Below are 121,896 nucleotides of genomic sequence, written 5' to 3' on the forward strand. Positions count from 1 at the left end.
TAGTCCTTTTTCTTGCATGACGTTTGCTAGTACCTGCCTCTGTAGGTTGCCTGCTTCATCTACTAGGTTTTACTTCTTTCTTTTAGGTCTTTTCTTGAGGGTGGAGAAGTGGAGACTAATTATAGAAATATTCATCTATTAAATACTTAGTCTCATGATTATATTTGTCAAATCAACTATTTCCAAAACAGGCTACAGCTTATGAAATATGTAAATGGCCATTATTATGTATCGTGCCCACTCCTGACCTGAAGCCAGACACTGATTCCTGGAATGATAAACCAGACCTCCTGCTGACCAAAGACTTGGGGGAACAGACCGGGGCCTCTGTTAGCAACCTCGATGGCTTTGAGATTCTGGGAGAAACCTTCCCAGGACTGCCTCCAGAGGATCCTCTTGAAGTGCCCTCAAAATGAGTTCCAGTCCAATTGACAGCAGAAGAGCCCCCAGAGGGAGAGGTCGGACCACTCCCCAGCCCTTGAGAGTGCAGGCATCTAAAGGTCCAACCTTGGACCATGGGTCAACAATGAAATGCATCTCTGAAGGGCCGAAGTTGGTGTACAACTATGGAGTAAAGGACTCCTTATGATTCAAGCTCCTGCTTAAAAGGAAGGACTCTCAGAGCAAGCTTAAGCACATAACAGCTGGTTGGTTATGATAACTCACTTTTGCTGTAATTTATGTTGAAATCTATCACTTTTATGTAAGACCTACAGGATTCTGAGGCTAGCATCCATTCTTAATTTGTATGAATTGTCATATTTTATGTGCATAATAAGTAGAAAGCATATTTTGGATGGGACTTTAATCATATTTTTGTGAAGGCAGACTTGCGTGTTTAAAAGACTTCCATCAATCCAGCTTGCATCTTCAAAATAATGTATTTATTGGAATGGAGTTCTGGATGCAGCAAAAACCAAGACCTAACTAATGGGCTAACTAACTAAGAGCTAATTCACTATATATATTTTCAGATGATAATAATAATAATAATAATAAAATTTAATGTATGTGTCGCCTATCTGGCCGATGGCCAATCTAGGCAACGTACATGTAAACAGTTAAAACACAATGGGATAAAATACATTAATACAATATATAAACAATACAGCAGCAACAACAATACTAGTGCAGGGTAAGAGGCATTTCAGTCATAGAAGTTAACCCTCCCCAGAAATCCCAAAGGCCTGTTGAAAGAGCCAGGTCTTTAAGGCTTTACGAAATACATTTAGGGAAGAGGCGTGCTGTAGATCTTGTGGGAGGGAGTTCCAGAGGGTGGGGGCCACCACTGAGAATGCCCTCTCTCTAGTTCCCGCCAATCTAGCTGTTTTTGTCGGCGGGATTGAGAGAAGGCCCTGTGTGGCTGATCTTGTCGGGCAGCATTATTGGTGGCATTGAAGGCGCCCCTTTAGATAAACTGGGCCGAGACCGTATAGGGATTTAAAGGTTAATACCAACACCTTGAATTGGGCCCGGAAGACAACTGGAAGCCAGTGTAGATCGAACAACACTGGTGTGATGTGATCCCGGCGGCGACTATTCGTAAGTAGTCAAGCCGCCGCGTTTTGTATAAGTTGTAGTTTCCGGACCGTTTTCAAGGGTAACCCCACGTAGAGCGCATTACAGTAATCCAATCGAGAGGTGACCAGGGCGTGTACTACCAGTGGGAGCTGATGAACAGGAAGGTAGGGTTGCAGCCTTCGTATGAGGTGTAGTTGATACCAGGTTGCCCGGCTCACTGCCGAAATCTGAGCCTCCATGGACAGCCTGGAATCAAGCACAACCCCAAGGCTGCGGACCTGGTCCTTCAGGGGTAGACTCACCCCACTGAACTTCAGGTCAACATCTCCCAACCTTCTCTTGTCCCCCACGAGTAGCACCTCGGTCTTATTGGGGTTCAACTTCAGCTTGTTCCTTCCCATCCATCCACTCACGGATTCCAGGCACTTGGACAAGGTCTCCACAGCCAACTCTGGTGAAGATTTAAACAAGAGATAGAGCTGAGTGTCATCCGCATATTGGTGACACTGCAGCCCAAATCTCCTAATGATTGTCCCCAGCGGCTTCATATAAATGTTAAAAATAGCATGGGAGAGAGGATAGAGCCCTGTGGCACACCACAATTGAGAGGCCAAGGGTCTGAAACCTCCTCCCCCAATGCTACCTGTTGGTACCTATCGGAGAGAAAGGAACGCAACCACTGTAATACAGTGCCTCCAATTCCCAATCCCTCCAGGCGATGTAAAAGGATACTGTGGTCGACAGTATCAAAAGCCTCTGAGAGATCAAGGAGGACAAGAAAGGTGAATCCTCCCCTATCTAATGCCCTCCTCATATCATCTACCAGAGCGACCAAGGCTGTTTCAGTTCCGTGACCAGTCCTGAAACCCGATTGGTATGGATCCAAGTAATCCGTTTCATCCAAGTGTGTCGACAACTGGTTGGCCACCACTCGCTCAATGACCTTGCCCAAGAATGGTAGGTTCGAAATTGGGCGAAAGTTATTGAAAACTTGGGGATCCAAGGAGGGCTTCTTCAAGATGGGCTTTACAATTGCCTCCTTGAAGGCTGATGGCATCACACCCTCTTTCAAGGATGCGTTTACCACCGCTTTAATCCCCTTGCCCAATTTCTCTCTGCAGCTCATAAGGAGCAACGATGGGCAAGGATCAGTTAGGCAAGTGGTAGGCTTCACAGTCGAAAGCACCTTGTCCACATCCTCAGAAGGGAGAAGCTGAAACCGATCCCAACTTACCGGCATGCAACTGGCCAACTTTGGTTCACTTACTGTATCCACGGCGCACGGGATCGAGCTCCGTAAGTGTTCGATTTTATCGGCGAAGTGCTTTGCCAATATGTCACAGGATAATAATTAATAATGATTGTTTTTAAAAACTATAATGTAGCAAATTCTTTTTGTTTGCAATATCCACTATGAATGCATTTATTTATTTAAATTATTTCTTAACCAGCCTTCATCAGAAGGTCCCGTAGTGCTATTTAAAAGTGTGAAAGCACTTTTGAAAATGTTGATACGTAAGAGTCAAATAATGATCATGTAGGATGACAATAATGATCATTAGGCATTAGTGACCTGGCTTCCAAATCGGTAATTAATAAAATAATCAGTGTGACTAGATTAAGGATTGTGCTGTGGCTGCAACAACATCTTTAATGTCCTGTTTATTCTGCCCCACTGTGAATGGCTGAATTGCCCATTATTTGCCAAGTGAAAACATAGCAACTTTACTTGCTCTCGCAAAGGGGCTGTGCTGTGTATACCAAACATGTCATGTATTGCCTATAATATTGCCAAGTTAGGATAACCAGGCACACAACACCTAGTACAGATGACTTATCTATTATAAAAGCATGGCAAAGAAGTTACACCTGCTGATCCAGCCCGATTTCCAAAAATGCGGGGTAGAGATCACATGTCCTGCTTGTAAGTTATTAGGTTCTGTTATACATGGTATTTATTTTATTTTATTTAAACTCCAACACTTCCAAAGGCAACAATATGCTACATTTTATATATATAGCATATAAATGTATTGTTGCCTATTCTAGGGCTTTGGGGGTGAGACAAGCAATATAATTTTTTAAGGATGCTAGTTTAATTAACAGATTTATCCTTTATCTCAGACTTCCCTCACCTGCTACCCTACTTATCTAGTCACATGATCTCCATTGGTCTTTTGCCTCCCAATCAGAATGCTGGGAATGCCTACATACAGGATTAGATTGTTATTGTGCTAGCTCAGCTGTAGTGCTTTGTTCAATTATACAGCCACAAAAGTGGCTGTATACTATAGCCAGCATGGCTTTTTTGCATTCCGCAATGTTAAATTGAAAATACTCCCTATGCCATTCTGATGCTTCTCATAAGCTCATTTTAAAACAAAACCTTACAAAACTTATAGTCCTGAACTGCAACAAACCCTTGCAGTTTAAGAAGTTACCTGTAGCCAACAAATATTTCTACAGAATATATCTGTTGACTATAGGTACGTTCTTGAACTACAAGGTTTTTTGACTATTAGTGAATTTATGCTCAGTCTATGTAGCAACTACCACAGCCATTGGGTGGAGGGAGGGGGTAATTTCTTTCAAATTCTTCAAAACTGCCTGCCTTTTCATTCTAATTTAAAACTTGTTTCACTTCATTATTACTTCTGTAAATTTTTGGGATAATCCCTTAAAGAATTGTTTGCCAAGGTCTTCATGGTTGTATCTACTTGTGTAGCCCCCATGTTATTTGCTTGCTTGTTATATTCTCTGTTGTTTCATGGCATGTATTTTATGGGTACCTCAGTGAATGTGAGCAGAAGCATGTTTTAGCTCTTGATGCTAAATGTAGTTGTTGTAGTGGGAGACCCCCAGAGCTCATGTGTGAGTGAGTGAGTGAGTGAGTGAGAGAGAGAGAGAGAGAGAGAGAGAGAGAGAGAGAGAGAGAGAGAGAGAGAGAGAGAGAGAGAGAGTTTAGTTCATCTGCATGGAGAAAAACAACAGAAATTCCATCCCCACTAAAAAATATGAGGATGCACAACTGATCTCTGCATGAATCTCAGGATGAATATGTGCCACCGTGCTATGTGGACCCTGTCTTCTTGCAAGAGTATACTGAATATGCTATATTCCCAAGCAAGAGCAGGTATTGGGTACTGCGAAAGGGCGAATGGTGCAAATGAGAAAAGAAAAGGCTGCAGAATGTGCCTTGTTGGTACAAGATATGAAACAGAAGAACTAGATCCATAAAGCCTATATCATGCTAGAACTTGTTAATGCAAACACTGAATTGTCCACATTGAAAACCATTTTTTGTTTACTTTATGTCTTACCTGCTATATGACATTCAAAAAGCTTTCAAGGTGTCTGCCCATCCAATGTAAAGTACAGAATACATGCAAACTGTTTATGGATTTCCTCTTGGAGAGGAAAGGTACATACCATTTTTACGAGGTCAGGACCTTTTGTTTCTTGTTCTCAAAAAGCCAATTGGCCTGGCAGATGAATCTGAATGCAAACCTTGTTGATGAGACAGTGTCCTCCACTACACTTGAGGGCAGCAAATTAGCTTGGGGGATATAGGGCAAGTCACACACAGTTCTACCCTCCAACACCCTGCTGCCACTCCCCAACAACTGCTGTCTGAGGGGACTACTTTATTTATATATTTATTTAACTTATTATTTGATTTATATCCCGCCCTTCTTCCCAGCAGGAGCCCAGACATTACACTGTCTAATGATAGGGCTGCCCTGATCATTGACTGTGAGGCTAGGTTGAGCAATGGATGTGCTTCTTGAAACATTCCTTTGAGAGGTAGTTTAGCAGAGACCCTGCTAAAGAGCCTCTCAAGGGAATGCCAAGGGGTAGCTAACATGGTGCCATCCAGATGTTGTGGACTTCAAGTCCCATCAGCCCCAGACAGCATGGCCAATGGACAGGGATGATAGGAGTTCAACTCCACAACATCTGGAGGGCCCCATATTGGCTATTCCTGCTGTATGAAAAAAGGAAACTAAAGAGAGGTTTCTCAAAGTGCTTCTTCCCCAAAAGTTTATTAGTTGTTAATACCCAACACATTTCAGAAAGGTTGTTCATTCTTCAAGGGCAATCAAAAACACATACAAAATCCTAACAATTATACATTAAAAAGAACTTGAAGCATAAAACTGCTTTAAAACATCTTAATGCACAAACTCACTTGAAAACAGCCAAGTGAACCCTACTCCTCTATCTCAAATTCACATCTGTGAAACTCAAAACTTTTGCTAGTACAAATCAAAACCACTGACATGAAAAATACCAAGTCTTAATGAGCCCACTTCTATCGGGAACTACAAATATACTTGATGTAGTCTCCAGTTCCCATCATGGCCAATGGCCAGGGATGATAGGAGGTGGAATCATCAACATCTGGAGGGCACCCCATTGGCTACTCCTGCTGTAGCCAGTGCATACCCATGAAGCCTTCTTGTCTTTACAAGTAAGCAAAAATGTACTTTGATTACAATTAGGCAGAGTGATAAGGGGACAGACAAAATTTATCTGGGAGGGCGTATGGTCCCGCAGTTTATTTCATTGAATGAGGAAACACAGACACTTGTTTCTTAGCAGAAGGCAAATATGCAGGTTCTTATAGAGCACACAAGAGATTCTAGAACTGATTTGCATCACAGCAAAACAGCTCACTAAGTTCTGAACCCATGCAAGATTTTTTTAAATTGGTCCACAAGAATTTTTTTTAAAAGAGAAAAAAATTGGGATCTTCCTTGCTCGAGTATTTCAATTTGCGTATTCAAATATAAATGAATTTACTAAGCTGATCTCTGAAAGAAGTTTTTATAACCATATAAAAGCGCCTAAATGAATTCCATCTTTCCTGTCCTGCACTGGAAACCAAAGATTGGCAGGTTTCATACCTAGCAAATTAGGTGTCTACAGCACTGATGCTAATACTGACTCACACTTGTAGTTCTTTTCCCTGCACATAATAAAACATGTCTGTATATGTTAGGAGGACAGGGCAGCCGTTCCAAGATAATGTTTTGTATGCCAAAGATTTAACCATCTGCCACTTAAGCCATTAGGAGTTTTGTCTCTGATTTATTATTGAGAAAAACCTGGACCCCGACTGTGAATGTGTGAGCAAACATTATCTTAAGCCAGGAAGTTCTTGATAGGATTTGTTTTGTTCCTTTGCATAACTTGTTGATTCATTCCTTTTCATGTATATCCCAGTCTAGTCCTCCAAGTCAAGGCAGATTGCAGCACTGGTTATATTCGATCAGTGCAATTGCGTATGTTTTCTGCCATACATGCATTTCAGAATATGAAAGTACAAATATATAAATAAGAGCACCCCATGCTCCTCTGGCCATTAAATGGCTCCCCGGTGAAAGTGGCTTATTACATGCACTTTGGCAGACCTTCACTGAAGTGAATTTCAGAGTTATGAAGAAACCCATTGAGTGCCTCTGTATTTGCCATAGTTTAATGCCCACTTATTTGGAACAAAACACATGTTTTGGTTGTGAAGATATTCTTGAAAGCGCAGGAGCTGTGCTACTTAAATCCAGTGGCTGGAGACAGGGCCTCAAAGCCCAGCACAGCTCCCTGTCCTTCCCCATGAGTAATAGAAACAAAACAAATTCTGCAAAACAAGGGGGATTGTGAAAATTTGTTCAATTTGCATCATTTATGCAGGTCACAGAATTTGTCTTTTCCTATAATTTTGTAAAAGGTTTTGTTTTTGAGTCTGTTGATTCAAAACCATACTGAATATGTTGATCTAAAACCATGAATAGGCATGAACACTTTATACATTTCATGTTCAACATTAAAAACCAGAAAGCAGTAGACACAGCACAGAAAACATCTGGTTTCTTGGGCAACTTTTATACTTGTACTTGGAAGGATTTGCTCTTTCTACAGCTATTACCTGAACAATACCAACAATAGATGAGGACAGCCAGAAAGGGAGCTATTTATTTCCTTGGAAGGATGCAAAGAGAATATTTCCTGTTTTTGAACACTTCTGAAAAATGGAGAATGTTGATTACTATGACAGCCGTAAAGAATATGCAGATGTTGCTGGAGATGTGTCATTTGCACCACAATCCACTATATACTTGGTGTTTTGAAGCCAGTTATTTACCATTAAGCAGGCTTGCCTGAGATCAAGAACATTCTGTCCTGAACCTAACATATTAACTAACATGTATGCATGTATGTATATGTATATTAATCAAATTTATTATATAGAAAACAGAAAATACATATATAGACATATAGAACGTGGTGGCCATAGTATACAAGCTACAAAGCAGAATTACTGTTAATTAACAGTACCATTTTAGTCATATATTATCAAACTCATTCGCTGGTTGCCTATCCTTATGTAGCCCAAAGAGTACCATTATTTCAACACACAAAGGTAGGCTGGGGCAAAAGCCAACTCTTGCAGTAGAAAACCACCACCACCCCCAAAAAATAGGCAATTGGAAACATAGGAAGCAGCCTTACACCAAATCACATTATTGGCTCATCTAGTTCAGTATTGTCTACATAGACTGGGAGTTGCTCTCCACCGTTTCAGACTGGTAACATTCCCAGCCCAACCTGGAGACGTTGAGGATTGAACCTGGATGTTCTGCATGCCAAGCAGATACTCTGCCACTGAGTTATGGCTCTTTGTTGGCTGAGCATTCTCAGCAGACATGGAATGCTGACTGATAGTTGGAGGAGGGGGTTAAACCAGGAGAAGGAGGAATGGAATGGAGTATCCTGGGGAAAGGATATGGCTAACCCTGAACAACAGCATTCTGTGGCAAGTCCCACTTCTTTATTCATTTTCAAGCAAATCCTACAAAGTGGCTTACATAAAAACATTAAAACAGTGGCCATCAATAAACAACAGGTTGAAACTTATTGAAAGCCAGATCTCTTTCCCCTTAAAACAAGATTGTACTTGAGCCCTGTTGTGACTTGGAGGGATGTAAGGATGTTAGTCACCTTGAATTTCTATGAAAAGACAAGTTATATCCAAAAATGTCCATAGAAATATTTCAGGGGGGTGGGCAAGGTCTATAAAGTGTTACTATATGTCATTGGCAACCCTCTCCACTCACTATTACATTTAGAATTCCAGGGGGGCAAGCACCCCCCTTGCCCCCCTGCAGATACCCTTGGTTATATCTAACAATGAAGTGAATGACATAGTCAAAGTATATTAATTACTGGCTTTAAAGCTATTGCCACATTTTAAATTGGAGCCAAACTAATTCTGAATTTTTCATCATTGCACCAAATGGGATTTGAATAGAAAAATTAATTTGAATAATGGTCAAATTGTCATCTATTTTGTCATTTTTTATTTTATGAAAAATAAGAAGTGGACAAATGGTGACACAATACTTACTTGACCAGCAGAAAAAGAAAAGAAAAACAACACTTTCCATTTAATGAGACCTTGGTTTCAAATGTTATACTCATCGTACGTGTACAGGAATCACCATACACGGTACTATACTCTGAGGAAATGACCAAGCTTCCTGTTCTGCCACATCTGAAACACTGAGCTACTAAATGGAGAAAGGGACAGAATAATTTATTTACCACACTGTTGTTTCAAATACCTCATATGATTATCAAAGGAAATATACGGGCATGGTTCTAAGGGCATTATTCAGTTTGTGATGTCCATTGTTAGCTTTTTCCATGGCTTCCCAGAGTTCCGCCATGGAAACTATTATGACAGTCAGGAACATAGGAAGGATTAGTAAACTGGAGGCTCCCTCTTGGTATATGGAGAGGACCTTTCCCTTGCCACTAAGTAACTGAAGCCACACCCACAGGGGAAAAATTGGTTACTTTAGGCAGAGGTAGATAGGGCAGAAGCAGGGTCAGGATATGCAAGTCAAATAGACCTAATAAGTTGGGACTGATGTATTTATTAAACCCAAAGAAGTCAGTTCCAGAAGGCTGAGTTGACCTTGGCCAAAGTGTCAGGTGAGTCTCTCATCCTGCCTCAAAGCAAAACCTGCTCCCCACATGAATTGCGAGTGTGGTCCAGAAACCACTGTGATGTCAAGGAGGACTCTAGGATATTTTCTCAGTTTGCACAGGGAACTCTTCACATTGGAGCCAAGGCTCCTACGCTGCTTCTGATAGGATGCAGCAGAGGCCAGTATGGTGGGGCAGAGCCATAGAGGCACCCTCCCAACACAGGCATCACTACATCTGGACTGGACTGGAGCCAGGCAGGGTAATGGTGAGGTCAGGGCAGCTGCTGCTAGCAAGGTGGAATCTCTTCAATTTGGCCGCCCAGGGTAGCTGTTTTGCCTACTAGTGTTGCATAAAAAGGGCCCTGCTGAATCAGAACAAAGGCCCATCTAGTCCAGCACTCTGATCCCAGAGTGGCCACCCAGATGCCTACAGGAAGCTGAAATGCATTATTTGTTTGCTTGCTTTCAACAATTTATATACCACTTAATTACAATTGTCTCTATGCAGTGTACATCAAGCTCAACAAATACATTAAAGATAAGATCAGTTATCTTTAACAATAACATCAGAAATGACTCAAAATGCTTGAATACAAAGTCTTCAGTAGACACCAGAAGTTCAACAGGGAGGGGGCCTGTCTAATCTCAGCTGGAAGGGAGTTCCACAAAATTGGGCCCACAATACTGAACATATGGCTACTGATGGATTTGAGCTGTGCATCCAAGCCACGGGGAACCATTAACAGTGACTCCCCCAAAGACTTAAGTGGTCAGTCAGCGATATAAAGAATCAGGTGGTTCCTAAGGTATCCTGGACCCAAGTCCGTAAGGGCCTTGTAGATAATAAAAGAACCTTGAACTTGGTCCGGTAGCATATAGGCAACCAGTGGAAGCTTTTAAGTACCAGAGTTATGTGATGGTGATAGTCTGTCCCATCAACAATCTAGCCACAGCATTTTGCACCAAAGTTCCCAGACTAGGCACAAGGGTAGTCCCACATACAGTACATTGCAATAATCGAGTTTGGGGGTTACCAATGCAGGAATCACAATGGCCAGACTATTCCCATCCAAGAACAGCCGTAGTTGGCATACCAGCCATAGTCCTTTTGCTCATGTTCCCCATTAACAGGTTTTCAGAGAATACTGACTCTAATACAGAGGTGATATATACCAAGCCATCTTCACTGGTAGCCATTGCTGAGCCAGCTCTGTAGTCACACATCTGGGATCAAAAAATGTGGCTTCTAGATTCATGACACAATGTACAGGTGATCCTAGGCACTATTCATTCTTAAAAAGAAGCTCTTGGTCTCTTCCTCATCAACTAAACACATACAATTCAGACTTTAGATTCATTTGGTGAGAACGTAAAGAAATAAAGACATTTTGGATGAAGGTGCTTAAAGTAACAAAGCATAGGGTAGGCATTGTTATTAGATCCCAGCATTTTGTTATGAGGAAGATCAAATGGCGTGATCATGATGAAATTTATTAAAAATTTTGGTTTCTCTCAGTTTCTCATTTTTTCAGTCTTAAGTTTAGTCCTTCCCATTTTAGCATCACTTTTTTTCAAGTTCGTATCTTTGTACAAAATTTTGTACAAAAAATTGTAAAAATGTTTCAGTATATTACATATGCACAGGACATCTAGAATGCTAAGCTAAGAACATTCATAACCTTCCATTGGCATGCAGATCAAGCAAACTCTACATGCAACTTATAAGCAGCTATAATTGCCAACAGCAGTGATGGGGCAGGCCCAGTCCATGTAGTAAACAGGTATGGCCATTGGTCTATTAGGGTGAATGGGGTACTGCCCCACCAACCTCAGTCTGTCTTCAGCCAGCCCCCACCTGCCTGCCTTCTTAATTACAACCAGCCCAGCGGAGTGACATTGCCTGCCAGCTTCCTCCTCCTCTTTAGTGTTGCCCTTGTGCAACTGAGCGAGGGGAAGGATGGGGACAAAACTGCGATCCATTGGTTCTGCCTGTCATGGGCTCTAGATCCACCTACTGTTGGGCTCCCTTTCTCCCACCCCAATGGGCACCAGCTGCCATTGGGTACAGCCAAACCTCTGGCAGTGGGCACCATCATGAACCAGTGATCTCAGTAGCTATTATGGATTGCTAGACACCTTTGAATAGGCATTGCACTGGCACTTTGCAGACAAATCCACCCTGCTTCCTGCTCATCACACAGCAGTAGGGGACATGACAGTAGGTCAGGGGTGAGGAGAGGGGAGCAAACGCTAGGGGCCTCTAGCATATTGGTCGAGCCATCTGATGCAGATGAAGAAGGAATTGTGACCTGCTCTTAGTTAGGGTATCATATCCAGTGGATCAGGATAATGGAGTAATGTGTGAAGAACTTTGGCTTTTTTGTTACAATGAAAGAAGTCTCAGGACTGCGTAACAACAGTGGCAAAAAAAAATACACATTACCTTGAACCAAATTTATGTGGAAGGCCTGGAAAATCTATTTTAGCAAATGACATTACCCAAAGAATGCTCAGTTGCATCCCCATATTGGTTGTATTACCTGCGTGTATCTCTAGTAAACTGAAACTGGTAAAGAGTGAACAGGGAAGCTTTTTTTCTATGGAGAACCATTGTGCCATGAGAAAATTCAAGCAGTGATGGAGCTGATGATTGGTGGCGTCAGAGCACAAAGTGATCAGAACCTCCCCTTCTTTCTCTCTCACAAGGGTATGGCCCAGCCACTAGATACAGGCTCTTGTCACTGACCTCATGCTGCATCTTTGAAACAAAGCAGAACAAAAGGAAGCACTTCCGTCATCATCCACCATCCTGGAGCCAATAAGAAGTGGCAGAGGCAGGCTGGGTTTTTTCTGCCTCTACACTTGCCAGATAGTTGGAGTCCCAAGGGAAAGGCTGGGTGGAGCGGAACACATACACTCTCACCCTACCCAGTCACTGCCAAGGGTAAGAGCAGATGAGTCAGGGCAACAGTGTGTACAGGACCCTACAAAGTGGCTGAAATTCAGCCATGGGCTGGATCCAGCCTCCAGGCCAGGGTTTCCCAATCCAGTGGTGAATGATCATCTAAGGTCTGCCACAGGACAAGAAAGGCTTAACCACCTTATGCTCCCAGCAGAAAGGAAGCCTGCTAGACACATCTCTTTTGACAATTTGAATAGTTTCACAAAAATTAAAGCAAGGAAGGAGTCATTGAAGTTGGCTACCTGTTTATCATATGATTGTTTAATTATTGTATTTTTTACCATTTTGTTTGAGTTGTTAGAATGTTTGATAATTTCTGTAAATAATTTTAACCATAAATAATAACCATTAAAAAAGCTTCAGTAACTTAAGTCATGAGTACTCTGTCTCAAAACAATTACGATTTGTAATTGCCTGATGTTGTACAATACTACTTTTTCAGTATTTCAGTAAAGTAGGTTAGATAAATTCATTATCAAACATGAATGCCAATTCACTAGATAGACAAATTGCTTGCTTACCTGGTGAATTAGCATTCATAGTTATTAATATATTTATATTAATTAAATACTACCTACTAAACTATATATTTATGTCAATGTTCCATGTACTTAAATCACTATGTTACCCAGTGGCAGCTGTCAGTGAGGCAGTGGAATCCACTGCAGGTTTTAGTCTGAATATTCAAGGAGATGACCAAAAGATGCTTAGATGCCCAAAAAAATTAGGTTGAGCACCTTGAAGCTCCTTGAAAGTTCAAACTAAAACCCACAGTGGATTCCACTGCCTCATGGACATGGAGCCATCAGCCAACACTGGTGTTACTTATTGGCAGCATTGGGAGTAAGGTGGCAGGCTATGTTTTGCCCCAGACCCCAGGTTATCTCTCTGCAACCCTGCATTAGAGATCAGGAGCCCTCCTAACAAAAGGACACACAACTGCACAGTCATGTATTACCAGAGTTTCTATGTATTTGACCTGGGAAACCAGGGTTCAAATCCCCACATAGCCATGAAGCTCACTGGGTGACTTTGGGCCAGTCACTGCCTCTCAGCCTCATGAAAACCCTATTCACAGGGTCACCATAAGTTGGAATCTATTTGAAGGCAGTACATTTACATTTTTATTGAACTAATGAATAAAACAGACTCTCTCCCCAGTTCTCACTTTAAAAAAATGTTTTTTATTGATGATTTTGCCCAGCTATTATGTGAACAATCAGATGAATTCAGTGCATCGTTGTGTGCAGTCATGCTGTGGTGGTGGGTATCAGATGCTTTAGCAAAGCGTTGTTGTAGGCGCCTGTGCTGGGCTGAAGTTATATGAGAGGGAAGAGTGGGCTCTTACAAGTTGGCAAGTAGCCAGCGGATCAGTCCACACTGAGGCCTTTTCCCCATCGCTTCCTCCATCTGACTTCTTTCAAGGTACCTCATTACCTTCTGAAGAATATCTCCCACACTGTAGCCCTTCTTGGTAGCCTTCTGAGCCAGCCGAGGAAGCTCAGCCAGGTCTCCTTCTCTGTCATTTAAGAAGGTCAGGTTGGGCACATTGAAATGAGAAGCCACCATCCACTGGAGGACAGCCTGGAGCTCTTTGTTCAGTGAATCACTTTCCCCATTCTGGTTGGTCACTATCACCCCATTTGTACCCAATTGTCTCATATTAGTTCTTATTATTGACGCTCTCCTCGGCCCTCCTAAATGTTGGGATGAACCACTGTATTGTTTATGTGATGTGTCACCACTAGCTAAATTGGAGCCATTGGCCTCAGTCTCTAGGAGACACAACTTAGTCATAGACTTCACCAATTGGTTGATATCCAGCATCGACATAGGATCCATGTTGCCATACGTCTCCCAGGGACTGGCAGTTGGTTTTGCAAAGGCCTTTATCCTCTGGGTCCTGCTTTCAGGAGGAGGAGCTTGCCTGTGGCCCCTGTTTGTGCTGCTGGGATTGTCGTCTGCATTGGAAACAGCTTCACGCATGACCTTCTGGATGGTTGATGAGAGGATACTTGAGAAATCTTCCTTTCTTGGTTCTTGGTGTTGAGATTCCTGCCGTCCCCCTCGTCTCGAAGGGCTAAGGTTAGGGAACTTGGCACCAATGCTTCCCAAAGCCTTCTCAAAATTAGGATCATGACAATTGTAGCCAAATGAAGTGCTACTTGGCTTACAAGCTCCAGATTGCTTGTTTTTGTCCAGTAGCTGCTTCTGTATCTTCGTTAATGCGCTATCAATAATGTGTTTTGCACACTCGTCCATTGAAATCAGCTTCTCTAGACATTTACTTCCAGAGGCATGATGTTCTGTCTGTCGGGTTCCTTTTTCCTTCCCATGGCTATGGCTATACATTTTGCTGTTCCGACTGCTGAGCAGTTATGATGACTCTGCCAGACTTGAGATGTTGTCTCCTCTCTTAGCTTCCTGGGCTTTTCTGCTGGCACCTAGTGTATACTCATGTGTGGACATACTGTTTCCATGGTGGCAATGACATCACAAAGCACCAGTGTATCATCCAGCAGCATGTGATTTGCTAGCAATGCCCTTACATGATATTGCTATGCAGTGTTTCCCCAATAATCTGTAATCACTGTATATTCTGGGTGGAGCTTGGGAGCCAAATGTCAACCTCCCAGCCTTCTCTATCAAGACTCTCCCCACCCATACCTCCTCTCCCCAGACCACACCATCCACTGACACTGCTTTGTACCTTACCTGAGGGTACCATATCTGGGTGGAATGTATCCTTAAACTCTGATAATACTACTTGCTTGCCTGGATGAAGGATGGGGTGGGTGGGTGGATGTAGAAACTGGCCTACTGTACAAAGGTAACATTCACATCAATTGCTCCGCCCACTTCTGTCTCTGGCCCACCCAACCGGCATGTGGCCCCTGGAAAGCAACCCAGAAGGAAATGCGGTCTTTGGGCTGAAAAAGGTTCCTCACTCTTGTTGTATATCTATATTCAAGAATGTGAATATGTACCCCTTTGATAACTGGGGAAATTTGGAGATGTGGATGATCTGTCATAGCAGAAGCTACTACTTCCAAAATCTGGTGATGAACATAAGCCGCCTGCTGTGATTCATGGATCTGTCCCCCATCCCATCCCTAGGAAATGGAATCGTAGACAATGTAATCAGTTATATGGAAGCTCAGATAAGGTTCTCTTTGGAATTATGTATTAGCAACATAATTGTCATGTCTGTAATTATTCTTAAAGTAAGTAGCTAGGCTGGTTGGGGGGAGGGTCTTCTCTGAATTCCACCCCTGGGTCCAGACATCTTGCTAAACACTTTGTCTCTCTGGATAGCTTCAAATATTCTAATCAAACAAGGAATAAGGATATGTCTCTTTCTCCTATCACACACATGCCCTTTTACGCAAACACAAACACATCAAAGACTTTTTCTCAGCTGTGACAGATCCTGAGCTGGGGTATTCTAACTGTCATAATGTATCAGCTATTAATACTTTATTTTGCAGGGGCCCCTCCAAATGATTGTGGCAAATCTCCCATTTACAGCCTCTACAAATATCTTTTATGGGAAATCTTAAAGGGGGCTAACAGGATTAGTGCACTTTTCAGTCCAAAGACCTCTTTGAGAATGTTGCCAATTTCACTAGGGTCCTACACTATAACATAGTGGTTAATCAGTGCTACAAAGCACTGACAACTGTTATCAAAGGCCATTGCACTGAACAAACTTGTTCTTAGCAAACATGCCCTTGGCAATATAACATGAGATTAAAGACATATTTACATTTTATTACTATAGGGGCTAATAATAATTTTTAAAGACACAACAATATTTTTCTCAAGACTTCACTGTTTCTGCAGTCCAGAGTATGGAAGGACTTCTGGATTAGCACTTCTTTCCTAGCAACATGCTGTCCAGTGTACTTTCCAAGACACAAATATCTGTACCAAAGGTATTACTGATGGTCCAGCATGAAGCAACACTGCTTCTTTCACTTAAGCAGAGCCTTGTGCCAGATATGCGTCAGGAGATTGAGAAAGGTTTGATGTTTCAAAAGGCATAAAGAATTACAAAGGCCAACTCACTCATATGGAATACACTTAAAACAATGGGAAATTATTGTTGTTATTTTAAAGCATCTTCAGCTAAAAAGGGCTCACAGAAATATGTACAGATGAGTAAAAAATACCATCTCTACTCTCAATCTAAAAAACATGACACAATCTAAAAAACATGACACAAAAGGGAAAAGGGGTAGGCAGGGGGGAGGGAAAGAAAGCAAATTCAGGTACCTGTTCTTAAAATTATAAAGAAGTGTCAGCATCATACGCATTCGAAGAACCAGAAGCTTTAAATTCACACAAAGGAAAACAAAATAATCAAAATATTTCCGAACAAAACAAAACAAAATGAAGCTGTCAGGAATGCTTTGATTTGGATTCCTGCATTGAGCAGGGGGTTGGACTTGATGGCCTTATAGGCCCCTTCCAACTCTACTATTCTATAAGCTTTGACGTTGAGTCCCTAGTGAGATGAGATCAGTGCATATGACAGGATTTTCTGCATACTATTTTGATCCCTGTTGGTTTTGAACTCTGCCCACCCTGGTCTCCAGGCACCCACCAACTCAACCCATATAAATGCATTGGAATGTTAGAGGCTGCACAGGAGCTTTCCAGGCTCTCAATTCTATGGATGGATTGAATAAGCTTTGTTCCATTCACCCACCCACAAAGCAGATGGAATATGGTGTGAAAGAGTTCCATGCCAATTTCACTCCTGCAGTAGCATAGTCAGCTGGTCTAACTTGCATGGGCCATGATCCCCTACACACCCTCATTCCATCTGCACTGAGAAGTCAGTGGGGAACCACCAATACTGTCATGTTTGTGAGAAATAGTTTAGCTGAAAGAACACATTTGATTCTGGGAAGATTTCCTTTGTAGGTGCGCCTTCAGGATTGGACTACTTGTCTAGATTTTTTTGAGTTTCTGATTAGCTGAAGCACAAAACCCAGTTGTGACCTAACTGTTGCTGAAACCATCCTCTGATGGGTAGATTTGTCAAAATTTGCTATTGCTAGCAGAACATAAAACTAACAAAACTGTGGTTGAATAAGCAGGAATGTTTACAGGGTGTTCTGGCTTGCTTCAGAGGATTCTTATATTTAGAACATTCAAACCAGTTCTGACTTCTCAAAGCCTCACAAGAAAATGTGTTACCTATTCTACATCCCAGGCCTAGTAAACCCAATAAGGTACCATACTAATGCTCCATTTAAAAAACTCTGTACCTTCTTAATGGGACTTTCATATGTCTTGATATGTGTCTAAATTAGGTGTTCCCAAACTCCACCAAGACGTGTTTTCAAGTGATCCATGGGAGCGGGGCAGGGTTGGGAACCAATGGCCTAAATCACTAGCTTATTCTCCAGCTAAATAATGAGCTGTCCTGAAATGGTTTAAGGATGTCTGAATATTCTTGTGATGTTAAACAAGGGGGCTGTTTGATGTGTCTTTGCAGTCACTCTTGGGGAAAATGAAGAGCAAATGTTGCCCAAGGGCAACCAGTTGCTTGAGGAAAACATAGATACTTGTACTGTGTTTTGCAGTTACATGGGGGCAGCAAGAATGGATCATATTACACCAATCCTTAGAACTGTGCACTGGCTGCCTATTAGCCACCACACCCAATTCAAAGTATTGGTGTACAAGATCCTATATGACCTGGGACCCAAGTACTTAAAGAGCACCTCCCCTGATAACCCCTGTTCTGTGCTCTGTGGGGCAGTGGCATAGGGATGGGTCTTTGTATGGAACTCCCTCCTCATGGAATTTCAATTGAGCCTACATTGCTGATGTTTCAGCATTGCTTAAAGATATATTTATTGTGCCAGGCATTTGGTGGCTAGCTGTAGAACTCAAAAGGGAGAGCTTTCACGGCTGCATTTTTAAAAGTCAGTATTGATTTGCTGTAATTTTAATGATTGCTTTATATTTATATGATGTTATGACACTTGGATGGTTTTAGGACTGTTAGCCAGTAGGAGGAAAAGCAGGATATAAGTACAATTAATAAATATAATTAATAATACATAAAGTATTGAATATTAACCACATTCTGCAAAGGTAATGCAGTGTGCCTTCCCTTCTCAGTGATTTCTTACTCTTCTCATCTACAAGAACAATTCAGCATTCCAGGTAATCTAACCTAGATGTGACATGAATTTGCATAATATTAAGTCATAAGCTTTGTGATGCCCAGGTGACCAGAGCCAGTAGCCAGGCAACCTGAGCAGAAACCTAGGGTATCCCTCCATGGCAAAGGGACCCATTAACATCAATTTGTGCTTTATGACATGTCAGAGCTGAGCTATGGACCATCAAGAATTAAACCTTTGTAGGTGGGGACCCAAGTCAGGACTTTAAGAGACTTATTATGTCAGTGTTGAAAGGCACTGCTGGCATTCTTGTACATTCCAGCAAGGGATGATCTGAATGATGTGCAAACATTTACAAATTAATAGTGAATTCATTGCATTACACTGGCTCCCTCCATCAGTTTTTAAAACCTGTAAATTCTCAACTCATATAAATCACTGTAGCTCAAATGAAGTTAACAAGTCTGCTCAGTTTTACTCCAGCACAGGCTGGGTCCATAAAATGTAGAATGAGAACAAACAAGGTTGCAGTGTGTTGGATATGCTTTTTCTGGACTTGAGTAAGCCTGAAATAATTTGGCCAAGACGTGTAGGGATTCCAAAGGCCAATCAAATTATTGTTATGACAAGCAGTCTTTGATAAGAACTTGACAGAGATAGATTTTCATTCTGTTGCCCTTAGATGCTCAACAAATAAATGCACATACAGCTTGCACCTGCATTACAGGATCCAAAAGACAATGGGTCTGCAGGAAGCAGTAGCTTAATTCTGCCTTCTCACCATTGTTTGGGGTTTCTTTTTTCTGCACAGGAAGCAAATTATTCATATTACTGATTGAGACAAGTGAACTTTCAGAGCTGTCAAAGGAGAGAGGCAATGAGAAGCATTTTTGTAAAGGCCCGGAAATATGGGAGGGGCTGTAATCAAACTGACTGCACAGCTTGGCCAAGAAACTTCAAAGACTGGGGAACAGTTCAAGACTCACAGCTAGAGATGAACCTATGTGCTAGGAACACAGAGAAGTGAGGGTTTGGGAGAAAGCTAAAATGAACATCTTTGGAACATCTATCTGGAAGTTTACAAACAGCAGCACCTGGGTAATTTAAAAAGTTTTAAAAGTCACAAGCCCAATCACTGGGACAAAGTTTGTTAATCCCTGCAGATAGATTGCATACATAAATAAAAGTGGAGGGGGGGACAGAACTAAGTTTGCCAATATTTTTACTTCCAAAGCTCTTGTGCCTTTAACATGGGTGGGCAACCCACACCCACAGGCTGTATGTAGACCTCGGCTACTCATCCTGGGGCCTGCAAAGTCCCAGTAAGCCCCACCCATCTTTCTCCACTGCCCAGCTGATTAGCATCAGCTAGGTGGCAGGGAATAGATCCCTTTTCCAAGCTGCTAACAGTAGCATAAGGACAGCAGTCTTGTGTAAATTTGGAGCACTGGGGTTGGAGGAGGGAGGCTTAACCACTCCCCTGCAGTGCTTCCATTCCAGTGAAGATTGCTGTCCCCACACTGCTAATCAGTTTAACAGCTACATATGCTCAAATTCATGAATCGTCATTGCTAGTGTATAGATGATACAGTGACGAAAGAGCATCAGGAACTTAATTTCTACGTGTACATCAGTCATCTGTAGAGATGAGGGAGAAATCTGATTCAATTTGCATTTCAAGACGAACCTACCTAATTCAGAGTTTCCAAGACAACAGACGAACCAAAACACAGCCAGCTTCGAAATCCAACATTCTCTTAAATTTGCAATGCAGTTCTCCAGACACCTAACGTGTGCAAAAATGCATATATTGGGATAATAAAAGTGTGCACAAAAATGCATACAAAAAGGCATTATATTAAGGAACATGGTTCTGCAAAAATGGGTATATTTGGAAAACTGGCATGAAAGCATGTGTAGATGAGGGAAAATTTGCATAAGGACTTTAAAAAACACACACACATGCAACTCATATGAAAATGTGGAGAACTGAAGACTGGAAACATGAGAAATGGAGAGAAACCCATATTGACAGAGTCACCCATCCCTAGTTGTCCATCATGCGGTTATTAAAGCTACAGCAGTTGTACCTACCATGGGATTGGTGTGCTCAGGTTGAACCAAGCAGGTGAGGAAGGGTAGTTGGGTAGCTGATTGCACAAATGAAATCTGAAATGGACCTCTGAGAAATATGCTGTATCTTTCTCCAGCCAAACACTGGATGAATTGATGTTTGCACCGGGCCAAAGCCTGAGGAACCCATTCCTAACATGATGGAACGTTTGAAGACCATATCATTTTTGTGTTCTGAAACAAAGGAGTAAGAGTACAGCCTTGTTCTGTGGTACCCAATATTAATTCTGATCTCTAACCTCTCCCCCAAACAAAAATAATGTATACATAATTACATGTGCAAAAATGTGATGGAACATATCAAGCACATTTGTAAAACATTTAAATTGGAAGTTATCTGGGAGTCAGATAATGCCCATGGCAGATAAAGGCATGCATTCTGAAATCACTTGGGTGATTACCTGAGTGGGTTTTTCACTCACACAGAACACACAGCCATCATATGAGGCAGTTTCCCAATTCATATGCTAGTGGTAGAAAGCACATATTTAGTTTGCCTCCATGCATTCATACAACACGTGGAAAGGGAAGGGGCAGGCACACCTATACCAAAGACCCACCCCAAAGTCTCCATCAGATCTTCACATGTTGAGTGGGAAGGGGAATCTTTGTACATTTAGCTGCATTATCAGGGCTTCAGACAAACATGCAAAGATTGCCCATTCAGACCTTTCAGCTCAGTGCACAAAGGTTTGATGGTGGAGCCAGTATGTACTGGGAGCTAACACACCCTGCTCCCTCCTCTATACATTATGAGACCGCATGGAAGCAAATGACTCAATAGGGTTACTGACATTTAAACTTGTGTTTGCCAGCATGGAAATGACACAACCTTCAAATAAGAATGGAAGCAGGTGGGGATTAGGTCCAGGTTGGTTCATACAAGGAAAGGTGGTCCTTGAGATATTGAGGTCCTGAGCTGCATAAGGCTTTATATGTCAAAACCAGCACTTTGAACTGAGCCTGGAAACTTAATTGGTGGCCAGTGCAGCCATGCCAGAATTGGCATTATAAGTGTGGACTGACCTACCCTGGGCAGGAACTGTCTTCAAAGGCAGCCCCACATATAATACACTGCAGTAGTCACATGAGCGCCTGCTCGTGAATAAGGGCTCTGCATGATTGGGACACCTGAATAACAGCAGCCTATTTCATCTGCTTAGCTGAACATACCTTTTTTTCACAATTCCCTCCTCACAATCTATCCAGCAAGCTGATGATCATGGAGAATGACCTTTCCATTAGCTTCAGAAGTTAACCAGAAGTTAACCCCTGATATACCCAGTTGATCACTGCACTCTGCAAGTGAAGGCCTCCTCTAGATACAACTCATCAGGATGTCCACTCCACTCAATATAGGAAGGAGACCTTTAGTGTTGTGACACCTCCTCTTTGAATTCCCTCCCTTTAAATATTAGACAGGTGCCATCTCCGTTATCTTTCCAACATGGACTGAGATTGATGGGGCAGGGCCATTTGCCCTAATGGCTCCACTAGTGAGTGTCGTACTGCCTCCAATACCAGGGGTACCCAGGTATAGCCACCATGACTAATAGTTTCAGCTAATGCTGTCTTTCCCCCCTTACCTTCTTATTAACAATAACCAACATGTTGAAGAAACATGGCACTTTTGCACAGAAACCCCAGCTACTATCTGCACTTTGGGAGAAGTTTGTATTGCACCGTTCTTCAAAAGAGGGTTGCCTCAAGCAGTGTTTTGTCATGAAGGCTTACATAAATGGTCATCAAGGCTTACATAAACGGTACTGGAAAGACATGCTATGTCTTGTTTCTGCCATCTGTGGATATACTAATCCAAATACATAAAGCCACCCCACATGTACTCACTGTACTCCATCTTCAGAAAGGGCACTGTACCATGCAGACCATTGCAACATGTCCAAAGGAGAATTTGTACATGGAGGTTTTGTTGTAGTGGTGAGACTCTTCTCTGCCTAAATTCCTACCTTTCATATTTTTCTCTGCTTTCATGAGGAATGTTCTTGTTTTCTCCTGCAACTAGATATACATTCTTGGGTAATATAGATAACCTATTTCTTACATCCTGCAGAAAAATTCTCTAGACTTAAAGCCTGATAGGGCTCTTGCCCTATCCGGCAAGATTTCAAGGTTCAAATGGTCACATCTCTTTCAATGCTTGGATGCCAGAGTCCAGATGTGCAAGACACTTCATAAGAAAGTCATAAGAACTGTCTTGCTGGACCTTTTTTGCCATTTTTACTACTCATTGTTACAAGTGGGCCACCATGAAATTGATGAATGAAGAGGGGAAATTGGCCTCAAGAGTCCACCAGGGTGCATCCACTTCCCTTATTATCTTTTAAACTACAAGAGGACACATTCCCTGCATTTAAACTTAAATCTCTGGTGGTTGAGGAAGGAACTAAGTTCAAGGTGTCCATGTGCAGTTTAATAGATCTAGGGAGAAACTGAACTCACATGCTGACAGTAGAGAAGGCTCACTAGTGGAGGATGAGCCATCCAGTGTTTGAGGCAGGGAGACTTTTTTGTTTCATCACAGTAAGTGCCCCCCAAAGTGCAGAGGCTTCCCAGCCCCCATAGGATGGTGGATGTTCACTTAGGCTGTAAACACACTAGTTGCCAGATCAAAGTGTTTCCATTAGCCACACCTGGAGGGGGAACAGGTTAATCTGCCCATCAGTTGCAAAATCTCTTTGAAGCTGAATTTTAAAAAAAAGCACTCAAGCTGCTTCTAGCAAGATTTATTTATTTATTTATTTATTATTTCCTCCCAGCAGGAGCCCAGGGTGCCATTTACAGTAAAAAGGGGCAGGGTCTGACTAGCGTCGTATGCTCCTGTTTTCAGAAGAGAGAGGTGGAGATGCACTGGAACCGGCAGAACAGTGAGTGAGTTTCTACCCTTATATGACAGAAAGTGAAAGTGTCTGCTCAAACATACCAGTAGCGGCTAGATCTGCTATGCAGATTACATAGCCCATCCTGGACCCTGCAATGATCCCATCAACTGTGTGTGTTGTTAAAAAAGGACTCTGGGAAAAGCTGGTGCAGGCTCCAAACATGGGATGAAGTGAAACAAAGACATGGTTACATTATTAATTTACTGGCTTCAAACTATTAAGCTTCCATGGCTTCCCATGAAACAACCCTACAGAAAGTCCTGTAAAAGAGCCAACAAAGGACTCATCCATACGTCCATTTAATCAACACTGTAAGCCCCTTGTGTCTCCATTAATTCACCATCGTCCATAAGACATTGCCTGCCATCACAGATTTTCTCATATTATATCCGGATTTTTCCTACCCATCACAAAACCACATAATTTTGCTATTCCAATTAGCAACTGCTTCAGCATAAGGTTCCTCTGACATCTTGTGCTGGGTTTGGCAAGAGGGGTAGTCCATGAGTAGTACTCCCATCCACTGACCATGCCTCCTTCTTGCTCCTTACCTGCTTTTCGTATTTCCTGCACTGATTTCTGCCACTTCCTACTTGCTGCTGCAGGCTATGCAATTAAACTGATTTTTCTCCCAAACACACCATACAGCTATTTTTTTTTAAAGCATAAAACATCTACATACTGCCATCATCCCCTTTCATGTGCAGCCAATAAAATCTATTTTTCTAATTTTAAGGAAGCTTAACACTTTAAAAAGTGCACACAAGAAAGACTGCATTGCTATTTTTTTGTGCTGGAATGATGACATTTTAAAGCCCATCCTTGATACCCCTGTTGTTGCTTTGTTATGGAGTGGTGGCATACAAATGTCCACTCCGATCATATTTTATAACACAAACTTTTCCATTTGGAAAATGCCTATGCTGTCTTGATTCCCAATTCGTGTACCCTTTTCTTGGGGGGGGCACCAATTAAGCAGTCCTTTAGATTTATTTGTAAAATGAGTATTTATGAACCTTCACATTGCTAGTTTTACACTGAAATGATTACTTTCAAAAAAATCAGCCTTGAGACACTGGGGGGGGACCTTTCTATGGACATCACCGTTTTGCACCCATTGCCTTGATTTCTATAGTATTTTAGGGAGCCAGCTAGGCATCTCTGGTTTTCAGCACCTTCTTTTACAGCCCACAGGGAGGTCAGTTACAAGTTTAAATGAAGGAATCAGAGGAAAACTGCATGCTCCATTGCAAACAATTATAACAGTTACAGGAGATCAAAGGAGAAATGCAATGGTTCTGTCAGCAGGCAGGTTTACTTCAGCATTACATTCAAATTTTGTGTGCTTCTGAAGGGCAAAGCAGCAGAACCTGCCCTTTGGAGGAGTATATGTGGCAACGAAATATCTAAGCCCACATGTGCATGTATTAAGCAATTTGAAACTGTACATTTACGCACTTCCTGGGGGGTGAGAATGAAGAGCACGTGATAGAAAATAGACAAATGGGGAACAGACAGGCGGAGCTACATGAAAAAAGTGAATTACTTTAAAATTTCCCACATCCATAGGCACTGACGGGAAACAAAATAAATCCAAGCGCAAACTGCTCACATTTGGACACCAAATTGACAAATCAAACAGCAAAAATGTGGATTTTGTGAGTATGGATGGATGAGCCCAAAGAATTCTCAGCATTGTCAAAAATAAAAGTACAATTCCCAAGATCCTGTTGTCGAAGGCACAATGGTTAAAACTGAGTCCTGGTTTAAATGCATAGCGTCAAAGTAATCACAGACCCTATGCTAGAGGGCCAAGATCCACCAGCCAAACCCAGGTGCAGATGGCATGTACATAGAATTAAAAGAATTCTGCCTCCTGGAATTTGTTTCGAGTGCCAGAACGGAACAAAATTCACAGTCCTTCCATGCAGAAATCCACTCCAGATTACTCCAAGCATTCTTCATTTTAAAGAGTTTTTTGGGAGGGGACAGACATTTTGTTGCTGCTATTTTTAAGAGAAGGACAAAAATCCTGAGAAGCCTAGGAAGCTGCCCTATACTGAGCAAGAAAACTGATCTAGAATTGTCTACAAAGACTGACAGCACCTCTCCAGGGATTCAGACAGGGGACCCTCCTTCCCAGCCCTACCTGGAGATGCTGGGGACTGAATCTTGGACTTTCTCCATGCAAAGCAGTTGCGCTATCACTGAGCTACTCTCCTTCCTTGCCAGTCTTTTGTCCCCCTCTGCCATCTGCCATCTTCTCCTTCCCTTTGCACATTCATACAGAACTATCAACATGCTTTTATTGCACCTTGTAACAAAATCAGAATTATTTATATGTTTAAAACCGGTTTGAATTTGTCTTCCGGTAACCAAGTGTTAACAGAATGTTAGTAGTGCAGACGAGATGGGAGTGACAGCTGGGAAGGGGTGTGGGAGTGAGAATTCCAAGGGGAGTTTTGAAGAGAAAAGCTGTTGGGGTTTGGCAGTTAGAGACAGATTAGACTAGAGATCAAGAAGAGAACAACTAGTTAGAAGGGTTGGGGTTCTGGGGAGGATTTCATTGGGTTTAGTGGGGTAGGATAGGTAGGTATGATAGGGACAATAACAACTGATTCATTTATTATCACATTCAGTATCTTGTATATAATAAAGCTTATTTGTTTGATTCAAAATCCCATGTATCAAGTTTGGTCATCAGTGCTACCATGCTAAGGTCTTGTTCTGTACCTATACCTATACAGTAGGGCCCTGGTTTTCAGTGGCCCGCTTTGCGGCGTTCCACTAATATGGCAGCTTTCAATTAGAGTAAGGCCCCACTCATATGGCGCTTGTTCCGCTTTTACTGTGTTTTTCAGGCGTTGGGCGCCATTCTATTGAATGAGTTCCGCTTTTCAGCGAGTTTCGCTTTTAGGCAGGGGTCTGGAATGTAACCCGCCGTATGAGTGGGGCCCTACTGTACCAATTGGACAGACAGATAACACCAGTGGTCACCTTTTGGGGGGAAAGCGGTGGGGCTGAAGCGTGGGGTTCAGGGGGCATATCTGACTCAGGCTGAGGCAGCATTCCTGGGGATGTGCTGATCCAGGCATTTGGGAATCAGGAGGTAGTAATCCCAGAGACACAGGAACATAATCACATTGTGAGCTATCACTGCTTTCTGGAGTTGGTGGAATATTTATGTTTTAATTTGGAGAGAGTCCTATATGTTTTAGCTTCTTATTGCGTCCAATTGTATTGTACATCAACGTCTGCATTGGCTTCATTTTTAGACCCAGTTCAAAGTGCTGGTTTTGACCTTTCAAGTCCTTCCTGGCTAGAAACTAGGGTGCCTGAACGACTGCTTTTTTCCACATGTATTTAACATGACCATGAGATCTTCTTTGGAGGCTCTTTTACAGGTGCCTCTGCCAGGTGAAGTACAGAGGGAGGCTGCTGAAGAACTGGTGGCACAATGATTGTGGAATGCCCTCCCCAGGGAGGTTCACTTTAGCACCTAATTTCTTATCTTTGGCAGGCAATTTTTTAAATTATTTTTCCAGACCATTTAATCTAATTTTGCTTGAAATTGTTCTTACTTTCTGCTATTTAGTCTTTGATACTATTTTACATATTTATTCACTAATAGGCAAAAAAAAACCTTGCAGTTTAAGAACTTACCTATAGCCCACAGATATTTCTATCAAACCTAAAAAAGCAAGAAAATTGGGCAGCTATAGTGAATGCACCAGGAGAGCAGGAGACCTGACCTCCTCTTTGAGCTATTGGACTGCCCTACAAATCTGTAAAAATGCAAACACAATTTGGGTTGGTCTTTCACAGTCCCATCCACTTCCTGTGTAGCTTGGAACAATTTGGTAACATGTGCCTCTGAGCATATGGGGAGTGGTAACAACACCTGCACTCAGGACTGCATCTCCAAAGATGGAGAATAACATTTTTGTATGTGTGTTGGTGTTCTTACTTTGCTGCTTTCCTGTGTTACTACAGTTTCTATAGAGCATCTAATCTAGACATTTATATTTCTCTCATTATTCATCCTAGAAATCTGTGTCAAATTTATTTTTATTAATTTCAAAGCCTTTTGATTGGTCAATGTCATACGATGGTTTAGTCAGCCTTTTGTGTTTCAGACTGGATATTCTCTTTCTATCTTGGATGCATTAACAGTTGAATCTAAAACTACAGTTTGATGTAAAATCAGACCGATTACAATATGTTGCTACTTAAGCAATGAATCTAGTTGTTGGAAAAAAAACAAACTTGGCCTGCCCAAGATGCATGTGTTCAGCCTGCTATGCTTAAACCACTCCATTTAAGGAAGGGTGGCCATGGTCAATTAAAAACGTACAGCACACCTAGAATTTTGCTAGAATATATTTCACCTCCCACTGTTTTATCTTGTGCAAACTGAGACACTCCTCATGTCCACTGAAGACTATTCTGCAGAATAGTCAGTGCCATTATTCCACAATTGTTTTTGGAGGGGTTTTTTAGTGTAAATTATGCAAAGTGTTGCGGTACTTCACATATTCACAGAAACAGAAGCAAAAGAAAATGATTTACTATAGGAAACTTCACTAAAATTGCAAAGTAAATCAAGCATATTTAAAGTTACTATCTGAACTATATTAATTGTCTTAATATTGTTGCTTCCTCCCTGCTAAAACAAAATCAACACAGCACATGTCTTGTTTCTGTCATTTTTACAAGTCTGTAGGGCAGTACAGAGAGCCAGTGTGGTGTAGTGGTTAAGGTGTTGGAATACAACCTGGGAGACCAGGGTTCAAATCCCCACATAGCCATGAAGCTCACTGGGTGAGCTTGGGCCAGTCACTGCCTCTCAGCCTCATGAAAACCCTGTTAATAGGGTCGCCATAAGTCGGAATCAACTTGAAGGCAGTACATTTACATTTACATTTAGGGCAGTACAATAACTCAGACAGAAGGTCAGGTCTCCTGCTCCCCTGGTACATTCACTATAGCTGTCCAATTTCCCTGCTTTTTAAAGTTTGATAGAAATATCTGTTGGCTGTAGGTATGTTCTTAAACTACAAGGGTTTGTTGCCTATTAGTGAATTACTATGCTTTTTAATCCAGGAGGTAAGAAATGGGATCCTGTGCAAGTTTGCTGAGAATAGATTGATCATTTGCATGCTTATTGAGTTCAATGGGATTTACTCCCCTGCAATCATGTTTAGGATAGGTGAAAATAATCTGAGGGAGGGGCAGGGAGGGTGGAGCAGGGGGAAGGGGAAGAGAAGGGGAGAAAGGGTAGGGATAGCGAGGAAGGGGGAGGGAAGGGGAGGAGATTGGGTGATTGGGCACTGGACAGAGGGAAAGTCCTTTTCCTTTTCAAAAGAAAAACACTGTGAACAGTATCATTGTTTTTCAGGGTTTCCCCCACCTTTTTATTCCACAGCAGGCACATGTAGTCTTCCACACACATTTAAGCCAAAGCTGTCACTGGCCACGGCCACACCAATCCTTTATTCCACTTTAAACAGTCATGGCATCCCCCAATGTGATTTAAATGTATTCTGTGCATGCAGCCATTGTAGGCTGCCTTGAGACATTTGTTATAGCCTACAAAGATGTGTGTGTGAGTGAGAGAGAGAGTATTGCCAACAATTCTTAAAACAGGCCAATCAGTGCCACCAGTGTAAAAGAAGCTCATCATTTAATGTAGTACTTCTTTTTACCTAATCCATTATTTTTCTAGATTCAGACATGAAACCCTTGTGACAGTAGCTTTGCTTTCAGCACATAAGGCTCCAAACTTGCTATAGTTCATCAGTTGTTTTTCATTTTAATTGGAACAAGTGTTGTCCATGTGTCTGCATTGCATAAGCTAGTGACACACAGATGTCTGCAAGACTTTTTTAAAAAGTACATCTGGAATCACAGAAGTTGTACTGAACTCCAAATTAGATGCGACATGACATGCAACTCAGTACAAGCTACCTAACTAAAAGCAACCTTGGGAGATTCTGAATTTCAAGAGAGAAATGGCAGTGGGGAGGAGGAATAACCGATTCCCCCCCCCGGCTGTTTTTTCCACTTAAAAAAAACCCCATCCATCCCCCAAGCTGCTTTTTCTCCTGTAGGAGTAAGTATATGGATACTTGCATATGTATGTTTTTCCTCACATGGAGGATGGGAGCAGCTCAGGGCAGCTTTGAGTGTGGGGAAAGTAGCTGGAGGAGAAAGACCTATGCAGTGCTTCCTCTACTAGTCTTCACCCACATCTGCACCACACATTTAAAGCACTCTTATACCACTTCAACAGTTATGACTTCCCCCAAAGAATCCTGGGAACTTAGTTTGTTAAGGGTGTCAAGACTTGCTAGGAGAACCCTATTTCCCTCACAAAGCTACAATTCTCAGAGTTCCCCGGGAAGAGAGATTGATTGTTAAACCAGTCTGGGAATTGTAGAGGAATAGGGGTCTTCTAACAACTCTCAGCACCCTTAACAAACTACAGTTCCCAGGTTTATTTGGGGGAAAGCCATGACTGTTGAAGTGGCATAAGAGTGCTTTAAATGCATGGCGTGGGTGTGGCCTTCTATTCAAGTCTGCAGCCTCCTGAAGTTGCTTTTGCTATGGGACTAACAATGCAATCTTATATACATCTACTCAAAAATAAATCTCAATGAGTTCAATGTGGCTTACTCCTAAGTAAGTGCACATAGAATTGTGACCTGCATGTCATAACTAGTTTAGCCCATCACCCTCAGACAGATATTACAATCTTATTCAGGGCGACATGTGAGATACTGGAGCACTGTATGCATATGCAGGCAATTTCACACATGTACTTTGCAGCAGACTTCTGTACATATGGTGGTGGATATCTGTGTATCCTGTTTCTATATATATCTTGCTGGATTGTGGTCTAATATTAGAAGAGTTCATAAAGGGGAATCTCTTGCTGCCTTCTTGGAGAAAGCACATGGCTTGGATTTGCAAGCACGAAATTAGGATATAAGGATCTCCCTCAACCTTAATTTTAATTTGTAAATTGCCTAGATACTTGTTGCGTAGATAACTCATAAAACCAATAAAGAATAAATATTTGAATCAATGATTCATCAAGCCCAGTAAATAGAATATCTGTTAAATTTCTTTATTAGCTATGTGACTGTATGTCCTACTTTACAGAAGACAGTCCTCTATTTCAGCCTTTCACAACTTTTGGGTCCCCAGATGTACAGTTTCCATAATTCCTGCCCACTGACTATGTTGGCTGGAGCTGATGCGAGCTGTAGTCCAGCAGCATCTGGGGACTCAATGGTTGTGAAAGGCAATTTGAAAGGCTGTGCTGTCCAAGTCTGTTTTAAAGATAATAACCTCTAAGGGAGAGTGGGGTCTTGAATTTGCACATCAACAGTAAGCACCTGGACAGCACACATGTCACCAGGTCATAGGCCTCCCAGGTATGGTGACATGTATTGTATTTCTATTTAAATTATAATACTCCTTTCTAAGTTTGCAAAAGTCCAATGAGAAACATTGTTTAGTACAGAAAACAAAACAAAACAGAAACATACACTCCTCGTCTGCAAAATGAGAGCATTCTAGAAATCTGATTTTGTTCCAGGAATGTACTTTGAAAACAGACAACCTAAAAATTCCTGAGCCCTACCCATTGGCTTACTGCCTTAGTTCTCCATCTGCTCAAAAGGACCTGAAGACCCTTTGCTGACATTTAACATCAAATCTTCCAAATCCTAATTTAATGAGATAACTCAGTTGATATCGGAAATGTAGCCGGAGAGGAGGCCACACAGAGAATGGATGAACACCAAGAACTGTAAAACAAATGGCTTATAATGGTTTATATATAGGCGTGTTTCCTATATTTGCAACTGTATTCCCTGCAACTGACTACCAGCCTCTGAGTTTACTTCATGTTTTGAGATGCACATCTCCCTTCACACTTTGCATGTGCCCTGGAGGGAACAGTTGTGTAAGAGCAGTAAATCTGCCTACTACAATAAAGTGTGGATTAGCCCTTAGGTAGTTTTTGTGCCTGACACAGAATATCAGAATTAAACACCTTTCATCCATTTTTAATGGCATGCTGAGTCAGAGGCAAAAGACAGGAAAATGGTGCTCCCTCTGGAAATTTTGTCCAGAGTGACTACTTTTGTGTCGCTTCATAATTAGTAAGGCCTGGCCTGTAACCAGATCAATAGCTTACATGTCTCTCTCTAATATGTAAAATCCACCCACCAAGACTGGCTGCCCTGAACGCTGGGAATGTTTAGAGGCAAGTCTAGATTTTGAAATCACTTATCTCAGGAGCGGCACTTTGTTTCGTGATACCTGACTCGTCTCGCTTTACCACACCCAATTAATTCCCTGTGGAGGTAAATACTTTCCACTCTCTTTCACCATTTTGTTAGTCATTTTTACCCTTTTTTAGGCCTATTGTATCTCCTGTGGTGTTGTTCCCCCTCCACCCTCATCCAATATAGAAAAAGTAAAATTAAAAAGTCTGGATTAACAGCCATGGCATTTTGATTTTCACATTGCTTTGCTGATTCTTTTGCAGACTCCAGCAGGGAAGCTGAGGAAATTAAAGAGTACAGTAATTTCACTAATCAGTCATGTCCCTGGCATTCAGCCACACACACCACCACACATCAACACCCCCCCAATATGCACATGTTCAGCACATGTAAGGGACTCTACATGTATTCTGAAGTAGGGTTGCCAGGTCAGAAGCATCCCAAACCCTGAGATTTCAGGGGTGGGCCCAAGTGATGTCACAGGGGCGGGCTCGAGTGATGTCATTAAGCATTGACCACAGTTGCTTGGAGCATACAGTTCAAACAAAAACATTTCTCTGAGTGGAAATTAAAATAGAAATCTTAGCTAAAAGATGGAGCCGGGTAGGGAACATTTAATCTAGCGTACTTGCTTCTGGCAAGAAAGGTTTAAGTGCCCTCAGGCTAGGCCAATCACCAGAAGGCCACTGAAGGAAGAAAGGAGCATAGTGTTGTGGAGATCTTAGATGGGAGCACTCAGGAATAAAGATGGATGCCCCTGAAGGGCTGCAATTCGAAACACACTTACTAAGGGACTAAGCCTTATAGAACTCAACAGGACTTACATCTAAGTCAGTGGTTCTCAAACTTTTTTGGTTCACGGCACACTGTAAAACATATAAACATTTTCTGGCGCACTTCATGTACAAAATTAAAAATATATTAATATATTTTAAACTATGAATAAAAATAACTTAATCTATAGAAAACTATTACTTACCCTATACAAATGGGTTTCTTCTCATTTTTAAAATATGCTTTCATAATATTTGAGGCACACCTAGCCACCTCTTAATGTGCCTGGGTGCACTGTTTGAGAATCACTGGTCTAAGTAGATATAGTTTGAATTGTGCTGTTGGTAAAGCTTAACTAGGGATCCTCAGCAAAGATATCCATATCTAAGCAGGGCTGGCAATCCCCTGCCTGGAATGCCCTGCTCCTACCTTTTCACATGGCTGCTCCAAACTTCTTTACAGATTTGACCCTTCACTTCAGAAAGAGATTTGAGAAATGAGTGCGAGTAAGAAGATTCTTTACCCTTTTCTGTCTACCCTGTGGGCTTCTATAAACTCACTTTGACAGCCAACCCAATTCCAGTGAGTAATAACTGACAAAGAGAAAACACACATGGTTTGGTCTACCTTCACAGGCAGCAGCATGGAAACAACAATTGCAGCCACAGTTCCCAATATGTGAATTCTTTTTTATCACTATTGGGCAAGAAACAAACCATCATGCAACCAACAAAGTGCATCATCAGTGAATTTAAGGGGGCTGAGCTAAGCGCATGGAACCACTGTTGTTGCTTCTATGGATGTAAGGAAGAGAGGTTAAAGGTAAATGAAATGTGAATAGAAAAAGAAAAACAAGACAGTGATGATTTCCTAAATGCAACACCATACCAACCACAACAAGATTCCTATGAGTAAGGCAGAAAACTCAGCATCCCACAACTGCTCAGGGTTCCTAACTAAAAAACAAAACTAAAAAAATCCTGGCAGCCAATCAGCCAAGGTCACAGAAATCCCCATGCAGCACAACCTGACCCGGGGGCTGCAGTTAGTACAAAATGCTGTGGCATGATTGCTGACATGAGTAAGATCCTATCAGCACATAATACCTCTGCTCTGAAATCTGCATTGGTTGCTGGTTTGCTATCAGGCCAAAGTCCAGAAGTGCTTTCCATGTTACGGGGGCCACATAGTACTTGTTCTGCTCTTGTAAGAAATCAGTCCTTTAGTATGGCAGCACTTATGCTTTGGAACTCCCTGCCTATTGACATTTGGCAGATGCCTTCATTGTACTCTTTTCAGCACCTACTAAAAACTTTTTTTGTTTAGACAAGCCTACCCATGCATGTAGAAGCTATTGTGTTTTTATCTGTTTTTAATTCATTGTTGCTTTTATATTTGGGATGTTTTTAAATGTTCTTTTGTAAGAAATCAGTCCTGTAAAGTGGCAGCATTTTGGATACTCTGTTCATAGGGTTTTCTTGGTAAGAGGTATTCAGAGGTGATTTACCATTGCTTTCCTCTGACTTTGGACACATACCATATTTTGGACACATAATGAGAAGACATGATTCACTAGAAAAGACAATACAGAAAAACAGAAGGGAGTAGAAAAAGAGGAAGACCAAACAAGAGATGGATTGATTCCATAAAGGAAGCCACAGACCTGAACTTACAAGATCTAAGCAGGGTGGTTCATGACAGATGCTATTGGAGGTCACTGATTCATAGGGTCACCATAAGTCAAAATTGACTTGAAGGCACATAACAACAACAAAGTGGCAGCACCTACGCTTTGGAACTCCTTGCCTATTGACATTAGGCAGACGCCTCTTTTCAGCACCTGCTAAAATCATTTTTGTTTAGGCAAGCCTATCCATGCGTGTAGAAGCTATTGTGTTTTTAAATCTGTTTTTAACTCATTCTTGGTTTTATTAATTTGAATGTTTGTCTTTAACTATTTTTGCCAATAATTTTATTGTTTTAATCCTTTCTGTAAACTGCTTTGAGTTTTTTTACAATAAAGCAGTATATAACTGTTGTAAATAAAATACATAAATAAATTTTGGAGTCACAGCTTTTAAAAATGTTTTTAAAGATGTTTTGCTTTAATATATTTTAAAGTCTGTTTTTATGATTTTTAAAGTGTTTTTAGTGCTTTTGTTTGCCACCCTGGGCTCCTACTGAGAGGAAGAGCAGGAAATAAATAAATAAAAATAAACTTCATTCACCCAAACCAAAATTCAGAATCATGCCACTTTAAGCTGTTTTGCAACTGTTTATACTTGTTTTATGGTTATTGGTTTTTAAAGGGATTTATTTCTTCTTGTGAGCTGCCTTGTTTTCCAATCACCAACCCTACCTCACACGGTTGTTGGAAAGACTCCATACACACACACACACTTGTAAATATACACCCCATATAATAGTTTATTGTCAAACCAGTTGGTCATTGCAAAACATTTTTTTAAAAATCAGTATTAGTTTCCTACATAATAAAAAATGTGATACCTAGGTAAACCCTGCCTAATTGCTTTAAAAATAGGATTGGAGAGGAAGGGAAAGATTTACAACACAAACACAATTCTTTGTTATGTTTACTCAAAAGTCCCATTAATTTACAGCACAATCCTAACCATGTCTACTCAAAAGTCAGTCCTAATGAATTCGATGGGGTTTACTCCAGGTACATGGGATTAGCATTGCTTTACTCCCAAGTATTGGATTAAATACTTTCATATTGCCAAGGTTTTCAAAGCACCAGGGTCTGACTCTTGCACGCAAGAGAAAAAAACTTTAAGCCATATTCTTACGTACTCACACAAACTGAAAATCTCAAAACCACCATTTTCTGACCTTGCAATTAAGTCTAGCCACTGCCTGGGTCAACAAATCACAACCCTGGCTTCACTTATTGGCTACAATCCTGAAAGGGCGGGGTTAGAGCCAGAGCTTGGAAAAGTTATTTTTTTAAAACTATAACTCCCATCAGCCCAATCCAGTGGCCATGCTGGCTGGGGCTGATGGGAGTTGTAGTTTTAAAAAAGTAACTTTTCCAAGCTCTGCTAGGAGCTGCTATAACAGATCCGTTAAACAGATTTAACAGTCAGGCTGATGTTTTGGTGCATATCTTGGGAATAGGGTTGACAGGTCAGAAGCATCCCAAAACTTGAGATTTCAGGGGTAGGCCCTAGTGATGCCACAGGGGTGGGCCCAAATTATGTCATTAAGCATGATACATAAAGCATCAATCACAGTTGCTCAGAGCATACAATTAAAAAAAAATACCTGATTGGAAATTAAGATAGAAATCGTAGCTAAAAGATGGAGCCTGGGTAGGGAACATTTAATCTAACCTACTTGCTTTTGGCAAGAAGGGTTTAAGTGCCTTCAGGCCAGGCCAGTCACCAGAAGGCCATTGTAGGTAGAAAGGAGCCTAGTGTTGTGGAGATATCAGATGGAAGCATTTGGGAGTAAAGATGGATGCCCCTGAAGGCTGCAATTCTAAACACACTTACTGAGGGACTAAGCCCCATAGAACTCAATAGGACTTACTTCTGAGTAGGTATAGTTTGGATTGTGCTGCTGGTAAAGCTTGACTAGGGATCAAAAACATCCATATCCAAGCAGGGTTGGCAACCCCCTGCCTGGAATGCCCTGCCCTTATGTTTTAACATAGCTGCTCCAAACTTCTTTACAGATTTGACCCTTCACTTCAGAATCGGGCTTCAGGACTGGACATGGAACTGAAACAGCCTTGGTCGCCCTGGTGGATGATATGAGGAGGGCGTTGGATAGGGGAGAATATACCTTCCTCGTCCTCCTGGATCTCTCAGCGGCTTTCGATACCGTCGACCACAGTATCCTTTTAGATCGCCTGGAAGGTTTAGGAATAGGGGGTACTGTTTTACCGTGGCTCCGTTCCTATCTCTCAGACAGATGCCAACGGGTGGCAGAGGGGGATGAGGTCTCAGACCCTTGGCCTCTCAATTGTGGAGTGCCACAGGGTTCTATCCTCTCCCCCATGCTATTCAACATCTATGTAAAGCCGCTGGGGGCCATCATCAGGAGATTTGGGCTGCGGTGCCACCAATATGCGGATGACACTCAGCTCTATCTCTCGTTTAAGTTCTCACCAGAGTTGGCTGTGGATACCATGTCCAAGTGCCTGGAATCCGTAAGTGGATGGATGGGAAGGAATAGGCTGAAACTAAATCCCAACAAGACCGAGGTGTTGCTCGTGGGAGATAGGAGCAGATTGGGGGATATAGACCTGGTGTTCAATGGGGTAAGATTACGCTTAAAAGACCAGGTCCACAGCCTCGGGGTCATTCTTGACTCCCAGCTGTCCATGGAGGCTCAGGTCTTGGCAGTGAGCCGGGCAGCTTGGTATCAATTACATCTGATAAGGAGGCTGCAACCCTACCTTCCTGCCCATTTGCTCCCACGGGTGATACATGCCCTGGTCTTCTCCTGCTTAGACTACTGTAATGCGCTCTACGTGGGGTTACCCTTGAAAACGGTCCGGAAATTACAACTGATACAGAATGCGGCGGCATGTTTGATTAAGAACAGCCGGCGCCGTGATCATATCACTCCGATGTTAATAGATCTACACTGGCTACCAGTTGTTTACCGGGCCCAATTCAAGGTGTTGTTGTTGACCTTTAAAGCCCTACACGGTTTCGGCCCAGTTTATCTGAAGGAGCACCTCCAACATCACCAATTATGCCGCCTAACGAGATCAGCCACACAAGACCTTCTCTCGGTCCCACCAGTTAAGATAGCGAGGCTGGTGAGGACCAGAGAGAGGGCATTTTCGATTGTGGCCCCCACCCTCTGGAACTCCCTTCCTTTTGACCTTCGCCATGCCCCTTCCTTGATAGGTTTCCGCCGGGCCTTAAAGACCTGGCTGTTCAGGCAGGCCTACGGGACCTCTGGGGTGGGTTAGCTTTTAATATTGGTATTATTAATTATTGTTTGGTCCTCATTGGCTTTTATTGTATTTTACTGTAAAATTGTATGTCGCCTAGAGTGGCGGTTAATTCGGCCAGATAGGCGACTCACAAATAAAATTTTATTATTATTATTTTATTATAAAGAGGTTTGAGAAATGAGTAAGAGTAAGAAGATTCCCTACTCTTTTCTACAGACTTATGAACAGAGTTTTGTTTAATGCATCTACACATACACAAACAAAATCAGTGTTCTTGGAAGTAACTCAGTTGTGAGTGACTCACAAAGAAATCTGTGTTAAACTGCAGCTGTATGGATAGATTTTTATTCAACAAGATACACATTCTAGGAACCTGGTTGCAAATAGACTTACACCTATATAAAACTGCCTTGAATTATACAGATATGAATATATTTGTATTTAATTGCATACACAAACATGCCCCCATAATCAGGGTGTTTCCAACTTTCTGGCCTGCATGGGAGAATTGCGGACATTTTGGGATACACTTTGAGAGGTTGTTTTTTTAAAAAAAGGAAAGAGAAAGACACACCCAGCTCAAAACTCAAGCATGCTCTTGAGTACGACTTAGTTACAGATATAAAATAATAAGTTTGTCATACTCAGAGTAGACCCATTGAAATTAATGGGTATCACTTACTCATAGGTGTACCCTATGACTTAGCTAGATGCATCATCATCATAAATTCTGCTGTCAATTCCAACAATTCCTTCTGCTGCTCCTCCTTTCTCTCTCTGCATCGCTTTAAACAATGTTATACTCCTCTCCCAATCTTTTTTTTTAAAGTTGTGCAAATAATTTAAGGGAAATTTGGTAACAGGCCTGAGTGCATTTCTTTATTTTCCTTTTTCTGGGAAAAGTGCTCTGCTCACTGAACCCCGTCTGGGGTGCTGACGCATTTTGAAGTCATCATTGATACCTCCTATTTTACCAGGTTCAAGCCCAACTTTTGACAAGTGTAGGTGAGGGGCAAGTTGTCTGGATGTTGTTCCTGAACATTTATTTCAAACACTATGATTGGGAAAAGTCAAAGTGATCCAAACTGCAAATCCTTTGCTGGGAAGTAAATCTGACTGAACTGGATAGGCTTTCCTTCTGAGTCAATGTGTACAGATTGAGTTAAACTATCTTTCCTTGTCCCAATTCTAGTCCCCTCTCTTTCTTTTTGTCTCTCTCTCCCTCTTTCTTTTTATTCCCTTCCTCCCTTCCGACTTTACTCGGAAGCCAGTCCCTAGCACCTTTTATTAAGGCTTACTCCTAAGTAGATGTGCACTGCTAGCCTTTCCTTCATCTTTCCTCTCTGCAACATACCTTTTTGTCCAGCTTCATCAGCCTGCAATCTTAACCTCACCTACCTAGGAGTAAGCCCCACTGAATCTAATGGGCTTACTTCTGAGCAGACCTGGTTTGGATTTGCTGCTGTCAGTTATTCTCTTGCCAAGCCAGTCTTAAATCATTCTGCCTTTTGCACGGAAAGTCCTTCACCTTGGCCATCTCTTTCCATCTCCCCCCCCCTTTCTTTCTGATGCCAAACCCAGCCTCCTACACACCCAAAACAGAGCAAGGTTAGAGACAGTTTTCTGAAGATCCTTCCACCTAATACAGCATTCTGACAATAAGGTATATTAGTGAAGAAGCTGGTGGGGAGAGATTTAGGCTCTCTGCAAGCAAGAATTTGATATGCTTAGGTATTAGTTTAGGTTTTTTGAAAGTCGGTTTTTAAACAAACAAAAAACACCCTACCATCTGATTGCTTTCATCCAGTCTTGTGCTAGCTACGTTGAAAAGGTTTGAGAGAGAAAAGGGGCAAGTGTACACAAATGCACATGTCTTAAAATTATCAATTTATAAATATAAAAGGAAGAAACAGGATTTTTCCAGGATAGCCACTTTACTACAGATTTACTACTCTCTGTGTGTGAGTCTATATACACACACACCCTCTCATCATCCTACCTACTTCCTCCTGTGCCAGAACATGTGCAACACAAGATAAAAATATTTTTGCAATTACCGCCCCCCCACAAGACTTTTTGTAATTACCCACACACACACAAAACTTACCCAACTACATTAGAGTATAGTATGAACCTCCCCTGCCTCTGGTTTAAGCTTCTCTCACACACATACAAATGCACACTTTCCGAATTTTAGTGAAGCTGACAAGGCATTGCAGATTTTACCTGTGAGTTGCGAGCACTTTGCTGTTTTTAAAAATCTTTCTCTTCTCTCTCTGTGGAAAAGGGAGAAGGTTTATTAGCAGGTGAATATTCTGGTGTTTTCAGGAATGACATTTCAAAACAGGGATAATGAATTTCATTATGAGGATTATCCAAGAGATTGAGTTTTTCCTCTGGTGAATCTCTACAGAAATGGACTGAGTAAAACCAATAATAGAAACTACAGTACCGCAAGTGATGTCTGCAACATGGGGTTGCCAGGTTCAGGGCCTGAGACTGATCCTGTATCTTTAGGAGAAAGTCAGCCATGTGCAGGTGTTCTTGCAACGCCGTAATGGGAAAAACCACAAGGTGGAATTCTCCCTTCCCCCTGCACAACTTTTAAAGATACGGAAGACCTCTTGGAGGCTGGGCCTGGCAACCCTACTGCAACACAATGTTGCAGTGTGGAGATGCCAGCAAGCCAATCATGCTGCCTTCTGAGATACTACATTCAATTCCCTCTCCCCTACTCCCTGGTTTTCTATTCTCCTACTACCACCACAAGTGAACCAGCATGCTGTAGCCACTAAGAATGCAGTCTTTATTGGGCTAATTTGGGTCCCACCACCCCACCCTGCACTTCTCCTGAGGTATTTCTCCTCTCCTAAAATTTGTTGTTGGACTCCATCAGCCCCAGGCAGCATGGCCAATGGTCAGGAGTGATGGGAGTTGTAGTCTAGCAATATTTGGAGGACACCATGTTGGCCACCCCTTTTCTAAACTATGCGTACTGCCCTTGTTTCAGAAGGAAGTTTGCAGTATTTTTAAAGACTGGGGAAAAACTACCCTAACAGATGGCTAGGTGCTGAACTGGCTTATAACCAATGTTCTCTTGGAGAGATCCTAATAAAAACAAATGTAATCCTAAACCATTCCACCAGCTGAGCACTATGTGGAATCCTTTTTATGTTCAGGGAAGATAGCTGCTTTTTGTATATAAAATACAACAACAGTCTGCAGCTTGCAGATTAAACAGGAACATCCTCTGCTTATGGATCAAAGGATAAATGAACTTTACCATTTTTCAATGTGGTTGTGCATTGTTGTTCCATTTGACTGGCTCTGACTTGCCCATTTTTCACTAGTAAGGAATTCAAAAATATAACCTACAGGTCAAGTAAGGTTGTTAATTTCAACATTTTATCTTTTGACTCAACTGACTTGTAAATTTACAAATTTGGGATCAAATGCCAGAATATTTCTACTGGTTTTAATAGGTCTTCACCCAAGCAAGCCAGTGGCATGAAGCAAAACCCACAAACTATTTACAAAGTAAATTGTATTGGGATGCAAATCCAGCAGTCTGTCTTTAGGTGTGGTTATTCCTGGTCCTCTAGAGAGGAGATATTTAAGATAATAGTTGAGATCACAAGTTGTTATAATTGTGGAAAAGCCACAAATGGACACCTTCCACTGATACATTCAATATGTTTTTCCGTGCAGTCCTGAACACATGCTTAAGATCATACAAAAAACAAACTCCTTTTTAGCATCTGAACAGGCCTTCTATGTTGACATGCTCAGAATCAGTCTATTATGTCATTTTCTAGGGTTGAGGACAACTATTATTACTGCTAAATGTGTTACCAATGTACATTAGGGGAAATCTGATTGGGCCAGGTTCCCCATACTTCAGTGTGTGTGGCCACATCAGACCTCACAGCCCCCCTCCCAGTAACAGGAGCACATTATTTTTTTCAAAAAAATAGTAGACAACCATACCCCTGAAGCATCTGCTCATTTGAACAGAATAGGAGTAGAATTCACTCCTTTACATCCCAGAATGCTTCTGCCTGCCACAGAGAATGTACAGTGACAGCAAAGCCTAGAAAATATTTGTGCCATTGATTTTTATACTTGTTAACGACTTAGAAGCCTGTTTTGGCATTAATTATATATAAATTAATAAATAAAAAGGAGATACAACCATACTGAATATTTTTCTCTGGAGATAATGGGGAATATTGGGCTTATCCACACCCGAGCATTACTTTGTACTAAAGATGCTGTTTTTACCTCTGTTTTCTGTTTGTACCATTTGCAGTGAATGCGCAATGCTAGCTGCATTACAGTCTTTTCAGTTCACACCATCAGTCCTTCCTCTATGAAGGATCAATTACACAGTTTCCTAATGACCACACCTTCTAATTTTACATTTCTGCTCCCTCTGATTGCTAGGGAACCAAGCATGCTCAGTTTATTTTACCAGCTGCAGTAGATTCCTTTTAAAAAACTGGGGGGGGGACTCTAAAAATGGTGGACAAAAAGGGGAGTGGAGAAAAAACACACCTCCCTCCGTTTATACCCCATGGGTCGAGGACCCAAAATTAGTGTAAACACTCTAGATCAGGAGTTCTGAAACTCTGTCCCATACTGTACTTCATCCGAATTGCCAGTGGTCTTTGTGGGCAAATGAATTGATTTTATTCTTGTTTTAGCAATTGTAATATGCAGTGTTAGATGATCTATGATTTTCAAATTTATTTGTATTGCTGCTATTATTTCTGCTTTGAGTTCTTATATACTGATATTTTTTCAACTTTCAACTACACAAAAGCTGCTTAAATGCCCAAGCAAGCTGAGATTGAAGGGCTAGTCTCCTAACGCATTGTCAGATAATCACCTGCCTTTAAATATGTTAAATCAGGTACCCAGCTTAGCACTTACAAAGAAACTAGCTGGCCAAGCTTATTTTGAGAAAGTACAAACCTTTGGTTGAGCAGTATTACACCTTTGCACACAAGTTAGGGGGGAAAGATAAAAAATAACCACCTTCGCACTCTTTTTAGGTGGCTGCAAATAGGGGAGAAATAGGTGATGCCAGCTATGTAGCAGCACACACAGTAAGCCACTGTGCTACCAACATGACATTAGTACTAACCCAATCCTCTGATATATTTTTTATTTTGAGTTGATACAACTGAAAGTACAAATCTTTGAACAGCATTATACCTTTGCACACAAGTTAAGGGGAAAAGAAAAAAAGGTACCATTCATCTGCCAGTGGGGCTGCTTGTTGCAGACTGTCAGTAGTCTGCCTCCTGTGGCTGTTTGCCAGTAGAATGGAGGAGAGCAGCCAGAAGTTGCTTGACAACCTACATGAAACAAAATGAAAGAAGGGGGGATATAGTGGATGTGGAAAGGGGTGTATGAAAAAGTAATGACCCACCTAAAAACATTGAAGCAAAGTGTCTGCTAGTGGAGCAGAGTAGAGACGTATTTTTCTCCACTTTTCATATTATTAGCAGATTGGGATAGTACATATTTACAGGGGGGAAACCGTGTGATAGCTTCTGTTTGCCGGTAATGTCATGTGAACAATGAGAATTAAGAGGAGATGTGAGTAGCAGCAAACACACAGTAAACTACTGTGTAGATATAAGCCCATTGTTATGGAATCCTGTTCATGAGGTGGAAATGAGAGGTAGGGCTCAGTGGAATCTGCATACTGATAACACTGCAGCCCAAACCCCAGTTGGTTTCCCCCAGTGGTTTCATGTAGATATTGAAAAGCATAGAAGCAGAATAGAACCATGGTGCACACCAAAGGCCAAGGGGTGGAACAGAAGTCCCTCAGGACCAAAGACTGAGATTGGAGCACCATAAAATGCTGTCCTCAGACCTCATTTAGCTAGGTGACCCAAAAGGACTCCATGGTCAATGGTATCCAAAAGCTGCTGAGAGGTCTAGGAGAAGCAACAGGGATGCATTCCCCTCCATCCGTTGCCCTGCATTAAATCATCCACCAGGATGACCAAGGCTGTTTCCATCCCATTCCATAACCAGGCAAAATGGATCCAAGTAATATCTATTATTGAAAACTGCCTGAACTGATTGAACCCAGCTACCATCAGTGGCGACATGGGGGCGGGGGCAGGGGCAAGCTGGGCACAGAATGGGCAAAGCGCATTGAGGGTGGGACAACAACCTTTGCCTTACATGTGACATTTATGGAAAGAACGGTAGATTTCTCATTAACTGAGTTCCTACTTACATTACAGCTGACACCCCTAAAAAAAATTTCTCGGAAGATAAAATTAACTTTGATGGAGGTAACGTCAAAGTAAGCATGCCTAGGATTTCAGCCTGATTTTCATTCCCCGGTTATGGTGATTCATTCCCAATTTGTAAGCGAAAAAGAAACGTTATTTTTCTTCAAGTTACCATGGGGGTCCAGCACTGGGGGGAGGGGTGCTTCCCCCCCCCCTTTAGCGCTGTGTATGGCTACCTCTCCATTGGGAAACGAAGCCCTGAGAAAGGGCGCTTGGTAGCTGTCAAAACCTAAGAGCCTGGCTTCGCTGCTTCCTCAGAAGAGAGTGAGACGTTTGAGCATGCGCGGGAGCCAGGCGGGCACATCGGCGACTTTCCAGTCTCTGCCGCTGGTGCTGGTTTGCCCAGCCCAGCCCAGCCCAGCCTAGCCTTGCTGGTGGTTTACAGCAGCCGCCGCGGCGACAACGACAGCGGCGGCGGCGGAACTTGCCGTGGGCTTCTTCGGGGCGTGGTCTCGGACTTGCCTTCCCCACCCAGCAGCCCCCACGCGCAGCGTGATCCACCGGTACCAAAGGGGGGCCATCAGGAGCTGGGGAGGGGGAAGCTCCCGGGCCGCAGCCCAAGCCCAGGAAGAGCTACGGGACCCAGGCTGCCCAAGCGACTATGGGGCTGGAGAAGGAGAAAGCGGACACCAAGATCTTCATGGATGAAGACGGCTTCAACCGAAGTAGCAGCCCCGTCTTCTCCGACGCGGAGAACAGCTTGGAGAAAACCCCTGACAGGGATCCACACGGGATTAATACCCATCTGCAGGTGAGGGCGGCCTGACTCGGATCCCTTCCCGGGCGGCCTCATCCACACATTACTACTGCCCCACCTGTTCCTGCAGCTGCTTTGCATTGCAGTGAGCGGGCTTTCTCCCTGGATCATTTACGGTTGATTCCATTTAAGGCGATTTCAGCGCGTTTTCCCCAACCCTGTTCCATCCTAAGAGTTACAAATCACTGTTCTTTTGGATTCTTTGATACTCTCTTTTCTTTCATGCTTGGTATTGGGAAGGGAGCGCATCTTGTTACGGTCACGCTCAGGTTTGTAGGCACTTCTGCCGATCAACTTAAAACGGATCGGAATTGCTTTGCAGGCTCTCCTGTGTGTGTGTTTAATAGAGCTGTAGATCCGTTTTACACCGAGGGGACATCTGAGTAGAAAGTTTGTGCCCGTTTGATTCAGCAGGATTCTTTCAAATCAGTAACAAAAGCAGTGTTTTGTTGGTTGGTTGCCCCCTCCCCTTGCATAATTGTCCTCTTATATTTCAAAACAGAGGTTTATGTTGCTAATGCTTGTTGTGTCTCATTCCAGCTGGGATTTGAGGATGTGATAGCAGAGCCTGCATCTACTCACTCTTTTGATAGAGTTTGGATCTGCAGCCATGCACTCTTTGAGATCAGCAAATACCTTATCTATAAGCTCCTGACGCTTTTCCTTGCGATCCCCCTTGCCCTGGTTGCAGGAATTCTCTTTGCTGTGCTCAGCTGCCTGCACATCTGGTAAGACATTGACTTCTGTCTACTGAAACCTGAATGTTATCCATACACCCTATAGAAATAATTCAGTGGACTCTGGGTTGGGAATTATGATGAGCAATCTTTTACACTTGGATGAGTCCTGCGGTCACTAGCTCTTCAGCTGATAATTTTAGGTTGACCGAGTATTAATTATCATATTTTTGCTAGCATTCTTGCAGCCCACTCCTATTTGTGTTTATTTGTCAGTAAGGCCTTCTGAATTCAGTGGGACTTACTGAAAGTAAGGGTGTAAACAACTGCAGTCCTGCTGTGCGAAGTGCTTTAAAGTCATTCTTTGCCGCACAACTGCAGTTGAGTTTACTCAGAAGTAAGGCCAGGTCCACACATCCATGCACATTGTTTGATTTTTCCACTTGATGACTGGCAGCTGAATGTGCAGACTTGCTCCGTTAAAAAGCATTGCTGTTGAGAGCATGTGATCTGTTCTATCCTTGAGGACCATTCACACATACAAATTGTTTCAGCGGCAGTCATCAAGTGATGAGCATGCATGTGTGAACTAGTCCTGTGTCCTGGTGAATTCCGTGAGCCTCTGCTTTCTACTATGCGTACCTAATGTTTGCCTCACAATAGCCATATAAAGAAAGTCACTATTCTTCCCATTTTACAGCTGGGAATCTGAGGCAAAAGAGATAACTTGCCTGGAGCCATCAGGTAAGGTTGATTCTGACATGGCCCTACCAGTCAGAGTGCTACAGTGTTTGTTGTGCATGTGAGGCCCAGTCCTGAAAATAGACACAAGTCTGAGGGGGTTTCTCTAGCAATATGCATGCTAAGACCATGCTGTCAAGCAGTAGCCGTTGGGGCTGCTTGTTAGTGACAGCAATGTGTTATTGAAAATGACTGTAAATTACTCACCCAAACATGTACCTGCGTGTATGGGGGCTGTGTACCATGTATACAAAAAAGTGCACTTTTGCATGGTGTGCATTTGCGTGAATCTTTCCTAAAAGCATGCCAAAATGTCACCCTCATCAATACCTGAAGGGCCCAACAAAACAGGAGATGAAACAAGTAGTACTTCCTAAGAAGTGTTTCTCATCCTGGGTCAAGGGTTAGGAATCTTTTACAGCCCAAGGGTCACATTCCCTTCTGGACAGCCTTCTGAAGGCCACATGCCAGTGCTAGGTGGGGCCAGAGGCAAAAGGAGGTGGAGTAATGGCTATCAGTTTGACCTTTCTCCAACAGCTTCTACACACCCCCACACATCCCTCCTATATCCTTCATCCAGACAAGCAGGTGCAGTATCGGAGTTGTAGCCAAGTAAAGACACTCAAGGTGCAAAGCATGGCCAGTGAGGGGTGTGGCCTGGAGAGAGTTCAGAGGGCCACCTAGAGGGACCTGGAGGACCACATTTGGCTTCCAGGCCAGAGGCTCCCCATTTCTGCCCTAGGTATTTGTTGTTCTAGATTTTTGAGTGGCTATCTCTGGTTTTGTGCCATGATTGCTGTGCTACTCATCTTGCCAGACCATTTTAGCGATCAGCATAAATTGTAGTATGTCAGGCAAGCTGATTTACCATGCCTGATACTGGCAAAAGCACCACAATCGCTAAAGAAAGCTGACAGCATCCTGTGTTTATGGCTGAGGTCTGTCCCATGGTGCCCTAGTTCTTCATTTAATTGTTTGTTCTTAGATTGTTTCTGCCTTTTTTTTTTGGTCTTTTTTGTATGTCTGTAAAACCAGATTATACTGAATCAAAGTGTTGGTCCATCTAGCTCAATATTATCTACCCTGATAGGCTGTACCTCTCCAGGGTTTCAGGCAGGCATCTTTCCCATCTTGTTCTACTTGACTCTCTAACTGAAGTAAAATGTGGAAGCTGCGGCCCACTGGCAGCACTCACCATAATTTCACACAGCCCACAATAAGGGGGGGAGGGCAGATGGCAGAGATAGAGCTATACAATTCTGCATTCCTGCTGGCCTTGCATACTTTTGACCTTGGCTCCACACACCGTGGGTTGCATTCCCTGATTGGCTTTTCCCATGGGTCACCAGCCTTTCATAGGAAAATGTGTTCCCTGCCCTGCTTTAAACAGAGATGTCAGAAATGAAACTTGGGGCCTTCTGCATGCAGAGTTTGTGCTCTACTAGTGAGCTGCAGCCCCTCCTGCATATTGCGTTTCTACTTGTAAGCTCTTTGAAATTGATAATCGTATTGTATGTCTTCTGTCCCACTATCAAGAAAGGAATCAGTATATAATATTTAAACCTTGGTGTTTCATAAATGCATGTAGAAACGCTTGTTTACAGTAATCTGCATTTGACTGAGAGAATCCTGAGGCACAGGTTGTTCACGCATTGCAAGAGGAGATGGTTCAGGTCAGAGTTAACAACTATCAAAAACAAAAGCATGGGGCAAAATAGTGGAAAAGAATATCTATCACTTGTGCAAGCTAAATCAAGTACCAGTAAAAATATGTAATCTTGAGAGACACACCATGCCGCTGCTGGTGCCCTATCAGCTTGATAGTAGTGAAGATTCAATTGAAACAAAATATTTATAAAGCTTATACTCAAAACCTTACTCTGTTTCAAAAGGTTATATCTCATCCAGCTAGCTATCATTGGGTACCCAACGATGTTTTGGTTGGAGAAGTTTGGTAGGGTAGAACATATTCCCTGTTCTGCCAGTTCCAGTTTGTCTCCCTCTCTCTCCTGAAAATGGGGGGGAGCCACTTGATGGCCAGTCAAACCCCACCCCTTTTTACTGTAAAACCTGGTGGGAGCAGCTTGAGTGTGTGTGTTTTTAATTCAGCTTCAAAGATTTTGCAACTGATGGGCAGATCAATCCCTTCCCCCTGCAGGTGTGGCTAACGGAAATGCTTTGATCTGGCTATTAGTGCGTTTACAGCCTTAATCACTTGAATGACTGTGTGAACATGGCTTTAATGAAATTGCAGTGCTTAACCCAACTTACATGCTGGAAAGTCCCAGAACCTCTGGATGGTGTTTAATGTGAATGAAGATACGCTAACTAGGTCTACACCAGAATTGGGTAGCTCCTGCTATCCAATTCCCTTTTTATATACGTAGGAGGGTAGACTTTTCTTGGAATCTACCAATGAGCCAAAATAAAATTCCTGTTATTCAAACCCTTCTTTCTCAGTTGTGTTTGTAGCACATCAAAAGCTGTGTTTTTCTGGAACTGGACACTTTAGCGGGAGCAGAAAGGGCAAGGCAAAACTGTCAGAGTACCCAGGGAAAAACAAAGAGCTGTTAAACAAGAAGTAAATATATAGAAAATAGCTTTTACTGTTTTTGAACTTCTGTATAAACCTTATTTTTATCTGGTTACTGTTTTTGAACTTCTGTATAAACCTTATTTTTATCTGGTCTAGCCTTCCTCAACCTGGTGCTCTCCAGATGATTTGGACTACTACTTCCATCAGGCCCAGCCAGCATTGGAGAAGGTTGATCTAGTACATAGGCTTATTTATTTTTTACACTGATGTCCTGCCTTTCCTCAGGTTGCTCAAGGTGGCATACGTGGTCGTCCCCTTCCTGTTTTATCCTCACAACAACCCTGTGAGGTAGATTAGGCTGAAAGATTATGGCTGGTCCAAGGCCACCCAGTGAACTTTATGTCTGAGTGGAGATTTGAACCCCCATTCTCCCAGGTCCTAATTCAACATTCTAACCACTGCACCAAATTTAAGATGCTGGGAGAGAAGAACAGGAACTCAGCTAAGGGCCTGGTGCCAAAAAGATGTTGATGTCAGGTAGGCCTCCCTAAGGAGGAAATTCCTCAAGTAGGGGAGCCATCACCAAGAAGGCTCTGTCTCTGTCTGTCTGTCTGTCTGTCTCTGTCTCTCTCTCTCTCTCTCTGGTTACCACCAGATGGTGTGAACACCTGGACAAAAGTTTCCAAAGCTGACTTCAATACACAGGCAGATGGGAATACATGGGAGTAGGCATTTTTGGGGTGCATTTGACATTGAGTTAACATGTTTGAAATGCTAAACGAGAGAAAAAAGGCTTGCATCAGTTTATTATTTGTTTAATAGAAAGAGCAAATGTCACTTAACCTCTTTAACATCCTGATTTTCATCTTATGATGCCCCCAAACAGTGTGCTCTCATTTCAGCTATGCTTGTCCAGAAAAAAGGTGGAGTCTGGTGGATGGAAACATGGGGCCATTGTTCTGTTTTCCTGTGGAATCCCTTTGGTTTGGGAGCATGTAACTCTTGCTTGTTTTGAGGGCAGGGTAGTGAATTCCACTCAAACACTCCCAGTGTCCTTTGGGAAAGAGCCAAAGCAACTTCACTGTGCGGGATTGCTTGATCCCCTGGCCTCAGCCAGCTCCATACAAGGCAGTAATTCTAGCCACAATGTTTTGTTTCTTCAGCTTAAAAAGTTGAGAGCCTGTTATTAACCTGCCTCAGAATTGTGACTTTTGGGAGGAACAACTTTCTCTTGAGCAGAGAAGCATTTTGGAAGCCCTCTGTCAGGAAGCATTGCTGCAGTGCCAACAGAGAGGAATTGCTGCAGTGTTAGCATGCCAGACATCCGTATAAGAGCTTGACCTCGCATTCCTTCAGCACCCAGAACTCTCTGTGACTAGAGAAGCAGTTGCAGACCCACATCAGAGGGCAGGATGTTTTACCTCTCTGTGGTCAAAACTTTGCACACACGTGCAAATTGCTTATTAGAGTGGAAACAGGGTTACAGATTTTTTTAATACATCAAAATAATGTGTGTGGGGGGGAAGTTCAATAGCATGCTTTTTTAAAATAAAAAAGTGTACTGTTACTATTTTAGCATTCTTTGAACCTTTCCCTCTGGCAGGCTTAGTTACAGTGGTAGCCATAGTTACTCTATCTGTTAGGTATGAATAACAATCTGAACTGGTGCCAGTGCCAACCACCAGTTGAGTGAGCTGTTTGCAGGCTTGTTAAAGAAAGGTTGCCTCTCTACATTCCTCTGTTGCTTGAACAGATCTTTTTCTTTTCCTTTTGGCTGCAGCCTTAAGCTGAGAAAGAAGTGTCAAGAAATACGTTACATGTTCTGCGCAAGTATTTACATATGCTTTAAAATAGATCCTTGTGGCAAACGCTTGGCTGTGTGGATGTAATGTACTGATTCACTATCAATATCTCCAATGATGGATGCCAAATTCTGTAATTATAGAGATTGGATTCTGGCCTGCACTTTTAAAATGTAACCAGGCATTTCGCCACATACAACTCAGGACAATGTTGTGTTTTTATTCTTGGTTCTGGTGATTTCTTTAAAATTAGCACTGTAAGAAATTCATGGATTTACCCCTCCTTTTGAGTTACCCGTCAACCTCTTACATCTGTAGCAGGAATGAGGAATCTGTGGCCCTCCAGATGCTGCTGGACTCCATCTCCCATAATCCCTGATCATTGGCATGCTGTTTGGGGCTGACAGGAGTTGGAATCTAGCAACATCCAACGGGCCCCTGATCTATAGCACTGCTTCTGTCACCTTGGAAAGGGTAACTCACAGAGTAATTGTAACAAGAGGCTAAGGAGGCACGGAACTGTGGATCTTCCATCGCATCTAAAGCCCTGCCACCTTCTGTGGGAGGTGATGGTGTTGCGTATGCATCTCTTTTTGATATGCCGGCTCTAGGCTATGTGGCCAAGCAGCCCAAGAATCAGGCCCCTTGAGGGATCTGTGAGGCTTAGGATGCAACAGACCCCAAGACTCCAGCATCCTACCCTGTAACCTCTTGTTTTGGGGCTTGGCAGTGCCTACCAGCTGTAGGAGAACTGTTGGCAGAAGCTTACCACTCGCCTGGGAAGAGGTGGTTCTCCATTGTGGCAGAACCCCCCTGTCACCAATGGCTTTCGTCTCTGTCAGCAAAGGCCAGTTGAAAGAGTACTATGTACCATCTTTCCCACCCTCCCAGCCATTGAAACTGGGTCTATGTGTGTCACATTACGTTCTTGGTTTTGCAATTAGCTACTTGCCTGGTTATCTGTAGCAAGAAGCAACTAGGCAAGGAATTTATGCAAAAGTTGAGAAATGATCACTTAGTGGAAAAAAGGGGGCACAAATGACTAATATAGATATGTTTAGGGGATAGGGTACTAAAATATTTGTGGTTTTATAATTTTTGTGACGTTATTTGCCAAAAGTGCAGTAGCATCACTCTCTATGCATAGCTTCTTATTCTAGAAGGTCTTTTTTGGAAGCAGTACAGGATTTATGTGCTGGACTTATTAGGATTGGGTCTTGAAATAACATGTGCTGCTTATCTGATTGTGTTTTACACCTGCAGTTCTGTATACGTGTGGTGCGAAAATGATGCTCAATACTGAGAATCATGGGAAGAAAAATGAATATTACTTAGAAAAATGTGCTTGCAAATACACCTAAATATAGCTGTTGGGGGAGAGACATCCTAGAAACTATAATGACAGGATGCAGTGTTTCCCAGTTTAGAGAAATTACTTGGGTGACATGATTGACTTCAGTGGGAAGAGCTGTATAAAATCTTCTACAGCAGCCTTATGACTATGTATGGAATTCTCTGTTTAGTGTTACCAATGTCTCTTGTTTATTCATAGCATAGGATTTCAGCTGCTAAGAGTAGATCCTATAGATTGGTTTTTCTCATCTAGTGCATACAGGGATGGGTGTTTATAGAAATAATTTATAGCAATCACCTGGACTGTGACTATGAGCTTGCAATAGCAAGAAGGTCTTTTTGACATCAGCAAAGCAATTTGATTCAATCAGAAAACAGAAGAGGTAAACATGAGCAAAATAAGACCATGGGATATTCCAGATGCAGTTCCCAAATCACTTACAGTAAATAAATCACATTTATTCAGTGAGACTAAATTAAATGGAGTGGCTCAGTTGCTCTACTCTTACAACATCTTCTACACTAGAAGCATCTGTGTGCCTTTGTGGGGGGGAATCCTCCTGATACATTGTCTTCTAAAAAGGATAAAGTTACGCTACAAGAGCCAGTGGTGTAGTGGTTAGAGTGTCAGACTAAGACCTGGGAAACCTGGATCGTAATCCTGACTCAGCTATGAAGCACACTGGGTGAACCCTAACCTACCTCACAGGGTTGTTGTGAGGATAAAATGAAGAGATGGAGATCCATGTATGCCACCTTGAATTCCTTGGAGGAAAGATGGGATAGAAATGTAATAAATACCAGCAAATTAGGAAAGAAAATTGCACTTGGAATCATCATGTATAGGAAAGTCCATTGTGTTTTCCAAGTGTTGTATGTATACCCCAACTGCATAGTGGCAGTGGAAATTTAGACAAGATTGAGAAACCAGCCTTTCCTAACCTTTGGGTCCCCAGCTGTTCCTGGACTACAGCTCCCATCAGCCCCAGCCAGCATGGCCAGTGGTCAGGAATTATAGGAACTGTGATCCAGCAACATCTGGGGATGCAAAGGTTGGGATAGGCTGTATTACGGGAAACAGTTTATTGTATTCTGTAGTGAGGGTGAACACCACTTGGTGTTTCAGCAGAAGAAAGGAAAGGTTTTAAAAGGACAATTCTCTTTCAAATCTATCAGGGTTAGTTCACTAGCTGAGAGTGCAGGATAGAAGTATCAGTGTCATGTTGCCACTGAGATTGATGGAAGTTTGAGTCCAGCAACATGTGGAAGGCCACAGGTTCTTCACCCCTGCTTTAACTCCACCACAGTTTAATTCTGAGTCCATCCTGAAACAATTCAGGTGTTCTAACAAGAATGTCAGGAAAAGTGTTAGTCGGTTTAAGGTTTTCAGTGTATGAGCCACATAAACTGGTGGGTTAACCAACTGTGTTAGTTGGGACACTCTAAACCACTGGCTGAACATGTAAAGGTACTGCATACTGAGTCAGACTATTGGTCTACCTAGCCCAGGACCACCAATGGTAGCATAGTCCTCCATATGTTGTTGACTGCAACTCCCATCAGCCCCAGCCAGCATGGCTAGCAGTCCAGGGTGATGAAAGTTATAGTCCAATGACAGTTAAAGGACACCACTTTGGTTACCCCTGCTCTATACCCATTACTGTCTGCTATGACTGGCAGCTCTCTGGGGCCTCCCCCTTCTTCTATTACCCGACGACCTTTTAACTAGAGATGAGATGGAAAGAGTCAAACTTCTGCCTGTGATGCTTGCACTCTACTACTGAGCTGTGGCCCCCTTCCACAATGCTTAGCTTTGGAGCTAATTTGAAAGTTCTACACCACCTGGTAACAGTACATTCCTTGGATATATCCCAACACATTGAGCTGTTTCAAAACATAAAAGTGTATGTCCAAGGAAGCCCATCTTTAAATTGTCACTTTCACTAGAATGTTTTCTCACCACCAAGCTGTTTGTACATTCACTTTGTCCTCTGTCTTCCCTCATCTGCTGTGGCTCTACTTGCAGACCTCAACAACTAGAAGGTCTTCAATGGGTATGCAGAGTGCAGTGACATCAGGACAAGGAAGACAAACAAGGCTGCTATGCTGTAACATTAACTCAGGCTTGTAAACAGCCACACCATGGCTAGTAAAAATTGACTCCAGGAAACCTGGCAGGAAGCTTCTGTGGATTATAAGAAAGATTTCCTTTAATATATATATATATATATATATACTAGGCTGTTTGGATGCTACAAATGGCTAAGATTGCAATCCTGTGCACTCTTACATGCAAGTAATCCTTACTGAGCATAGAGGGATTTGCTTCTTTACTCTTGTTATTTTACAACAAATGTATATATAAAATGTGATAAAATACAAATTAAAACAAAATCATGACCTAATAATATACACATTATCCAAATTAAATGACTTGACTAAAAAAAAGAAAATTAAATCTATACCATTTGGCTTAAGCCTTTTAACTTCTAAAACCACCTGATTCTGCTTGTAGATTTTCTTGAAGCGGGGTGGGGGGAGATAATGATACTTGTTTATGGATGTTATTATAAGGTGTATGGCTTTCCACCCACTTTTTAGCACATAATTTAAGAGGGACTTGCTTCTGAATAAACAACTGGAACAAGAAACTGCACAACAGGTATTTGCTACTGATGTGGTAGAATTCTGTCATGCTCAGGATTTGTCAAACCTAGACCTAAGCAAACATGATGGATCCACTTTGTGCATAACAATAATAATTTTTTTAATCTAATGAACTACGAGAAGGGCAGTAGTTAATGGTTGGTGTTTCAAAAAGTGACATTTAAACTTTCTATTTCTTTTTTCTAGGATTGTGGTGCCTTTCACAAAGTCTTGCCTTATGGTCTTGCCTTCTGTGCAGGCTGTATGGAAGAGCGTGATGGATGTTTTTGTTGCACCATTGTGTCGCAGCATAGGAAGGTGCTTTACAGCAATCAACATACGCATTGACCAAGAGTGAACATCTGGGATTTAATGCTACTCTAGTCTTAAATGATGTTAAACCTCCTTGCTGACCCAGTATGGATACACTTAATCATTCATTCCAAAACTACTACTGTTTAAAGGGTTGACTTTTTTTTCTTCAACTGGGTTACACTTTTCTGGAAATAAAGCTCGCTTTGGGAAATGGGGAAGAATTGTTAAGAAAAAAAGTATGCTGTTTTCTAGCTGAAAAATAATAGGCTGCATTTGGCATCACTCTATTTTAACGGTACTATCATTGTCTGATTCTGACAGATGTGTCATGGGGACATATATGACCACATCACATATGCTTATCTAGACATGTATTACTGCAACTATGAATCCTAACTATGGGAAATCACTATGCACTGTATCAACTAAATCCGTATCTATTGTATAACCCAAATTCCTTCAAAGTTATACCAGCGATAGCCCTGGCCGATTTCCTCAGTGTTATTCTATACAGACTCCTCTCAGATTTTTGACTGCATCCAGAATATAGAGTGTTACTCCTGAAAAATTTCCTCATCTGAATTCTAATAGTCTTCTTTTCCAGCTACCTCCCTGTAAAAGAATGTTGGGAAAAATGTTGCCCCTCTAACTACAACTCCCGTTATGTCTGTCTGTTGGTCATCCTGGCTGGAGCTAATGGAGTCCATCAACATCTGGAGTGCCATAGTTCCCCACCAATGTTGTAGAATCTACCAGCTCCTTGCATTACCCATCACCATCATTATGCCCCTACTCAAATATGATTTCCAATGGCAGGGGAGCCCCTAAGTGCCCAGGTTAAGACCAAACTGAGTCCATGGCCAGCTACAACTTGATCCCTTCAGTCAGTAATGGGAGCTGCGGACCTGAGCTATAACTGGAGCCTGAAAAGTAGCAGGCAGGAAATCCTTGCACTGTTATATAGATCAGGCAAGGGTCAGAAGCACCTCCATACTGCTTGCCATTCAGGGGCCAATATTGTATTTCCCTTTTCCCTTCTATGTGTAAAGAAAACTGGGACTTTTGCACAAATATTCCTGGATAGCTCAGGTCCCTGCATAAAATAAGGAGAATCCCAATTCAGGCACTGGAATCCTTAACAACATGGAGCTCAGCCACTCAAGTGTGTGCTCCAAGACATACATGGTGATCCCCTGCAAAGAAAGGGATGCACGCTGCCACTCCCTTACAGTCAGGTGAACTGGGAAGCCCATACCGTAGCTCTGTATTTGGTTTAGATGGAATATGGGGTTCTGGATTAGGCTGACAAAATCACCATCCCTACAGTTTTGCTGAAGAATACTCCTTTGTTGCCTTATTCTGGGGTTGGGTGTATTTATCAGAGGCATTTTCTGGATCACAGTGTAACTCTTGGGTTTTTGTCTGGTTCTTCTGTAGTTGACACAATTCAGGATCCAAAGAGTTACAAATGCAGGTTTACACAGAACTGTAGAAAAAGGGAATTAAGCACATTGCCTACTATGCAAGTTCCTAAGGATCAAAAGGAGGAGAAAGTTATTCCTAAATTCACTGTTTAAAATAAGGTGTTAACTTGGGGCAGGTAATAAATCTTGATGCTTTTATTTAAGGAAAACTGTTGACTTCACTGTATATATTGTGTTTTTATGTAAATGATATTGTTATGGGTTACCTTGAAGCTTTATTTTTATTATCTCCGTATTCTTGCCAAGCTTTTATTTTCAAGAAGTAGGGTGTTTCAGCCCATCACCTGCTGTATGCTCGCAGTGGGCCTGTGCCATGCATACAAGCCCACAAAAGGTGTCCAGAAAAGAGGGGGGCATTGAACTGATGTCTCAACCAAGAACTTGAGGCAGGATCTAGCTGAGCCTGAGAAACTAGAGCCAATATAGAATCCCAAAATCCAATATAGAAGTGGGTGCTCTCCTGATCTCCCCAGATTTCCTTCCAAACTAGGATGTGAATGGCTATCAGTGTATGGCCTATGTTTTCAATGTGTGAAGTTTCCATGCGTGGAAATACTAGCATGCAGCCATTTTGAGTGTATGAGAATCTCTAGAGTAAAGCCAATGACATTTTAAATGAGTGGGAACTGTTGTCTAGATTTTGAAAAGGAAATAATTGAAATGCTGAAATGCTATTCAAAATATACCAAATATTCTGTATTCCATTTTAATGCTAAATACTATGATCCAAGCTATGCCAAAGACTGTATTTTAAATTTTTTATTAAAATGACCTGTACAGCATTTGAAATTTTCTGCCTTTCTAGTTTAGCAGCAACACTGTTTAATAATTCACATAATAAATATTTTACTGATACTTCGAACTAGTAGGATGTTCTCTTGCAGAAAAGGTGTATTTAAAAAAAATCTGTTCTCAGGTCTTTGCTGTTCCTAAGCTTATTGACTTTCAGCTATGTTACCTTAAACCCTGTTAACAAAGATAATTCTCCATGCATTTAATGCAGCTTTAGAATTTGATGTGCATGCCGAGACATGCAAATTTCACTTATTTTGAACTGTACTGCCTTCAAGTCGATTCCGACTTATGGTGACCCTATGAACAGGGTTTTCATGAGGCTAAGAGGCAGTGACTGGCCCAAGGTCACCCAGTGAGCTTCATGGCTATGTGGGGATTTGAACCCAGGCCTCCCAGGTCGTAATCCAACACCTTAACCACTAAACTAAGCTTTATAATCTGCTCCAGAATTTTTCCAGAGATTCATGTCAGACTGATTGGTTTGTAGTTTCCAGATTCCTCCTTTCAGCCCTTTTTAAGATAGGGATAACAATCTGCAAAGCAGTTATGAGAGAGTAAACTCAATTGAACAGTGGGATTTACTTCTAACTAAGTATGCATAGGATTGTGGTGCGATTCTCCACACCAATGTTAATCCTGGCATGAGTAGGAATCAAAGTGTAGGCCTCACCAATAGGCCTGGGAACCTTGTGGACCGGTAACCCTGGTACAGTCAGGATTTTTGACTTAGTATTTATGGTGTTCTTGTGACATAGGAGTATCCTTCCTTCCTTCATGAAATCACTTCAAGGTGGCTTACAATAAGAACATTAAAATACAAGTCACAAGGTTCAATCCAATAATAATAAAATAAAAGTAATAGCAGAAAGGCCACATGGTGTACCCTAGATCACTCACAGTATCCCTGTGGTGCAGGAAGGAGTATAATTCTTCTAACTCTTTTAATAGCCTTTCATTGCCTTTAATTATATTTGACCCTTATAATTATTTTCTGCTGTTTTTAAACTGGCTTTTAAATTTGTTTTTCACCCTCTGGTTGGCTCCACTTTCTCCTATTATTTTATCTACTCTTTTTTATTGCATAATTTATTTATTTTTATTTATTTATTAAATTTATTATTATTGAATAATCCAATATTATAGTTGGATTGAACTTGTATGTTAATGTTCTTATTGTAAACCACCTTCAGGTGATTTTATATAGGAAGGAAGGGAACTCTTATGCTACAAAAATACCTTAGGAACTCAATCTAAGATCCTGACTGCACCGGGGTTACCTATCCTCAAGGCTCCCAGACCCAGGTAGCTGTTGCTGGAATGCCTTTTAGGATTGACTTATATATTTAGGGCTACTGGGGGCTGGTCTATTAGGGGAAATGAGGCACTGCCCCACCAACCTCAGTCTGCCCACAACCAACCCCCACCTGTCTGCTTTCCAGGGGTGGCACTGCCTGTCACCTTCCTCCTCCTTAATCTCAATATTGTCCTTACAGAACTCAGTAAGGAAGAAGATGGGGACAAAACTAGAATTCGTTGGCTCTGCCTGTCATTGACTCTGGCTCAACCTATGGTTGATCTCTCTGCCTTTTGCCTTACTAGTTCCAATGGGCACCAGCCACCACTGTTTGGGGCGTTTGAATACAACCCTGCTGTTTTATCTAGTAGACAGGACCATTGCACCAAACATTCAGCAATTTTGTACAACTCAAGTACCAAACAAAGTATGTCCACAGGCTGACTCAAACCCTCAAAATGTGGACAATGTTTCATTTGCTCCTCATCACGCGTTATGGAGCTATGAGTCATGAATATCAGCTTCCAAATATGCAACACTGTGTCACTTTCCAGGTCTTCTTGGACCTTGAGGGTCCAAATAAGCAGAAATTGTTAGTTGTATCCTAATGGCTAAACCAAACAAAAAAGCACCATTCATACTATTAGCATATCTGAAATCGTTCCCCTTTTACGTGCATTTTGCATATCTAGTGTTTCTCCTTCAGTAAATAAACCACCAAAGACAATAACTGCACTTTTAAAAGGAAAACTTAGCAGACTGAGATACAGTTCTGAGCGATATTTCAGCCAGCTCATTTGCACACCTTATCAGTCAGTTTCCTCCAGTTAACTTTTTTTGCATATGAGCAGTGCAACATTGAAACAGTGAACTCACAATATTGTCTCTTCTATAAACAGGGAAACTTGCAACGTGATATTTTTCTGTTTGCAGACAAGAGGTCATCTCATATGAATCTGCTCCTCCAGTGTTAGCATTGTTCGTTTAAGCATATATGTTGGTTGATTTGCCAGATCCTTGTGTCCAAAGAGGCTCACTGTCTGGGGCGGAGCCTCTATGTTAGCTTCCTGACGGTGGGTCCCAGTTGCTTACTGGGAGGGGGGGAAGGTGGGTGCAGTGTATATGGTCTATTACAGCCAATCTGATGCTCCTGTTGGTGCATTTCCACTGCACCAACCTAACTGCTGGCTTGCCCCTTCCCTTCCCTCTAGGTAAGCAACAGTGACTCACCTTCTGGGAAGCTTATGTGGCAGCTCTGCTCTACCTAGAGGGCTTCTGCCTTGTATGAGTACAACTATTGCTGCAATATTGAGGCAGATGACTGATTTCCTAAATCTTGGTGATGTTGGTGATGTTCCTAGATCTTGGTCATTTATACAAGTTATTTCAAATTGTGTATCTTTTTTATTATTTATTCTTGCTTTGCATTTGAGTCTAAGCATCCACTTCTGTCCTCACCAGACACCATGATGCTTCACAGACTGTTCTGGAATTCATCTTAGTGAAATATATACATATACTTCTTACTCCTCTGTTCTGGATCAAAGCTTAAAAGCTAACTAAGGAAGCAGCTTGTGTTGCCATTTCCAAGCCCAAGTGAACATTAAATATAAGGAGAGCCCTGCTAGATCAGCCAAAAGCCCATCTACTCCAACATCCTGTTAGCACAGTGGCCAGCCAGATGCTTAGGGAAGATTGTGACCTATGAACTGCGAGGTTTGTGATCTGTGTGCCTACCTGCTCAGTCTGCTATCCAGGAGCAAAGTGTTGATGGGCAACTTCAAGAGCCCTGCTGCTCTCAGACCAGACAGACCTTCAAATAGACTACATCTTCAGAGGACAGTCCCTGACACACTTTCAAATAGCGTTCTGTTCTCTGTAAAGGAGGACACATTGCCTCTCTAACTAGGCTACTTTCAATTTTGTTTTGTATGTTTATACCATTTTTTTAAATTTAGGGTACTTCTTAACTGCCTTTCAAAATACAAGTATTTTTTTCAAAATGTTGTACAAATATAAAGATGTTAAAATTAATAATTTAGGCTTCAGTCCAAACCCCCTATATGACAAAGGGGGGGAATTGTGTGGGGCAGAGGTGTCCCTCTGCTCAGCCCAGCAGGCCTTTACCCACAAAGTGACACCTACGTCACTCCACTGGTGCAGAGATCCCTGTTCCACCTGATGAACATGCAGGCAGGTGGATCCATGCTGGCAAAATGGGGCATTCCATGGGAGGGGATGGACTGAGCGTGAATCCCTTGAATTCTGAGCTGGCCCCACTCCCATCACTTGACAGCATCAGGCCTGATTCGGGCCTGATGACTACACCAGCTCCAGGCTGATGCAGTAATTTGTCTCCTTCAGTAGTATAGTGGCAAATTCAGAAGTGCAGAGTCGCTTCATGTTAGTCATAATCATGCCCCCTCCCCCTTTTTTGCTGCTGGGTTGAGAATGAGATCCTTGTTAGCCTTCTCCCACAACAGCAGACATCCCTAGGAAGCAATCAGCATGACAGGGGAGAGTGTTGGCTACCGAAAAGAGTCTTCTCAGTGGCTGACTCACCCCCTTTATCTCTGATTGGCTTCAAGCAGCAGGAAAAGTCAAGGAAGCATGTTAGAAGATTCTTGTCAGTGGCTAACACACTCCCCTTTCATGCTGATTGGCTCATAGGATTGGAGACATAGGGACCCTGCTGGGACCCTGCTCCCAAAACCATAAGTGGTCAAAGACCCCTGAAACCCTGGACGACTACAGTCCCGGTCTCCCTCCTGCCTTCTGCCCCGGCCAGCATGAGCAACAGGGCTGCAGACATGGTGGCGGCTCAGCTGTTTTGTCACCCCACCAAGATGGGGCTGAGGGTTGGACTATCTTGTACCATAAGGAAACAGGAACAGCCATATAACCATTTGGTCTCAAGCCAGCAATCCCATTATAAAATATAAAATCCTAACTCGGCACAGCAATTAAAAGCACACACAGTAACAGAACTTTTTGTGCTGTAAGCTGCTCTTAGGAAAGCTTTTCAAGGGTGGGGTAGGCATGCCTATAATAAATAAATAGTTTTGCTATATTTATTACTGTATATTTGCATTTCATGGGTAGCAAAAGAAAAATCCTTTCTATTTGCCAGGATAAAAGAGATGACCAAGTTACCAAGGGGTAGAAAGCTCATCCCAAGGCAGTTTTAACATCTGCTAGGCTGAAACCATTGCCGTACCAACTGATTACGCCATGGTTAGTTATCGTCTGATAAGGGCCATCTGTGTCTGCATCCACCTACTCTCTGCAGTCTTGACACTAAATCACCAGCAGTGAATCTGGAAGACCACAATGGGACACAGGAAAGGCAGCCGCCTCTAAAGTATGGAACCCCGAAAAGGGAAATACAACATAAGCAGAGGTTTCACAGGATCACTCTTCTTCAGGCTAATTTTTCCACTCTCCGTTCTTTCCTGGGACACAACCGGCAGCCACACCCTGAATTCCAAGCTTTCAGTATATGCATAAACAGTTTGCAGCTTTTTTTTTTTAACCTCCTTGGTTGATCTCCATCAACATTGCTAGAACGTACAATGTAATTATAACAAAATCAGGGACAGGACTTGGCCCTTAATAGGCAATGTGCATCGCAAAAGGCCAAGTCTTGTTGCTGATTTTATTATACTTACTAGTCATAGCAATCCATCTAGCATGCCTCGAGCCCTTTGTTATGCTGTTCCTGTTGGGATAACAACAATAATAGCAGCAAGTATGCTATATAATTCGTGGGCACAACTAATCTGGAGGCAGTTTGTTTGTACAGCAGGGAACGAAATGTCTCTTTTGTCACCCAGAGATGAGCAAAAGCAACCGTTGCATTTGGGGCAAATGCCGCTGCATTGGGGGGGAAAAGAAGAAAAAGCTTTCGAAACATTTGCTGAAGACTTTGGGAGGATGTAGACCCGTCAATCCACGCACATTACATTATTCTTTCTCTCCGTGGCGAAAGTACCAGGCTTCCTCGTGATCGCCCATCAGAAGTGACGGGAGGCTTCTGATTTTCGTCAGAAAACCAGAAAAGACTGGGGGCGTGGGGAGGACCCGTCTGCCTCCGAACGTGTGAAGCACACGCACACACCGGTGGCCCAAAGTCAACAAGGCTCAACACCAGCCTTTTCCCCCGGACGGCTCAGAGTGTCCGCGTACACACGTGTGTGCTTTTATGGTCGCCGCGTCTGGCAAAGGAACAAGCATCGCCTCAGGCTTCCCAAAAGGAAAAAAAAAATTGGCACAGCGCGGTTGGGATAGTCCAGGCGCGCGTCCTGTTTGTGTGCATTTACCCTTTTCCACCCCCACCCCCCTAGATGTGCCTAGACCTACCAGCAATGTCCTCCGAGGCTAGAGCTGCAGGGAGCAGCACAAACCCCTGGCGCCCAGCCAGCCCTCTAACTTGCAGATGCCTCCCACTCGGCAGCCCTCGGGTTGTGCGAGTGTGTGTGTGTTTTTTACAATACAGGATCTTCCTTCCTCGGATCCTTTAAATTATAGACCAGTAACACCCACAGCAGAGCCTCGAGCAAGCCCAAGACAGCATGTCTGGGAGCAAATACGTAGATTCCGAGGTAGGACTTGCCCTGCGATTTTTTTTTTTAGCTGCTTTGAGTTCCTGGCACCGAGTACCTGCGCCAGCCATCTCTTGAGTACTCTTGGCTCTTCCCTTATCTTGTTCTCCACTGTGAAGTCTTTTCCAGAGCTTGAAAAGCAAGGCTGTTTTCAGGGCAACTAGGGAGGGGGGGGCTTGTTTGTAGTATTGCTCATCTGATCTCCTGACCGGACACTTGTTTGCTCCCCCACCCCTCGCGCACCCCTCGCCTTCTTGCTTAAACTTCTTTTCCCCACAGCGTTTCCAAGGCTGTAGTAGCAGCGCCCACCCAGGCTTGCGGACAACTCTAGAGTAAGTGTTTGGGGCGGGGGGGAAAGAGGGTATGCTTGCAAATATGCTCTCCCATTGCCAGTGCGAAAACGCATCGGAGCTTCCCCCGCACCCCACCCCCCGCGTCTCGGTTTATTCTTAAAAGGCGGCAGAGAGAATTTATGGAGAGCGTCAGTGCAACTAGTACGTAAAAGGCATTTCTTAGGAAGAGCTGCCGCTGCTCTAGAAGGCGGCGTGAAGTTGGGATTTTCTGAAAACGAAAGCGGCTCGTCTTCGGCCAGATGCACAACCCAGCCGAACGCTACCTAAAGTGTTCAGATTTGAATGGATTTATGAGCGCTTTCAAGACATGGTTTTTGTGGATTGGCCAGGGCACAATTATTTCGCCTTCATTTTAGGGAGGTCCTTAAAATAAAATAAAAAAGGGATCGGAGTGGGGGACGGCTGGTAAGCAACTCTTTGAATGGGTGGCATTCCCGACAGTCATGAATACAGGGACTTTTAAAAGATTTTTTTGGATTCTTTGTCCGTCTTGAACCTTGTTTCATCAACCTTGTTTCATCAACCTGGAAAAGTTGGCTCCCCCCGCCGTTCAATGCATGCTTATGAATGAGTCGGAATCCTAACCCACATGCGAGGGTCTATGCCAGAACGCACGCAGGGATGAGGTGTTTATTCTGTATTAAAGAGTACGGTGTGTGTGTGATGCAGTGCTAAATAGTAGCGGCCGTGCTGCGGAAGACAAAATCCCTCACCCCACCTTCCCACGCCGAGGAGCGCTCTTCCATTCCAACGTTTTGGGAAGGTTATTTTGAATGGCTGTGTGTGGTTTTTTGCCTTCTGTCACATCCACATCCCTTCTCAAATTTGCCTTCTTCCCCCCCCCCGCACTTTTTTTTGTTGTGACCGCTTAGAAGGTTGGCAAAGAGGGGCTTCTCGACCACAAGGTGCTGCTTTGGGGTGGCCAGTTTTGCAGCTGAATTTATGGGACGGACGGGTTAAACTGAAGGACGCGGGAGAGGTTACTGGAGCCTTTAAGGTTGCGATCTTATGCATTCTTGGTTTGTGTGTGAGAGAGAGAGACCCCGGGACTAAGTTCGGAATAAAACACGCGTAGGATTGGGCTGCGCGTTGGTGCAGAGTGCAGCCCGGCGCTCCCGTTTTACAGCCTAAAAAGCAAAACAATTCAGGCAAGCCGCCAAGTGGTCGGTTAAAATCCAGCTGATTTGTTGGGTTTTGTTTTTTAAGGGACAGCGCCCCAAAGGAAGAGGAGGACTAGAAAGGTGGGGGATTCTAGACTGTGAATACTTCGACCGATTGAACGGGGGGGGGGGCTGCGCCCTGACCGCTGGAGATCTCCCCTGGCCTGCGTGCGTCTGGAGAAGACCCCTGGCGGCAAGAGCGGGAGTCGCGGCTGTGCCTGGTACCGAGGGGTGTGGTGTAGGTACTTTTCGTCCATTTAAAAAGTCAAGCTTGGGGCATTCCCTGGATGAAGTTTCTCCACGCTCCTCACGTTCTCCCTAGCCAGTACAGCTTCGCCAGCTGCTCTCTGAACGACCGATGAGCGAGGGGAACTTTCTGACGCACCCCCTTCCAAGGACCTCTCAGTTCACTTAGTGCAGCGGACTGATCGCTTTCCCACCCCTCCCTTTCTAGGACTTTCTTTACACAGCGCCCATCAGGGAGCAAGGCAACATCTACAAGCCCAATAACAAGGTCATGGCAGATGAAATGAACGAGAAGGAGTTCCACGACGTCCACACCAAGGAAATCGACCTGGTCAATCGAGACCCCAAGCATCTCAACGATGATGTGGTCAAGGTAGGAAGGCCAGAACTTTTCTCCAACCAACCACCCTCCTCCCTTTGGGATCAGATTAAAAGAGATGATGGTCTGGGAAAGGGGGAGAAAGTGATTGACTAGTTTATGTAGGATGGATGGGAGGGGGTTGTTTTTGGTCTGGAAAATCAACAAGAGAACCCAGATGATGCAAGGACTCTGCAAGGAAAGGGATGGCATTTCTGACAATTTACTTTCTTAACAATTTACGTTTATTCTCTGCCGACTAGAATATTTGATAACTCCGGGCTGCACTAATAGTTTTAAAAGAGATGGGTGGATTTTAAAGCATATGCGGAAATAGTATGCCTGAATATAACTGCATTGATGTTGCATATTTATTTCTGTTGGGGAACCTTGGCAAATGCCTAACAAATTAGCAGCATGCTCAGAAAGTCCCATGAAGGAAGCATATCCTGTTACAGGAATGAAGCTTCTTCCTATTTACTTTCTAATGGAGCTTTTATTTGAGGCTGTTTACTGGATTTTTCCAGTGTGGTACACTTGATAAACATTGTTTTGGAAGAGTTGGGTATAAGCTCCACCTTTGTCGTGGAGTGATTATGTACCTTCCAACAACTCACTGTTTCATAACTTTAGTTGCTCATCAATAAAATGGGACTAAGACTGACTCTATCTCACAATAATGTTGTGAATGTGAATGTGTTGAAGATTGTTAAGCACCAAGTGAAAAGCAACAGTAGCTCTTGCAGGAAAGCCATTGGTTTTGGCTCCTAAAAGGGAAAGGCTCCAATTCTAATCACACTTATCTGGAAATATAAAACCCCATTAAACATAACAGAGCTTACTTCTGAATAAACACTTATTGGATTGCACTGTTAGACTGTAATCTGAAGCATGAGTACTAGAAAGTAGGTCCTATTGGATTTGATAGGGTTTGTTTGTGAGTAAACATACTTAGGATTGCACTGTTGAGCAAATGTATGTGCCGATTTCTAGTCATGAAGATAATGTGTATTAAAATGACGGTCACTGTGTCAACCTATTAACATAAGCAGTGAATTCTGCTTGCATGGGTGGCTGTAATATTACTTGGTCTCAAAATGTAACTTCAGCAGGTTGACTGACTAAACAGGAAAAATGTATTTGTATATTTTTCTCATTAAATATCAAGCTGCCCGCAAAGGCCTGGCTTCAGGAGGCAGAGCTGGCAGATTTCTTTCTTTCTTTCTTTCTTTCTTTCTTTCTTTCTTTCTTTCTTTCTTTCTTTCTTTCTTTCTTTCTTTCTTTTAAGCAAGCCTGGATACTGAAGAAAGAGGAAAAGAGCAAAGGTGCAATATTCAGTCACCTTTTGATTATTTATTTAATCTGGTGGCAGGATTTCTTTTTCAGAAATGCTTTTTTAAAAATACAAATGTTTACAAAAAAAATACAGGTAGCAGGCATCACTTTAGAAACAGTATTCCCCTTTCACTCTCTCATAGAAGGGAATGCCACTTCTAAGATACTACGTGCTATGGCACATGAGGGCGTCATCTAAAAAGAAGAATTGTTTATTCATATTCATGTACAAATGTAGACAGATTTTGACTACAGTTCTGTGCACATTTACTTGGGCATGAACCCAGTGGAACCTTCTTCTGAGTAAACGCATATAGGATTATGCGGTTGGTGGTTGGTTAAAACTTATAAAATTAACTGTCTAAGGTTTATTTTATCAGGTCTAAGCCCCAGAAAGGATGACAGGGCTTAATGGGGTGCAGACTCACTTGTTTCATTTTCCTGGTATTCAAATTGCACCCACCTTGCTTCTCTTTTTGCAGAGCTGGAGGAAACAAACCACAGTGCAGGCTTACTGTTACGTCTCCTGAACAACCATGAGTGGTAATCCAAGAACAGATCTTGCCTTTTGCTTATGGTTTATTTGGAGAGAAACAAACCATGAGTGCTGAGTCACATGTAATGCTAAGTCAGCACTGTGGCTTGTTGCATCTCAGCTGTGCAAAGGGAGGCACAATCTGAGCAGCACAGACTAGCATACACTGATCTGTAGTTTGTTTCAGACAGTTGCCTACCATGATGTGCAAACCAGGCCAATGTTAATGAACAGGGAAGAAATCATTTCTACTGCTTCCCACCTTTAGGGATGAGTGCCATTACTTATTTAGCCAAAATGGCACCACACCTAAGGCTTATCCACATGGAAACATTACTTTGTACTAAAGATGCTGGTTTTTTACCTTCGTTTTCTGTTTGCACCATCCACAATAAGGGCTCAATGCCAGCTGCAAGCACGGTGTTTTCTATTCACGATAAGGGGAAGGATCAATCACGCAGTTTCCTAATGACCATGCCCTCTAACATTTCTACTCCCTCTGGTTGCTTGGCAACCAAGCATGCTGCAGTGGGTTCCTTTTAAAAAAAAAACCCAGAAGTGCGAATATCTGTGTTTTTCCTGGTAGGATACAGCTGAAATACAAGTCTTTGTCTACGCAGTGTTATGCTTTTGCGTACAAGTTATGGTGAAAAGAAAATACAGCCACCATTTCCAGCAACATAAAAATGGTAGCAGAACAAGGGAGAGCAGCCGGAAGTTGCTTTTCAGCCTACAGGAAATAAAGTGAATAAAGAGAGGAGGAGGAAGTGGGCATGGAGAGGGGAACGATTGACACACCCACCTAAAAACATTGGAGCAAAGCGTCTGCAAGCCCTAGAGATACAGATTGAAGACGTTTTCCCCTTTTTGTTTTATCAGAGGATTGGGTTGGAATGGATTTACAGGGGGAAACTGTGTGATAGCTTCTGTTTGCCTGTAACGTCATGTGAACCATGTATATTAATAGGGCATGTGAGTAGCAGTAAACACACAGTAAACCACCATGTAGATGAGCCCTTGCTTGGGGCCGGTGCCAGAGGGCAGCCAGGTCAGACCCCTCCTTAGGGTGGGTGGGTGGGTATCGGTGCCTTCCACGATCTGCTGCAGCATCAGCTCCCTACCCAGCAATGGATTGCGAGAGGGAGCTCCCAGGCACTGCCTCTACTGCTGTGCAAGCCCGCAAAGCCCACCTGCATGCCCCACCTACCTCTCCCTTGATGTAATGCTGGTTGTGCTGCAGGCACAAGCCTACCATCAACCAAAATGGTGGTTTCCCTAACGGGTTGATGCCTCTGCCACCATCTTGGTTGATGGCAGGCTTGCACCCACAGTGCAACCAGCATTCACCAAGGGAAAGGTAGGTAGGTGGGGCATGCGTATGCCAGGGCCCAGGGCAGGCTGGTGCCCAAGGGCCCTGGCATACCTGGTGCCGACCCTGCCTCTACACACAAGAGGAAGATATCAACGAGCTTGGGGGAATTCCAGGATTTGCAGAAATACAACAAACCTTTAAGATAAAAAGGAGACCAAAAACACAAAAAACAAACTTAAGGAAGGCGGAGTATGCTCAGTGGTCATGGAATGCTGCTTGACTGTTAGGGTGGGGAACAGAAAAATGGGAGGGACAGAGAATGGAATGGAATATCCTGGAAAAGGGCCTGGCTGGAACCCTGAACAGAACTGCACTTTACAGCACTATTGCAATCCCTACTTGTGCACTAATTCCATTATAGGCACCTAAATTTTCATGGATTTTTTTTTTTTGCATAAGAATTGCTTTATTCACAGAACTGGAAGCACAGAGAAAATCTGTTCAAGCCAAACGGAGGCAAAAGGGGAGGGGGGATTTCAAACCTGAAAATGCCAAAAGGAGAAATCATTAAATAAATTGGCACAAAGGCCTTTCTGGATCGCTAGCCAATTTTGTAAATGTCAAATTTAGACCAGTCCAACAAATCTGGGTCAGTGGAAATTACTATCAGGGCCCATCTGGGTCAAGGAAATCATGGATGTAATCCATTCCTGGCTGAGGCATGTCATGCTGCACGTGTGATGGCCGTGGATGGTGTAATCCACGTTTTGTTAGACTTCTGGAAAACCATCTTCCTGCAACTCATTCAACGTAAACCATTAGATACTGCAGTGCTATATCATGCAGCGTCTTCAGTGGGAGAAGAAACCTCTGCACTTGGGATCAGGAACTTGTGGCCCTCCAGATGTTGTTGGACTCTCTGCTCTATTCAGCTCCAGCAATTATGGTCAGTAATCACAAGTGATAGAAATTACAATCCAGCAGAGTTCCCCATCCCAGATAGCTCCTTTCTATAGGTTGAGTAGCAACAGAATTTTTGCTTGCAGAGTCTGCTTTTCCAAGCTTGCTAAACACCATGACTGAATCTGAGAGTTGGGCTCAGTCCCAGAACCTCTAGGATCATCCCTAGAACTTATTTTCATAAAAGTGGAACAGCCCCAGAGAGCCACACCACACTTTTTTGCTGAAAATTTCAGTTGATTACAGAGTTCTAAAAGAGGAGCACAGGGAGACTTGCAAAGGACTTTAAGACAGCCCTCGTATTCCCATTTGAGCCTCCAGAGGCTCAAATGGGAGCATGGAGGCTGCCTTAAAGCCCTTTGCAAAAGTACTCTTTGAAGCAGGTCCGCACTTTTCCTATAAGTGTGTTGGCAGGCAGGTGGCAGTGGGGGAGGGGAAGAAGAGGAAGGAGCTTGCTCTTTCCTCCTCTCCCCCACTGCCACAGCCACCATACACCTGATGACTAAGGATTAAATCCTGCGTCCTCCTCGGGTGCATGCTCCTGTTCCCTGCTGGAACAGTGCATGCAGCCAGTGCAGGATGAAACCCTGTCCTTCTGCCCATAAGCTGATTTCACCAGTGACATCAGCTGATGGGCAGGTGGGTGTGACTTGGGGAAAATGACCTCACAGGCCAAACTGGACTTCCTGGTGGGCCAAGGTTGCTTGCAGGTCAGAGGTTCCCTCTCCCTGGCCTACAGAATACTTCCCACAGTTCTGGTATTCTTATTTCCCAAGTTGAGACTGATGACTAGTGGAGAGGTGTGACTTAAACCTAAAGTGCAATCCTGCATACTTAGCCGGGAGTAAGCTCCACTGAACACAGGGGGACTTATTTCTGAGTAAATGTGCATAGAATTGGACTGTCAATATCTCAGGTTACTCACCATTAGGCCACTTTGGCCTGCAAAAGACTGTAGAAGTTAAAGAATCACAAAGCAAAGCATGAGAAAACAGGTTGCATAAATACTGTAATGTTCCTTTTTTCTTAGCTCGGAAGAGAAAATAAAAATAGGCATGGGAAGGGGAGTGTTTGGGGAGTTAGGAGAATAACATATTTTTTAGCTCATTCTTCAGCATCAGCCGAGGTTCCCAAAGCAACAAAATCTTCTGAGGATTAATGATATGTGCAAGGCTGGATGGAATCTTGATAGCCCTAAACAACACTACAAAACAGAGAAAGATGGATCCTACTGGGAATAGGAAGCCAATCACCAATGAGGAAAAAACACATATCAGAGGAAACATTTGCAACCTAGGGAAAAATTGAAGATGTCAGTTGTATCCAGTCCCAAAGGAAAATGAAAACATTGGGAACAAGTTCAGATAGTGGGCACTCACAGAAAAAAAGAACACCCGCCCCAAATAATTATCCTTATTTTCATACTTACGCACAGCATTTTCTTTACACAATTCAGACTGTTGCTGCAGGGGAATGTCTTTTAGGTTGCTGTGATCGGGAAACAGCAATGCTTCTTCATGCTGTGATGAAGCTTTGAATCCAACCTAAGGGTTGGTCTATTTTTTATTTATTTATTATTAAATTTGTTAGTCGCCCATCTGGCTGGTTGTCCAGCCACTCTGGGCGACGTACAAGATAAAACAGTACATAAAACAGATTAAAAATTTAAAAAACAGTAAAAACTAACCCATCCCAAAAGCCTGCCTAAAAAGCCAGGTCTTCAGGGTCCGGCGGAAGCTCATTATAGACGGGGCATGGCGTAGATCATTTGGGAGAGAATTCCATAGGGTGGGGGCCATTATTGAGAAGGCCCTTTCTCAAGTCCTCACCAGTCTAGCTGTTTTGACTGGTGGGATCCAGAGAAGGTCTTCTGAGGCTGATCTTGTTGAGCGGCATCCCTGTCGATGCTGGAGGCGCTGCTTCAGATAAGCTGGGCCACAACCGTATAGGGTTTTAAAGGTTAAGACCAACACCTTGAATTGGGCTCGGTACACAACCAGTAACCAATGCAACTCCTTCAACACAGGAGTGATGTGATCTCTACGGCGGCTGCCTGCAATCAGACGCGCCGCTGCATTCTGTACCAGCTGTAACTTCCAAACCGTTTTCAAGGGTAACCCCACGTAGAGCGCATTACAGTAGTCTAGGTGAGTGGTGATCAGGGCATGTACCACTGGTGGGAGCAGGTGATTGGGAAGGTAGGGGCGTAGTGTCCGTATCAGATGAAGTTGATACAGAGCTGCCCGGCTCACAGCCGAAACTTGAGCCTCCATGGACAGCTAGGAGTCAAGAATGACCCCCAGGCTACGGACCTGGTCTTTCAGGGGCAGTCATACCCCATTAAGCACCAGGTCTATATCTCCAATCCTTCCCTTGTCTCCCACAAACAGCACTTCGGTTTTGTCAGGATTCAGCTTCAGCTTATTCCTTCCCATCCAGCCACTCACCGACTCCAGACACTTGGACAGGGTTTCCACAGCCAACCTTGGTGAGGATTTAAATGAGATATAGAGCTGCATGTCATCTGCATACTGATGACACTGCAGCCCAAATTTCCTGATGATTGCTCCCAGCGGCTTTATATAGATGTTAAAAAGCATTGGAGAAAGGATAGAACCCTGTGGCACCCCACACGTGAGGGGCCAGGGATCTGAAACCTCCTCCTCCAGTGCTACTCTTTGGTATCTCCCAGAGAGGAAGGAATGGAACCACTGCAATACAGTGCCCCCAATACCTAACCTCTGCAGGCGGTCCAAGAGGACAGCGTGGTCAACGGTATCAAAAGCCGCTGAGAGATCGAGGAGGACAAGGAAGGTGCATTCGCCTCTATCCCACGCCCTTCTCATATCATCTACCAAGGCGACCAAGGCTGTTTCAGTCCCATGTCCCGGTCTGAAGCCCGACTGAAATGGATCCAGATAATCCGCTTCTTCCAAGTGTGCTTGCAGCTGTTTAGCCACCAGCCGCTCAACTGCCTTGCCTAAGAATGGCACATTTGAGACTGGGCGAAAGTTGTTCAGATCTTGAGGGTTCAAGGAGGGCTTTTATAAGATTGGTTTTATTATTGCCTCCTTGAGCACTGATGGCATTACTCCCTCTTCAAGCGATGCATTTACCATCAGCTTGATCCTCTCTCCCAGTCTCTCTTTGCAGCTCATAATGAGCCACGAAGGGAAAGGGTCAAGTAGGCAGGTGGTCGGCTTTGTCTATACAAACTATAGATCATGTGGAAAATGCTACTCCTGAACTGTAGCAATCCACGTGGCTTATCCACGTGGGAGCATTTTTTCGTAGCAAATACACTGCTTTTACCGCCATAATAGATTTGCAAGGTCCACACTTCATGCTCAATGGTAGCTTCAAATCCATTGTTTTCCATTCACTCAAGTAGGTGTTCCTCTGGGAAAGATTAGTGTCACTGTTTCCTTGTGGCCCTGCCCTCTAATTTCACATTTTTACTCCCTCCGGTTGCTCAGTTACTGGACATGTACAAATATTTTTGACCTGTGCAGTATTTTCCACTCCCTCCTGCCCCCACCGCTTCCTGAAATTTGGCAGTTGAAAAGAAGGTAACTCACAGGCACCTTCTTTCTCTGCTGCCCCTTGCTTTTTCTGAGTTAATTTTTGCTCCCTGGAAAATAAATCAATATCATGTAAATATTTTAAATAAAATATCAATATCAATATTTTCTCAAAATATCAATATTAATATCTATATTTTTGAGGCAACTTTTTTTTAAAAAAATCCACTTTAGATTTGTATGGGGGCGGAATGGAAACCAGGCATGGAGAGATGTTACATCAACATTCTCTCTAAAAAGATAGAGAATATGAGAAAGAATGACAATGGCAATTCCCATCACCAGTTACAAGGAGTGAAGGAAGTGTACACGGGAAGAAAAGACGGGAGGGTTGCAGCAAACTGTGAAAGGGAGAAGATACAGCAGTCAGAAGTTGCTGTATAAACCACTGGAAACAAAATGCAATTCATGTGCGGAGAAAGGGGAGTAGCTGAAAGTGACGGTTCACCTGCCCACTAAAAACCATCAAAGCAAACTGTCTGCAAAGACGTGTGGAGTGGAGTGGAGCCATATTGTTCTAAACTTTTCCTATTATCAGTGGATTGGGTTAGTATGGATTTACAAGGGGAAAACTACATGTTCGCTTCTGTTTGCCAGCAATGTAATGTGAACCATGCAAATTAAAAGGAGATGTGAGTAGCATCAAACACACAGTAAACCGTCATGTAGATGAGCCCTCAGAATGTAAGCAAAGAATGTGAATGCTCCCCGCTCAACAAAACAAAACAACCACCCTGAATATAGAAAATGAGTGTATCAGGGAGAAGGCTAGACTAGAAAATCTAATTTTCTTTGTGTATGTTTTTAACATATGGAAGGATTCAGACATATGAGCTTCTATCTGCACTCTGAAACAACAAACTCTTGGAATAACAACAGTCTTATGTCACCTTAAAGATTAACCAATTCATTATGACAAACTTTTATGGACTAGAGTCCACTTCAACAGATCTGATGCCTAAGAATAGTTTTACCACATAATCTGTTTGTGGTGTTCACCAATCTTTATTGAACTTTTCAGAGTGACCACAGTTTCATGTCTTTACAATACAGGCCAAGAAATGAATAGGAGTTCTATTCTTAAAAATGCCAGCATGATCCAGTACACAAAGCTAGACTTGAGTTTGTAGCCCAGTTTGTTTGTTTGATTGATTGGCACATGTTCTCTGCAAGCCTGTAGCCAGAAATATTGTACCAGGGAAGGGGCTAAGGGGAGTATCCTTGCAGAGCAGCTAGAAGAATATGCCTACAGATAGCCTAAATTAATGGAAATGGAAATGGCCTGCCTTCAAGTCGAACCCAACTTATGGCTACCCTACGAATAGGGTTTTCATGGTAAGCTGTCTTCAGAGGGGGTTTACTGTTGCCTCCCTCTGAGGCTAGCAGGGCTGTGGAGTCGGAATCATGGAGTCGGAGTCGGGAGCAATTTTGGGTGGAGTCGGAGTCAGTAGAAATGTACCGACTCTGACTCCGACTTCGACTCCTTCATAAATGGCAAATGTATATTAACTAGTAATAACAAATTTACTGTAGTAAAATGGTAGCACAAGGCATTTCATCACCACCACATGAATCCAGAGCTTGGAAAAGTTACTTTTTTAAACTACCACGAGCCCAATCCCTGGGGCTGATGGGAGTTGTAGTTTAAAAAAGTAACTTTTCCAAGCTCTGGATTCACATGGTGGTGATGAAATGCCTTGTGCTACCATTTTACTACAGCAAATTTGTTATTACTAGTTAATATACATTTGCCATTTATGAAGGAGTCGGAAAGTAGAAAAATAGAGGAGTCGGAGTCAAAGGTCTGGCGTACCGACTTCACAGCCCTGGAGGCTAGTCCTCCCCAGCTGGCTAGGGCCTGCTCAGCTTGCCACAGCTGCACAAGCCAGCCCCTTCCTTGTCCGCAACTGCCAGCTGGGGGGCAACTGGGCTCCTTGGGACTTTGCAGTTTGCCCACGGCTGCACAGGTGGCAGGGCACGTAACCCCTCAGCCACTCCCTGTGGGGGTGATCTTTAGCTGGCCCTTTACACCCAGGAGACACGAATGGGAATTTGAATTCACAGACTCTGGACTCCCAGCCAGGCCCTCCTCCCCACTGTGCTATATCAGCTGTGAGAGAGTTAATTATATTAAACATTAATCAAATAATAAACATTTAATATTGTAACATTTAAAAACAAGTGCCTAGTGCTTGTCATTTATCCTGTTGCCTTTGCATTAATTGGGCAGAAGAGTAAAAGGTGGAAACAAGAATTCTTTCTTTGTGAGCAACTGTTTTTCCTTATCTCCACAATTAATAGGGCTAGAGAGTGTGTGTGTGTGTGTGTGTGTGTGTGAGAGAGAGAGAGAGAGAGAGAGAGAGAGAGAGAGAGAGAGAGAGAGAGAGAGAACTGACCCATCAAGACTGTGGAATATTTCTGAAGGGGGTAGGCCCGCACAGGCCCTCCTATGGCTATGAGCCTGGTCCTCTGCAATGCTTTGAGATGATTAGGCCTAATTTGGACATTGGTGTGATTTTTTGCAGGTGGCAGATGTGAGAAACACTCAGGCCTCAGCACACTGACAATAAAACCCTGTAATATATGCATCATGAACACATTTCTCTCATTCTCTTTGCTAGTAAGGGAGTTGCCCGGCTAGACCTAATTGTTAAGTAATATTTCAGGGGAAGGTAGACAGCTGCTCTCTTGCTTTTTTACTCTGCCTGTAACAGCATGACTTGTGCTGTCATTTAGGAATGGTCATCTCTGGGTTTAGCACCAATGTGTGTGAAGAGTTTGTTGTATCACACCACCGTTTTTGTTATATGTTTGTGCAGTGACTATAAAATGGGGCATTTATCTCAGCAGGACCTTTGAAATGTTAATAATCATCCTTAAACTGCAGGGCTGGCTCCAGATTTGAGGAGTCCCTAGCATTGTGGGCACTCTTGTAAATCACTGGGCATTTGGCTGCCTTTTTAATTCCCTGCTATGCTTCAGAGCAACATAACATCAGGTGCCCCAGTGCACTGTGGGAAATTTAAAATGGCAGGTGGCTCCAAGGCCTGGCATGGGAAACCGGGGACCAATATGTGAGAAACAACGGTTCTTAAGAGACCCACCACGAGATCATTGGTGAAGCAGTAATATAAGTTTATTAAACGTTCTTGCAAGAGCGGGTGTCCACAAGGTAGGCACACCCAAGCAACATTGTTACAGTCCTTTCATCCTATCACCCGTCGCTTCATTCCCTCCCCTGTTTCCTCATTGGTCGAGTACTCCAGGGTTTACAACCTATCCGTGTCGCCTATTAGTATTACCAGAAGTCCCGCCTCTGTTTACATCTCCCACTACTCATATTTTAGCTCCCCCATACTCATATTTATTATTACCCATATTTGGTATATCTCTCTCTCCTCTTGGCATCCCCCTCCTGTGTCAACAGACAGAGCAGAACCTAACCACAAACTGTCTCTGTCGCACCTGTTTCCTGGTATCTGTATCTACTCTAGTTTGTCTTCCTTGCTTCACTAACTACATCTTTACCCTTTCCTAACCATTAACTGAAATCTATACAAAGTTATATTGTGTAAAACATTCTGTAAAAGCAACACACTTTATACATATCACAAATATCAATAGTGGGCCCTGCTGGGGCACGTGAGCCCAGCAGCTGCTTAAGGATACCTTGCATTGATGCCAGACCTGCTAACAACTTTAAAATTGGGTGGTTAGAGGGGTAGATGTTTCCAGCTTTCACTGTTACGCCTTACAGGTGAAATGGGAATTCTAGTGACTGAGAATATGAAAACTAGGATTGGTAATTTTTCTGGATTTATTAATACAAAATATAAAAGTGCAACCGGCCTTAATTGTCATAGATTTGAAAAATATCTTGGAAGTCTGCTTTTTGCATGTAAACAAAGTCATGAACCAAAAAGGAGAAAACTGATGTGGAAATATGAACATCTATGTGTGTGCGTGCATGTGCATTCAGTACATATAACAATAATATGAAAATTACAAACAATGTAAGGCTAAATAAAAATGAATGAATACACGGTCCACTAACTGTATACCCAATGAAAAGGTGCTATTTATGTTACTAGGAAGTAGATGTTAAGCAACCTCCGACCACCTCCCTTCAGAGTTTATGAGTTTTATCTCAGAGGCATATGGATAGGACTCTGATTCCCTGGATGAGAAACTATATATTTGTGCCCTGAAGTTTGGGAAGGCTACAGTGTAGCTTGTGAGAGAATTAAACCTGGCAGTCATGTAACACAGTAAAATTATTGGATTCATGATCTTGTGAAGCAACAAAACAGAAATAAAATCTGGTGTATCCATTATATTTACTGTACTATGATGGATATTTATAGTACTGTTAAAAAGTACATACTGTATTTGTTGCTTTGTATTAATAACTACTTCCTAGTAACATAAATAGCACCTTTCCATTGGGTGTATAGTCCATTGGGTGTATCGACTGTGTATTCGATCATTATTATTTAGCCTTATGTTGTTTGCAGTTTTCCTATTATTGTGATATTTATATTCATATCTACACATTGGTTTTGTCTTTTTTGGTTCATTATTTTGTTTGGTTTCTTGTTAAATTGAGGAACCTCTTCTTTTGGTTTATGCATCTGATTTTTGCCTGTGCCATATTCCCACTTTAACTTAGAATGATCCTACTCCCTTCAACACCCCAGTTATGAGCATTTTAGCTGTTTGCTCTGGACTTTTGCATTTCTTGTCATTCATTCCATGCTGACATCTACACAGCACCATAAAAGCAAAGCCATCCACAGAAGACAAATGTAAGGCTAGGGACAAGGAATCTGCTCGGTAAGCAGTTCTTCAAATGGCTTCAGTATTTGCTTTTTAAAAGTGCCTCTTAACTCATGAAAAGCAGGGGATGTGCTCCCCTCATGTCCCCTGCCAGGTGCTACATAAAAGTTAACTGCATCTGAGTGTCCAGAGCTAGTGTCCAGAACTTCAAGCAGAAGTGAGATGTGGCACCCGCACTATGGAAGATACTACTAATTAGAGGCCAAACAAGTCCTGGGGGGGGGAAATCATATTTCCTTTAACTTGGTAACTACTTTCAGGGCCAGGAGAGGGCCATATCCTCTGGTGAGGGCCCTCCTGTGTCAATAGCTGATCTGGCTGTGTTGGCAGCTGGATCTAGCCACTTACAATTAATTCCCCAAAGTAATACTTAGCAAGGTGCATTGAGGGAAATTAAAGCTGTTGCACCTTATACTGCCCAGCCAGAAAAAAACATTGTAAAGGCGGCCCGTTAGCTGTGGACTCTGTCCACTCCCCAAGGGTGCCAGGTGCTGACTCCCACCCTGGTCACTTTGAATGTGTGGGCAGTGCCTAGATGTCAGGAGGCTTGGCTTCATTGCTCATAGCCCTTTGCCCCTCCCCATGGCTAATAGAAGCAAAATAAGACACGTGTGCAAATAAGCTTGATCTGTAGGCTGCACACCTTTTTAGTGGACCATTTTGGTTACTTTTGGTTCACAATGTTGCTTTAATGGGCGGAGGATACCCAGATCATCAGGTTACTGCTTCTAGCATGCACTTTATGCTCCTGGTGAAATCACTAAATTAGCAGTGTAAGAAGTTCCCAGGCAGCTGTTCGAAATGCAAAATAAGCCTGTCAGTATCCATTTTTGACTCCTGTAGAACATTGTATCTGGCGGCATGTCAAGGGTTTTCCAGGCATCAACCTTAAAAGGATAAATCTAGTACCTTTTTTTAAAAAAGTGGCTTGGGGAGTGAGGGCCGTGAGAGAGAGATGAGGACTTGCAGTGGGAAGGAGGGAGCTTAAGCACCTCTTCCCCCATCATTTAATTTATGCTTTAATTTGGATTCCTGTATTGAGCAGGGGGTTGAACTCGATGGCCTTATAGACTCCTTCCAACTCTACAATTCTGTGATTCATTTCTCAACTAAAAATTACCCCTGCCTGAAGCTACTTTTCCATAATAGAAGTGAATGTCGTGCCTCTGTGCCTTGAGACAGCTGTCTTAAAGGATTAGATAAACTCCTATAGGCTGAGGCTGTGAATCATTAGACCAAGCAGGGCTGACCCAAAATGTGTTGCTACCTGAGTCAAAGGACCAAATGGTGACCCCTTTCCAGAGTCAAGGTGTATAGTAATACCCAAGGCTGGTCATATTACTTTGACAACTGAGGCAGAAAATTCCACAAGTGCCCCTCTCCTATAATAAATGAAATGGCTAGCAATTTGTTGCCCTTTCATGACATTCATAACCAGCTGCCCAAGGTGAACGCCTCCCATTTCCTCAACATGAGGTTGGCCCTCAGCTAAAGAGAATCTCCAAGTCCAAAGCTAGTATATCTCTAAATAATGGAAGCTAGGGGCAGACCAGGGGAAGGCTGTTGACTTTGTGCCCTACTTGGAAGGTTCCCAGAGGCATCTGATTGGCCAATGTTAAAAGAACTGTTAGAAACAGGCATTTGATTGGTCATTCTTAAAAACCTTTGATCCTATCCATCAGGGCTCATTTTATGTTCTTAGCCTGCAACTAGATGTGGAAAAGAGAGGCATGGCTGGGGAGGGAAGTCACTTGTTTGGACCACAGGCATGGGCAACCTGTGGCCCTCTAGTTGTTGCTGGACTACAGTTCCTGTCATCGATGACCATGTGACATACTGGCTGGTGCTGAAGGGAGTTGGAGTCCAACAGCATCTGGAGGGGCACAGGTTCCACATCCCTGGTTTCAGGAGTGTTTCTCCATATGCTCCAACTTCCTCTGTTGTCATTTGACTTGCACAGGGTTTGTGCTAACATGGTTCCTCTCTGTGCCTCTGTGTACAGAACTAGACTTCCAACAGGAACGTGAGTATAAGCCTTAGGTGAGCCACGTGACAGAAGGGGAAGGTACAGAGGAAAACAAATACTGTCCTCCTGAGTCGTGACAAATTACCTCTTTTCTTCCCCAGCCATCTCTTTCTCTCCTTCCTGAGGCTCCTGAGCAGAGCTGGACAGCTCATGCATGAGCCCCGCTAAGGAGATACTCAAGTGACAGCAAAGGAGGGCTTAGCAGAGAAGGGAAAACATTCCCTAAGCCCATCTGCTCCCTTCTGCAGCCATTCCTTCATCTTGAGCATCCAGGTCAAAAGTTGCTCTAGTCTAGACACTAAACACAGTTCCTGCACTGTCCGTGTGAGATACAGACTGGTGGCTGGCAAGCTTGATGGCAAAAGGCTTGAGAACTGTTTCCTCTGCTTGCCATCCATGATTGATGCATTGCTACAACCCCTGAAGTCAGAACTTGCAGAGGAGGCTCATGTGTTAATCGAGCTCTGATTTAGAATTTGGATTTAGATCTGGTCTACACCAATAGCAGGTGAGATGGTAAAACTATACTGGGCTGTGCCACACCATACTGTTGGTGGGGAATTGCATGTTTGAATGCTCCCCTATATGTATGTATTTGAAAGCCCTCTTCACATACCAAAATAGATAGCAGCTGGGAATGGTCTTAGCATCGCTTTCTCCCTGGCATGCTGTTTTGATACATGGAATTATTTGTTTGTTTTTACTATTTTTATTTTTGTTGGAGAACTCACACAAAAATGAACCCATAGGCACTGCAGTCTGAAATGGTATAGTCTGCAGTTTTATCATCTGATGAAGCTTTTTTGAAGAATAAGCCAATGTCAAAAAATAGTGAGCAAGTTTTTTATTCTCTAGAACTTCTGGAGAACATAAAAGATTGCTCACTATTTTATGGCATTTTGGTGGGTCCCAATAATGGCATTGCCCAACTGTAGATTTTTTCTTTTTTCTTATGGACTAACATAACATGGTAATCCTATGCCTATCTACTCAGAAGTAAACCCTATTGAGTTCAGTGGAACTTACTCCCAGGTAATGAGGTACAGGATTGCAGCCATAGTCTTCTTTGCCTTTTACGTGCCTTACAAAATCATAACATATAGTCCCCAGAAGCTGCACAAGTTGCTTTTGAAATCCATAGAACTGATATTTGTTTATTTTCCATTGTTGTCTTGTGCTTGTAATTCATAATTTCCAATATCAGCAAAAGGCTTGAAACTTGCATTTGAAAAGCAGAAATTTAAAACAGGCAATATCTGACCTAACACTTGGTGGAAAAATAACTTTTTAAAAAAAGCACTGCACAATAAAATCACAGCGCACAATGCATAAGAGGTGTGTATGTGAGAGAAAGAGAGAAGGGGGGAGGTACTGCAAAAGCCCTTGTTACTCCAAGACTTTGGGACCAGAGACTACACATCCTTACATGTACAAAGAATCTGCTAACGCCTGCAGAGTTTATGCGCACAGTTTGTATACATTAGGATTTATGCCATAGCCTCTGCTTTTCCAATGCTTTCTTGTTTCTTCCTCAAGCACAGCCTCTCCCTCCTCCCACACATGGCCTTTCTCTGAATCAGTAAATACTGCCACGGATGCTTGTTGCCTCTTGGTATCCCTAATCACAGCCAGCTATATCATGCCTGCCTCCCAAAAGGGTGGAGCAGAGAGAAAGGGGCCCTTGTGTGTGTTCCTTCTGTCGACTCCTACTCACATTGCCCGTAACTTGGTACTTAATTTTGTTTCTGTGTGTTTTTGTTTGCTTTTATAAAACTAAAGCTGCAACCCTATGCAGTGCTTACTAGGAAGTAAATCCTATTGAAATCAGTGGCCTTGCCTTCCCAGTAAGCATGGGTACATTGGCATCAGGCAACAAGACCCAGATAAGACTTTACAAATTTATGTCAATGATCAAAAATGTCAAACTGTTCTTCAAGTGTAGTTAATTACTCAAGTCATCCACCTAGCTATTTCAGCAGTCTGGAATTTAACTTGCATTAGGACTAAACATATTCCAGATTCTTGGTTTGGAGATTAACAAGATCCTACCCACCCACAAGGTATGTTGGCATCTGAGAGCATGGCATAATTTATACATCAAGGCAGATCTGGATTTTCTATTTATTTTATTTTTTTATGACTACTGAAAATGTCTAATAACAAAGTGGATACCCAAGCTGAAACAACAATTTCTGTATGTTTAATAGTAATTATTATAATTAACTAATCTAAATGGCACTTTAAGGGGTGCTTTTGCACTGGCAATTCAGCACTGGCATCATCATCATCATTATTATTATGTTGGAATTATTAGTGGGTGTGACCCTCCAGCGTTAGTAATAGTTTACTGCTGTTCCTTGAGGGATGTTGAAAGAGACCGTGAGGATGGTTGAGACATAGCATGGCTACTTCTAGCTCCCTTGGCACAAATAGTTGAATAGTTGGTCCCTTTCACACTCGCTTGCTCAGTACAGGAAATGTGTGATCACTACTGCTTTTCTTCTTAGCACTGGTGTAAAAGAGGTAGCTGATTGCTTCTGCAGGCACCCTGCTGAAGTTAATGGAGATGTAAGCAATTGCTGTTTGTTTGTTTGTTTGTTTGTTTATTATATTTATATCCCGCCTTTCTTCCAAGTAGCTCAAGGCAGTTTACATGGTTCTCCCCACACCCGTTTCATCCTAACAATCCTGTGAGGTAGGTTAGGCTGTGTTTAAAAAGCACACTGTGAACACACCACTATAAACAGCATGCTCTGTTGTGCTCCTCACTGTACAACACAACAAGCAACACATAAGAAGTAAATACATCCTATCTCCCGAGGTGGAAAGACATTTGAGTTTCGTCCTCTTTCCACAAGGCTCTGGATACATGCCGAAATCACTTACACATCCTCTGTTGGTGCTTCTACATCACATCCAAAGCCATCCTCTGATGACTGGTTTTGGAGATTGTTTTCAACTTACACCAACTTCTCAGTTTCCCTGTGTCATGCCTTGGTCTAGCTGTGAGACAGGCTGCAGCTGCCATAGAGTTCTGGCATAGACAGACAAGGATCAGAAGGGCTAGAAACATGCCTACTGATGAGATAGAGGTCGGTCAGACAAGGATCAAAGGGCAAGACACAAATGTGGAGTCAGAGCCAGACAGAAGGTCAAGTTCCAAGGCAGCAATAGAGGGTTGGAGAAGCGAGAAGCAGAGACTGGCACTTGTCACAATCTGAGGCACCAATCAGGAAAAGGAAACAGGAGAATAAGCAGAGTCCACAATTCGTTGATCAGACTGATTCCAGCCAGGCAAAAGCACTTACAGAGGGTGTGGAGCAGGGCGGTTGAAGGATGTGGTGAGAAAAGAGAGGGTGTGGCCTGGGTAGAGTCCTAAGGACCAGATAGAAAAACCTGGAGGACTGCCTTTGACCCCAGGCCTGAGGTTCCCCACATCTGGTCTAGAGAATGTGCATAAATCAGGGTGCAGCTTACCATTGTGATCTCACTTCCCTTCACTGCACACATTCGCTGTGCATGGAGTTCCCATCTGAAAAGTACTTTAGAGTATGGTGTGTGTGTGTTTTAAGGCTCTCTCACATAAAAAAAATCTTAAGTGATTTATTAATGTCCAGGGATAAATTTTGAACTTTACTTTGCAGGTCATCTTATAATACAATGGAGCATTTCTGTTTGTGTTTAGCCTTCACAAATGTAATGACTCCCTAAAATTACCTAAGCTTTGATGACCGTTAATTGATTCAGAGGCCAGCTTGATAATTTCTGTGGTTGGCTTGTTCTACTAGTACACTGAGAGAAAAGTCAGAATTTTATGTAGCCTGGGCTCAAGAATTATTCCTCAACAAATAAACCAGCAATTGTGTTGATTATGATCAAAGGCTAATTCTGTTTATGCCTCAGTGTTTTTTTCCAGCATAATTGAACCCTTCTGTACTGCTTTACACTTTAATGTCAGTGCCCATGAGTCATAACTCCATAGGAAAATGTTTGCTTGCTATAGTGACAGGCTAACTGTGTGCAAACCATGTGCATGAAAATAAAAACAGCAATTTATTGGGCAAGACCAATAGCCCACCCAGGTCTGTCTCTAGAAGTGGCTTTTTGGCATCCAGCTGCCCCACCATGTGTTACCCATATATCTATCCAAGGGAAAATATATGCCATATCCCCCATTTAGACATTTATGCCAGAAGCACAGAAAGTGGGTATGTGTGCAAATCACTCGCACATCTGGTTTTCCACTTCAGCGTGACATCCAGATCCAGCTTCAACATCAGAGCTTGGAAACACTTAATGCCTCAGCTGTGTCTTGAATTCCAGAATTGAAGCACCTGTAGCCTCTATTGGTAAAGGCATGATCATCACCCCTCTTCCTGTAAGCACCCTTGTGCTCTCAGTACACAAGAGGGAATGGACCAAGCTTGTCAAATGGTTATACTCAGAGTGGAGGCTGCTGGGAAGGTAAGAAGAACAGGCATCCCTGATTAGCTTGGAGAATTTGCAGCTGTTCTTGCACAGGACGCATGCTAGAAACTTTCCAGTTCACTCATAATAGAATGTTCAACATATGCAGGCAAAGCAGCTTGAGGGCACCCAATCAAGCTCTGTTCTCTCATCTTGGCTTATACAATTAACAAAGTGGTTAGGATTGTGTTTGCTGTCCCTGCCCCTCACCTGCATGTATTCAAATGATCTTAGCACTCTTCTCATATTCTCTTCTATGCACTGACTGAACATACTGAAGGAGAAGGGAAAGATGCCTGTATAACAGAAGGAGAGAGTGGGGATCTGTGCATGTTCAGCTTCGTGTGCATAGGCTCTTTCATGTGATCAGGAATTCTGCACAATCAGTATTCTCAACTATGTAGACTAGGGGTGGGGAACCTTTGGCTTTCCAGAAGTTGCTGAACTACAACTTCCATCATCCCTGGCCATTGGCCATGCTTTCTGAGGCTGATGGTAGTTGTAGTTCAGCAACATCTGGTGGGCCAAAGGTTACCCATCCCTGGGGTAGACAAACCTCTGTACATATATCTGTGTTCAGCGGCATGAAAGGAAGTTGGGGTTGGGCCAGTAGATGCAATTGCCACACGTTCTGTCAGTGTGTGGAAGGGAACATGTGAAGAAGAGTTTTGTGACAAAAACATATAAACACACACGTATACACATAAGCTGTGTATGTGCAATCTGGGACCATGCAAAAAGCTGGTCACCATTCACACATACAAGCTTATGTGCATACAGTTTGTATATAAATTCAGTCAGTTCACAAGGTCTGTTGAATACACGTAGGTCAGGATAGACACAACAGGTGTGACACCAGATGCATGCAACTCTCAATTTGTTTGCTGTCTATGCCATATTACATTGAGTAAGTTTGTGCCTTTCTAGTTCATGGATGTTTTATGAATGAAATTTGTATTTTGTAGAATAATGTATGAATAAAGAGAAGTGCACAGTGGATCCAAAGGAATTCTGCATTTTGACTTTATTTATGCATGATTAAAACAAGACCATGTTTCCGCGTGGTTTGTCTGATGCCACAGAAACAGAGATAAACTTGCTGACATCAAAGTTTTTGGGATCTTTATGCCAAGCAACATACTTCAAACCCTCTACCTTCCAGTACTTTTCTGTTAACGGTTTTAAACTCTAGACCTCACTTGAGAGAAGGCCAATTCTTCCAGGATGTAAAGTGCATGGGTTTGGGATGAATTACATGAGGGATGAATATGGCCCACAGCTTTGTTTATATCTGGTGCATTTGCTTAGTTTTCAGCAAAGTGGTGACTGATAAGTTCAGCTCCTCAAATAGGAAGGGGAAAAGATTCCATCACAGCTAAAGGTGAAAGTGCTACATTCTTTAGTCAGTCTGATCCTGTCAAATGCATAAGCTAGGATTTTTAAAGGACAAAAGGGAGCTGAATATCTAAATGTTCCTTCAGCACAGAAATCTAAAATGTTGACAGTAGTGCAATTTAGCAGTAGATTCTTATAAGTCAGATGATGCATCCACCCTCTTGATTTAAAAAAAAATTCCAAAAAAAGCAAGTGACAGAGCACAATCTGGTGTTCTTTAGAGGTTTTGGACTATGTCTCCCATCAGCCACAGCCAGGGGACTGAACTAGGGTTGCCAGGGTCATGGCCTGAGACTGATCCTGTATCTTTAGGAGAAGAGAAAGTCAGCCAAGTGCAGGTGTTCTCAGGGGCGTCACTACCGGGGTGCGGATCGCACCCGGGTGACACCCTGAGGGGGGTGACACCCTGAGGGGGGTGACACCTAGAGCCGCTCCGCCCCGTGCCATTGCCCCACGCCAACTCCTCCTCGGAGGCGGGTGGGCGAGACCAAAAGCAGGCGCCCGCTCGCTGGCGGTGAAACCAGGACAGGCCTCCCACTGCCAGCCTGGAGTGTGTAGTGTGTGTGCACACGTGCGTGCATGCAAGACCAGCCACCCCCTGTCCATGCACCTGGGAGTGCACGCGCTGGAGTTTTGCACCCCCCCGCACTCCCGCTAGTGACGCTGCTGGGTGTTCTTGCAACCCTGTAATGGGAAAAACCACAAGGTGGGATTCTCCCTTCCCCCTGCACAACTTTTAAAGATACAGAAGACCTCTTGGAAGCCAGGCCTGGCAACCAAGAGGTCTTCTGTATCTTTAAAAGTTGTGCAGGGGGAAGGGAGAATTCCACCTTGTGTTTTTCTCATTACAGTGTTGCAACAACATCTGCACTTGGCTGACTTTCTCTTCTTCTAAAGATACAGGATCAGTCTCAGGCCATGAACCTGGCAACCCTAGACTGAACCCATGTCAGAGACTACAGGGTGGAGGATTAAATATTTAGCTAAGGCCTAACTGAGTGTTACTTTAAATGTGCAGCTTTATCAGGTTCCCCCACCACCACCATTTAATACTAAGCATGAGGGAGTGGTTTTCATTGAGACTGCAGCATTTAAGGAAGGTAGATTTAACCCTTCCCTCTCCAGTTATGATCCCAATTAACATTGCCCGCCAGCGCATCAGTTAGCATTAGTTTCTTGAGGTTTGCAGCTGGGTAGAGAAGGGTTAAATGAGCCTTTCCCAACTAGTGGGCCACCAGATGTTGGACCACAACTCCCATCAGCCTCAGTCAGCATTGCCAATGGTCAGGAAAGATGGGAATTGTGGTCCAACAACATTTGGTAGCCCAGTAGTTGGGAAAGGCTGGGTTAAACCTCTCCATTCCCATGCACTGCAGCCCCAATAAAAATAGAAGGCTACAGTTAGTGTTCATTTTCTATAAAAACCTAATGAAGCTGCATGCCACGCATTTATCATAACATGTAGTTAAGCCAGCATTTGCCAACCTACCATATGTTCTGGACTACAATTCCCATCAGCCCCAGCTGGTATTAGCCCCGCTGTAATATCTGGATTGTGTGGTTGTGAGGAAGACACGCAGATCCACTAGATCCCTGGCTGCTTTTCCACTGCAGATGTTCCAGTCCTAAATCAGTCCCACATTCTTCTCCTGTACTTTATCTCTTGCAGCTATGTATGTGTTGTTGACCTGTTGTGACCCCACACACACACTTTCCAGCTACAGTGTTTCTTTGATAAGTTGGAGTGAATAACCGGAAGTCTGTTGGTTACATGTATGTTCCAAAGGAAATGGAAAAGTGCTTGTCAGAAAAACCCTGGGTAGTTCCAGTACTTTCTCCATAATCTCTGTAGCTTTTGGCAACTCATTCTAAGTTTTTTCCCCACTCTCCAAGTTGAGACTAATTTACAATACTCTCCAAGTGATTTCTAATTGCCTTATGATTATAATATAGTTCAGAGAGCCTAAAGATGAAGGCTACCATCCCACTTCTCCCCTTTTAAGGAGAATACATCAATTATCTGGTGGTGTTCCAAGTTTGATTGCTCCCTCTCCCCCCTCCCCATCCCTGAAACAAGACTTCTATGACTCATGGCTATGGCCACTTTATGAGCAATGCATATTTGCTCCAAGTGAATTGTTCCAAAAGGAAACTGAGTTCTATGGGAACATGAGTGTGATAAAATCTTTCTCTTGTGATAATCCTATCTGTTTTCAGCTGCACAATTTGGGTCATTATACATGAGAGGACATATTATTTGCCCTTGGCAGATTTTTATGATTTCCAGAAGCAGCAGTCTCCTCTGATGGTCCTTTTTAACAATAAATTATTTAAAATACACACACAGAGACCCATTAAGAGAATGGTGGTTATTATAATGCAAATCATTGGTAGGGGGCCTGTAGCCCTTCAAATGTTGCTGGACTACAGTTCACATCATCCCTAACCATTGACAATGTTGGCTGAAGCCGATGGGAGCTGGAGTTCAACAACATCTAGAGGCCCCCAGGTTCTTTATCCATGAAGTGAAGATACTCACTTATAAACAGTGTGAGTCAATTCACTGAACTATCACAGATTTCAAAGAAATGGGGGTTCTTAATATAGTTTTAAACAGGACTACTTCCTAAGAAACAGAGGGCTGATCCACATGGGAGCATTACATCATACTAAAGACACTGTTTTACCTCTGTTTTCTGTTTGCACCATCTGCAGTGAGTGCTCAATGCTAGCTGCAAATATGGTCTTTTCAATTCACACCAGAGGTCCTACCTCTATGAAGGATCAATCATGCAGTTTCTTAATGATCATGCCCTCTAATTTTACATTTCCACTCCCTCTGGTTGCTAGGGAATTGAGCATGCTCAGTTTATTTAACCAGCTGCAATAGGTACTGTTAAAAAAAAGAAGTGCTATTATCTGTATTTTCATTGCCTATGGTTGCTAGGAACAGCTGAAAGTACAAACCTTTGTTTGAGCAGTATTACACCTTTGCACACAAGTTGGGGGGAAAGAAAAAAATATAAAGGCACTGTTCAACTGCCAAGAAGTGGGCTGCTTGTTGCAACAAATAGCTGTAGAACACTGTCAGTAGTCTGCCCCCTATGGCTATTTGCAGTAACACAAAAAAGGCCAACAGAACTGAGGAGAGCAGCTGGAAGTTGCTTGTCAACCCACAGGAAACAAAATGAAAGAAGGGAGGATATAGTGGACATGGAAACAGGTGGTTGAAAATGTAACAAGGGACACACCCACCTAAAAACATTGAAGCAAAGCATCTGCAACCACTAGTAGAATGGAGTGGAGATGTGTTTTCTCCACTTTTTCTATTGTCAGCAGATTGGGTTAGTACATATTTATGGGGAGAAACTGCATGATAGCTTCTGTTTGCCAGTAACATCATGTGAACGATCCAAGTAGCAGCAAACACACAGTAAATCACCATGTAGATAAGCCCAGAGTTTAATAACAATAGCATGGTGGCAGATCACTTTTTGCAAATGATGAGCAGTGCAATCCTATACATTTAACCCCAGAATAAGACCCATTGGGTTCAGAGGCTTAATCCCAGGTAAGTGGGTATAGGATTGGAGCTTTTTTTAAAAAACAAACAAACTCCCCCACCCACTCAGTACCCAGGGAGGCTGTTAATCTTTTCCCCATCCACTTCCAACTAGGGTAGGGCTCTTGCACTTGTTATAGTTGTGTAGAAGAGGGAATTTCAGCAGGCATAGCTTACATAGCAATCTTGATAGCAATATCTAGGCCCTAACAGCTAAGGAAGATAGCAATGTGGTTAGGAGGCAGGAAGCCCCGGGCGTGAAAAGAAATCTTCCTACTTTAGGATTTTACTACACAACTCCTAGTAAGATTCATTCCTTAATTACACTGAAAAGGCACCAACCCTGCACATTTTGCAAAGATACCTAAATCCCTACACCGTGAGAACTACAACCAAAGTCAGCAGGGAGCTACTGAGTGTACTTGTTCAAGACTTTCCAGTATCTTATGCAAAAATGACTTAATCAAAATATTTTTCTCTTCATTATAACTTTCCATTTGACTTTGCACTAAATGGGCCTCTCCTTCAAGCAGGCCTTCTACAAAAAGGCAGCCTTTTCATAAACTTCCACAGCTTGCTGATAAATAAATCTCTTTTCCAAGTTTCAGAGGCTTTTATTTAGGCTGCATCCTAAACACGTTTATATAGGAGCAAATCCTATTAAGATTGGAAGGCCAAGTTTAGGATTATGCTGCATATTTACTCATTTTTAAAAACAACAACAACAACAATCATTTAAGAAGCAGATCCAAATGAAAAGCTAGCTTTAATATTTCTTATAGCAAACACAAACAAAAGCTATTACGGAAGTGACAACCAAATTCAATGGCAGGAAACAAAGTGGCGCTAAAATCAGGAAACGGGCTGCAGATGAAGAAGAGATGCTGATACTGTTTAAAATCCTTGACCCCAACCAAGGTTGGTTGGTTGTTTTTTACAGAATTTATTGGCCTTGATCAATTCAGAAATGGAGAAGAATTTCATTTTTTCCACATTTTCAAGCGAGCTGGCATAATTCACACTCTCCAAGCTAACACATGGATGGAAACATATTCTTCAGATTTCACACTTCTCTAAATTTTGTGATACAGCTCTTGGTTTTAAAATGCATCGAAAAGTAATGAATTTAAATAGGAATTTTTGTATGGACTTTTTTAAAAGCACAAAAAAAAACCCCCACAGGTTAATGGAGACTAGGAATGAAACTGACTTATGAACAAGCACATGTAATAGAGCATTTCAAATGAGTCATGATCACTTCATGACATGTCCTGGAGGCTGTAGAATCAACAGATTCTCTTGTACACATGTACTATTAAGAAGAAAGTGTCTGCTTATCTCTGTGCATGACCTGTACACAACTTGAATAAGTTTTTAATAGATTTCTGGTAAATCTGTCGGAACCCAAAAATTAAAAAATGTAAATGTACTGCCTTCAAGTCGATTCCAACTTATGGTGACCCTATGAATAGGGTTTTCATGGTAAGCGGTATTCAGAGAGGGTTTACCATTGCCTTCCTCTGAGTCTGAGAGGCAGTGACTGGCCCAAGGTTACCCAGTGAGCTTCATGGCTGTGTGGGGATTCGAACCCTGGTCTCCCAGGTCATAGTCCAGCACCTTAACCACTACACCACACTGGCTCTCACCCAAAAATTAGTAAGCAAAAACAAATCCCATTTCTGTGGGATGGTAATTAGAGTATCAGACTAGGATTGGAGAGGGCCTGGCTCATGTCCCCACTCAGCCATAAATCTCAAGTCCCTGAGAGTCACTATTTCTCAACCTAGCCCGCTTCACAGGGTTGTTGTGGATAAAAGGGAGGGGAAGAATTATCCTGAGGTCCTGGGAGGCAGGGATAAAAAATATAATAAATAAACAATAAGTTTTCTAGAAAACAAAGTGATCAAGCAGGAATACAGTTGCAAGATGGTCCTAACAGAATTTGCTTAATTTTTTGGTGCATGATTCTTTCAGTGTAATGTCCTAGTGACATAAAGCATAGGCATTACTAAGTATGTAAAGAACTTTGAGCACAGGCCCATGGCACAAATATACATAAAATTTGCATACACTGATTTATGTATCGATGCCTCTTGGTAAACTAAAATAGGTGATTGGGGTCTCACCAGCTCTGCGCTCTGCCATGTGCCCAGTCACCCTGGAAGCAAAGTAAACAAACAAAAGTTTTTTAAAAGGGGAAGGCAAGAGGCAGGAGATCTTGATGGAGCACAAAAGACCAGGGTTCCTCTTCCCAGGCCTCCCTCTAACAAATCTTCTAGACATGAACCAAATGCAGTTGTGAGTTTCCCCTCAAGATCTATGGGGGATTCTGAGCCACTTGGTAAGTGGTGATAAGCTGCAGGCATGTTTTTACTGTATATAAAAGAACATGGACCACATCTGCACTATACTTAAAGCACTATGATACCACTTAAACCGTCATTGCTTCACCCAAAGATTCCTGGGAACTGTAGTTTGTTACAGTTATTGAGAGTAGTTAGGAAAACCTTATTCTTCTCACAGAGTTAAAGTTCCCAGACTGATTTCACAATCAATCCCTCTTCCCAGGGAACTCTGGGAATTGTAGCTCTGTGAGGGGAATAGGGGTCTTCTATCAACTCTCAGCACCCTTTACAAACTATAATTCCCAGGAGTCTTTAGGGGAAGCCATGACTATGAAAGTGGTATCATAGTGCTCTCCCTCCGCCATAGTGTGGCTATGATGTATTTAATCTTTCTGTACCTAGGAGTACAAGACACTAATACTCCTTTGTACTACACTCCTGGTCTTTGTCCAATCCAGCTGTTTAGATTGCAATGCCCTTTTCTGTCTTGTGTTTAGATGATGCAAAGAACTGTATTGGATCATTGTCTGCAGTTTACCAGCACTTACTCGAATCCCCACACAGCCATGAAGCTCACTGGGTGACCTTGGGCCAGTCACTGCCTCTCAGCCTCAGAGGAAGGCAATGGTAAACCCTCTCTGAATACCACTTACCATGAAAGCCCTATTCATAGGGTCGCCATAAGTCGGGATTGACTTGAAGGCAGGCCATATCATATATTTTAAATGACTCATAGTCCCCCAAAGGCAATGACCCACCATGTGCATTAGAGATTTGATGGCAGGTTCATCAGGCTTTCATTAGAATGACCATCATGTAATGACATCATGATGCACAATATGGGGGTGAGGGGAGGGCTTGACTAACTGTCTTGGCCTTGCACCTCCAGATGAGTTATGATGTCATGATGATAGCATAAAATGCTTTGAAAACATACCTAAGGGCCTTCAGCTGACATTAGATGAGGCTTTTTGCAGGACCTCATCCCAGCGCCTAGATATGATGATCAACATTTATTAAGGTCAGCACAAGGGCATAGAATGATTCTTAACCCACAGTAGCCTTTCATAGGTCCTCAACCCTTAGAATATGTCATCATAGTAACTAAATTTATTGTACGCAAAAGCAGCAGATGCAGTGTACAAACTGAAAGCTTGCTACTGGCACTAGCTCTCCCCACCCTCCTTTCTCACATAGACATTATACTTGAGAAGCTGCCTAACAGCACCATGATGCCTCCATTTGCTAGATTTGTTGCTGCTACATATCAGCAATAATTACATTTTTCAAGTACCTTTTGATTGTACATGTATATTTCACACCTTCAAGAGTGCCCATTGCTAAGATCACCCAAGTTTATGGTGTCTTTCTGACTATTAATGATGTAGTAAATGGAGTTTTTAGAGTGCAAGTTTAAAGCTTTTGGTTTTTCAATCAGTTAATGGACTTTTTAAACAGGTTGATTAAATATTATGGTGTCTAGATACAGGAGATATTTGGAGGAGATTTAATGAAGATCTGTTTTTTTCTCAATAATAATAGAATGTATTTACCACCTTTCATATAAAGATTCACAAAAAATAGCAAAATAACAATAAAACCAATTATAAATGTAGTGTAATTAAAATGCATAGTTAAAACAACTGCATTAAAACATTCATCATTAAAATATTCAATAAAGCCGTCCATTAAAGCAGCATAACAGTTGAAAACAGTTAAAACAACAATCAAAGCGTGAGATTCAAGTCAGGAAATCAGGGAAATGCTTGTCTAACCAGGAGTGTCTTGAAGAGCTAGCAGAAGGCCAGCACTGATGGGGTCTTCCATATTACAGGAGGAAGAGCATTCAACAACATTGGTACCACCAGTGAAAAAGCCCACCTCTATGTTACCACAAGCCTATAATCATCAAGCCATGGCAAAACTAACTGGGTTCTGTTTGTTGAACTTTATGCCTGTACTGGGCAGTGGAGGAGAAGATGGCCTTTCAGGTAACGTGGTCCAGAGTTGTTCAGGGCTTTTTATATGTTTGTTGACAAAACCTATATTGAAAACAATGCCAAAATCAAGAGATGTATGCCTAGTTTTTGGCTGGGTCTAGCTATGCAGACCACTGACTGGTGGATTGGGGAAGAAATCATGCAAAGATCCTCATCCAACTGTACATTGTACATTTTGTACACTGTACTCTAGTTTAATTGGGCCATATGAATGTTAGTAGCATATTTGTACAGCATATTTTCATCATGTGGTATACTCATCACATGCATCTGCAGCAGGAAACTGCACCTGCATACACACCATACATTTAAAGTGCATTATTTCCCCCCACAAAATCCTGGGAACTGTAGAATACCCCTCACAGCTATAGCTGCCAGCATCCTTAACAAGCTACAGTTCCCAGGATTCTTTGGGGAAAATAATATCTTTTAAATGTATGGTTACAGCTTACATTTGGCGTTGGCTCCCTCATGTAAGTACACACAACTCATGCATGTATGATTAAACTGAGCTTTGGACAGTTCTCACTGAATTTGCACAAACAAGTTCAAATACTAATGGCATGCAGTGATGCATTGTTGGCAAGCAATTCCCAGCTCTGGAATGCCCTTCCTCTTGACATTCTCCTAAGAAAATAGGGCCCTTTTATTTTGGGCAAATATTTTGTGGTGGAGGATAAATATGGGTATATTTTAGTTCTATGTTTTGCTGCATTTGGCTAACACTATCTAAATCCACTAATGCATGAATGTTTTCCATTACCTCAACTGGTTTGTTCAGAGTTGAGAGTTTCTTGGGGAAAGGGATTGATTGTTAAACCACTTTGGAAATTGTAACTCTGAGGGAAATAAGGGTCTTTTAACAACTCTCAGCACTCTTAACATACTACAGTTCCCAAGATGTTTTTGGGGAAGCCATGACTGTTTAAAATGGTATTATACTGCTTTCAGTGTATAGTGTAGATGAGGCTCAGGTGGTTTGTTTGATTCCCTCCTGCCCTTGTGGATAGTGTGGTGGTGTTATTTTTTTATGCCAGTACCCTAAACAGCATTTTGAGGCGATTCAACATTTTCTGGTTGTCCATTTAAAGCTAAGTCATGTCAAGCACATCAAGAAATGACTACTTTTACTTGTAAAGTAACCCATGTGGATTCTGTGTTCACTTGTACCTTTTCAGTTAATCAATGTGTTTTATGAGCCCGTGAGTGTCATGAAAGTATTCATCAATGCATATATACATCAGTCTATAAGTATAAACTATTTGGCACTAGTAAACTGCCAGTGGAAATTAGTCATTGAAATATATTTTCCTTTTGAGGTTTATCAAGGATTTAGGATTATTCTTTTGAGCTGAGCAATATGTTCTCCATGTTAAAAGTTTAAAAGTCTCCAAAATATAATTTCTAATATAATATCTTCCTAAGCCATCATGCAGTGACACATGGAGGCAGGGCACGGCAGAAGGGCAGCAAAAGAGGTGAGAGCATGAGGGAAGCAAGGATGGCTGGCAGGGGGGTGGATGAGTGCGCAGGGTGGCTAGGTTTAGGGTGAGTGAGGCAAGTGGGCTGGCATGGAAGAAGCAGGCAAGCGGCCAGTGGGTCAACTGGCAGCAGCAGCAGTCTGGGTGGGATGCAGGTAAATGTCCTAGGTGGGGAGGTGGCCTAGGTGGCTGTGCTGCACGGTACCGTTTCTTGAGGGGGAAGCGGCAATGTGAGTAGCAACAGGGGCAGCAGCACAGCGCAGGAACAGGTGAGAAGCATTAGCAGACCCAATGCGGCTAGTGCATGCCTAGAGGCACTGGGGGGAATTGTGAGGGGGTTGGCGAGGGGGGTTGGCGAGGGGAATGGGGTGTCTAGGAGGCATTTGCGAATGTGTTTCAGAGTCTGTGTGTGCATGCATGTGTTTGGGGCTGCCTGGTGTGTGTGTGTTTGGGGAGGAGGGTTGGTGAACAAATCAAGCAGGGGGCAGATCCCCGCTAGTAATTTCTATGTTCTTTATCACTGATCATATTGAACTTGGATGGAAGTAGACTATGGATGGGGAAGTTCAGGCCCAGGGACCACATGTGGCCCTCCAGGCCAATCAATATGGCCCTCAGGATTATCCCCCTTCCTCAGATCACACATCCTGTCCTTAGTCCACACCCCTCACCAGCTCTGCTCCATGCCCTCCTTGAGTGCATTGGTTGGATTTTATCCTTGAACCTATAATACCTCTTATGTGCCTAGATGGAAAACAAAGATGTGTGTTTAGAAATTTGGGTATGGTTGGAATGTAGCCTGCTGTACAAAGGTAAGAATGCTTCTGTCACTTCACCCATTTTTTCCCTCTAGCTGCACCTACTTTTGGCTCAGGCCCCGCCCACCACTGCCATGAAATGATCATGAAGAATCATCTGGTATGAGGGAAATAGTCATGAGAACCCACGGTTACTGCCACTATTTTTTTTTAAAAAAAACCCATATCTTTACATCCATTATTCTTTTAACACTCAGGAAGATATGACAAAAATGCTTACAGAAATACAGATAAATCCATTTTATCATATAAACCAGCACGGGGCATGATATTTCAGTTACGTTTCCAAACACTGGGGTAAATACTTGGGTAAAGTAACAAATCTAAGGATAGTCTTTTGTATGGAATAGGATGAGTTCTTTCTAAAGCACTTTTCTTTAAAATGAGATCTGTGATGTCATTCCAGAAAATTCATGATTAATGAGACTTTGAGATTTCTCATACTAATCTTTGACTTATGCTCTGTTATCCTCAACAAGAGGTCTTGTGGTGTGACCAGCATACATCTTTGAACGTGGACACATAATCACATGTGCAACTTAAGTTAAACTGCAAGTAGTGAAAAATTTCAAAACATATTTTTTTGTTACCAACACGATGAAAAAAACTTTAATTTTCCAAACTTTGTGGAATATATACCCACGGTCAGTGTACCATGGATTCCTGATTCTGCACCTCTGAGGGATGGTTCCCATAATAGCATGGCAGAAGAATCCTGTATATGTGATGGGTCTGTGGGTCTGTATGTAAGCCCTCTACCGTGCACTCACTCATAATATCTCACATTGCATATTACATTGTATGTCTTGTCAGAGGAACAGTTCATTGTATGGGGGTGGGTGAGAACCATGCAGACCGAATACCCTAGTGCATGTATGGCATTTCCAGCTTGTGGTTGTATAGCATAGACTGTATGATGCCAAAATCCAGTCTTTTTTTAAAAAAAAATAGTATAGCATAATTTCAGTATACCGTATGTCGATGGCAGGAACTGTTGACCTGGCTGCAAAGTGCCCTGCATATAAATGGGACACACTGGGAAGACTCATCAGTTCCCACAAATTGGACCCCCAAACTGCAGGTTCCTGGGACACTGCACACTTTCTAGAGGGTTCTCTCGAGAATACTAATTTTTGCTGGGCAGGGGAAGGTGAGGGGCTTGAACAGAAAGGGAGCAGAAAAGCTTCAGCGTCCTTTCTGGGTCTACGGAGAGTTCATTGGATCCGAGCCCTCATGTTTTCTTTTTCCTGACATGCTTCCATTATTTGGTTATTTTGGCTGCATGAAATATCCTGTGTTGTGGATTATATCAAATACAACCTAGTGTGACGTGTGGATGAGCTATTTTGTCTTAACATGTTTCTGTGAATTTTCTTATAGAAAGAAATGTTATGACAAACGTCTTGAATATTTTGGCATTTCACCATAAAACTATGAAATATGTACTTCCTTTGAAAAAAGGACTCAGCCCCCACCCCCCCAAAAAACAAAGGATGGGTAGTTCTTCTTAGTGGCCAAACAACATGTAACTTGCAAGCAAGCTGTCTCCCTCAGATTGAAAAAGCCGGAACATAAGGCATTTCATGGGACAACATGCTAGAACTTCTATGGTAATAGAAATTACCCACCAGATGTACATATACTCTGAACACTTATATTTACATGACACGCCGCTAGTTATTTAGATTAAATCCAATACAGAAGGGGTGAGGAATCTCAGGTCCAAGGGCCAAAGGTGGCTGTCAAGGCTTCTGTATCTGACCCAGGCCACATCCCTCACTGGCCTTCCTCTGTGCTCTCCTTGAGTGCTTTTTCCTGGCTGGAATGTGACCTTGAATTGTGATAATGTCTCTTGCTTGCCTGAATGGAGGGTGGGGGAGATGAGTGTGTAGAAACCTCTGACTTTTGCGGGGGGAGGGGGATGTAGCCTACTATACAATGGTAAGAGCTACATCAGTTGCTCTGCCTGCCTTGTGTTTCTGGTCCCACTCACCATGGGCATGTGCCCCCTGGAAAGTTGCCCATGAGGGAATGTAGCCATCCAGCTGAAAAAACAGTGAAAACACTCTCTTCTGCAGAGGCTGGCCATAAAACCATGACACGTGTTCTTTAAAAATAAAATAGAAAGCGTAGTCACAGTACAGTGGCGGCTGGTGCCCATTGGGACTGGTAGGGCGGAAGGCAAGGAGGCCAGCAGTAGGCAGAGCCAGAGGCAAGGGCAGGCAAAGTCAACTCGTTCTAGTTTTGCCCCCACCTTCTTCCCTGCTGAGTTCTACAATGGCAAAACTGAGACTCGGGAGGAAGAATCAGACAGGCAGGGCCACCCTCAGGACTAGTTGTAAGAAAGCAAATAGGCTTAGAGCAATCAAGACTGAAGTGGGGGGGCAGTGCCCCATTTGCCCCAGTGGAGCAACCGCCACTGTCAAAATGGTTGTTTGGTACAGAATTATAAAATGCAGCACTTGGTACAAACAGCAGAAATTGCTTGAATTATGGTTTATTTGTGACTCGGAGTGCAGCAGCTGAAAAAGCAGGTGAGCTTTCTGCATCCCCTCCCCCCGCTTAAATATGCAAGACAAGACAGCAAGCCCCACAGATGCTACTGTGGACCTCCCAATTCTTTTCTACTGCTATTACCGCAACTCCATCTCCTCCTTCTGTTTTCAAACACAAGCATTGCATTGATGTAGGTTACTCTGGATATCAAGTTGTGTGGCTGTTACCTCTCACACTTCAAAGTACCCAAGTCCCAGGCTATGGTCTGAAGGTAACTCCCTGCTGAAGCTAAGCAGGGCCAGGTCTGATCAGTGCCTGGATGGGAGACTGCGTGGGTTTCTATCATGGAAAGACAGGCTGGGTATAAATGTAATAAATAAATAAAGTGAAATAAGTGCTGTATGGGGTTTGTTTGTTTTTTCCAGGTTTGATGGCATGAAAATGTGTATGCTTGATTGCTGGTTTTGGATTTCTTTCTGACCTTATGTCACCTTTTGTCTGCAGATTGATTTTGAAGATGTGATTGCCGAACCCGAGGGAACCCACAGTTTCGATGGGATCTGGAAGGCCAGCTTTACCACTTTCACAGTGACAAAATACTGGTTTTATCGCTTACTGTCTGCAATCTTTGGCATTCCCATGGCTCTCATCTGGGGCATTTACTTTGCCATTCTGTCCTTCCTCCACATTTGGGCAGTGGTGCCTTGCATCAGGAGCTACTTGATTGAGATCCAGTGCATTGGCAGAGTTTATTCAATCTGCATTCACACTTTTTGTGATCCGCTCTACGAGGCTATTGGCAAAATATTCAGCTCCATCAGAGCAACAGTACGGAAAGAAGTGTAATTGACGTTTTGAGGAGCCTGAAGAAAGGGTCTTCTCCCCATCCCCATTTTTAGCGCCAGTCCCGAGGCTGTCAACAGTGAATAGAGTGACCGGCACACAACAGCATCAGCTAATGAAGCAACCAACCTGAATGCAGCAAAGAATCATTGCCCAGATTTCCTTACTGCTTAATCTCTCCTGGATTAATATTCCCTCTTTTCAGGAGGGAAGCTGATCTGCAATTTTTTTAAAAAGCCAAGTTTTGATTCGTGTTCTCCCGTTCCTAGCTACCAATTGTTCTGCTGACCCTTTGATGAACCGACTCTCGTTCTGCTGACCCTTTCTGTTCATTTGTTGCAAGTTAAATTCACGACGATATAAAAAAGAACTGAAGCATTGCTTTCCAGCGCTATAAAGCTGCACTTCATTTTACTGTGAGCACACACACACACACACAAAGGGTCTAAAGCTATTGCAGCATAATGAATGTGACAAGTTGGCAGATTTTAAATGAAATGGTTCTTCTTTTCAGATATATTGTCAGCCAACTGTAGTGCCTTACTGTAGTGGGCCATATCTAAATACTACACGCAGATAAATCTAAGTAAATAATTAATATATATATGGTCAAAAGAAGAGAGAAGAGAAACCAAATGCCTTTAGAAGGAGAGTATCATCAGCTCGGGCAACTTGCCCACAAAAAGCTACAGCTGTTGCTTCATTTTGTTTTGTGGTCTCTCCTGAAAGATTTCTGGTAGATCTGGTATGTCACCAGAAGGAGTACATAAGGAGCCACCTGTGCCTTTGCATATTGAATCATTCATCAAATCCAATATCATGAACTCCTGATCGGTGGCTTTTGCATGTGGCACTAGATCACCTGCAGAGATCTGCCCCTTCTGCCCAAGGCCCCCTTCACTGGAGATGTTCGGGAAAGAGCATGGCGCCTCACAGAAACTCCCCACATATGTTTCATCACCGAGGTATAACTCTGACAGATTTCAGCAGACAACATCAAAATCCAATCCAGAAATATATTGGGGATTTATTTTCTGTAACTACGGTGTACATGTAAAAGTGCTTCCATCAAAAAATGTCCAGTGGTGCTATCCGTATTGGATGATAATTTGTCCCAAATCTAATATTAAATGAATGCTATAGTACCCGTGGTTTGTTTTGTTTATGTGAAGGGCCAGCTTTAAAATCCCCTTGTCAGCCAAGGTCAGCACGTTGCTGGTACATTCACGCTTTGCATACTTTTCACACTAATCTACCACAAGAGTGGCTTTAGCAGTACTACATTGCGGTTCACTTTTTTCCCCCTCCTAAGCTGAGCTATTCATATCAATCAGGAAGGCTTCATGGAATTATTTTGTGTGAAATTGTCAGTGACTGAAACATTCAGAAATAAAGCCTTTGCAACATGCTGTGACCAGATTGGAGATTTTACCCTCACTGTACATGTAACTGTGGTGAGGGAATATTTTCTTTGGTTTTTCCTGAATCTGTTGTTTCTTCTTTCAAAAAAATAGCTGTGAGGTAGAGTTAGCTGGGATAAACATGTATCCAAACTGAGGAATTTCAAGGCCTGAGCTTCCTTTTATTGGGGGGTCAATCCCAATGAAGGGTTTGTCTGGAACCTTAGCACAAAACCTGTAGTAGTTTCCAGATACATTAGTGATAATACTTTGCATAGTTCTTTATACAACATGACTGCTTCAGCTTTTTTTTTCTTTAAAGCACACTTACCAGTGCAATCCTAAACATGTTTACTTAGATGTATGCCCCATTAAGTTCATTGGACCAATGCTGGTCCAAGACATTCAGCTGCATGAAGTGGAGCCCAAATTTGCCCCCGCTCCTACTGCTAGTTGGGCCAAGACTTGCTGGAGAGACCAGTTTCTGCCTTCACCTATTCAAGTCATTTGTGTCATCTGAAGCAGGTTGCCTTATTCCCTCCACAGATTTACAGCCTTGGCACGCAGTCCAGCTCATATTTATTCTGGGCTGAGGGCAGCTGGATATGGTGGAGCCCCGGCTGAACTGGCAGGGTGCCGGCTCAGCCAGGCTCTGCCAGCAGAAGCCCCTCACCCCAGCTCAGCCCCGGTAGGGCCAAGACTCTGCCAGCTCAGCTGGGGGCCTGCCAGGGAAGCCCAGCCCAGTGGAAGGGGTGCTGGAAGAAGCTGGTGGAAAGTCTGAAGAAGGGGTGTTCCAGGACCATGTTGGAGAAGGGACCAAGGGGAGGAATTGCACAACATCCAGCTCCCATTTGGAGCTCTCTTAAGGGTCCTGATGCAGGCCAAAGTTATGCAGAGAGAAAGGTCAGTCTAAGAAAATAGTTACAATGCAAGTTTATGGAGAATGCTTATTCTACGGTAGGGGTATTCATGAGAACCGGATTTTACTTTCTGGTCCCGGTACACAGCTCCCAATGGAGCATGTGTTCAGCCAGCCCAGAGGCTCCCGAATGGCAGTTGGATGCTGTGGACCTTTCCACTGGCTCTTCCACAAGCTTCTCATGAGTTGGATTGCTCTGTTAGTCTACCAGCAGTATCCAGTTTGTAACTTATAGGCAACGTTTGCTACTAGGGCTTACTGGAGACCAATCTCATTTATAAAAGTAATTTCCTGTCATTTTCACAGGGTGATACATAAATTGCCATGGCAACTGAGGTCAAGACAGCCCAGGCTACAGCTACAGTGCTGTGAAAAAGTATTTGCCCCATCTGATTTTCTGCATTGTTGCATATTTTTGGCACTGAATGTTACTAGATCTTGAACCAAAACCTAATATTAGAGAAAAGAGAAGCTGAGTGAACAAACACACAATTTTGATATTTATTTTATTTATTTATTAAAGAAAGTTAGGCAGCACCCAATGCCCCTGTGTGAAAAAACAATTGCCTTCCTATTAACTCAACCCAATGAAAGGGATTATTAGGGCCAGGTGTTTGAATACCTTGGTAAAAAATCAGGCCTGATTGGGGCCAGCTCTGCCCTGCCCAATAGAAATCTAACTAACTTTCAGATTGAAGTTGCCAGCACACAGGTTCCAAAGCCACATCATGCCATGTTCAAAAGAAATTCCAGAACTCCTCCGGAAAATCATTGTTGATGCATATCAGTCTGGAAAGGGTTACAAAGCCATTTCTAAGGCTCTGAGGCTCCACCGAACCAGAGCCATATTGACCAAATGGAGAACATTTGGGACAGCAGGAGTGGCCGTCCTGCCAAAATCCCTCCAAGAGCAAGGCATAAAATCATCCAGGAAGTTACAAAGGACCCCAGAACAACATTCAGGGATCCGTACGCCTCTCTTGCCTCAGCCAAGGTCAGCGTTCATGACTCCACCATCAGAAAGACACTGTGCAAACATGGGATTCATGGCAGAGTAGCAAGGCAGAAGCCACTGCTCACTACAAAGAACATGAACGCTCATCTAGAGTTTGCCAAAAAGCACCAGGATGATCCTCAAGAGTTCTGGAACAATGTTGTATGGAAAGATGAGTCAACGATGGAACTGTTTGGGCAACATGGGCCCCGTTATGTCTGGTGAAAACCAAACACTGCATTCCACATGAAGAACCTCATACCAACAGTCAAGCATGGTGGTGGCAGAGTCATGGTTTGGGGATGCTTTGCTGCATCAAGACCTGGATGACTTGCCATCATTGAAGGAACCATGAATTCTGCTTTGTCTCAGAGAATTCTACAGGTGAATGTCAGGCTATCTGTGCATCAGCTGAAGATGATGCACAGCTGGGTCATGCAGCAAGACGATCCAACACACATCAGTCTACATCAGAATGGTTGAGGAACAAGAAATGTAAAGTTTTGGAATGGCCTAGTCAAAGTCCAGACCTAAACCCCATTGAAATGTTGTGGCAAGAACTGAAAGGCACAGTTCATGCTCGAAAACACACAAATGTCACTGAGTTAAAGCAGTTCTGCATGGAGGAGTGGGCCAAAATTCCACCACAGCACTGTGAAAGACTGATCAGGAACTACAGGAAGCGTTTGGTTGCAGTCATTGCTGCTAAAGGTGGTGTAACCAGGTTTTAAGTCTAAGGGGGCAATTACTTTTTCACACGGGCATTGGGTGTTTTTTAATTTTCTTAAATAAATGAACTAGTATCAAAAGTTTGTGTTTGTTCACTCAGGTTCCCTTTTCTCTAATATTGGGCTTTGGTTCAAGTTCTGACAACATTCAGTGCCAAAAATATGCAACAACGCAGAAAAACAGATGGGGCAAATACTTTTTCACGCCATTGTAATTATACTGATCATTCAGATGCTATGTAGACTAGACTATAGAGCAGGGATAGCCAACATGGTGCCCTCCAGATATTGCTGGATTCCAGCTCTCATCAGCCAACTTGAACGTGGTTGCTAGGATGCTGTATGAAAGCGCCTGAAGTCTGTAACTAGAAGCATTTTGCTCGGCCGAAGGTTGTATTTGGTTTCCACAGAAATCATGTCAAGTTGGCATTGACAGAGAAAAGTTGGAAGTTGCCCAGAAAATACACTTTACTCAGGGTGCAAGTCACTGCTGAAGCCAATGACACAATTTCCATTGAATTTTCAGTAATACTAAGCAGTGCCTTCAGTGTTGTTGTAATACGCCTATCAAGATATGGGGGGGGGGTGTTCCTTGTTTTTGGCACATAAAATACAAACCTTATAGCTAGCTATATATATATATTTCTCCTTGCATTTAAAACAAACACTGGTCTGGCTATAGTTTTACATTTTTACTATGTACATAAGTGAGAGTGTACTATTAGATATATATATTTGCAGTACTGCAGCACACCTTTGGTGATAATATAAACAAGATCTATTTTGTCATTATGTAAGGAAAATCACTTTGAAATCTATTGCATAAACTTTGTATCCAGAAAGAGCTCCCAAATACAAATAAATTGCTGATCCAAGATATTTACATAGCTATTGTATGCTTACGCGGTATAACTGACACTTTTTTTTTTATTCTGCATGTTCGACAACCAAGGCTACAGTCTACACAATAAAAGCCATTTTAATAGAAACTCTTGCCGGAATAGTTATTTTCTTAAAATATCCAGTTGCAAACACAGGTTTAACAACTATGTAAAGGGAAGGCTAATCCATTGAAGCCTCCATACAGTGGTTCTATCAAGCCTTGCCCTATCACTGACAGCAAGTGATTTAAACACTGAGGGCAGTCATGTGTTTTTTCCATACAATTTCCCCTGGGAATGACAGGACTTCATCGTGCTCTGTCACTCCCAGGGGAAATTGCTCTGTGTTCGTTCAAGGCACATGCTGGCAAGAAGCTCCATGCTGCTCAGGCTGTGGGTGGCTAGATAGATACACAATTTCAGAAGGTTTAAAGAGTGGTATGGGGGGAGGAAATGCAGGCAATGTGCAACCTTTGGGCCACCACATCAGATGTTTTAAAATGTATCTTTATAATGTGTACTTCTGGGTGGATTAAGGGTTCCCCCCCCCAAAAAAAACCCTTCAAACAGGACAGGATGGACTTAGTCCTAGCCCATCTGAGAACTAGGACCAACTGGATTTCAATGGAGTGCATTGGAGTAATCCAGTCTTTAAGTTATCAATGTGAGGAACATTGTGGTTGAGCGATCTTCCTTCTCTCCTGTAACTGCTGTGGCCTGTGGAGGTGTCTGTGCCAGTATTACAATAGCTTCCACAGCATCCTGTTCAAGGTAAGCTGGAGAGTTCCTCCTCAGTTGCATGTGAAAACAGAGAGAGAGAGAGAAAGCCCTTGCTACAGATCCATTTGTGAAGCTGAACTTGCATTAGACCAGTCCCTGAAATACAGTGCGAAGGCTGACAGTGGCTCTGCTCGGCATCCACAAAAGCTCCTGCCCAAGTCTCCCGATGGATGTACAAAAGTAGCAACACCGTCGGTGAAAGCGATGGAACACGGCTATTTTTCATTTCCCCCTCCTCCCTTGTTTTCCTTAGCATCTGGTCTGATGAAACTTCTGGAGAACTCAAAAGGTTGTTCATACCATTCACTTGCCTCACATCTGGCTCAGGCCCACAGGAGCTCATCATTTTTTTTCTTTTCTTTGTGCTGCTCTCTTCCATCACCTTCTCCACCCTGAAGAGAAGGGCCTTCCTCAGAGTGATGCATTCTGGGTGAAGTGGCCGGGAGACTGCTTGCCCTGTTGCTTTGCCAATTTTCTTTAAATTTAGGTAAATGTAAAGTTAAAGTAACTCTCAATTTTTGTCTATGTTTAAACAAAACTAGCTGCTGCAACCAAGCAGCAGCACAGGTGATCTCCCAGCTGCCTCACCCAGTGTTCAGAGGAAGGACCTTCTCCTCGTTGGCCTTTTCTCAGAGTGTGGCAGGGGGCAGGGGGCAGGGGGCAGGGGAGAGCTGACTGTCATTGCCACCACAGCAAAAAGAAAAGAAAATTGGGAGCCGCCAGCATGCGGTGGAGCGGGAGAAGTTCTTCCTCCATTGTTGGAGGCAGTGTGCTTCTGAATGCCAGTTGCTGGAAACCGCAGGAGGGGAGAATGTTATTGCATCATAAGAACGTAAGAAGAGCCTGCTGGATCAGGCGAATTACCCATCTAGTCCAGCATCCTGTTTTCACAGTTGTCCATGGGAAACCTACAAGTGGGACCTGGGTGCAAAGAGCACTCTCCCTTCCAGCAAGTGGGATTTGGAAGCATACTTCTCTGACTATGGAGGCAGAACACAGCCATCATGGCTAGGAGCCATTGATCACCTTGGCCTCCATGAATTTGTCTAATCCTCTTGTAAATCCATCCAGGTTGGTGGTCATCACTGCTTTTTGTGGGAGCAAATTCCATAGTTTAGCTATGCGCTGTGTGAAGAAGTACTTTCTTTTGTCTGTTCTGAATCTTCCAACATTCAGCTTCATTGGATGTCCACGAGTTCTAGTGTTATGAGAGAGGAAGGGGAAAAAAATCTCTATTCATTTTCTCCATGCAATGCATAATTTTATACACTTCTATCATGTCGCCTCTTTTTTCTCTAAACTAATAAGCCCCAAATGCTGCAACCTTTCCTCAGAGGGGAGTTGCTCCATCCCCTTCATCATCTTGTTTGCCCTTTTCTGCTTTTGGCCTTCTCAGAAGCATCTCTTTGACCACTGTGAGAACAGGATGGTGGGCTGGATGGGCCATTGGCCTGATCCAACAGGCTCTTATGTTCTCAGGAAGAGACGGCAGGAAGATAGGAGGCTGTGACGGTGGCAGCAATGGCAAATCCACTGCAACTGCCTCAGGTCATGCAAACTTGTGCTGCCCCTGTATTTTTGGTTGGTCCTAGTGAATTTTACCATGCTGTGGATGTCAGGATTCTTTCTAATAGACTAACATGGCAGCCCACAATGTTTACATTGGCAGCTATACATGGGGACATGAAGCCTGCCCTCTCAGTTGGTTTTAGATGCTATGTAGTGACCTTCCCACTCAAAGTACTAGTATAGACCTTTCTTACCGCTTTTGTGTGTGTGTGTGTGTGTGTGCTCTGTATGTGGAATGCTTAGGAAATTCCCAGTATATTATTGCATGGTATGTTTCTAAAAACTGTCCCTTATTCTGCTGGAAAGAACGGCAGCCAAGTAGTCGAGCTTTCCCCGCTACTGTTGAAGATGACATATTGCTACTTCTAACATACAGCACTGCATTTCTCTTTCAGCTGATATTTATTTATTATTTCACCTGTGTAACACAGCATTCTTCCTCAAAGGGAGCACAGGCCAGATCACAATAATAAAACTATATAAACAAAAACACTATAACATATTGCAGGCAGCAGTTAAACCCGGTACTCTAAAAACTTGGTAAAACTATTGTGCAAAAAAGCCTAGATGATCTACAATGCAATGATAATGTGAGGGCCAAGAATCACAGTCAGCTTTCCACATGAGGGGGCTGTGGGCACAGGGTTCTCTGGTGGGCCCCCTCCTTTGTTAGTCAGTCCTGGTGGGCTTATTGGAAACAGTGCTTCGAGCAGAGCAAGGCATCTAGATCTGAACACCTTTTACATTTCCCATAATGGTACAAAGCAATGGTACTGGGCACTTTTCAAAGAGTTAGACCAGACAGAAAAATTAGGGGTGGGCAGGCATCAGCAGTGGGCTCTGATGGAGTGCTGGGGCTATGGCAGCTACCCAAGGATGCTGCTGACCAGAACCCCTTGGGGAAGAAGGGTGCAAGGAAACTGGTGGGCAGCATCATACTTCTGAAAGGCATAATGGTCTATCCCCAAAAAACCATATATCACAAAGTTCTTCTGAAATAGGATTGCCATTAGAAAGAAGAAAAACAGCCTGGCATGCCAGTAACAAAAGCCTAATCTGTAGAAATCCACAAGTTGAAGCATTATCACCTGCAGACATCTGCACATCTGCTGTTAAAGGTGCAGCACATGAGGCCAGTTGAAAAGTTGGCAACCCTTTCCCAAAGAGAACCTCTTGTCACTTAAATGTCCATGACGTCATTGTTAAATTACTGTGAAACAAGAAAATCCATTAAGACCTATCATTATCTATGCCCCCTTTAATTGACAATATAAATGAACATTTCCATCTTACTCATCTTAACAATTCTATTAAGAATGTCATTTTTAATTCTTATTTTACAGGTGGGAGAACTGAGGCTAACTCAGAATATTTGCCCAGCAGTGTTCAGCCAGAGCCATTGCATGAATTACATGGCAGCAAGCTAGTGTTTGTGCATAAAGCTGAGGGCCAGGACCAGTCCTTGGTCCTTGTTATCTTCACACACATTTTCAAACATGCCTTTGTTGCACAGACCCATCAAATGGTAACGGCTTGAGCAAGAAGCGGGATATGTATCTAAAAAACAAAATGGTTTGCCAGGACAGGACACATGAAAATGTGCATTTTATATTTTAACACATGCTCATCTGTAGAAACAGTAATTGAAGGTAATGGGAGTTTGAAAGCACAGTCACCTATGTGTACAGACAACATGGATAGTAGCTGCTGCTTTGTGCGAAGGTGTGTACAATTGCAAACCATGATATACAAAAGTGCACTGTGAAAAAACGCCTATGCATTTCTGTGGCTGCTTGTGTATACAGCGTCATAACACGCATACTCAAGATCCCAATATCTTCTGGAACACTTCTCCCAATATGAACCTACCCAGTCCCTTAGAACTTTGTCTGAGGCTCGTCTCCAGGTCTCCTCCTCTGAGGGAGGCTTGGAGGGCAGTGACAAGGGAGAGGGTTGTGATGTTCCTGTATTAATGTATATATGGTAAGTGCTGTTTGTATAGAAGATATGTGGTAAGTGGAATGAAACAGGAGGGGGGAGTAAATGAGCAGTAGAACGCTGGATGATTGGCTGAGTGTTAGAATGGCTGAGCGTATAAAAGGAAGAATGACAGTTGAATCTGGGTGGACGTTGGTGGGTTGTTTGAGAAGTGTTTGGTGGGGGTTTTGAGAGGAGATTGTGTGGAGAGTTGGTGGATGTGAGGAAAGTGTGGAGTTTGGATTAATACTAAGACAAGTATCACAGGAATAGATGAAACCATATGCTTATGTGCCTTTATAAAGTAATCTTGTTATTTCTAATATTTAATAAACACTATTTTGGTTTACCGGAGGCCTGATCCTTGGCTGGGGAATATACAGACCAGAGGGGAGGGCAAGGTACTTACCAAGGCTGAAGGGAAACTGTAACAATTGGTGGCAGCGGTGAAGGGAAGAATATAACACCACAAGTATCCAGAGCAAACCAGAATTATATGCATTCTATATAGATCAAAGGGATTGGGACAGCTTAAGCACGCAGTCACAGAGGTAACCTGATTGAGAGAGACTCAGGCAGAGTCTCTGGGAATACTGGTTATAGGACGTGACTGGTGGTGCTGCCTAGCAGGGGGATCTGGTGAGGTCTGTGCTAGAGCGGAGAGAGAAACCATAAAAAAGGACAGTCCGGACTGGTGGAGTCCCTGGTGGTGCCTAGTGACAGGCAGTAGCCACGAGCAGGTAGGAACCTGACAGGGAGAGCCAGGGAAGGGCATCTCATGTGGTGGCAGTAGCGGTGGGATACGAACAACAGAGAATACAAACACAGGTGTTGACAAGAGAGTCCAGATACGAATACTAGAGAATCCCTAACAGTGGTGTGGCAAACAGAAATAACAAATAAAGATTACTTGTGAGAGTGACTGGCAAAGAGTGTGTGGCAAAGAGGGAGTGAACTCCAACATCATGGCTGAATACATAAAGATGAAAACAGAGGAGCTGGTGGAGAAGTGCATAACATCCAATTTACCTCACGAGGGTAAAGGTGTAGATTAATTGAGGGTAGCACTAATAGGATTTACAACTGTCCAGCAAAAACAACCTGTCAGGGAAGAGACCCCAGAAGGATACTTAAGCAATCCCGCTTATATAGAGTATTTGAGAGAGAAGTTAAGATGGGAGCATGAGTTGGAAACTGAAAGATTGAGGAGGGAGGCTGATGAGAAAGAAAAGCAGCGAGAGTTGGAAGCTGAGAAGTTGAAGATGGAAACTGAGAGAATGAGAATGGGGTTTGAGGAGAGGGAGAAGCAACGAGCAGTGGATGCCGAATTACAAGTAGAAAAGTTAAAATTTGAAAGAGAGAAGTTTCATTCTGATGAAACAAGAAAGGACAGAGATGGAGCAAAAATAAAAATTACTCCAAAGGACTTTGCTGTCTATGAGCCTGGTCAAGATCCTCAAATTTACCTCAGCACCTTTGAAAAAGCAGCTCAGTTGTGGGGGCTACCTGAAGATAAATACATGCAGTATTTATCAAACCTGATTAAAGGGGAATTGGCTGAGGTATACCAATATTTCCCCTCAGACAGGCCCGTCACCTATGCTGAATTCAAAGAAGCAGTGTTTAAAAGATTCAGACTGGGGCCTGATTATTTTAGAAAGCTTTTCAGAAATTGCCAGATACAGACAGGGAGGTCTTTTGTGGAACTGGGAGCAAAGTTGATGGATATATTTGGAAAGTGGATGAGTAGTGCCAAAGCTCAGTCAGTGGAAGAGGTGAAAAGCCTCATGATACTGGATCAATTATTCCATCAGTTACCACCAGAAATAAGGCTCCTGGTCAAAGACCGTTCCCCTACATCGGTGCAGGAGGCCGCAGAGATGGCGGATCACTATGCCTCCAATAGAACTGGCTGGGTGGGGAAAACATCAAGAGAGTTTAAACCCAGACCATATAATGGCGGCAAAAAGGATGTGGTGCCACAGCGAGTGAGCCCTCCAATAAAATCTGAAGGGCACAGGACACCCCAGAGTGGATCAGTGTACCCTAAAATGGAGGAGAAATTATGCTATAAATGTGGTAGACCGGGGCACCTACATTTTCAATGTGAGGTTGCCAACCCCATTAGTAATCCTGCTCAGGCAAGGGCAGTAAAAACAGAACCAAAAGATCTAACAACGAAAAAGGTTCAGTTCTGCCAGATAAACTGGACAGAAGTAAAAGACTTGGATTCGAGTCTAAGAGAAGAAGTGTGTGTTCAAGGGGCAAATTATTGGGCATTGCTTGATACTGGTGCCGCTCAGACATTACTGAGGCCAGATTTAATAAAATCTGAGGAAATATTACCTCAGGAAACGGTGACTATCCAAGGAGTGAGAGGTCAACCAGAAAACTTACCCATGGCCCTAGTGAAAATGCAGTGGAGAGGCCGAGAGGGAAAATATAAAGTAGGTATTAATGCCCAACAACAAGAACCAGTGATACTGGGAAGAGATGTAATGGGGGCACAAGGAAAAATATATGTGGTAACCAGACAACAACTTGGCAGAGAGACAGAAGCCATGTTAACAGAGGCTGAAGAAAACAGGGTGGAACCTGTTTTCGAGCCTACGGTCACCATAGCAACCCCTGGAAGGCCTGCTGAAAGAGACAAACTGTATCAACTGGTCTCTGGGGAAGAGGCAGAGCAATTCAGGGAAGAACTGAATAAGGATATAAGTTTGAAGCAAATAAAGGACCAAGCCCTGACACAAAAGATTCCCTTTACTGACAAGCTGAGGAATCAAATTGTGTGTGAGAATGGGATTTTATACAGACTGTGGATGCCTGCTGAGAGAAAGGATGAATGTGAACCAGTGAACCAATTGATAGTACCTAGCAAATACAGAACCAGATTGCAGGACATCTGGGAATAAAAAAGACCAAGAGGAGATTGGCTGCACACTATTATTGGCCAAATATCTCCAAAGATGTAAAACAACATTGTCTATCTTGTGGTATATGCCAAAAGGTGGGGAAAAGTGGAGTAAAGACTAAGGCACCCTTAAAGCCCCTTCCTATAATTGGACAACCCTTTTATAGAGTGGGAGTAGATTTGGTGGGCCCTTTTTCCAAACCCACAAGGCATGGCAAGAAATATCTATTGGTGGTGGTGGATTTTGCCACCAGGTACCCAGACGCGGAAGCATTAAGATCCGTAGAAGCCCCTGTAGTGGCAGAGGCTTTGTTAAAAATCTTTTTTTAAAAAAATAATAATTTTTATTCAACGTTTCAAAAAACAAAACAAAACAAAGTCAAAAACAAAAACATAATAGTACAATAAAAATCTTGACTTCCGATTTGTCGCAAATCAGCTATAAGTATATAATATATATCAAACCTGTCCCTTAATACATACAAGATCACTTTTCTCCATAGGCTATCTTAATTAATTGTCAAATCCCATTATCATCATTTCATTTTGATCTTTCAGCAAAAAGTCTAAGAGAGGCTTCCATTCCTTAAGAAATGTATCTATCGATTTTTCTCTAAGTAAGCATGTCAATTTATCCATCTCTACTAAGTCCATTAATTTCAATAACCATTCTTCCGTTGTTGGTGTTGATTCCATTTTCCACTTTTGTGCATATAATAATCTTGCTGCCGTAATCATATATAATATTATTCTTCCATATTTCTTTTCTATTTGTTTATCCATAAAACCCAATAAAAAAAATTCTGGCTTTAATTGAATATTTATCTTTAGAATTTTTTGCATCATCCTACCTATCTGTGCCCAAAATGATTTCGCCTGTTTACACAACCACCACATATGATAAAATGATCCTTCTTGGTGTTTACATTTCCAACAAACATTAGGAACATTGCTATACATTTTTGACAACTTTTCTGGAGTCATGTACCAACGATACATCATTTTATAAAAATTTTCTTTAAGATTGTAACATAATGTAAATTTCAATCCTTTTTTCCACATATTTTCCCATTGATCCATTTGTATGTTATAACCAAAAAATTTTGCCCATTTTACCATACACTCTTTTACTTGTTCTTCTTCCATTTCCATTTTTAACAAAAGTTTATACATTTTCACAATTATACATTCATCATTTGTACACAGACATGTTTCAAAATCAGATTTACTTATTTCAAAACCATACATTTTCTTATCCATTTTATATCTTTCCAACAATTGTAAATAGGCAAACCATTGAGAACTATATCCTTCCTTTATTAGTTGTTCTCTCTGTTTCATTATATATTCTCCATGCACATTTTCTAATAGTTCTTGATAAGTTAACCATTTCTCTTTTCCGGCCATTTCTCTTCTATAGAACGCTTCTTGACTTGAGACACATAATGGTATTTTGGAACAAAACCTTGATTTATATCTATTCCATATTTTCAACAAAGGACGTCTTATAAAATGATTATTAAAGTCCACATTAACTTTTACTTTATCATACCATAGATATCCATGCCATCCCCACTTCAGGTTGTGGCCCTCCAAATCCAATAGTCTTTTGTTCCTCAGTAAAATCCATTCTTTTATCCAGACCAAACAACAAGCAGCAAAATAAAGTCTCAGATTTGGTAGTCCCAATCCTCCTCTTTCTTTGGAATCTTGTAATATTGTAATGTTAAGACCTGGCTATGCTCCCAGGCATTTTAAGCGTTTATGTTATAATTTTATATTTTTCTTCTTTCTTTTTTCTTTTGTTGCTGCTTGTGTTTATTGTTTGTTGTCTGATTTTATTGTTGATATTTTGTATTTTAACTTTTTTGTACACCGCTCAGAGAGCCACTCGCTATGGGCGGTCTATAAATGAAACAATAAATAAAAAATAAATAAATAATAGTTTAAATTTAACTCTTGGTTTTTTTCCCTGCCATACAAATTTAGAAATATCTTTTTGCCATTGTTTAAAAGGTAAATCAGAGGATATTACAGGTATTGTTTGAAACAAAAACATAATTCTCGGTAATACATTCATTTTTATCACAGATATTCTACCCATTAATGACAACTGTAGTTTATCCCATCTTGACATATCTTTCTTAATCTCTGTCCATAATTTTTCATAATTATTATGAAACAACTTTGAATTTTTATTTGTCATAATAATACCTAGATATTTCAACTTTTTCTCTATTGTGAAATCTGTCTTGTCCATTAACTCTTTTTGTTCCCTTAGAGATAAATTTTTCACCAACATCTTTGTTCTTTTATTGTTAATCTTAAATCCTGCTAACGGTCCAAATTCTTTTAATTTATCCATCAGTACATTAATTCCTTCCAAAGGATTTTCTAATACAATCATCAAGTCATCAGCAAATGCTCTCAGTTTATATACTTCTTTTTTTATCTTTAATCCCGAAATCCTTTTATCTTGCCTTATATCTCTAAGCAGCACTTCTAAGACCAAGATAAATAAAAGGGGAGATAACGGACATCCCTGTCTTGTACCCTTTTGTATTTCACATGAATCCGTTAAGCCCCCATTGACAATTATCTGTGCCTTCTGAGATGCCTAGCAGGGGAATCTGGTGAGGTCTGTGCTAGAGCGGAGAGAGAAACCATAAAAAAGGACAGTCCGGACTGGTGGAGTCCCTGGTGGTGCCTAGTGACAGGCAGTAGCCACGAGCAGGTAGGAACCTGACAGGGAGAGCCAGGGAAGGGCATCACAAGGGTATTTTCAGTTGTGGCTCCCCAACTGTCAAATGCACTCCCCAGTGAGGTCTGTCTGGTGCCTTCATTGACATCTTTTCAGCTCCATATAAAGACTCATATTTTTCCCCAGGCATTTGATAGACTGAAATGATGTTATTTGTATTAATGTGCTGCCAAAGCTTTCTGTAGCTGTATGGGGTTGGTGGTTGTTTTATTTATTGTTCCATTTTCATGGTATGGTATATTTACTTTTTATTTAACAATGTTAAGATGCTAGGAGAATTTTGGGTAACAAGCAACTAATAAATCTAAATGATAATAATAATAATGCATTTAAATGGCATCCCTTCATACTCTGGTGCACTGTAGCCTACAGGTTATGTTGGTGTAACATTTACCTTGCTCCTCTCTAAAATTCATTACTGCAGACTTGGCACAGGGGGGGAAACACAGTTGTATAACAACCTGAAATTCATCAAGTGAAATCATTTCCTCTGTTAGTAATGTTCAGGGGTGCATGCCAATCTTTATATAGCCAAAACAACATGCCCACATACAAGGAGGATGTATCAGTATGCTGAAGGAAGCTCCAAGGTGTGCAGAAGTACAGTTGTTGTTTTTTAAGGAAAGATCCTAAGGGCACAAAACAACAACCCAAACGAGCAAAATGAGGACTGTGCATGCTCAGTGGCTACAGAATGCTGAGTGTGTTGGAAGGGAAGACAGAAATCAGAGAGGTCCAATGGTGTATCCTGGAACAGGGCATGGCTGGCTGGCTGAAACCCTGAACAAGAGCACTCCACACTGCAACACTTTGTTGCAGGTGCTGTTTGTTTTTCTTATTAGTGAATCTTCATATTGAGGGAAATGTCAGCTGCTGGATTTCTGTACAGGAGCCCTATCGGGGCGGGGGAAATAGTAACCCTACCCAGTGTGGGTTGTGGTTAAGGTGTTGGAGTAGGACCTGGGAGACCAGGGTTCGAATCCCCACACAGCCTTGAAGCTCACTGGGTGACCTGGGGCCAGTCACTGCCTCCCAGCCTCAGAGGGAGGCAATGGTAAACCCCCTCTGAATACCGCTTACCATGAAAACCCTGTTCATAGAGTAGCCATAAGTCGGGATCGACTTGAAGGCAGTCCAGAAAAAAAATAATTCACCCTTCACCTAAGGCAGCAAGGCATCCTATACCTAAATGATCTGATGTAAGTTAGGTTGCAATCCTATATACCTGGGAGTAAATTCCATCAAAATCAATGGGACGTGCTTCTGAGTTGGCATGTTTATTATTATTATTATTATTATTATTATCAACAACAACAATAACAACATTTGTATACCGCCCCACAGCCGAAGCTCTCTGGGCAGTTTACAACAATTAAAAACATTAAAAACAAATACACAAATATACAAATTTAAGAACACTTAAAAAAAAAAACAATTTAAAAACACATGCTAAAATGCCTGGGAGAAGAGGAAAGTCTTGACCTGGCACTGAAAAGATAACAGAGATCATTCCATAATTTGGGGGCCACCACTGGGAAAGCCCTCTCCCTTGTAGCCATCCTCCGAGCTTCCCTTGGAGTAGGCACCCAGAGGAGGGCCTTTGATGTTGAGCGTAGTGTACGGGTGGGTTTGTTTCAGGAGAGGCGTTCCATCAGGTATTGTGGTCCCAAGCCATGATAGTGGTAACCAAATGATGTCCTACTAATTTCATTTTAAAAATTGCTAACTTTAGTTGGATCAGGACCAAATTATTTCTGGCAAGTAGGTTGTTTCATCAAAAAGAGTTACCAAGTTTTTTTATCATATTATTGAACCTACATCTTATTTAATTGTAACTATATTATAACCCAATATTACCTCTTTATCTTTTAGTGAAATATTCTTCAGTAATATCCTTTCAAGTGAAGCAGAATCTTATCTAAGAGGTTTCATTAACTGACTTTGCAAGTTAAGATAAATAAATTCCTTTGTGAAAGAGGAAATGTAAGAGGATATAATGTTTTATAATTACCAGACTCTCAGCTAGTGGTGACAGAAAGGTAGATGAAGGTAGAGAATACAGCACATTCGGTTGCAATATTTTTAGAAACCAATTTTGACATATTTTAGATAAAAAGAAGTGCTATAATTTATTCAAAGTCTGTGTGTGGGCATGTCTGCACCTGCTCACTTTGCTTCGCTCACTCACCCACCCCGCCACCTAACCCCCTTGCCCAAACCACCCCCTCCTCTTAGAGCTCCACCAAGCACCCCTTCCCTTAGAGCTCACCAAAAGCCTTTTACAATCCTCTCCCTACTTCTTCCTCCCCCAACACTGAAGGTGCAAAGAAACGCCAAGCCCCTTACCCCCACCGCCCTTGCCAAACTCTCCACTGCTCCCAGGCCTTGCAAAACTCCCTTTAGACCTGGCCAAGTCTCATCTCCTTTCCCTTCCTTTATAGGTCACCAAGCCTCCTTCCCCCCTCCCTTTAAGACTGCAAAGCGGCCTCCCGCCTCCTTTAGATCTTCTCCCGTGAGGAGAAGGGAAGCAGAGGAGAGAGGCGGCCGACCAAGACAAGGCAAGCTGCACAGGAATACTCAGGACAGGTCGGGGCAGCTCATCTGCAACTGTCCTGGTCTCCCACAGCTTCCCTCCTTCTCACCCTCTGCTACTGAGGTGACACGGCATCATCGGTGAGGTGGGTGGTGGCAGTGGCAGCAGCGCAGGACAGTTGCTGAGGAGCTGCCTTGGCCTGTCATGACTGTTCCTCCACGGTTCACCTAGGCTACCCACTACTGCCATCACTGCCATCCAACACTGCTGTGATGATGACCCTGCAGTATTTAGAAGGTTGTCATCATGTTGTAGATCACAGCGTCATCTGTCAGCAGATGGCACTGCTAACTACAGTGTGATGACATACACACACACACACAACATAGCCAATACTGACATTTCACTGAACCTAGAATTTATATAACAATAGTCGTGAAAATAGATTGTGGGCAAAATTCTGGCCTTATCCCCTCCCCACATGCTGTCCATGCACTGGGGTAAAGTTTGAGGAGGCAAGTCTACTCTAAGCGTATAAGTTTCCTGCATGATTTGGAACTACGGTTGCCAGGTTCAATCCCTGAGACTGATCCTGTATCTTTAGGAGAAGAGAAAGTCAGTCAAGTGCAGGTGTTCTTGCAACCCTGTAATGGGAAAGACCATAAGGTGGAATTCTCCCTTCTCCCTGCACAACTTTTAAAGATACAAAAGACCTCTTGGAACCCTTTCCATAGTTTTCAGTAGGAATCAATCATGGCAAGCATTTGTGGATTGTGCCTATCTCTTCTGCTCTCTCTTCCACAAACTATGGACGTTTAGGGGAAATACCCCAAATGAAGGGGTGAATATGGGGAAATGTTATGAACTTCATAATGATTTCAGTACTCCTAATTTATCCAACTCAGAATACTTTCCCAACTGCTAACTTAAATTTGTCATTCTTGTGGGGGGGGGCACCATTAAAAACCAAACACATGGAAAAACCCTTCATAATATGAATGCAGATGATGCCATCTGCTGGCCATCTGCAAAAATTATCCTAGAAAAACAAATGCACTGACCAAAACAAAGATAATGCCTTTTAGGCTGGGAGGCCTTCTGTCTTTGTTCCTCTACTGCTTTTGCTGGACTACTGCTTCCATCATCCCTGACTATCAGCCATGCTGGCTGGGGCATGATGGGAGCTGTAGTCCAGCAACATCTGGAAAGTCAAAGGCTCCCATCCCTGCTGTACTACTTTCCCACTCTATTTAAAATATCTAAAAACTACGGGTTGGATCCAGCCTAGGTTTTTGTACTTAATTCCCATTGAAATCAATGGAACTTAAATTCATGAATCACAGGCCTATTCATAACCCATTGATTACAATGGGAACTAAGTGAAACTGCCTAACAATGCAATTCTAACCATACCTACTCAGAATTCAATGGGCTTACTCTCAAGTAAGTAGAGCTGTGAGGATTGTACCCTTAGTCTGATTCCAACACAGCGTAATGAAACAGGCTCTTGCCTAGAGTGCAATGTAGTCCAACTGCCTGAGTTCCAACAAGTGGGCTTAAGAAACAGGCATAAAAGAAGCGAATAGCAATTCAAGTTCAGAAGTGCTGCAGCAAGATATTGCTTCAAGGGCCATTTGTTGAAATAAAACATAACAGAGCTCCACTGACTAGGGGGGAAATGGAAATGTCGTTCTGCCTCATAAATTGTTTAGCTACAAAGGCCGGTGGGATTACAGCATGTGAAGATGGGGTGTGAGAAGACAGCGAACAAACCCTATCCAGTGTTTGAAAACTGTTGATTACTTCCCTGGATAATACACAGTGAGCTCAGGTTTTGGATATCACAGGGAAACAATTAATGTGGAATCCAGAGATCTTGAAACATGTGTGCCTAAATCCGCTTCTTCTTCTTCACCTGTTCTTTAGAACAGCCATATAGCTTTGGAAGCACAGTTCTGCACAGAAGATTTCACAGCAATACCAGCTTAATGGCACCTGTGCCTTGACCTCTGCTCTGACCAGGAGAAGCCAGGAAGTCGGATGGATTTCTTCAGTAAAATTATTTCTGTATTACAAGGAATACTGTTATTCATCAAATACACCAGCCTCCTTAGGCAGTTGCAGTCCTTTTTAGTGTTTGCAATGTGGGGCGCTCTGACAAGACATCAGACCTATGCAAAGACAACTCAGGAAACGAGAAGATTCTGGATTTTGTCAAATTGGTTTAAGCACAGGGGTTGCCAGTGTGGCACCCATGGGTACACATGTGCCCAGAGAGTCCTTCCCTGGCATCCACAGGGTCCCCTGTCTTGCCTCTCCCCACTGCTGAAATTAGGTTTGAAAGAAGCATTCTACTGTAGGCCAACAGAATAGGTTGGGATGTTGTCTTGGTTATAGTTTGTGTGTGGTGTCCACAATAGTTTCTCTGGTTTGCAAAGAGGACCACAGCCCCCCTAAAAGGCTGGTGACCCCTCTAGAGCTTAAGAATCATTTTGTAGCATGTCATTAATGTAGTATTGTTTTTGTGATAAATTATTTTATTAGATGAAAGCTACAGCTCAAGGGTGGGGAACATGAGATCCTCCAGTCCAGAAGCAGCTGGCCTACAGTTCCCATCATCCCTGCTCATTTGTCATAGTGGCTGGGGCTGATGGGAGTCCAACAACATCCAGAGAGTCTTATGTTCCCCACTCCAACTATAGCACACGTATGCCCATTTCTTATGTACTCTGATAATTTTATGCATATCATGTGGAAATGAGATATATCCTGGTGGGTGATTTTAAAAGGCTACTAGTCACTACATTTCCACACTAATGTTTAATACTGACTGATCCCCAGCTACTAACTTTGCATCCTGGGATGAAGCAAAACACAGGCCACATTCACGCCATACATTTATTCCACTATTATTCCACTTTAAATGCTCATGACTTCCCCCAAAGAATCCTGGGAAGTGTTTGTGAAGGGTGCTGAGAGTTGTTAGGAGACTCTTCTTCCTCTCACAGAGGTTCAGTTCCCAGAATGGTTTAACAGTCAGCCCCTCTTCCCAGAGACTGGGAATTGTAGCTCTGTGAGGTGAATAGGGCATCTCCTAACAACTGTCAGCACCCTTCACAAACTATACTTCCCAGGATTCTTTGGGGGAAGCCATGCCTGTTTAAAGTGGAATAATAGTGGAATAAATGTATGGTGTGTATGTGGCCACAGTCATGTAAGAGACACTGAGTCTCTTCCAGTTTGTTTTCTGCATCCTAGCCTCTACATCAGGGATAGCCAACATGGTACCTTCCAGATGTTGTTGGATTACAGCTCCTATCATCTCTGACTATTGACTATGCTGGCTGGGATTTATGGCAGCTGGAGTTCAATAACATCTGGAAACCTATCCCTGCCTTGAAATATGATGGCATGCAGACACAATATATCTGAAATATACTATGATGCTATCCAGGCTGGAATACCCATTAATCTAAATAAACTATTGCGCTGGGACTCAAGGTATGTGCTGGCAGAGGTCTTCAGAATACAGCTCATAGGTTCCAAATCCTTCAGCCTCACCCTAATTCCAGAAATGACTAGAAGCCTGCCCAGTGTGCCATGGTAAAGCAAAACCAAGATGTTCACTTGTCTGAAATTTTAAAAGCATTGGCTGTATCTGGAGTCTAATTAAATTATACTAAATTCTTATAACTAAATATATGTTTCCTAGCCACAGGAAGAGAAGAATTATAGATAGGTGCTTTGTGGAAAGTGATGGATATCCTCAGACTGAAAACAGTAGAGAAGTAATCTCTTCCACATCAATAATAAAGACCTTTAATTCTGTACCTCCACTTGAGTTGATCAATAGAGGTTACAAATGTTCAGCAGAAGGCAATATATTCCAGCCTAAGTTTACATTTAAATGCCAGAGGATTGGGCACCAAGCCAAGTTTAATAAATAAAATAAAATAAAATCTCTGCGTAGACAATAAATCACCCTTTGGTGTTCTCAGCCTGTATAATAAAGCTTTGACACTTGACAGGGCTTATTCACTCTTGGGCTATCCCAGTCCTACATCCAGTTAATTTTATTTGGGCTCAACAGGCAGCAAAGTTGTAGTCAAAAACATCTGGAGAGCATCAGGTTGAAGAAGCCTGATTCAGTCTAAGCAGCATTGCTCTCAGTTGGCCAATCTGCCTGATGGCTTCACTACAGGCAGTACATGCTGGCTTTTGGACTGCTGCCAGTTGTGACAGGTACAAGCTCTAACACAAGAAAATACACATGGAATGGTCCACATAAACAAAAGGTAAAAAGATATCCGAATCCGGTGTATACTTTGCTATTTCTGTGGGTGATTGTTAGGTGTTGGCCTGAACACATGAACTCTGTACCTGCAGATGGGGGACAGGAGTGTGTGCACAATCTGAACCCCCAATGTCTCCATATGCATTGCCGCATGTGCTCAGTTGCTGACCATCGCCATGTTGAGACAGGAATGTACTTGAATGCAAGCAGAACTCTCTGCACAGTTGAAGGTCCTGATAAAGCTGAGCCACCAATCACATGAGGTGTTCTTGCAGACATGAGAAGAAGCCCTCAGCAGATTTTCCCCACTCAGCACTGAGTGCAGGGTCTTCAACATGCATGAGGATGTTGGGGGTTGGCCTTGAATGCACACCCTATCCCCATCCACACTCATCCCCATCCCCATTCAAGTGAATGCCCAAACACACCTCTGGTTGCACCCTGAAAGGTAAAAAGATCCAAACTTGAACAAGTTAGTGCCATCATTCTGCCTCGTAGATTTAAAACCTTGTTGATTTGGCTGGATTTATTATTGAGGTCAATAGCTGCTGTGCTGGACCACAAAAAGTAATGACATAATTAAGCTAAAACCTATGTCAGGAGGAGAAGACTATCTGAGCTTCCAGCATAAATCCACTGTTAATGTACTAGTACAATCATTTACTGCTCTGAGAAATCGCTGTTATTGAGCTTGAGACATATTGGTAAATATAGTGCTTAGATAGTTTGGCCTATGGGAAAAGTTATGTGACCTGCAACACTGCAGAAGGCTCTGTTGTCCTGTTGTGCTAATGAAAATGCAAAGTGTTGTAATTTATAAGGCCACAAATTTCTATAAAATGTGGCTATATTACCTCCCTCCATATATCTGAGGTGAAGAGGCAGACCTCCCAAGTCAGAAAGCACTGCTATGAGTTACACTCTAGCCCTCCCTTCTGAAAAATTAATTGCTTGTTCCAGGTGGTTGGCCTCTTGGCTCTGGAAATCTCCCTTTCCCTCCTTATACAGTTTCACAGTGGTTTCGAAGCATAGACGGACCCTGACTTGAATGAATCCTTCAGCTGG

At 42.7% G+C, this 121,896-nt stretch overlaps 3 protein-coding genes across 6 annotated transcripts; 2 read left to right on the forward strand and 1 right to left on the reverse strand.

The window, feature by feature from the left end:
• Window positions 1-13,818: 13,818 nt before the first annotated feature.
• LOC133390397 (A-kinase anchor protein 4-like) lies at window positions 13,819-14,826 on the reverse strand. The gene has a single exon (XM_061638920.1). The coding sequence runs from the start codon at window positions 14,824-14,826 to the stop codon at window positions 13,819-13,821; it is 1,008 nt and encodes a 335-aa protein (XP_061494904.1).
• Window positions 14,827-44,230: 29,404 nt separating this feature from the next.
• Window positions 44,231-57,123, forward strand: CAV2 (caveolin 2). 2 transcript variants are annotated; one of them, XM_061640049.1, is made up of 3 exons: window positions 44,231-44,722; window positions 45,269-45,456; window positions 46,106-46,226. In XM_061640049.1, the coding sequence occupies exons 1-3, from the start codon at window positions 44,573-44,575 to the stop codon at window positions 46,209-46,211; spliced, it is 444 nt and encodes a 147-aa protein (XP_061496033.1). In that variant the 5' UTR covers window positions 44,231-44,572; the 3' UTR covers window positions 46,212-46,226. The 2 variants fall into 2 exon arrangements, with proteins under 2 accessions (XP_061496033.1, XP_061496032.1); XM_061640048.1 differs by lacking the exon at window positions 46,106-46,226 and adding an exon at window positions 54,691-57,123 and having other exon boundaries at window positions 44,235-44,722.
• Window positions 57,124-62,604: 5,481 nt separating this feature from the next.
• CAV1 (caveolin 1) lies at window positions 62,605-104,111 on the forward strand. Of its 3 annotated transcripts, XM_061640053.1 has the most exons (4): window positions 62,605-62,972; window positions 64,940-65,104; window positions 93,278-93,434; window positions 98,743-98,829. In XM_061640053.1, the coding sequence occupies exons 1-4, from the start codon at window positions 62,943-62,945 to the stop codon at window positions 98,745-98,747; spliced, it is 357 nt and encodes a 118-aa protein (XP_061496037.1). In that variant the 5' UTR covers window positions 62,605-62,942; the 3' UTR covers window positions 98,748-98,829. The 3 variants fall into 3 exon arrangements, with proteins under 3 accessions (XP_061496037.1, XP_061496035.1, XP_061496036.1); XM_061640051.1 differs by lacking the exon at window positions 93,278-93,434 and having other exon boundaries at window positions 62,750-62,972; window positions 98,743-104,111; XM_061640052.1 differs by lacking the exons at window positions 62,605-62,972; window positions 93,278-93,434 and adding an exon at window positions 63,063-63,304 and having other exon boundaries at window positions 98,743-104,111.
• The last annotated feature ends 17,785 nt before the right edge of the window (window positions 104,112-121,896 follow it).

Source organism: Rhineura floridana, chromosome 8 (assembly GCF_030035675.1).
Source record: "Rhineura floridana isolate rRhiFlo1 chromosome 8, rRhiFlo1.hap2, whole genome shotgun sequence".
Lineage (NCBI taxonomy): Eukaryota > Metazoa > Chordata > Lepidosauria > Squamata > Rhineuridae > Rhineura > Rhineura floridana.

What these genes read in the sequence shown, in the direction of transcription:
- LOC133390397 (XM_061638920.1), bottom strand. Translation starts at nt 14,826, where the DNA reads ATGTATAGCCATAGCCATGGGAAGGAAAAAGGAACCCGACAGACAGAA.
- CAV2 (XM_061640048.1), top strand. Translation starts at nt 44,573, where the DNA reads ATGGGGCTGGAGAAGGAGAAAGCGGACACCAAGATCTTCATGGATGAA. An exon ending in GGATTAATACCCATCTGCAG is followed by an intron (nt 44,723 to 45,268) that starts GTGAGGGCGGCC and finishes GTCTCATTCCAG; the next exon opens with CTGGGATTTGAGGATGTGAT. An exon ending in CTCAGCTGCCTGCACATCTG is followed by an intron (nt 45,457 to 54,690) that starts GTAAGACATTGA and finishes TCTTTTTTCTAG; the next exon opens with GATTGTGGTGCCTTTCACAA.
- CAV1 (XM_061640051.1), top strand. Translation starts at nt 62,943, where the DNA reads ATGTCTGGGAGCAAATACGTAGATTCCGAG. An exon ending in GCAAATACGTAGATTCCGAG is followed by an intron (nt 62,973 to 64,939) that starts GTAGGACTTGCC and finishes CTCCCTTTCTAG; the next exon opens with GACTTTCTTTACACAGCGCC. An exon ending in TCAACGATGATGTGGTCAAG is followed by an intron (nt 65,105 to 98,742) that starts GTAGGAAGGCCA and finishes TTTTGTCTGCAG; the next exon opens with ATTGATTTTGAAGATGTGAT.